The sequence below is a fragment of the Diadema antillarum genome, unplaced genomic scaffold, assembly GCF_040938485.1.
Source record: "Diadema antillarum isolate AM-2024a unplaced genomic scaffold, OU_Dant_1.0 seq00001465_RagTag, whole genome shotgun sequence".
NCBI lineage: Eukaryota > Metazoa > Echinodermata > Echinoidea > Diadematoida > Diadematidae > Diadema > Diadema antillarum.
In genome coordinates this window covers 45,048-160,092 of record NW_027272205.1, presented here as the reverse complement: position 1 = coordinate 160,092, position 115,045 = coordinate 45,048, and the positions used below count along the sequence as shown (strand labels likewise).

Below are 115,045 nucleotides of genomic sequence, written 5' to 3'. Positions count from 1 at the left end.
CTACACGGTGATGCGAGGTAACATGCTAAGTGCGGTGAACCCGGAAGTTGCATATTTTCAGGTCACAGATCGGCTCGCAGAGTCCGTCAGCACTGCTGGTCTCTGGAACAGCTCGTAGTAGAGAGGGCATACTTTGAGGATGTCATCCCTTCCTTTCCCTAATGTATTAAACCTATGTAAGGCCTTACAGAACATTCCCGCAAATATTTCAACTTGTTTTTGATAGACACCTCGATAGTCTTCTTGTTATTGTCAGTAATCACAAGCCCTGCTTGCGCTACCACCACCTCTGCCATTTTGCGGTTGGCCACTGAACTTTGTTTAGTCTTTCTGTCCAAAATGTCCCTCACCACCATTTCCTGACAGTTGGTTATTAGAAATTGTTGCAGGTCGAGGGTCAAGCTAATGTTCTACCGGGGCTCCGACATACTAGTATTCCATCAAAACAAAAATAAAACAAAACAAAACAAAAACTTGTCATTCTGTTGTAGGCCACATCTGTCAGGCACCTGGAATGATAGTCCTCCATCCTTCTCTTGATGAAATGCAGGAGTTTGGTCACACTGCAGGCCTTCAATCCTGTGAAGAACTGTCTCCTTAGTGATTCGCATCACACTCTTGGCAAAATTGTTGGTAGACTCCCTCTTGTTGGCAAGTCCAATCTGAGACGGAGAGCCCATGCCTGTCACCTCTCATATACCTTTCCAATGTGTTCCATGTACTTGGGATGTTGTGTTTCAGCAGCATCTTGACAGATAGCATTATAACTTTCATTGAGGTCTGCGGCTGTTTCTGCATATATCATCCTCTTAAACACGTGAAGAATGGATGACCTGTCCTTCTTTGGAATGCCATTGTGGCTGTTCCACAACCCAACGCCACATGGCTTGTAGGAGATGAAAGATGCATGGAAGAAGTTGTTGGAAGGTAGGCCTCGTGACGTGTTATTAACTGTTAAATGTGGCAAGATATTATTATCGTTATGTAACAAGACTACACGCCAAACACACTCTCATCATACAGCCATATTCCAACTTCCTGAGTTATGACTCCACTCGATTTACTGATTATAATAACAGTCGTTGACAACAGAATATTATGTTCAATTATTAGTATACATGCTTTATTGTCGTGTACATTATGTATCACACGCAGGTGATAATTATAGGGTATTTTCCACAGAATTATGGATTAATCAAGTGAATTGATTATACGACTCTCAATGAACAATTAACAGCATCACTAAATTGTATCTGCTCAAACGTTTAAACGGAGGTCTTAAACTTGAGGGGACATAATACATGTGGTTATATTAGGAGCGGTAATACAAATCAAAGGGTGCATAAGGTACGAACCACCGCGACAGTCCGAACAGAGTCCCAAGTCGCTTTAAGGGTGAAATATGGCCACGTCACTCTCCAAGGGGACCTCGATCGCGATCGCGAACTGCAGTGTGCACTGCCACGATGAGCTCCGGGTCGAGATGCTGACGTGTACTCTGTCTGGAACGGGTGTTCGCCGTCTGGTCGTCGCCTGGCACTCACATCACTTAGCGTTGACACTAATGCGATTATTAAGGATGCGATCCCAGCTTGGAGATTCACATTCACGCTAATTGTCGTGAGCTGGAAATGGATGAAGTTCATCCTCAGTCATTGACGACGGGGTTGACGATGAGAGGAGATGCGAGACGAGCTCTGGTGCAATGGCCTCATGCAGCGTCCGCAAGTGTGACAGGAAGGCAACTCCTCTTCCTTAATAATTGTTCCAAAACTATTTAAAATTGATGTTGCTGGAACCAAGCACCTCACCGAAGTGGTGTAAAATAGGCATGTATGAACTTCAAGAATTATAGTAAAACTGCCTCAATAAGGAATGGACTTGACTCTGGAAAGTAATATTGCATGTCCCTTTTGTATTGGACGCAGGAGAGCGATGGTCTATGTCCATCTCCTTTGGAGGTTGAGGAGCCAGAGTGAGAGTAAGAGCTATGTCCACGGTTAATGTTAGGAAATGGGGGCTACATGGCAAGTATTATGGGATAAGCCTACGTGTACCTTTTTACATAACCGTGGTCAAAGGACTGGTCAGCAAAAATTAGCTCTTTTGTTTCTTTTTGTCATCAGGGAGCATCTGGAGAGATCTAGAGTAACGTGATTATACTACCGATTGAAATAGCTCCCTCTCTCGGCCGGTGACTTATTGTCAAACTAACGGGGTACGTGCTGCTACAAAGTGCTGCCTGTGGATATACTAAGTGCAAGGCCTGTCCAAGGGAATCATCTGTGATGTTTACTTTTGGCCCATGTGACTCCATTAGAAAGAAGCTTTCCTCAGGGAGAACTCTCTTCAGAAAGTTTAGGCCTGCAGCAATAGTGTTTTGACTCTCGGGAGTAGTTGAAATCACTCCAAGAGGTAGTCCCCCAGCTGTAGAATGTGTAAGAAGGACAAACATCCTGGTTGTGTTGATCACAGATCCCTGATGAATCAATGAATAGCATTTCGGCGCTATGTTTCATCAGTTTTAGACTCTCTTCATCAGTAGGGTGCATATAGCCACAACCATTTCATCGCCTTCAGTAGTTTACCATGCAAGCACAAATGTCCAGCTGCTCTTTGTTATACTGCTCAATGATTTTCTCCATGTCAATGAATATCTGTTTTCTAATAGGGTTACCATACGTCTTCCTGAAGATGTCATAGTAGAGGCTGTTGAGATAATTGAAAATGATAAGACAAGAGACCCATTACTTTCCGCAGTATTGGGGAAGGAGTTTAAGGAAAATGTGGGAAGGTGTTTGCAAACAATAACAATATGATAACCAGCAGTTAAAGAGGAAATCCACCCCAAAAACAAATAAACTTCAAAAGAAAGAGAAAAATATTCCCAACAGAACGATACAAAAATAACAAAAATCGGATAACAAATAAGGAAGATATGGCATTTTTAAATTTTATATATATTTTTTTTTTACATTTTATTGACCAGTCCTTATGAATATTCAATGCAGCAAGTTGATGATGTGATGCTCTCACAATTTCTTATTCATTTCATATACAGAATAGACAAAAATTTCACTTTCAGCCATATAAATATTAGATTTGTCTTAAAAAATGAATAATAAAGCAATTTTACTGGAATATGGGGCGTCCCTTCTTCAGCCGGGCCAGAAGTCACCTGTTCCGGGTTTGGGGACAGAGCGTCAACATCTATGCTCATCTTACATGAGCGATATGTCATAGCTGGCCAAGGTTGCTATCCAGCGATGGCCCGTGGTGTCTATTAAACTTAGCTGTGGTTAATATGTTTGTTAGGGGATTATTATCAGTATACACATGTACCTCATAACCGCATAGATAATTGTAGAATTTCTTGGTTACTGCCCATTTCTAGGCAAGGAATTCGTATTTGTGGGTTGGGCAATTCTTTTCGCTGCAGTTCACAGACCTAATAGTGTTTGCAATTACACATTATCTCCCGTCATTATCCACCTGGTAGAGGGCAGCACCCAAGCCTTGAGTATTGGCGTCAGTGTGTAGTACAAAGGGCTTCGAAAAAATGGCATACTACAGTATGGGGGCATGTAATAGCTTTTCCTTTAATTCCTTTAAGGCGCGATCAGGCCGCACTCCTCTCCCACGGTGGTATGGGGCTGGGGCGAGGTGCCTTCATCTTCGCCTTGTGTCTCTTTGTTCTGCTGAGCAACTCATTTAGAGGGCTTGCAATTTTGGACAAATTAGGAATGAATTTGTGATGATAGCTTACTAATGCCTTGTTTAGAATCCCCGAAACATGGCACAACCTCTAGCGGTTGTGCCGTGTTCACGCCAGACGATGGGGACTCTTAACGGTCACAGCACAAAGCATCTAGCACGAGTCTGGAAGTGAGTCTGGCGTGAATGCCAAATATCCATCCCAGTCTTCATTCAAAATCCATGCTTGCATGTGAGTCCCATCAGGAGTATTGCGATTTCTGTGGAGGTGATCTACTATCTGGGCTCTTAAATGACTATGTGTGATCCTGATACAATTTGTACTTGTGGTCCTTCGGAGCTGTGCAGCAAGTGCATGGAACAGACAATTCCCATCGCAAGGTGTTCTCAGCTCTTCATATTTCAGACCTGCATTTTGTATGTTTATATCTAAGTTTCTCTCATTGTTTTGAGGGGATAGATTTGATGTCATCAGGTGAAGATCCTTGGAAAAATCTCCAAAAAAATCTTCCTGATATATCGGGCGAGGATAGATTATACCTGCAAGTTGAAAATGTTGAAGAGACACGTGATGTTGAGTCCTGTAATGATTTTGACGGCTGTTGTACTGTAGAGGGTTGTTCTGATAAAGATTGCTGTTGTGTGGAGTACCCGACTCTGTGATGGCGACACTTCCTTGCTTGCCTTTCACAGCAGGCAGCATTCATTTTGAATCTGCAATCAAAGGCTGGCTTCCTTTTACAGTCATCATCCTCGCACATGCATAAAAGTTTTCTTTTAGAGTGTCCCCTTGCTTGCATTTGTTTATCTTTTTCCAGTGCTCGGGTTAGTGACGTGATGTTATTAACACTGACGCAATCAATGCAGACTTTCCCAGCATCGACATATTTGACCTTGTAGCGATGTGTTTCATGATTAACATGAATAATTTTGGTTTTATGAACCAATGGCTTATGTAATGGTTTTCCACCATGAATCGCACCACTTCTCTTGTCCTTTACTCGAAGAAAAACCTTCTCTCCTACTTCATAGGAAGAAGGGGGGGGGGGGGTTCTTCCTCACATTCCTCTTGACCATGTATGAGGGTGATTGGTTGGCTTTTTTCTTTGCCTTGTTTAGAATATCTTGGTGTTTAGCCCAATTTTTTTTTTATATCTTCTTCTTCTGTTTTTGCGTCATTAACTTTTTGTTAATAAGTGTTATATAACAGTATTACATATGATGCCGAAGCAAACTTCTTTGATGAGAATGCGCAAAGTTGACCTTCCGATGCCAAAAAGGGTAGAGATGGTCCGGTATTCGCATGGTGTGGCAAGCCACCAGAGAGTTGGAGCCAATCTGCGCTTGTAATGAATTGCCTCTCTCTTGGTTGACTCCTTCTCAAGAGCAGGCTGAAGTTCAGTAGCAAGGTATTCAAATGTCTCTCTTGACATTGGAAAATTCTCCCTCCGCTTGTCATCCCTGAAATTTCTTTCTGCCTCCTCCCAGAATACGGCACCTTGCGGCCTGCTTCAGCTTTGGGCGGATCTTTCTCTTCCCATACCAAGAACCACAGTATGAATGAAAATGTTGACCAGCTGTATTTCCAGCAAGTGGGATTGGGCACTGAGAGACGCGATGCGGCTCTCAAATTTGCGACATGCCCATTTCTTGATGTTCTCATGGTAAACGCTGCCCATTTCAGTCATCAAAAACAGCACTGCCCTGCTTCAGTTTGCAACAAAATGCAGCAACAACTGTAGTTACTTACTTACTGTCCGTTATGCTGATCGGCATGTAGGGCAGTAACGAATGTTCTCCACCTCTGCCTGTCTTAGGCCATCCTTGTCATCGTTCCCCAATTTTGGGTTAAGGTCTTTAGCTCATTCTCAACCGTTCTCCACCAGGTGTTCTTGGGCCGTCCTCCTTAACGTACGAGATGACAGCCCAACAACTGCAGAAACAGGAGATATTTCTTCTTTGGATCCATTGTGACGATGGTGATCACATTAGCTAAGCACTCATAACAACTAGACTGTAGAAAATTAACAGAGCTTCACGATTTTTGGATTGCCTCAGCAATACACGAGTATACGTATACATGTGTGTATTTGAAAGGACGTGACGACGGAGACATGCATCGCATACACATGTATACTGTTATTGCATCGCACAATCGTACTCTCAACCCCCGCTGTCTCCATAGCGATTCAAATCGCGTGCCTCTCTTCCGAGGAAAAATGCACGCTCACTGGTCTCCACTGAAACATATGCCGACCTTACAGTAGATGACAGGGGGGACTGTAAACGGGGGTCTCTCTCTCATCCCCCGCTGAGAGGTTTAAAAAAAAATGCTTGTTTTCGTCTGGCATGTCCTCCAGAGTTCCTCTGGAGGTCCTCCTAGACAGGAGGACTCTAAACGGGACTCTAGTCGAGAAATGTATGCAATTCTTTCACATTGCAGGGAGTAGGCCACTTTCTCACACCAGCTGTCTTTTCTGGATCAGTTTTGATTCCATCGATTCCATTTACTGATAACACATGACCTAGATGTTTTACTCTAGTCTGCAGTAATTTGCCCTTTGAGGCCTTAAGTTTGAAACCATGCTGAGTTTATTAGTCATCTATGGCACTGAGGTGCATAACATGCTCGTCAATGGTCTTGCTGAAAATGATGATGTCATCCAAGTAGACGACACAGCAAGTGTGATTCAGATCCCCTAAACATTTTTCCTTTGCTCCTTGGAAAGTACTGGGAGCATTGCACAGTCCAAATGGCATGCGATTGCATTCCCATATGCCGAAATGTGGAGGTAGAGCAAAAGCGATCTTAGGCTCGTCTCTTTCGTCAATGTCAAGTTGCCAATATCATGCTTTCAAGTCTAATGAGCTAAACCATTTTGCACTTTGCAGTATTTGTAAGGTCTCATCAATGCGGGGTAGTGCATATGAATCTTAGATAGTGTTTTGATTTAATTTCCGAAAATATATGCAAAAATGCAGAGAGCCATCTTTCCCTACCAAAATAATGGGACTTGCATCCGGTGAAAACAACTTTCGAATTACACCCGACTTCTGCATCATTCTTAGGTGCTCCCGTACCTCACTGTACATGGCAGGTGGTAGGCAACAGTAACATTCACAGAAATATTGCTCGTTGTTCAAAAGTATCCTATGTATTCAGTTTCCGAAAGTCTATGCAAAATCGCAGGGAGCCCTCCTTCTTCCTTACGAGAACCACAGGGCTTGCGTAAGGGGAAAAGGACTCTCAAATGGCCTTTGCCTCATGCATGGATCAGAGATGCTCATGCACCTCTTCATACATCTCAGGAGGTATGCGGCAGTACCTCTCTCTAAATGGTTGGGGATCACTGAGGAGGATACTATGTTCAGTTATGTTAGTTATTACGGCCTAGATCAGTATCTCACTGGCTAAACGCATGTGGATACCTACCAATTACACCTGTGACAAGATCAATATCCTCAGGGGAAGCCAGGGAGTCTCAAAAATCTAACCCTTTGATAACCCTACCTCTACTCCCTTTAAAATGCTTACCTACAGACTGTGAATTTACATTAACAGTTCCTTGGACATTGCGCACACATACTTCACCTAGGGGGGTACGACGATATATCCAGATGGGACCATCAGACTGATTTTGTATCAATACAGGGACCCTCTTTGCTCTCTGATTCTTGTTTGATACCTTAACTACGTTCTGGTCTACTACAATACCGGCTGGTGGTCTGCTAGGCATTCTAGGTTCTATGATTACGTCATAGGACCTGCCTGAGGATGGAGGAGGGACTTCCCCATCTGTGATCACGGCTTGCTGGAGAGGGATCCTAATAGTACGCTTGGCTTCACTCCTAACTATGTCTATCTTGCTTGTCGAGTTAGTTGCAACTGGGGACTGCATACATTGATACACTAACTGCCACACAGGGTCAGCTTGACTCTGTGTCACAAAGTTTTCTCCAAACTTTGACAAACCTCAATCGAAACACACTTGGATCACATTTGTACCAACACACAAAGGGACTTTCCTATTGTATGAGGTATCTTGTACAATCAAAACTAGGGGCATCTAGGTCAACAGGCTGAGGGAAGGAACTGGGGAGAAAAATTGATATCTCTACATAACCTAAATGGGGTACAGGTTGGCCATTTTCACCTGTCGACTGTCTCTTGTTCAACCAGCCTGGACTCTCTAACAAGCTCGTCAGAATTCTTCATGGAATCGTATTTGTGCTGGATTGCCTGTTTGATCGCCTCATTAGACAACCCCTTCCAAAAAACCTACTCACACGGTTTTATCCTTTGCGGAAGGAGACAGGGCACCCCTCTGCCCCGCTTTGTCCTCTGCAAGCTGTAATCGTGCCTTGTATGCAGTGATGTTTTCCCCCAGGTTTTGTTTCGTGGAGTAGAGCTGCTGGAGCAGTACAGCTCCAGACTCTACCTTTCCATAAAAGCCATCCAGTTTGTCAACAATCTCTCCCAACTTTGAGTCCACCCCCATATTTGTTATCAATTGGCCTGCCTCTCCTCTTAGGGAGCAATGCACTAACGTAGCAAGGGAGGCAGAGCTGCATTCTTTGTCTAATTTGAGGCATTACATTTCTTGCCTCCATACCTCGAAAGAGACTTCTCCCCCCTTAGGTAGGTTTGAATTATAGTTTGGGACTGGGACATTATATATAGTCATCAGGAGCAAGATCGTGGTCGGCGAGGGAAATGCTGCTCCTGCTGTGAAACCCACCTTTTGGTAGACAATGGCAATGGTTTCCTTTGTCACCTTGGCTCAGGCAGATCTGACAGCAAGGATTGCATCAAGCAAGTTCCACCAGAATGGAGTGTCATGTTCAGCAGCAACAAGGCGTCGGAAAGACAAAAAGTGCCTGTAGTGTAGCTTCAGATTGCGAACGATCCCTCTGTCCATTGACTGGGTGACACTTGTAGTGTTGGCAGGGAGGAACACTTATTCAATATTTTCGAGCTCAATGTTAGTCTAGCCCACCCCCAACCTCCGCTCTCGGGGAAGGGGCTCGACACTAGGTCGACAGGTCAATCCGAGTAGACTTGAGTTTATTTTTCAAAGGGTCTGTTAGCTTGGTAGTCTACTCGACCTGGAGCTAGAGAACACACCACTCATTCAACTTATTAATGAATTAAAACAATTGAAAATAGGACACAATTTAACTCAAATTTACAAGGAAAAGCGAGTGCGTTTGGGGTAAAAAAAGATCGCACGTTTATTTACCGGCCTTGCCTAAGGGCCTGAGTTCCGGGTGATAAAATTACAAATGACCGTTTTGTATATTTGTCTTAAGTGCAGTCGGCTTAACAAATTATAATCATACAATTTCGATCATCGCTATACATGAATCATAAGCATAGAGGTAGCTTCTCAGTGGTACCCGTATATCAATACTGCTGTGTCTGAGCCAACCTACACAACCCTACCCCCAACGGGGTGGTGCCAATTGTTTCAAGTAACTTACTCTACGGAAGGGGGGGGGGGTGTTATTAGTTGGGAGAATGAAATTAGTAGGGTGTGACCACTTATCGCTTCTTTCAGTGAGCTTGTTCTGGTTGTTGCCGGCAGCTCCCATCTCTGGCGCCCTGGGTCCCCCCCCCCCCCCCCCCCGTCGATGCACTGGCGGACTGGGGTGGCATGGCCTACTGCCCGCCCCTTGGCGGAGGCCTGACTCCGTTTGATGGACCCATGGATCCATAGCGAGGAGGTAGTCCCTGGGGAGGGGGTGAGAACATTTGTGGTCCATACCTAGGCAGGTTTTGTACGGGGGTGGGGGAACTACAGGGCGTAGGGGTTGTGGGTTTAATCTGGGAGCTGGCCTACCGCAATCTCTCGCAAAGTGACCAGGCTGGCCACAATTATAGCATTGCCTCTTCTGTGGGGGTGGGGTACTACTTCAGGGAGGCCGCCTTCCCATTTCCATAGCCTGGACCCGATCCCTAAGAGCCTTAAGTTCGTCGGCTATATCGGGAGTACTCTTTTCAGTCTGGCTGACATGGATGCCTACCCATGTCCGCATCCCGGAACTATGTGTGTGAAATTTCTTAAAAGTCCTCCTGCTCCTGTTCGACGAGTCTGGCGACGCGCACCAGCTCATCAAAGGAGGTGACCATATCGTATTTGTGGCGTATGGCCATTTTGATCGCTTCCCTACTTAATCCCTTCCAAAATATGACTCGGAGTGTCTCATCTTTGGCTTGGGGGGCTATCCCCCCTCGCTCCTCGGCTTTGTCTATGGCTAGTTGCAATCTTGCACTAAAGGCTGAAATTGTTTCATCTGGGCCTTGCTTTGCAGCTTAGAGTTGTTGGAGAAGGACGGCCCTGGACTCCACTGTCCCGTAGAACCCTTCGAGTTTATCGAGTATTTGTCCCACAGTGGCGTCTATGCCAAGGTGCAGAACTAATTGACTGGCTTCCCCCCTAAGCGACCGCCTAACTAGCCAGGCAAGCGCCTCAGAACTACACGAACTATCCTGCTGGAGGCATTCTACTTCATACTTTCATAGCTCAAAATCAACTTCCCCCCCTTTCAGTTTTGGGTTCCTACTAAACTGCGAACCGAATCTGCAGGACCACCTGGGGAGTGGCGGCGCCCCCGGGCTCGCCCTCCTCCCCCTTAACACTTAACTTGAGAAGTCTTTTTGGAGCCTCCTCAAGGGTTAGGACCCGAGAGCCCAACTCAGGGTCCTCTAAAGAAAGGGCCTTGGCGACACGGGAAGGCGAATCAAAAACACAGTAGGCTGTCCCTGTGGGCTCATTAGTGATTGAGTCTAGTCCCAACTGGACCTGCTCTATGCCCCCAATACTTTTAAAGAAAGTTGCCAAGTCCTTTTCAGTTATCTCAGGGGCGAGATTCTTTACTATGATTACGCAGTCGGCGCGGGTTGCCATGATTTGTCGCTCCACCGACCAAAAAAAATATGTCCTAACAAATACACTTGATTCCTATTAATACAAAATCTTGGTGCTATATAAACAACAAAAATGGTTGACGACCTAGCAAAATGTAAATGCTCAAAACCTGTAAATCGAAATGCAAATAATTAAAACGATCAATAGCAACAATAACAATACTACCCCAACGGCGATGACAAGCCAGTGCTCGGTACAAAATTCTACTATATCCTCCCTGTCCATCAGTTAATATAATTTGCGCGTAATTTAGGACACACTTATTCTGCATGCAAGGTCGCAATTCGCAACTGACCCAAATACAATATTTATGAACAATCTTCCCTGAGACACTAACTTATCCCTATTACGATCGTCAGAATCTAATAGCGCTCTAAGTCTACACGACAGAGTATTCGCGCCCGCGGCCAGGGATAGCGGGGCGGTCGTTCCGCCGGTCAAACTGCTGGTTGGGGGGAGGGAGACCGGGGGAATGGATGGGGAGGGCCGGGGAATGGCTGGGCAAACTAGATGTGTTGTCAGGGAGGGCTGGAGAATTATTCCAGGGCTCTACCTGATGCGCCACAGCAGCCCGGGGTTCGTTACCGAAGCCTAGGACACTGGGCCTTAGCGTCAGGCCGGGAAATCATAGAAGCAAAGGGTGAGTATACTCGCGCTGATTTTGGTGAACTGCACATTGCACCGGATGGTGCTGCCGCATCAAAATCGGCAGCACCACCCTGCTGAACTGCTGCTCGAATTCATCTAGTGTCTGGTTTTTATGGTACCACCGCGTCTCCGTTAATCCCAGGCTACTGTAAAGGAATGACGCCAACCGGTCGTACTCCTTCTTCTCGGCCTGAAAAATGTGACGCAAAAACGCGCCTTCGATGGGCTGGTAGCCCCCACTCGACCCCGCTATTTGTCCTACGATCACTAGTTCGTCTACGAGTATACAACTACACAGCTCCACGAAATCCTCAATATGCAAAATTCGAAAACCTGGCTTCTGCAATAACCCATCTAACAAGGTGGCAAATATTCCCAGGGGCTCTTGGATATGCCAAGGTACCCCAAACTGATACTTAAGGGGGAGGGGCTTGCCAAAAGCTTCCAGAAATTCGGCCTGGCCCGCGAAGAACCCGGAATGTCTTTGGAGGAGCCCCCACAATTGTTCGTCTAAAATCAATTCCAAATATTTTACACCTCCCCCTCGGTTATTCATTGAAACTATAGTGTATTTGCCCAAAACAACGTTAACAACAACAACAAAACTCTGAATGTAACCTGAACCTTAACAACAATGTACACTACAATATTGTTATTGTCAATAAAAATTAATATTATAGACACACACACACTACGCCCCAAAATATGCCGACTGCCTGAGACAATTATACAATTAGGCCTTTGTCATTAAAGAGTATCTTGTATCCGATTAAAAGAAGAGCATCGTGCTGATAACGCGAATCGTGAGTTCCGTTCTAGCCCAACCTCACCCTCCGCTCTCGGGGAAGGGGCTCGACACCAGGTCGACAGGTCAATCCAAGTAGACTGGAGTTTATTTTTCAAAGGGTCTGTTGATTTAGATTAATCCAAAATAAAAAAAAAGAACTCTGCCAACTACTCATCTGTTTGTGGCCCTTTGACATTGAGCTGTTTTGTGTCAATCTTTGAAACCAAGCTGACATTTGACTGGTCATCTAGAATTGCATAGACGAGGCACTCTTTTGACCAATTGTCTCTGTGATGAAGCCATACATGTACAGTTATGCAGCTGTCCTTTTCGTCTTGGTTGGGAAGGGAACAGACTGAAGTGTGGAGACATGTGAGATGGGCTTTTCCACAAGTCTTGCAGGCTTTCAGTTTCTTACAGTTCCTGTAAAGGTGCTCATCCATAGTTCCACAGCCCATACACAACAACTTTTGAAAGAATGGACTTTCTTCTGTTCATCAACATTTCCACTGATAGTGAATGTCTTTGCCTTGTTGGTCTTGTGAGCTTTGTTTGTCAAGTACCTGGGTCTGGCTGTCTCTCTTGAGACGGACTCCCAACAGGAATATTCGCACTGGTCGCAGCCATCTTCACAAACTCAACAAAGTACAAAAATAATGGCTAGCTATGAGGGCCCTCTCTCTTCTGCCACCTGACGATTTCCTTTCTCCGTTTGCACTCTAGATGGGGTGGGAGTTTCTCCCCCAAGTTTTGCATTATCCTGAGGGTAATCAAGGATCCCAGGGCTGTGACAGGTTTGTTTTCGCTGCTCTGACTCTCACTAGGAAGTCTGAAAAGTCCCTCAGGCCACTAGCATCACAATTTCTCCTGGAATTTAACTTCTTTGTGAAGGTGACGCTAGTGGTGCTCGAATGACGCTCTTCCAAATGCTAGCGTGATTTCTTGTATCTATCCTTAGGCAAAAAAAAAAAAAAAAAAAAATGTTTGTTTGCCCTTAATTGTCAAAACCCATGAGGGTTAGTAGGTCATTTTTTTTTTTAATACTCTTTTTACCCATGTAATTTTGTAACTTTGGCAGGGCATCTCGTAAGGTAAGCACTGTTTGGGCACCCGTCCCGCTTCATCATGAATATTCATCAGGCAGTAAGATACTGTACTAGTAAGTGCCCAGAGCGCTGGATAGGTGCCATAGAATGTTAAAACATATCGCCGGGAAATGTAAAAATCTCGAAAAATTGCATCAACGGGGAATGTGAAAACGTCTCGCCGGGAGATGGAAAGTGTTTTGTCGGGAACTGTAAAAACGCTGCCGGGAAGTGTAAAAATCATGTATTTCCATGGTATTACGGATACATGTAGATGATGAATATTCATGATGAAGCGGGATGGGGTGCCCCAACAGTGCTTACCATCTCGTAATACACTCATCCAGCAGCACAATAAATATCACTCATGCCTTTAGGCTACACATATGCACCGTAAAGAACTCAAAAAAGACTATTAGACAAGAAAAATTTTGATCTTTGATACTTAAATTCAATTTCCGTTCTCGAATGATGTGTTCATCTATTCACCAGTGTATTTAATTAAAAGGCAACTACATATATAGTCGTGAAAAAGTAAGTGCATTGGGGATCTGCATTTTCCGAATTCAAGTGGGGTGACGAAACCTTGTACATGTATTTCCATTTTTTATATCCAAAAATGAGGTTTTATGTATCTCATAGCTCAGAAGCCATATTTTGTTTGTCCAAATATATTTCAAATCTAAACCATGGAGCCACTGTCGTCTGGTACTAATTATGCACTCAAAACTCCAATGGATTCATTCAAATTTACGTCATGCCAGGGCCCGGTAGGCGAGGCAAAAACACTCGCTGACAAACACTTATAACGTTCATCTCTTTAAATTTTGCAAACAGCTCCAAAAAAAGTACCTTCCAGTGAGATGCTGGCAGCTGAACTCCAAATAGTTTTGGTGCCATGACAGCTGGTAACGGATGCTGCAAAAGTAGCCATCTTGGCAGTCGAGCTGCTCTGAGCCGCGGCCGGTACGGTAGCTAGCTAGCTAGCCCACTACCTATGCGCATATATGCATGCATTGATTGGATTTCGTGCGCGTGCACGCACGTGAGTCAAAAAGGTAGCTAGCATGCAATGCATGCTATAAAATGTAGCCTGCGGCCCCGCGCGGCCTGAACACAATTATGACGGGTCGATGAGATGAAAAAACATTTTTAGACTTTTTTTCATTCTTTCTTTAGCTTAAAATGGATAATTTACAAATTTGCAGAAGATGAGATTTGTGGAAAAAAAAAAAACTTGAAAGAGCAAAAAAACAACAAAAAACCTGACCCGAAATTTCTATGATTTTCGGTTGGTCGCGAAGGGCAAACAAACAATTTTTTTGGGGGGGCCTTATCTCCGTCTGTGCGGAGCCGTATGCGAACAGCTTGATGTTACAGTGATGCAGGGTCAGTGGAGCTTAGAGTTGTCTGTAGTCCCGCTCCTGAAGAATGTTGATGCTTGACCCAGTGTCAGTTGTCATTCCAAGTTTCTTCCCTGCGATGACTACACTCCCTTGGGGTAGTCAACAACTGCTGGTGAGAGCATGAACATGAAATGTCAAAACGTCAGTGTCTGATGATAAGCATTCCCTCTGGTCATCATGTGAGATATGGTTCACATCACATGATGATGTTGAATAGGATCGCGAGTGCAATGTGCATTTGCGTCATCTGTTACGATGATTTTGGCAGTGTGACGGGGATCGTGATCATTTGTCATTGTGATGTTGGTGAGTAGACGATTGATTTTTATGACAGTGGTGTGACTTTTCTCCACATTTTGCATCACCAGTTTTGATGTGACTTTGACGATCAAGATGACATGAAGGGGTCATTACCATTTGAGATACTGGTAGTATGCCTGTTAGTCTTGAGCTGCAAACTGACGAGAAGTGATTGCACTTTTGGCAATGAAAGCAGGTGCGACCATGGACAGGGCAGGACTCAGTCTTTGAATGATTTGTTCCACAATTCGGGCATGATGACGATTGAACAGTGACATTATTTGTCGTCTGTGTCAGGCTGAGAGTTAGGAGTCCTTTTTCCTTTTTACATGCTTGTTGTCTATGTTGCCTCGTACGTCTTGGCTAGCATTAGCAGCTGTGAGAGGTCCAGAGTAGAGTCACAAAGAACGTGATGTCGAAGACCTGGGTCGAGGCAACTGCAAATAATTTGTGACTTTATTTGTGCATTTGTGTTGGAGAAGGAACATTGAGTCACTAATGATCTTAGATGATCGACATATTGATCTACGGTTTCCTCTTCACGCTGTCTTGCCTGGCAAATCCGGTAGACTTCGAAGTCGATGTTGACCCTCAGTGCAAAGTGCGACTTGAATGTACTGGTGATTTGGCATATGTTTCTGCCAATGGGTGCGTTTGGGTGGCAAGTTGCAGCCTTATCGACTGCGTGAATATGCTCTGGGCAGCTGTCCCTTGTGATGTAGAAGGAGAGCTTTCTTTCTGGAGGCCTGAGTGATTTCATCGGCATCGAAGTAGAATTCGAGGCTCTGAATCCATGCTGTCCACCGAGATAAACATCTGACAGGGTTGACATCTGGGATAAACGGTGGAAGTGTCATCAATGCCATCCTTCTGCGAAGAGTAAACTTTTCATGCCTCACTGACTGGTTGGAACTGGCGTGACTGCTGCCTGGCAGACCTACTAACTCTGCTCCTGTCACTGCAGACACTCTTTACATTGTGATTTGAGCCATCCTCTTTCATTATAAGTGATGATTTACAAGCTTCATCGATTGACGTCACTTCTACCTTTCAATCCTTTTTAGTTATTCCGATGACTGTTCCAGTGTTCAACTTAAATTTTTGAAATTTACTTAAATTGATAATGAGTATTGAATTACGTCACTTGAACATTATTTGAAATGTTGAGAGTTTTTGTGGCTGCCTCACACTTGTGAGGAGTTTCCTTTAAGACAACACGTAAAACTCCAAAAGAAATGTTGCTCAGGAGGCACTACACTACCAGCATGGGCTCTCAGCATACGGGTCTGTGTCAACATCTGCATGCATGGCATAACCACAAATAGCCTCAAATAAATCAGACTGAATGTGGTCACACTTGCTCACATCATGCTCGCTCTCATCACTTCGTCCAGCATGTAAGCAGGAGAGTAGGTCAGCGTCTGTGTTGGACTTACCTAATTGATATTTGATGGAGATGTTATAATTCGCCCAGCTCAGCAAGCCACCTGTGTTGTGTAGCATCTAGCTTTGCTGTAGAATTTACATAGGTCAATGGATTATCGTCTGTCAGTACGGTACCTGTACTTATTGCCATACAAGTAGTCATGGAATTTGTCAGCCATGGCCCACCATGTCGGTACTAAAAACTCAAGCTTATGCACTGAAGCATGGCTTTCACTTGTACTGAGGGACCTACTGGCATATATGCTATGACTTTTTCCTTTCCCGAATCATCTACCTGGTACAGTGCCGCAGCAAGGCCTGAAGTGCTGGTATCTGTGTGGAGGACGAATGCTTTGTTGAAATCGACATAGGCCAAAACAGGGGGGCTCATCAATTTCTCTTTAATCATTTAAAAGGCTAATTCGCATTTGATGTCCAATTGAAGGGAGGGGTTTTTTGTTGGGTTGTTTTGCCTTTCTCTTATGGGAGCCGCCAACAATTTCATTGAAGGGCTTCCCAATTTGCGAGAAATTGCGGATGAACTTCTGATAAAAGCTCACAAACCTGAGGAATCCTCAAACATCGCGCATGTGCACTGGTCTGGGCCATGACTTAACAGTTTCAATCTTGTCCAGGTCAGTTTTGATTCCTTCTTGCGATACTACATGTCCTAAATATGTGATCCTATTTTGGAGGAGTTTGCACTTGTGGGGTTTAAGTTTAAACCCATGCTTGGTCAGTTGGTCGAGCATTTGTCATATTCTGTCTTTGTACTTGTCATTGGTCTTGGAGAAGATGAATATGTCATCTAGATACACAACACATGTCTCATCTGCGTACAGTGACATAGTGCTATGGTGATCAACATGAGGTAGATCGTCCGTGTACAGAATGAATAACATTGGGCCCAGTTTACTACCTTGGGGCACACCAGTTGTGACAAGTTATGTAGTCAACATGTGTCCATTTATAACAGTTACTCGTTTAAGGAGAGAAAAATATTTTATATCTAAACCAACCATTTTAAAACATCTCTGAAGCCATACAATTTTATTTCCAGAGCAAAATATCATAAGAGGTCATATGAAATGTGTGGGTTTTTTTATTTTGATAAAGATATAAAGTATATTTCTGTGTTTGTTTCTCAGTGAGTCTGCTGTTGTGTTTGTTTTTTCAATGAAATTATTAAAGATGCAATAAACACAAGAGCAAGAATGTACTACTGAGAATGTTCTGTATATGTGTTTAGGCAATCTAGTATTTGTTTCCCTTACCATAGAATATGGCATTGCAGAGTATGCATTGAATAGGAACTTGTGACTGATTATTGGTATCTGATGTATTGAGCATACAGCTGACAAGGGAAGATTTAGGCTTCAAAATCCTTTGCAAGACTTTAGTGGACCAAACAGTTGAAGTAGTGTTTTAACTTATTACTTAAGCCAGCTATTCATAATAAAGTTTGTTGAAGGTGGACTGAGTTTTATCTGTTATCCTGATTGTAAGGTCCAGACAAAGAGAAGGTATGCAAACATACTGCTGGTGGATAAAATGTCATTTCTGGATGGTAGCTCTGTAACCTGTGTCACTTTGACTCTGAAAAGTGGCTTTCATTTGAGTGATCGGAGAATTGTATGTATGTGTGACAAAATGAGTATCGGGTACAGTTTTCAGCATTGTCTTTCATTTCATGTGAGTGCGTATTTGTGAATACCAGACAGATATTATGTACCAGTATTATTAATTGGGTATTCCCTGTGAATGCATATTGTTACACTGTATATTTAAATACAAATACCACTGTTAACAGAAAGGTGATAATTTGATCACATTTTACCATTCATCAAAATTTTATAAAATTGTGTGAAATTTCAAAAAAAAATTGTATAAAAAGTCCATGATGGGAATCCTGCATGACCTTTTGCAGTTCTGGTGAGTGATATCTTGGTGCAGTCAGATTAACAGTGTATAGTGCCAACTGGTATTGTGAGATAGACACATACATAGAAATGATGATCCAAGTGGGGAACTGGGCTGTAAGAGCAACTTGCAGCTGTGAGGTTTGCAGTAACATGCTTGTTCCCTTCATCATCATCCTTTTAAAGTATAGCTACAAGTGATGCTACTGACTCGCATCGGTCTCTTCTGTGAAGGGCTTGTGGAATTCAGCATACAAAAGTACTGAAGATTCATATAGCAAGGCCTCAAGTTCAAAGTGCAAACAAATAGAATAACAGTCACTACATAGATGTCTTGTATGGATTATACTTCAGTGGCGGATCCAGAGGGGGGCGCACTGGGCATGCACTCCCTCTTTATTTGTTGTAAAAACAAAAGAAATAAAAAGAAAAAAATGAAATGAAACCCGGAAGTAGCACCAGAAATATTGTTTGCCCCCACCCCGCATGGAATTCCTGGATCTGCCCTTGTACTTGATTGAGGTAAATGTCGTCAAGCATGTGAGAAATCTCATTCTTGATTGACATTTGCCTAATAAACCATAGACGTGTCATATCCTTACCAACTGGCAGTTGTCTGACTGGTCTCTGTACATATGTTACAAGAATGATAGATCTTTCAAAGTGTGTGTGTAAAGCAGAAGTACCATGACAGGAAGGGATAGAGGCAAAAAACATATTTATAAAGAGAATTGTGACTTCAAAGTGTGAAATGTTTTGTGTCTTTGGTTCATCCACAGATTTTTACTATATAGTCTTATGTACAAGTTGGATTCCCACATTTTTATGCCTCCGCCCGAAGGGTGCCGGAGGCATTATCTTTTCTCTGTTGTTTAAGTTATGCAGTCTACCATGTGTGCATACAGATGTATTTGATTATTCTCTGGACCCTGATCATTGCTCACAGATTTGTGTGTGTTTCCTAAATGTATTTTTTATTGAATTCCAGTGATATAGTGTGTTGTGTATAAATTCAATTTTCTTTGATCGCTATTAAAACATGTTTCTAGCAAAACTGTTCATATGAGCTGTTTAATTTCTTTGTACTTCTCCAAGAAGCAACCTGTTTGTTTTTTGTCTAGTTTTGTGATGCATTCCATTTATAATCACATTGTTCTGTTTTCACAAGGATTCAATGTTCTGTACACAGTCATATGTGTGTGTGTGTGCGTGTGTGTGTGTGTGCATGTGTATGTACATGTATGTCAGTTGAGCATTTTGGTTTGAATGAGACATTTGAGGTGCTGTGAATGCATTATATATATCAGAGAATAATATGACAGTAGTAGGCCCCCCTACTGAAGATTTCTGACAAGCTCATCAGTAGTATAACAATTTTGATCCCAATCTCCATGTCAATTGATTGACTGAATATGGCATTTTAACAGCTCTCTCATCAACAAAGTATCCTAGGAAGTTATGGGCCGAGTTAATACAATGCGCGCATCAACGAATCTCTTTAGTGTGCATACAAAATGAACATGTGCTTTTATATGAAATATGGTGAGCACGAACTGCATGTAAATTGTCTGAGATATAGGACCGAGTTGTCCCTGAGACCGAGTTAGCCTGGAACCTTTTGGAATAAAAGTTGATTAACTGACTTTTATTGTTCTTCACTTTTGATCTGAAAATACTCCAAAACAACTCATCGTCCCCGCAAATCACGTCAGCCAGGTAAGTTTCTAGGTAGACTCTTTCGATATACTGCAAGCAAATGTGAAATGGTGCAAGGCAGGTTCTCAAACCCTTACCAGAACTCTGTTTTCACTTTAAAGGGTATGATAGATAGCATACTGCATGAAGTGTTACTAGTACAATAGAAGGTCAATAAACTTTTGCCATTGCACAACCACGGGGAAATCGCCACGTATGACTGAAGACATTAAAACTTTTGAAATTATTTAATACACAGTGCCACACCCTATACGTGAAATGGCAGGCACACGTTAAAACGTAGTACACATTTGATGCTACACTGATACAAACCATAAACATTGCAAAGTTATGTTTTTGTTTGTTTGTTTGTTTGTTTGTTTTACTGCTTACAAGAGCACTAGTATTTGTTTGCTTGCTTGCATGCTCACTTTTATTAAACACACTGTAGACCAAATTTTAATGTCTCTTTAAGGTGCCATATTATTTCCCAGTGGTTACATCTCACACTCAACTAGGCACTGGTAGATAGCTTGGTTCGTACCACATAGGCGTAAGGAGATCCTGTCATGTTATAGAGAAGTAGGTTACTGTATTAAACTGACCCCCCAAAAAGGCAATCCAAGTCATAACTCGAGATCTGTCCAAACCGTTAACGTAATATCAGTCCATGATAAAGGATACAGATGCATTGATTCACCGGGAGAAAATATCGAGGTCAAAAGAAACTCATAAATGGATATAGAAGGTATTTTGGCATGTGACATATGCATGGGCAGAAACAAACTGAAATATTTTCCTCTGTGCAGAGATTATCATGGGTTAATTGATCCTCTGGGTCAGTTGTCGGGATCGCTGAGCTTATTAAATCCAAAGAATAAGAGTCACACCTGTCATACAGTGTGGTGGAATGATATATGAGAGAATTATTAAAGTTGGATGTTTCTAGTCAATTTGATGCTATTTTTTTTTTTTAGTTTTACAGTGAAATTGTGGCAGATTTATGCAAGCTTAATGTATTTTGATCAAATAACATATGAATGAAAAACATAATTATAGTGTATGTATGAAATACCATAAAACATGACATATCATAATAAGTTATGGGTGCTGATCACTGCGGTGTGTCAAGAAAATGGTCTTATGTTGTGGGGACCTCAGTCCAGGGTGGGGGCGGTTCCCCCCCCCCCCCGAAAATGTGTGTGTGTGTGTGTGTGTGTGTGTGTGTGCGGGGGGGGGGGGGGGGGAATTATTCCCTATAATTCCCAAGGTGTGTACATAATGAAAATTTTGTTGCCTTTTAATAGAAAATTGTCCGTTTCTCCCAATTGTGCACCAGATTGCTTAGTATCAATTCTGAAAATGCAAAATCTCTCAGGTGAGCTGAATGAGTTACCATGATACTAGTCATTCACACTTCTCTCAATATTTATTTTGAATTCTTTTCTCTTTTTTTCTTTTTTTTTTGATAGAAAAAAAAATGTTTAAAAAAAAATCACCAAAAGTGTGCACCATAACAGATCACTGAATTTTAGGTCTGAAAATTATGCAAAATCTCTCTCGACATGTCTGGAGGGGATCGAGATACCCTCCTCCCCGCCCTTGCACATGTGTTCCAAGTTTTGCCCACCCCCCCCCCCCACCCTCCCCCATCGTGAAAACAGATTGACATCTGTGTCCTTAATTATCAGTCCAGATCCTCAATCTTTATTTTTTGTGCCCCCCGTTTAAAAGGCGCATTACCTTTACAAAATTTCAGGATCCTCCCCCTTTCTGCCCCGTTCATCACTCACCAGTGGCAATTGGGATTAAATTTGGATTTAGATTATAATTTAGTTCATATTCATGCAATTTGGAGAGTAAAAGATCCGAAATTTGCTTTAGAGGTTAGCCTACTCTGTTCTCCGGATTCGTTTGAATGTTTTATTTTCCTTCGATGCGTCGACTGTCATATGCAAATGTATGCCACGGAAAAAACAGAGAAAAGAAAAAAAACCGACGCACTTGACATTGGAGTTGACGATTTACATACTAGAGTAGTAAATTATTTATGTGCCGTAAGCGAAACGCGCGCGGGCGCGCGAAATGAACCGCTCGACATACATTGCATGCACTGTATGTAACGATATGCAGCCCTTGGCCCTACCAAAGGGCTTGTGTATTATGTAGTGAGAGTGTGTTGCCAGTGAGTGAGAGCCTGCCTGAGACATATTGCTTAAATTGCTGCGTAATTACCTAGCCATTGCAGCTGAGATTCACTCACCTACATTCTACTTTTTACTGTGACATCAATCCGTGACAAGATGCCAAAAAAAGGTAAATTGGTAAAAGAGTGTGTACCTATATAGAATACGAAGAATGTTAGTCTTTATGACTTTTGACACGTGTATTCCCGTCAGTGCGTAATTGCCTTGGTCCCATCTATCGAAGACTATGTTGCTGATGTCACATACACTATATACAGAGAGTGGACAGTGTAGGTTCTAACATTAGTTAGTTCTATTCCAGTTGTCCAGTCTGCCTCATGTTTATGGATTACTACAGTTAGTGTAACTTGTCATCTATTATTGTGTCATCATTTTGCTTTCCTTGTAGTTACCACGACAGCATTGCACAGCTTCATTCTAACGTTAGATGCTCTATCTAGCGCGCGTTACTGTTCTAGATTGTAAATTTACCAGTGTAAAAATATTTTGTTACCGAGCTCTTGACCATATTGATATTCAATGGCGCGTATGGCGGGCATGGGCCATGTAAATCGCTGCGCGCTGCGCTGGCACTAAAAAACCACCAGTTTTATTTTAGGCTTATTTACATCAGTAACGACAACATTAAGCTTCTCTGCAATATTTAACTACAAAAATGTATACAAAATCATGTCTGCAACAATCTAACCGTTAGAGTAAAATATCCTGTTTGCGGCAGTTTAAGCATTGTTAGTGTTTTTCCAACTTGTAAACAAATCGGGCAAATTATTTTCAACCATTTCATATATCATAGACAAGATTATTCATTAACGCAATTGTTTTCATAAAAGAAATTTACAATTGACCAACACAGTTTTCATGATTTACCAGGGCAAAACCCGGCACAATTTTCGCCGATAACGATAAGGGCGATATGCGACGTAGTATTTCTGCTTGCGGCACGATGTCAGTCCGGGAAACCCGCTCATGAGGACCGCCCCCGCGTACGAGGATGGTCCCTCCTCATGAGGACCTCCCCCCTCCTCATGAGGCCCCCCGGGGAACGCCTCATGAGGCCCCCCCTTCACTTCTTATTCATCTCACATCTGACGTATAAATTGTCGCAACTTTGCACGGTGATTTTTTGTTACACACACATGTCCACTATCCATGATGAAAAGAAGAAAAAATCCTGTCTGTTTTTTTTTTTTAAATCGAGTTTTAATCACCCGATGCAGAGCGCCCATCAAAACACGGGCGCCAGCGCGTTCGCACAATGCAAGATTGCCGCACCTAGCGGCCTGATCCGACTAAATATTTTCGATGCTTTTTTCTGCGGCTCTCACCTCTCCGCGCACGAATTAGCCTCGTGAAGCTGAAGTCTGACATCTTTTTACACAAATTCGTAACGAGAAAAATTAAATCAGTACTAACCTGATCTTGTCCATATATTCCAAATTACTATTCCACACTGATAGAGTAGGTGGGTAGATGACATACTCCAGTTTGTTAGCAAAATAATCACTTTGTAGGTATGACGAGTTCACTTTCTTCGTCAATTCCGCCCACGATTCCGCCGCCCGCTTACCGTTTGGGCGCTTTCTCTGGAATCATCCCGCGACGCGACGTACGTCGCATCACATCACGCATCCAGCACATACCAGTCTGGTACTTAGTATGTGCTGGATGCGTGATGTATGCGACGTACGTCGCGTCGCGGGATGATTCCAGAAAAAGCGCCCAAACGGCGGAATCGTGGGCGGAATTGACGAAGAAAGTGAACTTGTCATACCTACAAAGTGATTATTTTGCTAACAAACTGGAGTATGTCATCTACCCACCTACTCTATCAGTGTGGAATAGTAATTTGGAATATATGGACAAGATCAGGTTAGTACTGATTTAATTTTTCTCGTTACGAATTTGTGTAAAAAGATGTCAGACTTCAGCTTCACGAGGCTGATTCGTGCGCGGAGAGGTGAGAGCCGCAGAAAAAAGCATCGAAAATATTTAGTCGGATCAGGCCGCTAGGTGCAGCAGTCTTGCATTGTGCGAACGCGTTGGCGCCCGTGTTTTGATGGGCGCTCTGCATCGGGTGATTAAAACTCGATTTAAAAAAAAAAAACAGACAGGATTTTTTCTTCTTTTCATCATGGATAGTGGACATGTGTGTGTAACAAAAAATCACCGTGCAAAGTTGCGACAATTTATACGTCAGATGTGAGATGAATAAGAAGTGAAGGGGGGGCCTCATGAGGCGTTCCCCGGGGGGCCTCATGAGGAGGGGGGAGGTCCTCATGAGGAGGGACCATCCTCGTACGCGGGGGCGGTCCTCATGAGCGGGTTTCCCGGACTGATGTACAATCCCTATGCAATGCGCGCATGCTCCGCGATCTTTAGCTGAATGCCTTCACATGTCTCGCAAAACATTGCGTAAGCGCCAATTCCCATTGCGAAAGCATGTGAAAATAGCGGGTGCACATGCATCGGCGGCAAACAAGATCGTAATTCTGGCGGTGTTGTTGATGTCTTTCTCGTGTTTTTCTGAATTTTTTCCGTGGTAACATCCACTTTCCGAACAAAAATGGCGGCCCACATCGGCTCGCGAAAGTTCTATTTTATTTGAGGATATGTTTTCAAAATCCATGAGCATCGGGAAAACGACAAAAAAATCAAGTTTCTTGGACCATTATTTCTTAATTGATGTGTTAAGAAGTACCGAAAATTTTATTTTGGATGCTATATGTTGTCATTTAGGTGAGAAAATTTCACTTTCGTCAGAGATCGTGCCCAATGTATCGGTTGGTTTTTGTTGATTGCTAGTGTGTTAGTATATGTGTAGCGTGCATGTAACAGTGCAGTGCTGTGTTTAGCGGTATATTACCGTGTATGTTGTACCTGCAGTGAACGGCTGCACGGCCGCTTACTGCCGCAGTTACTCTAATAGTCTACATATGTACATGCCATGTTACATGTATCAAACCACTTTTATGTTAATGTTGATTATAAACGTTTAATACATCATGAAATTAAATTTACATCATGAAATTTCACAGAATCCCCAAATTTATCACCATGATAATCCATCAGAAATCAGTCCAACCTCTCTCTCCAGAATCTGAGAATGCGGACACGCGATATGCGCGTTCAATGTCACACGCGCTATTCGCGTACAAGGCCACTGAAAAATGGGCCGCGCCATACCTTGTTGCCGTTGGGTTGCACCACGGACGTTGCCTCGCCCGTTGGTGTTTAAATTCTGGCGAGTCGGTACTTGCATTCAACCCCGGTACATTTAATCACTGCATCGGCACGTACGGAGATTTTTGTTTTTCTTTTGTGTTTTTGAGGATACCATCACACTCTGAGCTTGCGATTTATAAGTGAAAAGTCTCACACAAAATGGCATGATTTCTCAATCTTTAGCACTTTTTAGGTGACCCTGATTCTCCACACTGGATTTCATTCGCGCTTACTTTGGAAAAGTTGCGCAGATTCTGCGTTTTTGACGACAAAATTCACGTTGAATTTTGGGAGGTGACTAAGGCACTTTTCTGTTGTGAACGATTGCCAGTATATGAAATGGTGCATGTGATTCATGTGTGCTGTAACAGTAGAATTTGCTGGCTTGTGATAAGTCAAAGTGTTAGAGTCCAGATTCTGGAGGCCATCTGAAAACTGGGGATTTTCCTCTATCTATTTAAACAGAATAATTTTAAGCTGCGAGGACTTCACCTATTGATGTATGTAGTAAAACAAAAAGTTTAATCTCACTAGAACTAGGTTCTATGCCTGTGCCTGAGAGTATGTGTGGAAGTAAAAAAAGTGTTTTGTCAGTATTCATGAGAGTAACGTCCACATGCATGCAGAGTAGGTGTCATATGACATGCCAAATCTTCACATTGTGCATGTGAACAAGGACATGCATTTAAAACTAAACAGTGACTGCCTTAAAGAAATTCCAAAAAAAAAATACCCAGTGGGTAATTATTTTGTTTTTCATCAGGTGGAGGAAGGTCAAAACCCCAGCACAAGGGACGTGCTCGGAAGTTTACCTCACCAGAAGAGATGGCCGCTCAGATGAAGGAAGATGAAGAAGCCAGAAAGCGAGGGGTAAGCAAAAGAAGTCTTGATCTGCTAGGAATGATTCATTCTTCATATAACAACATCTGCTGGAAAGGGAAATGCCAAAACCAGCTCATTACCACTGATGAGGCTTCCTACTTTGGCCTAAATTATGTACAGATTACTTTGTTATTCAAGGACTGCACTGCAGCAACTTAGTACAGACTTCGTGGTAGAGATGGCATTACAAGTACTTTCAAAATGCAGTCATATTTCTGAATATATGAGTGGGTATGCAAGTAACATATAAATGTCATGGAATGTCGTGTCATTTTTTATTTTTTTTATTTTTGTCTTACATGCTTGGACTGGATGAAATGTATAAAAACGGGACACAGTGTCATATTTTGTAGTCTTATTATTTTCTCTCTTACAATCTTAGGTCGGATAAAAATGAGTAGTCATGCACTCTGACATACAGGATACCATTGCATCTATTTTAACTGTAGTATATGTCATAACACACTATTTTGGTTTATGGGGGAAATTATCTCTTCTATGTACTCTACTAGGCTTTTTGGGCTGGAACAACCTTGTACCGTTGAAAAAGCTATTAAAACTGATACTCTGATAGCTGCAGTAATTGTTTGATCTTTCAGGAACACTTAAGAGACAATAATGTTATGCCTGCATGAAAATATCTTTTTATGCCTCCGCCAACGAAGTGGCTGGAGGCATTATGTTTTCGGGTCGTCCATCCGTCTGTCCTTTTTGTCCCGTTTTGTTTTTGTCGATATCTCAAGAACCGTGAGGTGGTTTTGCATCAAACATGGTATGAGGGTATATCCTGGGGGGATAATACTTTGTTTGGATTTTAGGGTCACGGGGTCAAAGGTCAAAGGTCACAGGTTATTTTGTGAAAAAAAGGTTGAAATTTCATGTTTTTCTCCATATCTCGCAAATGGTTCAAGGTATCTTCATGGAACTTAGTATATATGCATGTACCGATGGGCAGTGATTATCTAGGGAAGTTGGAGGTCATGGGTCAAAGGTCGGGGGGGGTCAAAGGTCAAGGTCAACTCCTCAAAATATCACTACTTTCCTTATATTTATGCAATGCCTGAAGGATTTTTTTTTAACTTGATGTATGCATGTATAACCCAATATATATTCTGTGGGAAGTTTCTTGCCAAAAGGTTTAAAGGTCAAGTGAAAGTGCTAAATTGCATGTCTTCCTCCATATCTCAAAAGTAACTCAAGGTATTATCATGAAACTTACATATTTATGCATGTTCTACCTAACAGTGATTCTCTTTGGAACTGTGAGGTCAAAGGTCAAAGGCCAGGTTTAGATAGTACTATTTTACCATTTGATACTGAAATTATACTTTTTCTCAATACCTTGAAAATTACTCAATGCATAAACTTATAAAAGGGTCAAAAGTCAAGTACAAATCATCAGTTCCCCCAAATACCTGCACTCTGACGTTTTAATCATTCATCCAATTGAACCTAGTTCTAGGAAAGTGAACATTCAGCACATTTGTGGCAAACCTGTCATTTTAATATTTTGCCAGTTGTGTGAAACTGTCATCACACATTGTCAAGACATTGTACTATAGACCTATTAGGAGAACCATGCATTATGGCGGAGGCATACCAGTCGCCATAGCGACATTTCTAGTTCATAGATATTTTTGTTGGCAATCAGTAGCAATCAGTCAAGTAAATATGCAAGAAATCAGTGTTCTATCCCAATTTTTGAAGGGGTTCTAGCCTTGATACTTTAATTCATGATGTCTGCTTCTCACCTAGCCAAGGGGTGATGAGGATGGTGGTGAGGAGGATGAGAGTCCGCAGAGCAGAGCAGGAAGACTGCCCCCATCAGACTCTGAGGAGAGTAGCGAGGAGGAGGAAGAGGAATCGGTAGGAATCTTATCCCATGCAGTCAAGAGATTACATCTAATGTAGCATGATTGGGGTAACTTACATGTTTTGTTAACCCGTTCAGGACAGTTTGATTTTGCTGCACTTATTCCCCATAGACGCTTGCCCGAGTATACTCGGGACTCATCCTCACTGGTTTAATGAAACAATACTATCCATATCTTTTGGTGTCAAGTTTAGTAATTGTACTTTGCCTTATCAACAGATAGCAGTGATTTAAGTGAGTATCACACGATGTGATGCTTTGCAAAGCATGAATAAAAGCAGAATGAAGCTGCAGTATGCCAATGTCAACACCCCAAAATGAAAGAATGGTAGTAGGAGAGTAAAAAGTGAGTGTAGGTTCTCCAGTGGCATGCTAACTGCTGGCTTGTGTCAAGACATGGTGAGGGTATCAAAATCAACCCAATTCATTCTATACTGTAGCAGATGTAGACTTGCTAATTAGAATATAATCACTGTGATATGAAGTTTGTCAACATCCCTCCATAGGAACACACAGTCCATTATATTCCTTTCTGGCCCTTCATTGTCTGTAGGATCTTGTACAGTTAAACACTCTTAGTTTACCCAATTGTCATAAAAAAAAAAAAAAAATAGAACAAACAAACGAGTAGTAGCTTTGATGCTCACTGATATGTGCCATTGGAAATTTACCTGGTATCTGTATATACATGTATATGAGGTACGTGTTCAAATTGAGTTAGCATCTTGTTTCTGTACTTCACCCTTAGTCACTGAAGGAATCGTTTCTTATCTCCTTACAGAAAGGAAAAGGTGTGGAACATCTTATAGAAGTCTCAAATCCCAACAGGAAATTGCAGAAGATGCAGAAAGCTTCCAACGTCGATGTCAACCAAGGAGTGCAAAATCTCTCAAGAAGAGAACGGTGAGAAAGCAATTACATAGAAGAGTTTTCAATGAACTTTTGGATGCCAGTAGTGTGATTGTTGTAATCCTGTCTTTATTGATAAATAAAACAAAGGACATGTTGACATATACCAGGTCCATGGTCCTATTCTTTATACATGGCAGGTAATGAAGCACAGATTCTAACAGTGAACAAATTACAATATAGGTATATTTACAGCATATTTTTTAGGTTGACAACAATCACACAAAATCTAAGTGATCACCATTCATTTCCCCATGCAGTACATATACACTGTATTACATTTCTGATTGCTGAAGTGTTAATCCAATTGTACTATTTTTCAGATTTTTCCTGGATACAATTACATTATTTTGAGTGTGTGATTGTCAATAACGAATGAATCATTTCGTTATTTGTCCAGGATTCTTATCACATCTAAAATATGAAATAAATTTTTATTTTTGTAGACTGATTCATAAAGTTAGAAGATTCTTTATGGCATTCTGTTTTATCTGTTTCGTTCTCCAGAGTTTCATTAGAACAGTCTACCAGTGTATGATGATTTTGTTGCAGTTGTCAACAATATCTTGAATAAGTTACTGTTTTGTTGATATTATGTCACAGCACAGGGTTTGACCGTCGCATGTGCTTCCATAGAACATTTTTTTTTTTCTTTCGTCAGTCACCATTCTCAACATGTTTCTCACATTTTTTGCCAGTTTAATTTCTGTTGTTGTTATATTTCCCAGAGAAGAGATAGAGAAGCAGCAAGCGAAGGACCGATACCTCAAGTTCCACGCAGCGGGGAAGACGGAGGAGGCTCGGGCTGACCTGGCAAGGCTAGCAATCGTTAAGAAGGAGAGAGAGGAGGCGGCCAAGAGGAGGGAACTTGAGGCCAAAGGTCAGTTTACTGTAAAACCAGGCTGCACACTGGCCACTGGTCGGATGGTCAGGACCAGTAAAAATCACTGTTGGACCAGTAACTTTTTCAAAAATGGACCAGTAATCAAATGGAAAAACTTGGTACCTACTGGTCCAACAGGGACTGGCCGAACCAGTAGAAAAAAGGGGTTATTGTGCAGCCCTGTGTAAAACCAGACATTTTGCGTGCATGAAATTTTTGTGCATTTTGCAAGGAGCCAAGATTCGGAAGTCAAAAGCACGGGAGAGTTTTTGTCTACCCACATGCACTGAATGCCAGTCACCAATTCACAAACGTCTCATGCCGCAGATGTTTCTGGGCTTACAGTATTACTTACGAAATGCTTTCATCATTTACATGCATATTTTGTCCAATAGTACTGATGATAGCGATAACGAAGATGATAAAAGTAGCATTAGTGGTGAAAAGATATTGATAATGTAAGTGATAGCGATGAATATGATGACAAAGATAATAGTATCAATAATGATAATAATTATAAAAGAGATGAAAATGATGATGATAATGATTATGATAATAGTAACAATAGTGATAATGATGATGATAGTAATGATGATGATGAGGATGATGATGATGGTGATAGGTATGAAGCTGTTGTTTTGCTTTTCCACAGCCTAGTCATTGCTAGCCACTGCTCTTTTGAAGGGCCTTGCAATCAATGAGCAATGATCATTAGTTCATGAGACCACAGCCCTAATAGCAGTATTAGAGCACTTCCCTTCAGTACTTCCTGTTTAATAGTCAATACACATGTATGACTGTGATTGTTATCACAATCGCCGTTCCTAAAATCATTGATTAAATCAGTCGATTAAATCAATGAAAATCATTACTGAATGAAAGAAGTAGTCAAGGTGGTAAGGAACTAGAAACTCTTTACTATCCTAAAATGTGGCATTTTGTATCTTTGGATATCAATAGAACTTCAGTTATTTTCTGCGTCGTATGAATATATGTACAGTTGTATACGTAGAGAGCATCAACTGGCTGTATGTCTGGGTCTCTGTCCGTCTGAGTATTTTTTCACGTGAATGAAACAACATGCTGGGTTAGAGAGTCATCTTTTGAGAGAAAATGATCAATTGTTTCATCTTTGTCTCTTTCCTCATTGCTTCCTTTTTCTGCTGTCATTCTGCCTTATGTGTCTGTCCAAAATCTGTTTGTGTGTATGTCTGTCTGTCGGTCTATGTCTCCATCTTTCTCATTCTGCGCCCGCCTCCTTTTTTATTTGTCTGTACAGCCAAAGAATCGCAAAAGGCCAAAGGCAAGAAATGACGACGGAGACGGTCGGGATTTTCTCATGTCTGTAAAGCGCAACTACATCTCTGCAATGCTAGTAAGCCTGCAATAAGAATGGTCGCCCTGGGTCATCTTTCTGGAAAACGTCCACGTACTGGCAAGAAGATAAGCGAATATACCATGTCAACGGTGGTGTGCCCGCCCACTCCACCGGAGGGAAAGAAATGGGTATGATTGCATTGGATGCCCACTGCAGAATTCCGCCGTGTCAAGCAAATGTGATTTTTTTTTTTGTTGAACAGCTACTTCAAGATCTTAATTCCCCCCGTAGTAGATGTTTTTGTTTTGTCTTTGTTTTATTTTCTTTTTAATATGTATATACCATCGTGAGATAGACTTCCTGTCGACAATTACTCCAAATACCAGGGGTGAATGCACGCATGATATATCGTCAAAAAAAGGAGGGGTAACTGTCCACTGGTTGGGGGGGGGGGGGGGGGGGGAGGGGGGACGGGAGGCATGAGACATGCTGAGGAAGGAGTAGAAAATGGATGTTTGTTAATTGTTCGGAACAATTCTGATGTGGTCAACATATTGCGGACACTCGATTTCAAAATGTTACCAAATATTGTCAGTCCATAAGTAGTAGTCTTCAGTGAAGCAGCCCATTAGATAAGATTTCAGCTGTAAGATCCTGTCAGATTACTGTAAAACATCAGAAGTAGAGTAGTGAGCAGCATTCTTATGCAAAATGGCTCTATTTCAGTGAGATCTGTATTTCAGTAGGATACTGTCTGTAATCAATGAGTCTGTTGCTTTTTATACCAGAGCCGCCAGTTGTTTGCTAGTTGTGAAATAATAGGGAATGCCAGTGCCCTGTGGCTTCATACTATTGTTCAAGTCTTTATATTTACTCAAGGATTACGTGCCATAGTCTGGCTCCATCTTATGTCTATATTGAAGATAAATCATACACACACCTAGTGGCTTCCATTTTATGTTGGTTTCTCATCTCAAAGCACAATTCTTTGCTTATTAATCAATGTGCAGAACAAAGCTCACATACATGTCCATCTGTTGCAGTTCAGATGCTACAGTCATACACATGCTCAGATTCCTCAGCAAGTATCGCATAGATACGTAGGGGATGCTCTGCAATTCCCCTCCCCCCATGCGAAATTGCATTGTTCTGCCAGTCACTCATGAAGAATAAGAGATGAATTGAAATAATGGACTGTGATTTTATATCGCAATCAGCTTTGTGTATCTTCAAGTCCACTTTAAGTGGAAATAGTGCAAAAATTTCCTCAGATTCAACGTCAGAAACGGTTGTTGATTTGAATTGTGGTCATGTTATAGCAAATTACCAAAAATCGAGTCTTGAGTTGTTGGGAGAGAGAGGGAGAAAAAAACAACATATCAATTTCAACTCCGAGTTTATGAATTTTTGTGAATATATTGTGCCGGTCAATTAAGAATATATTACTTTAGTAGTCAAATATATGCTTTAGTGTGGCAGAGTATAGTGGCTTCGCGAATTTTTCAGAAATTTTGTGGCAAAGTGCTATTTATCTCTCACCTGCCTCCATTCAGTGTGGAATTGACTGTGAAAGTGGAAATTTTCATGTGAGTAATTTTGTTGTGTTTGGTCGGGCAAGATGAATTTTGAGTATTCTTAATGTCACAGAATCATAACATTGAATAGTGTTCCATATACGGAGCAAATATATTGCATGCTTTTATTTTCGCGCTAATTTCTGGTCGCGCAGTGTGCACGAAAATTTCTACTTTTACAGTATTCCACTTCCACAAGCCTTGCAGGAAGGACTATTGGTAGTCTTGTGTGTAACTTGGCTGGTCTTGAGGTAGAGATATTTCATTTTCTAAATTGGGAATTAACTGCTTCTTATGTTTCTTTAAAGAAGAACGTGTCTTGTGAATAGATACGCAGAACATTCATGTTCCTCATAAAACAACATGTGTACGAAGTCTTAAAAATGTGAGTTTTTGCTGGCTTCTGAGTTACATCATGTGGCATGTCTGAAAACTTAATGGTCAGAGATCGAGATGGTGGCATAAGAAAAACAAAGTGATAGATTCTGTGTCAAAGCCACACCAAGAATATGATCTGGTGTGTCCAGTCCACTTTGAATGGTCAATCATGAGTTCCAGTTAAGATCAGAAGATATGTACGCAGGCCTGCCTAAAGCCTGTAGCTCTTTTAACTAGTAGGTACACTAACATACCAGTACATCATTAGTGTGTTCTAGACAGGGGGTTATTCTGTAAGATTCCTCCCTAGATAATATCTCTTGGTTCTCATTATGCAATATGTCATTTATTAAAGGTTAAAATAACATATGACCCTTAAATGTCAATACACAGTTGTATATGAAATTCCTTGGGGAACAGCAAAATATTGTGTGAATAAAATGATTGTCTTGGGACTGCCTAGGATTTTCAGGTAATGGCTTTTGGCAAACAGTTTCAGCTTTTGTTTCGTTTGTGTTTTTGTTTGTTATTTTTACTGCCAGAAATGGAAACAAAATGTTGAATGCAGGGAATCTTGTGGGCAGGACAAGTGGCATAATATGATGTGAAATTTGTACAAAGTATAGACTTTTTTTCTAATATCGTGTAGCTAGCAAAGTTTGCATGAAAGGTCACTGGCAGTGAATTGTCATCCGACATAATATTATTTCTCTTCAGTTTTGTCTTGCTTTTTTCTGTCTTTTGTTTCATATGATGCATACTATATGTGAAAGCCATTATAATCATTATTACTGTTATCATTTTTTTTTTTACAATTCCATGTTCACATTTTCTGAAATGTATTTATTGAACTAGTATGCATATATAATTATATGTGTAGTACATGATATTTTGAAGAAGCTGCAAATCAGTCTCGTTAAAAAAATTATCTATCGTCGATTTCTCCTCCACGTAATGTGCACCCAGAATGTAACAATTTTGTGTCACTTTTCTTCAGTTTGGTTATGATTTCAGTGACATACAGAAAAAACGTAATAGGGTTGTGCAGCATTCACTGCCTTATTTGCTGTACTTAAAATATTTGTCTATTAACTCTCTTTGTTGCAAATCCAGTCATGTTCTGCACATAAATACTCATGTATAGCAAGACTTTCATCCCTATGGATTTTCATGGTTTCAAAGCTACAGACTGTATACATTTTTATTATTATCTTTTTTTTTTTTTCATGGGGGAGAGGGCCGATGAATTGATCTTGGTAATATCTTTTCATATTTCTTTTCTGAGTTTACTTCCCTCTTATTAATTAAGTTCTTATTTTTGTGTTTTGTTCTTATTTTTGTGTTTCGTTCTCCTTCACATTATGTTTGGAATAGAGCACTCACAAGCCTACTTACTTCACTTGTGATATACTGGTATGTAATAGTGTATGTCTCAATTCAATTCTTTATTATTTCATTGGCACTGCATGCCTCAGAAGTGCATCTCTGTGGATTGTTTATGTAATAAAGATTTAACTCCACCTCAGAAATCTCAGTGTATGTATATGTGTATGTGTATGAAGATTTCCACATGGGATGGGTTATACTCCTAGATAAATGCAACCCTCCACTGGACTGGACAATATTCACAACTGCAATGATAATGTATGTGTGTATGTCTGTGTGTTTGGGTCTCTGTGTCTTGTATACACGGTGTATCTCTGTATGCAAGCATTCATCGCTACCATGCGAGTACCATGTAAATACTGCAGGTGAAGTCATATACCAGGTTGCTACAACACACACGCACACACACACACACAACACACTGCAGACCCACTCCGTTTCTCAGTAAAGCCAGTTTGGCTGTAAATTTTTCATACAAGAGGCTTTGTATGGAGTTAGCTTTGTACATTGTACATTTGTTATGAATATTCATTTATTGCACAATACAGTGCATATCAGCTGGAGTATATTTTGTGTGTCTGTGTGTGTGTGTGTGTGTGTGTGTGTGTGTGTGTGTGTGTGTGTGTTAAGTTGTGGATACATCTGTATGTTTGAAGCGAAAACAGTTCTCTGGTGTGCTTGCAGAACTGTAAATTTTTGCTTTAATCTGTATACTTTGTATAAGGAATGTGTGAAAGAATGCAATTACAATTAGGTAGTGATGAAAATGTGAAATAGTAACCAATAAGGTTCACACAAAGTATTTCAGTTTCAGAGCTTACCCGATCATCCATGCAACGGAATGTTATACATTTGATAACATCAATTACAATATATTGGTCCATAATGGTATCCATCGCTCACGTGGGTGAACTGCTTGCAGTCTGTTCTGCGTGTGATTCAAAACTACTGCTTGGACACGATTCAATCATCACCAACCAGCAGCATTCTACACACCCACTAATGACTGGGGGAGGGCACTTGCGGAATAAAAGTTGGTAAACTAACTGTTTCACACCCTTTGATCTCAAAATACTACAAAACAACTCGATATCCTGACAAATGGTGTCGGCCAGACAAGTTTCTAGATAGATCTTTCCGATATATATAGCAAGCAAATTCAAAATGGTGGAAGATGAATGTTAGGGTCTCGCCAAGTACTATGTTTCAGCTTTTAGAAAATGGGCAACAGTTATCTCTTTCTCAGAAATAAGTACAGACACGCAGACAGACACATGGTTATGCCACATCCACACACACCCTCTTCACTACCCACATATGCCCTCAGTTACATTGAAAACAACATATAAGACACTGTAAGTGAAGTCTTCTCAAAGGAAGACAACACAAACATAACATATGAAAGAAATTCATCACAAAACTCCATTAATTGTACATTGACATATTAGTGATATATTTCAAACATACCTTTCAACATCATCTGAAGTGGAATTGTGACTGGCCTATGCAGTGGTACAATGTCAATTTACTCGGTGAAATTTAGTATATGCACACTGAAAGGTAAATTCATATTTCTCCATGTCATATAAACAACCTGACAATATCAACATAGACTGATATCATTTTAACAGAATGTCAGCTAATTTTGTTCTGTGTGGTTTTTTTTGTTTTTTTATCACAAGAACAAAATAATGACTCATTTTCTATTCCAAAGGATGACTTACAACTTATTTGTAGAATCTATGGAATTGCAGTGACACTCCCAAAACAACTTTCAATGTTAGAACCGGTAAATCACGTACTGGAAACCCTTATTCCTTTCAATCTCATCTTATTGCTCATCAAGATGGGCTGAAACTTGCATGAATAACATTCTCATCTTGAAACTTCAAGTATATTCTTTTCAATACACTCTCATTTTCTTTATACACATTTAATTTTAGGAATGCACATCTTTAACTCATCAACTTGGTTGGCCAGGATTGGGACCACTAATGAAGACCACAGCAAATCACTGCCAACTAACCCAATAGCTTCTTTCTTGAAAGATTCAGTGCTCAATATAAAAATTTTACTTCCAGGTTGACTGTACACGAAAACTGAACTTTCAAACTTTCAAGTTGTCAAGTTGTGCATCTCTCACCTTCGAATATATCAGAAAGCAAATTTCTTATTTGAATTTTAACTGAAATTTAATCGCAAAGGGATGAACAGTAGATGCAACTATTTCCCAAGAGCTGGTAAACATGCATGGTTTAGGCACCACAGCAAAAAAAAAAACTTGCAGAAATCATGTCATATGTCCCCAAGTTTTTGAAAAAAAAAAAAAAAAACTTGCTAAAATCGTACATCATATGTCTCCAAGTTTGTTATAATTGGCTGGCTTACTCACAAATTATAACATGCAAGTTTCAAATAAATCACAAATCTTATTGCATCTTTGTCCTATTGAAATGAGCTTGGTTCACAGAAGATTTGTGCTGGACCACAGGATTTTCATCCCAGACAATTTTTTTTTTCATGCTGTTTTAGGAAATGGCAAAGTAACAATATGAAACAGGAATACATTCAACCCACAGAATTAATGAGACTGAAGACTGATGGTTCACACAGACTGTATCCCGCACTGCTCGAAGTCACGAGGGGCAAACAGGGCGTGGCTGTAATGATGATTGTGTCATCTATGGTTGCTTTTTTTGTCAGTCCTTTCTGAGTGGGAGAAAGTTTGGGTGAGGGCGAGCAGTGTCTCTTCTGAACGGTGTCCGTTGGTGTCATGGTAAGGGTGCCATACTTAGTCCAGCTTTTCTGTCATCTCTGGGACGGCCTGTGATGGAAGAATCAGGACCAAATGGTTAGCACTAGAGACACGCCCATATGACCTTGTGGTATTACACTAGAACTTCTTCTCCTTTTCAAATGGTACTACGTCACATGACTACTTGATAACTTTTGCAAACAACTGATAGTCGGGTGGGGCGAATCACAAAGGGTGGGCATTATTTGTTTTTTTCCTGGCATGTTTATGTGCATGTGTGGCACACATTATCTGAAGCATTAGAATAACTTCAAACATCCCCCAGTTTTATGGTACAAGCCTCCCCCCCCCCACCCCCACACACACAAACACACTCACAAACACACCCACACATACGCATACTTGAGCAGGATTCGAATCTACGACCACCCGATCACTGGTGATTAGAAGGTCATAGGTTTGAATCCTGCCCGAGTATGTATGCCCATGATTTTTTATCACGGCTATTACTATCAAAGCAATGATTAATTCGGTGTTTATTAACATTGCTGTATAATGCTTTTGTTTGTGTATTCTTTATGAAAGGGCTTACCTTGAAGAGGTCAGCCACCAGACCCAAGTCTGCCACCTGGAAGATGGGGGCCTCGGGGTCCTTGTTGATAGCTACGATGGTCTTACTGTCTTTCATACCAGCAAGATGCTGGATTGCACCAGAGATACCCACAGCGATGTACAGTTGCTATGGATATGGAGAACAAAAGAAAGCCTTGTTACCACAAATACATTTATTAATTTGAATGAGAGAGTCTCATTGCTGCTCTTAAAACTACTGTGATAGCTCTTTAATATCCTGTCATTAATATCCACTTGGACTAGGCCTGCACAAATGTTGAATTGCAAAGTGTCTGACAGATGTTTGAAATATTTTTTACTGATGGCTAACACAAGGATTGCTATGTAGTTCAGATTCTATTGAAGGGTGAAAGGAGTTACCTATAAAACACTCTGCTTCATCTACACCAGAAATTGGGCCTTGTGTGCTGCATGATACATATCTCCTCATAGAATACATGTTGCTACAGAGAGTTCATGTTAGTCATTTTGAAACACTCACACGACACATGCAGTGACTTTGAAAGTAATTCAAGGACCAGATATACAAGGTACATGTAATACTATCAATGCCCAGTAATACCCAGTAATTACATTGATAATAGAAAAATGTGTGTTCATCTCATTGCACAGGAGCAAGGCAGTCTGGTGCAAAGTATGACACGCCATGTTGGAACCAAACAACATCTTTGGAAAGAATACCACAAACACTAGAAAGGCTTGCATTAGAGAGAGAGAGAGAGAGAGAGCTACTTTCTATAAATTTTCACAAGGTACTTTGTTTCTGCTTAAGACAAATGAATATCCATTATCACCTCACCTAGACCAATAACTTGTCGGAGGTAGAAAATATGAATCATAATATATCTTTACAGGTCAGATGACAATGTGTAATATCAGAGCTTTACAGAAATCTTAGTCTTCCATACATCACACTAACAAAATATGATAAAAAAAACCCTACAAAACTGAGGTCTGAAGGGGGGGGGGGGAAAAAACTGTCATTTGTAATAGTTGATGTTGTCGATGTGGAAAAAAAAGTGAAGTAGAATGACGATAAAAAAGAAGTGCATTGACTCACTGGAGCTACAATCTTTCCTGTCTGTCCGACCTGCATGTCATTGGGGACGAAGCCTGCATCAACTGCCGCACGCGAGGCGCCAACCGCGGCATTCATTTTGCCAGCAAGTTTATACAGGAGCTCAAAGTTTTCTCCATTCTTCATTCCCCTCCCTGATCAGGAGAAAAGTAGAAAGTCACAGATGTATCTGGTATCTTTGCAGGTTTCTCATCAATATGCTGAAAACCTTTATCACATTTATATGGTCAGGGCAATCATGATCACAGCAAAAACGGACAAAGCATCAAACCATCATCTTTTTCGAGCCATGTTCATGTCTTCTCACATCCACAGGAGTATTATCGTCCAGTTTGCTCACAATCGACACACAATCACGGTCTATGCCTAATGATTTTGGTGAGCTCCAATGGGCACATGACTGATTAATATATTTAAAAAATAATCAAAAGAGTCCCACTTTACTTGTTTGGCTGCTAACAAGTCTTCTGCCAGCATCAGCTGTTGTTGTTTAGTGAAAGATTTGAAATATATCTCTCACTGTGATACTGAAACCTTGATACTGGCTGCTAACTCAGTGGGCACATGATGGGTTAATGCACACTTATCTCACATTACATAACTGCTGTCCTTCAGAAGAGAGTGATACTGATATTTGATTGACCATGATCCCACTATCTCTTCATCAAGGTTATATGGTGACCTTACATGGTTAGTGCATTTTGACACGCACTACATGGTAGTATGACATTGTTGGACAGCAGGTCATGCTTGCCCGTACAACCTGGATATGAAACTCAGTCCATTATGCATATTTCTTGCCCTACACAGAGATGGGAAAAACTACACTGATTCTCACCTCCTGAAATAACACAGTCTGCACTGGTCAGCTCTGGCCGGTCACTCTTGCTCAGCGCCTGGCTTAGCCATGCTGACTGGTCATTCTTGGCATCACACACAGGGGCTGAGATGGAAATTCACAAGAACATAAAACACCACAATACCTCTCACCGTAACAATCTATTTCCAATGTTGGGAGAAAACTGACTACAGTCCACCTTGCTTAAATCGACCTCGCATAAGTTGAATAATCGCCGAAGTCGAAGGGTCTTTTCAAGTCCTCTTCTCTTTACCTGGTATATTCTACTGATTTTTATTCCTCGGAAGTCAAATTTTCTCAAAGGTTACGCTATTTCTCCAGTCTAAATAGATTCAACTTAGGCAAGGTTGACTGTACTTGGTAACTAGATTCAATGAGTACACATTATCAGCACAAGCCACTTTCCTCAGAAAAAAAAAGAAGAAACTGTATAAATATATACGCACCAATGGTATGTCTTACAATATTTGGCATTGTGTGGTATCTTCTCCATTTGAGACAATGGACGGTTCTTAAAAATGTCTTTCTTGACAATAATCTTCCTAAATGCCAACTTAGACCACATGTTTTATATAATGTTAAAATGCTCTGTTTTTATAACCATCAACAATATACACACATTGCAAGAACTTCAATATTGTTCTGGACTGTAAATGATAATTTTTGGTTAGTTAATTCAAACAGTATGTATTATCAATTGATTTTAGTAGATCCATGGCATAATGTGTGGCTTGATAATATTTGATGTCTAGTAAGATCGCCGACTGAAAACTCCATATAACAAAGGAACATATTCCGTATGATGCTCCCTTTCATATCTTGTTCTGTTTTCACCATTTTACCTTTGCATAAAACAAAATGGAATCTATGACACACATGGGTTATCACTCTCAAAAAAACTGCATCTCCTATTCACGTCAATGTCATTAGCTTCTTTGTGCATTATGTTGCAATATGTCACACAAAATTTATTGTCAGCAGCTATATTGCAAATCAACAAAGAAACCGATAATTGGAGTTGAAATAAATATAATCAACAGCAGCAATACCCCTAAGGCATCAAAAAAAGAGAGAATAATAACGCCTCTGGCAACACTTCATGGCAGAGGCATCAAAATAGAAGAAGACAATTTCATAGACATACCCGGTTCTGATGCACTAGAACCTCCAGATGTTTCGGCTGGATCAAATGCTGTTCCCCTAACACTGAAAATCTTGAGAGCATCGAGGGACTTTACAGTCGCAATTGCATTACCTGAATGTGACAGCAAACAAACAGATGGCGAGTCAAGCGTACATCAATATCAAACTACACTAGAGATCACTTCATGAGGAGACAAATTCACAACACAGACACACTCAAGTAATCAATATACATACACACCTAAATGATGTTGAAAAAAAAAGGATCATTATTGGTGGGGTTCACATATTGTAGCAATGTTGGAAATGATGTATTTAATCATGAATTTATCCTTCATTAATGTTTTGTATCTTTTTTAAAGACATACTGTACAAGGGAATACATAACACAAATTGAAACTATCATTATTTCAACAAACACAAAAACAGCTACAGTTGAACCTCTCGTATCCGGACAAGTCGGGACCGGGGCTCATCCGGATAAGGGATTTGGCCGGATACGGGAGACTCAATGCTTTATACATGTACATATACATACACATGTACTGATGTAGCCCATTGTAGTACCACATGTAGTAATGTGTATACTGCAACCTTTTCATTGTTACACTCAGTAACAGACCCCAAAATAGAGGTTCATGTTTGCAAGAATGAAATCATTTTCTTTTATAAATTCTTGGGATGATTTACCTAAATAATTATTAAGAAATGTATCAAGTATATGTAATTCATTGTGTTTGTGTAGGAGATCTCAAGGAGTTGGGAATCCCCCTTTCCTCCCATAATTATTTTAAAAAAATCACGGCGAGATTGCGTCCGTATAATAGAGACATCCGGATAAAGGGAGGCCGGATAAGAGAGGTTCAACTGTAATTGATGCTGTATTGACGCTGTACACAGCTTTCTCTTCACATTTCTGCAAACTGCAGTGAATGCATTAGTTGGGAACTACTGAGTCACCTGCGTAGATGGTTCTGACAAAGGTGTCGGGGGCCTTGACATCGATGATGTCGGAGATGGGAGCGACGTCGAGTTTGGCGGCCAGGCGGGGCAGGAGGCTCTTGCCGAAGCTGGAGGCGCCGGCGACGATGTGGCTGAAGTTGAACTGCTTCTGGGTGGCCTCCAGCAGTGGGGTCAAGGCCTCGGGCAGGAAGCCCTTGTACTCGTCGCTCTCCGCCACCAGGATGCGACTCACTCCAGGTACCTTGGACAGCTCCTCAACCACCTGTGTGCGACATCATCAAGGATGACACCAACAACAACAGCTTGGATCATTTTAGGTGAAACCTGTCAATAGCAACCACCGCCTATAGTGGCCACCTGCTGCATGCGATCACTTAACGCAATTTCCCCCAAGAGAAAAGCCATGTGAACAACCCTGACTCTAGTGATCACCTGTCTACAATGGCCACTTTTGTTTTTTATCTTCCTTGGGTGGCTGCTTTAGACAGGTTTGATTGTATTTATAAGGAAATTCAATCCAAGATGTAGATTGAGTGAATGCAGAAATATCGGTAAAACACATCAACGAAGTTTGAGGAAATCAGACAATTTGATCAAAAGTTGTGAAGTTTTACAGTTATAGAGCTGCCATCCCTGGATGATAAGACTACTACAGTATGTGACATCATGTATGGACAGTAATAAATAAAGAAAATAAAGAGAATTCCACAAAACATAATTTTTTATGCATAGCACATATTCCCTCAACTTATTACCAACATACATGTATGTGTGGGTAATATCATTCCCCCTGTTTTTGAAACTAGATCTTGAGTCAAGCGCTCTTTCATAAATGACAGTAAAGTTGAAGTACGTTACCAGCTTCATTACAAATATTAATACAGGTATAGTAAATACCACTACCAACATCATGTTTTGTGGTTTTGCATTTTTTAATTTTGTTTTGTTGTTGTTGTTGTTGTTGTTGTTGTTGTTACAAGTTTTCTTTAATTTGATTGTTTATTTGTTTGTTTGGGGTTGCAAAAGAACAACATCTAAGTCCATCTTATTTCTGAATAAAACCTTTCGATTTAAAACATTTTGAAAAATAATCATATACTAGTAACTGTATATAGGTGCCTAAGAGACTAGTTCTTAACACACTGGATGGTGATATACTCTGTGTTGGGAAAACATACATGTACCACCAAACCACTTCAAACCAGTTGTTGATCTGTGCACATATCCAAAGCTTAAAAGTTGAACAATGCTTCATAAGTGGTGGGTGCTATGATCAGTACGTAACCTTTAGGTGTTGTTCATCTCTTTAAAAAATGCTAACTCAGCACAAACTATGGTCTGATGTAGTTCAGTATATTGCTGAGTGTATTGACACTTCTGCTCTGAACATTGGACTTTGAACGGAGTGAGGAAATGTAGTACTAGTATACTGTAAGTTTACAGTGTGCCAAGGGAAGGGTGCTCGCTTTTGTACAATGATTAGAAGAATATTATTACAATAAAAAGCCACTCCACTCAGCACAAACTTTCTTAATGCCCTACATATGTATGTCCTTTTCATGTGCACATACCAGTAATCAGTTTGGCAAACACCATTCCCTTGCTTGCACTGTGTTTGAACTGCAACCCTTAGAACATTCCCAACTGCTATGTAAAATCACATGAACAATCTTGTAATCTAATACCTCATGGAAGAATTTTCAATGCTACCCATAGTCACATCCTGTTGCTGATTTGGTTATCAAATTTTTGCTTTGCTGCTCAAGGCAACTCTAGCATGTGGATATCCTGAACTGATAGTTTGACCTTACAGGGGGCTGCCGCAGTGACAGCTCATCTGCTGTACAATGCAACAAATCCATGGTCAATTAATGATTTTGCCATGGTTCAACAAGATTGTCAATATATATCAATCAATAATCCATAGATAATCAAGCAATATTTCATACAGTCATGTATGACACATGTACCATGATAGGCTCTTCTAACAACTACAATGCAATTCTGAAGCATATGATATATAGGTGTCTGGTGCACCTAACTCCCACATACAGGGGGGGGGGGGGGGGGGGGGGGGTGGGGGGAATTAAACAACTGCACTCTAGGCAAAATCATACTCTTTTACATCAATTAGTAAATCATTAAAGAATATAAAAGCCTGGAACTGAGGCTAATTTTTGGTACATTGCACGTAAATATTCCTAGAGGAATGATAAATGGCAAATAAATTCAAATAACAACGACAACAACAAGAAGCACATACACCTGTACATACAAAGGTGCATTGTGACTCGGTCTTCAGTCAGACCACCCTTACCTTAGCACACTGGGTACCAGCAACTAAACACGAGATCTCTCCCCCCACTTTCTTGGCAGCCGAGATGGCATTGAGGGTGATGGGCACCAGCGACTCATTGTTGTGCTCAGCAACGATCAGTGTGCTGTTATTCCTGTGCAGATAGGACAGCTACAAAAGAAAGGGAGCGCAAAGAAAGAAACAAAAAATAAGAATAAAAGAGAATCAAATTCTGAATTTTATTGGCACATCTGCATACTCCAGATACATATCATTATTACATGCGATCACAGGTACTACTCATAGAACATACCGGCTGGCTCTCATACACAGGTGCAATCACTTCAAATCTCTCCAATGAAATGAAATAATTTTTATCACAAACATGAAACAAATTTCAAGTATTCACTAGTACTCACTTCTACTATAACTGTGATTGTACGAATGAAATTCAACTACTCGATGGCCAAGTGTGCTATTCAGCCTATTCAGAATGAGCACATGGCCAAGATGGACATGTGGGCACGTAATATGGTAAATTGAAGGACAAGTTCATCTTCTTATACACAAGGATTGACAAAATGAGGCCACATTAGTAGAACATATCAGTGAAAGTTTGAGGAAAACAGGAAAATCTGTTCAAAAGTTATGCATTTTCTATGTTTCGATGCCGCCACTGCTGGATGAGAAGACTACTACAGCTTGTAATGTCATGAGTGTAGAACAATATAGAGAAAATATAAAGAAAATGCAACATATTTTCATTTTTCTTGTATAAAGAATGTGCATTTAATTTGCCTCTTTTAGAAGGCAGGAAGAAACCTGACATGTGTCAGTGACAAATCAAGACTAAGAGAATGTGTACTTTTTTCAAAAAATTTAATTTTACGGAATTCTCTTCATATTTCCCTTATATAATTAGATCTATATAGTAGATCGCATTTACATTTCATGCAGTCTGTGGGCAAAGTACTGTGGTATGTAAGGTCCAGCTGAGCTCCGGCTCCTATCAATCATGTCTCGGAGGTCAAGCCTTTCATAACAGAAGTCCACACCACAAAACAAACATAAGATTTGAAAACACCCCTGACTGAACTTCGATTTGCTACCGATAATCAAGATTTTCTTTGCTTTCACTATCACTTTATCAGAGGTGAGAAACATCTTGATTTATAATCACAATTCTTGTTCTTCTTCAAAATACTCCTCAACGTTCCGTCTGGAACCAAACGAGGAGGAAAGGGGGAGTGCACGATATTGCTGTTAGTCCTTGTAGCTTGAGTCTTGGTTGCGGAAAAAAGTTTAAAAGTGTCGTTGTTGACTGTGCTCTGAATGTCCGGTGGCAATTCATCTTTGCTTCTTTGTTTATATGATGAGTGCATGATCGCATGAGAGTTTCTTTCTACCATCTAAAAGGGGGCGACTCTCTGATAGTGATAATACAGTAACATAAGTTATATAACTTATTTAGGGTAACATCCCCACTATTCGGTCACTTAAGCTTTTTTGCAATATTTTTCAAACTAAAATAATACAGACATACATCATATCTACAGCAATGTATGTGAAATATATCAAATTTCTTTAATCTCAATTTTCATTTTGTTAAATATCACACAGAATTTCACAAAATCGCAAAATATATCACCTTGAAAATTCCCCAGTAAATGGTCACCGGCTCCAGTATTCGGTCACGCGATATGCGCGTTCAAAGTCAATGCGTGTTCAAGGCAGCTGAAGAACGCGCGCGCGCTACCTTGTTGGCGCAAAATTGAATCGGGGACCTTGAGGCGCCCGTTGGTGACCGAATGCTGATGACTCAGCACTTGCATTCAACCCTTGTGCATTGAGACACTGTGACACCTGTTTCGACACGTACGGAAATTTTGTTTTTCTTTTGCGTTTTTGAGGATACCATCACACTCAAAGCTTGCGATAAGCAAAAAAATCCCACGAGAGAACGGCCTATTTCTCAATTTTTAGCACTTTTTCGGCGACCTGTACTCTTAAAACTGGGCTTTATCCGCGCGCTTTTGGAAAGTAGCGCTGATTTTGCACTTTTGACATTAAAATTTGGGATTTTGGATGGATTTTTGGAGGGGGCTAAGGGAGTTTCCTGTTGTGAATGAGTGTGCAAGTATGTGAATTGATGTGATTTGCGTGTGTTGTGACAGTTGAACTTACTGGCTGGTGACTAGTGATATTTTGAAGTGACCGAATACCGGTAGCTGACCGAATACTGGTGCTCTTACCCTACTTGAATAAAAAGGCCTTCCTTAATTTGAACTGAATATTGGAAACAAATAAAGATCTACATGGTATACAATTCACAAGTTCAATATGCACATGTTCAATGCAATTCATTGGTATTACCACCCGCCCATCACAGTCCACTGCACTGCACTCAAGAGTAACTTACTAAATCATGCCCAGCCCAGTGAAATGAATATGGTAGATCTACTTGGAAGCTCTCTACTGACTCTAGATTCTACAGTTCTAACGTTGAATAGGCCTAGATGTAGGGGAAAATGAATGTAAGCTGCTGTAGGGGGGAGGGTGATGAATTCTACGACGAGCTGAGTATTTACGTACCTTTTTCAATGCTCAAATCCCTTACAAATACCCGATAAACTAGAAGTCGAACACTTTTAGAAGGTGAACGTTCATGAATGCAGAGGTCAGTAGATACAGGTCTTACGCAGTTTCCTATACACGGGACTGTCGCATTCAATATTTCACTCACCCGTTGCAGCAATCATCATGCATTGCTTAAATTCTCTCTCAGAGTAAAAACTTTAAAAAAAAATATCAAATCAAGTAAATGTTGAGTTTACTTACAGTTTGTCCAATACGTCTTGAATGTCTGCTCACGAGTCCAAACATGTTTAATTTAGGTCCCGAGCCAGTTACGTCTCAAGTGAAGGGAGCGTTCGCTGATTTTCTCAACTTGCGTAATCGATGCACGCCCTCTAGTGTCATACACGAGAGAATGTCGCTTGTTACATCATGCGAAAAATCGACCGTGGGGAAAAAAGAGGGATCCCCGGAGGAAAGCGCCATTTAATAAAAAGTTGATATGATAGCAACTCTTGCTGGAATGGCAATTGTCATAGTAACGTCAAGAATCCAGCGCCCTGATTGGCTGTAGCTATGGGAAATTGCCATTCCACAAGAGTTGCCACCCTAACATATCGTGCATTATTTCTTTCTTTGCGATCCGTTCCGCAACTTTGTGAAGTTATCAACATTATATTGATTGAGATACCGTAGTCAGTGGCGTATCTAGGGGGGGGGGGGGGGGGGGGCAAGGGGGGCACGTGCCCCGGGCGCCACTCCTTGGGGGCGCAGAAAACGAAAAAAAAACGAAAAAAAAAGAAGAAGAAGAAAAAGAAAAAAACGAAGAAGAAGAAAAAAGAAAAAAGAAGAGAAGAAGAAGAAGAAAAAGAAGAAGAAAAAAACTCGCCCGGAGGGGGGGGGGGGGGCAGAAAACCAAATCAAACAAGATAAAAACAAAACATGATGATGACGCGGACAAAATGACAATGATTATTGTGTTCACACAAGAATTCCATGTTCTGTCAGCTGAAATACAAAAATTTTCGGCTCGCTCGCTGCGTTCGCTCGCCAAAATTTATATAAATAAAGAAGGTTAGAACAAAACGTGATGATGACGCGGACAAAATGACAATGTCTATTGTGTTCACACATGTCATTTTATATCTAGCAAGCAAAATGTTTCACGGAGCAGCGGCTGCAATTTCTTTCGTTCTGAAGCGATCGCCAATTGGATCAAAAGAATGCGCCAACGGTTTCGAACATATGTGGGGGGGGGGGGGGGGGAGGGGGCGCAAAAAAATCAAGCAAGATAAGAACAAAACGTAATGATGACGAGGAAATATGCAAATTTCGGCTCACTCGCTCGTACAATTTAGAGTATTTTTTTCAAATCCACAGTTTCTTGGTATAAATCGTTATCTATAAGGCCGTCACTATTATCTTGATTAGGATTGTAAGATTAAATACAGTGTAAGTAAAAAATGACAAGAATTCCATGTTTTGTAAGCTGAAATACAAAAAAATTCGGCTCGCTCGCTGCGCTCGCTCGCCAAAATTTATCCAAAAAAAAAAAAAAAAGAAAAGAAGAAGATGTGACGATGACGCGCACAAAATGACAATATCTATTGTATTCACACATGTCATTTTATATTAAGCAGGAAAAATATTACACGGAGCAGCGGCTGCAATTTCATTCGTTCTGAAGCGATCGCCGATTGGATCAAGAGAGGACGCCAACAGTTTCGAACAAAATGGAGGGGGGGACGCAAAAAAAAAAAACAAATCAAAAAAGATAAGAACAAAACGTAATGATGACGCGGAAATATGCAAATTTCGGCTCACTCGCCTCGTACTAATTTAGAGTACTAGTATTATAAGTCCTCAGTTTGTTGGTATAAATCGTTATCTATAAGGTCGTCACTATATCTTGATTAGAATTGTAAGATTTAATAAGTAAAAATGACAAGAATTCCATGTTTTGTAAGCTGAAATACCAAAATTTTCGGCTCGCTCGCTGCGCTCGCTCGCCAAAATTTATATCCAAAAAGAAAAAAAAAAAGAAAAAAGAGATAAGAACAAAACGTGATGATGACGTGGAAATATACAAATTTCGGCTAACTCGCGCGTACTAATTTAGAGTACTTTTGAAATTCCTCATGCAGTTTGTTGGTATAAATCGTTATCTATAAAGCCGTCACTATATCTTGATTGCAATTGTAAGATTTGATTAGCAAAAAATGACAAGAATTCCATGTTTTGTAAGCTGAAATACCAAAGTTTTCGGCTCGCTCGCTGCGCTCGCTCGCCAAAATTTATCAAAATTCACTACATTTAAATCACCCTCAAAGGACCCCTTTAAAGTGCTTGAAAAAGCATATCATGTGGACTTTGTTTAAAGTCCCTACCGGGATGGGGTTGGGTTTGAACACTTTTTTCAGAAATTAGGGGCGCAATTTTCGCGCTTGCCCCGTGCGCCGTTTTCCCTAGATACGCCACTGACCGTAGTGCATTTCCTTAATCTCTGTCTAGCTACAAATATTAATTGTGACAGATAAATTTAGGCATTCGGTTAGGCTATACACACGGCATTCGTGATGAAGTGCAGAACATCCGATAAATTCATTAGATTTCCTACCTTCATTGACGTTTCATTTTAATTGTTCTCATGTTGGTGTATATAACAATAAGGAAAACGATATGAGGAAGCTTACAACCTGCCGATCTCGGATAAAGTAAGCGCAACTTGATACACACGAGAGTGATCAAAGAAAAAGTTTACCTTCATATACAATGGACTGAGATTGTGCAGTAATGATTATAAGTACGGCTGTAGTATAATTCAGAAAAATATTGGTTATTAAAATATTGCTAATACAAGTAAAAGCATGTTCTCGTACAAGATATATCAGAGTTAACTCTTGTTCTTTTTCTTTATTTTGGGTGGTTTTAAGGCAAATTTTATATCCATGCCGTTGAAATGTGAGATTTTTGTCGTTTTTGTATGTGGTGAAATGAATAAGAAGTTGAGCGCGTGACATCGTCAACTTGCTTATTTGAATATTCATAAGGACTGGTCAAAAAATGTTTTCCTAAAAAATGTGAAATTTCAAAATGCCATATCATTCTTATTTCTTTTCCTATTTGAATTATTTTTGTATCATTCTGTAGGGAATATTTGTTTTTTCTTTCCTTTGAACTTTATTTATTTTTGTGTGTGAATTTCCTCTTTAAAGGACAAGTCCACCTTAATATACATGTGGAGTGAGTAAACGCAGCAATATTAGAAGAACATTTCAGTGAAAGTTTGCGAAAAATCGAACAATCCGTTCCAAAAGTTATGAATTTTTAAAGTTTCTGCGCAGTCACTGCTGGATGAGAAGACTACTACTGTGTATGATGTCACATGCATAGAACGATATAAGGAAAATATAAAGAGAATTTCAGAAAATTTTATTTTTTGAAAAAGTGCACATTTCCTTGACTTGTCACTGACGTATGTAATATGCTCTCTGCCTTCTGAAAGAGGCAAGTCAAGTTTTTGTTTTATTATGCCAGAAGAGTGAAAAAAAAGCGCAGTCTTCTTTATAATCTTCTTTGTATAGTTGTACGCATGTGACATCACAAGCTGTAGTAGTCTTCTCATCCAGCGGTGACGGAGCAGAAAATTCCGGCATCGTTCTAGGAATATTCAGCCCACAGAACTCTTTAAGAGTTCTGTGATTCAGCCATGGTTGTTCTGCTCGATTACATTTCAGCAACAGGTGGCGCTAGACCACAGTGGTGGTGTACTACATTACGACATGTTATAGTAATGACGTACAACTTTGATATACCAGAAAAATACTTCCCTATAATTATAAGGATGTAGATATCAAAATTAATGTAAAAATAAAATATCAGCGATACTTGTATACTAAGTATAAGCTTTGTGATTAATTACTTTACGCAGCTGTTAACATAATAACTGCACTTCCCTAATAAATCTATCAAGTTTAAAAACACATTTTTTCTGCAATGCTCATCATATTGTTATCCCTTATCCCAGCTGTCGAGCTCCCGTCTTTATTCTCTTGTTCCCTGTATGGTGTCCTTTTGCTTCTCATCCAATTCTCTCCTGACCTCCGAGTATGTCCTGTCGACTCAAAGGCATGTATAAGGCCTTTTATATAGGGGAGACCGGGTCGAGTTGTTACACGGGCAAGTTGTTTTACACTGTCATTTTCTCTAGGTATGATCAAAAGAGGGCGTTACAAGTAATATCAAATCAAAACGTATAGCCAACGATCTCTGCATGCGAAATCTGGCGTTGCCTGGACGTCACATGTAGAAGATAGGTCCAAAAAAAAAAAACCAAAAAACACTGTTTTACCTCTCCGAGTAAAATTTTGAAAAATTCGATTTTTCTTTATTACACCAAATCCATTCTTCTCCAGTAAGTGATGAGTATGTGGTTGAAAGAAGCGTGTTTTGGCTGTCTTTTGGGAAAAGTAGCAACACGTGATGTTTGATTGTTTATTGGCCACACGTGTGAAAAGTTTTTGAAAACGCACTGGGTCAAGTTGTTACAACAACTTGACCCGTCTGGAGAATCGAGTGGTGTAACAACTTACCCCAATGCACTTTCAATTGAATCTATGGTTATACACACACACACACACACACACACACACACACACACACACACACACACACAGAGTCACACACACACACACACACACCCACACACACCCACACACACCCAACACGCTCATACACCCCAGCATAGGCTAACATGCACACCCAGACAGGTTAGAATTACCTAACTCGTCAGATCTGCATTACCCGATTTGAGTTGACTTTCTACGGTGTAACAAAGTACCCCATGTGCTGTAACAACTTACCCCAACATCGGGGAAGAGGAAATAAAGTATCCTCAAAGCAAAAATGAAGCCGATTCCTCTATTCGTTTTTTGTACAGACCTAAAAATGTGAAAATTGTAACAACTAGACCCGGTCTCCCCTACCTTTTGTAACAGTGAAGGGAAGTTTGTACACATACGGAGTACAGTATACATAATAGAGGAAAGCTGCCAGTACACTGTATTCAATAATCCTCCTGCAGTCCGGGACAGAAACGCGAGAGCAAACACAAAAGTGGGATTGTCCTCTTTGCGATAAGTTTCATCAACCACTAGCACTGATACACTCAAACGCAATAGATGATAGTTCAAGCTCTGCTAAACATCACAATCACTGTTCATTGATTGAAAAAAAAAGTACATAATTTCACGTTGAGTAATAATTTATATCAAATACCAGATAATATGAAACTGAAACGCCTTTAGTAATAGGCAAGACATTTTTTTTTTCTCCCCGGGGGTGGGAGAACTATGTGTGTAGGCCTACTTATAGGCCTATGCAAACATATGAGATGTACAATGAATATCTCGTGTCTTCGTTAATTTTCTTTTTTGATAATTAAGTTAAGTTTGTCACATTTCTTACCATATGGATTTATAGTAAATTGGTCTCATACATTCTGCATGTATGCATTTTGTGTGATCAAGAAGCATTGATAAGTTTGGTCAAGAAAGTCAAAACGTGTGAGTTGGTATTATATTAGGCCGATGCATGGTTGCATGGCTTTGTATATTCGTTTATTTGGGTGAATCTTCATCTCTCCCCCCCCCCCCCCCTAAGTTACATGTACGGGTTACCGATTTATGTGATAAATCAGCATTCATGAGGAGAATCTCACGTGTTATTTGTTTTGTGTGTGTGTTATGTGCATGTTTCTTTGTGAATATGATTTATATTAAAGTATATTTGCACGAAATTCAAATAAAGAATACTAAACACAAATACAGTGTACTCTGAATATCTAAGCCCGGCTGCTGGACATACAAACAAAATGACCTACGTGTACTTGAATAAGTCGTCCGGAGCACGATTGCAAATTCATATTCATTGGAAAAGTGTACATGGCATTATTATATAGTGCTCTTACATTTCATTCAAACATAAAAATTTCTGTGACTTGATTATCCGTTCAATGAAACTTAAAAATGTCTTGTGGAAGTAAACATTTCCAGCTGATTTTGGTAGAGCAGACCATACAGGCCTACGCAATGCATGCGATTAAACATTACAGCTGTATTCACATATTGGTAGTTCCTAAATGTTGTATTATTTTATATTGATTATTTAGAGAAAAATATTAAGAACATGTGGAGAGATAGATACTAAAGTATCTCTATGTTCCTATAACTCCTGCCAACCTTGATAATTCCACAGTGCTAGAACTTATCTTTGGCGGGAACCCACCAGACGTTCCCCTTTTGTTCATGTATGCAGTAACAGGGATGAAATATTAATATGACAGAACATAACTACTACGCATGTATGTATACTGTATAAGACAATTAGATTGTCTACGTAGTAGAATGTACACTATGTTCACTTTTCCAAACGGGGAAGTGCTTTATTAATTCGCTACGGTTATATTAAGTTTAAGAGTGTCGTTTTCCTGTAGGAGGCCTGTTGAAACATTCAGTCACCTTTATAGGCAGAACTGTATTTTTACTGTACGGTGGGAGAAAAATAATGCAGGAAATACCAATTACTGTTCAGGGGAAGAAGTTACTCGATGTAGTGATGACATGGGTGAATTTCTATTCCCTGTCCACCCACCTAGAAGGCAGAACACGCCAGACATACGAATCAGTAGCAAGCCGTCAATAGGACCCCTATATCGAGTACGTTACGGTTATAGTACGTGTTGTGTACGGTAGGATCAGGGTGGCAGCGTGGTGTCTCTTTTCCCACCTGCCTGATAGGATCAGGGAGGTTTTGTCTAATGACCTCCCTGGTATAACAGGATCAATTCATGAACTTGATACCAATTAATTTGTACCACTGATTGCACTTTGCATACATGAATCACTATAGTAGTTGGTATACCTAAGTGAAACCCATGAACACGATGAACACATAAGATAATTACATTTTTTTAAACGCAACTTACACCTTAAAATTACGAAAGACTACAATTCAAGAGTATCTCAGATATCTTTTTTGATCATGTGGTGGCTCTGAAAAGAGCCGTTTGGTCGGTTGGCGAATCACAGTAAATCGACTGATTTACTTGCTCGCCTTGGCGGTCTTCTTGGGGAGGAGCACGGCCTGGATGTTTGGCAGCACACCACCCTGGGCGATGGTTACTCCGCTGAGAAGCTTGTTCAACTCCTCGTCGTTGCGGACGGCGAGCTGAAGATGACGGGGGATGATCCTCGTCTTCTTGTTGTCACGGGCAGCGTTGCCAGCCAACTCGAGGATTTCGGCAGCCAGGTACTCGAGCACGGCAGCGAGGTAGACTGGAGCACCAGCACCAACACGCTGGGCATAGTTGCCCTTGCGGAGGAATCGGTGAACACGACCGACGGGGAACTGAAGTCCAGCGCGAGCCGATCGGCTCTTGGCCTTAGCGCGGGCCTTTCCACCTCCTTTGCCACGTCCAGACATGATGAGTTAAGATGTGTAGTGATTTGTTCCGAAGAAAGAACTGTGCCTTGTGAGGGATTCCAGCTACCAATAAATAGGGTTCTGTGCGATCCGCACGCAGTCAAATTTCCTGCCACGGGGATGCAGCAGCCAATCAGAGATGAGAACCGCGATTCGCGCTAGCCTAATTTGCATGCGAGCGATTCTGGCGCCACATGGATTGGCATTATGTTCCATGCAACAGCATAGCATGGATATTGTGCACAGAGCAAACAAAGGTAGCCTATGCAGCTGTGTTATTCCCCTTTGAATGCCTTTATTACCAGCGGGCAGAGGTCTTGAAATTCTGTTTGTATGACCGGAGAATGTCCTTCGAAGGTAAATGGATATCCCCTGCCATCGAATGAGCGAATCCCTTTGGAGATTTCGGACAATGTATCGTATAATGCATGTAAATGGTATTTAACATGTATGTGTATAGCATAGGACCCAATTCACGATAAACATGTTAGGCCCTGTGTATATATATATGTATGTATATATATATATATATATATATATATATATATATATGTGTGTGTGTGTGTGTGTGTGTGTGTGTGTGTGTGTATCGAATACATTGTATGATATACATATACTATATGCCAAATCTGTCGCAAAGGTTTGATCGCGCGCTAATCGATTTAGAATCCCGTAAAATAATAGTAACGATAAAAATGACCATTCATGGCTCCAATTACATGATGCTGTCATTTAAACAGAAGTAAAAGATAAGGATTGCTGTCAGCTGAATAATTTCGTTAGGTAATATACAACAGCTTGTAATCTCATCAGTAATTCCGCATCGCTAAAATGTTGATGTGCACTCCGATATAGAACGATGAAAGTGACTAACATGAGATCGACTAAAATCGTTCAATGTTTGAATCTATAACATTTCTAAAATACGAGCCTCAATATGTAACGAATTCAATTCAATTCAATTCATTTCAATTCAATTGTGCTTTATTTCCACTCAATGTTCGACAGAAACTATGCAAATACAAAGAATAAGTTTTGGTAAGATTGTACCAAGCAATTCAGATCACAGATCACAAAGTTGTTTACAAAATATTAACTATGACTAGAAACAATGCATATTTTGCGATAATGATGATAAAAAAGTGAAATGTAAGATGGAAAAGAGTGATCTACTGAAAAGCGGAGCTTGTAAAACGTAGATCGCTCATAAAACAAAATGCCGAAATCATGTCTGTATCCTTGGTAGTTTCCAATGTCTTTGAATTTTAAATTCAAAAACTCAAATTAAAAACAAAGATTTCGAAGCTAAGTGAAGCTCTTACGTATAAAATAGTGCTTAGACACGAACGAACGAACACACACACACACACACACACACACACACACACGCACGCCTGTTCTTATATACGCATACCCTACATTCATAATCACATCTGCATGGATTCTTTTTCTATCTTATATTAACGACTGTTTTTGCTTTTGAGTAGTTGAAATCTGCGAATACCTAACATATTCAAATGACACTATGAATTAAAATAATAAACCAGAAAAGTAGTTTATAGGGTCTAAATTATATACCCCCATCAAAAAAGACATGACTTCGCATACACTGCTCATCTGACATGAGGTTTCATAATCGCATACGGTATAGATCATGGCGTTGCAAAGGGTACTTAGTACATTATTGCACTTACTGGGCAACCTGCAATATATTATACAGTATTCACGCATGCACATCGTCTACGATCACGAAACAATTAAAATGTCATGACGTTAGCGTATACCCTCACTCTGCATGTGTGTCTATTCCGTGATGCATTCTTCGAATGGCGCGCTTTGTCAAGTACAATTGTAATACTCTTTAGTACTTGTTGCTATATTGTGTTTTTGTAATTGTACATTACGTGTTGGCTATTGCCCAATCAAAACTTTAAAAAAAAAGAGAAAAAAGTAACAGATTTAAAAAAGAAATTCCGTTTCGAGAGTATAAATCATCAGTTCACTGTTGAGTGTTCGATCCCCTCCACGGGCGCCGAATCAAACACCTCCACTTTTCAAGTCTTCATGACGCTCAGATATTCCTGTCATAATACAGAGTCAAGAGCTGTTCTCTATTTATCAATATTATATTATTATTATTATCGTTACACTATAATGATATTTTATTAGCATGTCACTTTTAGTCCATATAATTGTTAGTATCATCGTGGTTATATATAATCGTTTTTATCTTTTAGGTTTATTGTCCTTTTTTTCATCTCTGTTCTGTATACAGTCATGTAGGCCTACCTGTGTGCACATCTTTTGTCTTCTATTTTACTGCTGTCGAGTGTTAATATTCTTTGTAATACATGTATTTGTGTTTTTGTGTCTTGTTATTATGCATTCAATATAAGCTAATATCATTGATACTCGTAGGAGTGTTCGAATATCGAAATACTAATATCACTAACATTTGCCATCTACTTCTGTGATATCGTTCGATTAAATTTATCTCTTTCTGTGTCACGGACCTTGGACAGTGTGTAAGGTACAGCTCTATAGGTTTTTCCTGTGCCAGTCGACACTCAAAGCAGACAAAGGATTAAAGGGATTGTATAGTTTTGGTTGAGACCTAATTTCAGGTTTCTAACATTTTTTGGTGAGATAATGAAAAACCTCTATGAATAATTGTGAAAGAGCATGTAATTGTATGAGGAATTCAACGTCTATTTGATGAAAATTGGTTTTGAAATGGCTGAGATATCCAAAAAATAGCGATTCTAAGAAAGTGTGGGACCCACACTTTATTACGATCGTTTTGTTTTACTTTGTTTTTGGATGTTTCAGTCATTCCAAATCCGATTTTCATCAAATAAACTTTGAATTCCTCTTAAAATGGTATGCTCTGTACTATATTATAAGTGTTTTCTTGGTATCTCGCAAAAAGTTAACAGCCCAATTCTCATCTTCACCAATACTGTACCATCCCTTTAAAGAAGGAGATAGGAGAAATCCCTACCGATCTCCGGTTCCACAAAGTTCTGACGTACAGTATCATTCTGTCAAAGCTTTTTTGCACGTATTCAACAAAAGTATAAAATCAAATCTCTTCTATTTCTATTCTTAATTGCATTGATTTTTCTGTCAATGAAGATTATCATTACATGACAAACACAATGCACTCGAATTTTTTTCCAGGACAGTTTCAATTTTGGCAAATACAACTGTACATATCCTGACTAAGGTTTAATTGATTGGATTATAAGTAATTCTATAGAGACAGACAAAGTTATGTCATAGTAATTGATATTATCACCCTTTATCAGATTGGAAAGAGGCATCTTTCAAAGGTGCCCTATATTCCCCCTTTCTTCGTGGGATTTCATTCAGTACGCTCAAAAAAAGCCAAATAATTATATAGAAGGCATCAAAATTGGTAACATGGAACACAAGGTCAGCATATACTATTGCTGATACAACCTGTTTTATTGAATGGTACTAATACCTCTTTTGAACCTTTTTTTTTTAATGTGGTTGATAATTAGTTGTGGTTATAAAATTAATTTATCTGAAAGTGAGTGTTTGGCTTGGTTCAACAATAAAGGGGTCAAATGAGAGACTTTTTTGTGACAAAAGACTCATTTGGAAGGATTCATTCTTCCTTTTCTTGTCTGCATGGGGGTTAACTTCTCTGTTGGATACTATTCATGATCTCAATTTGTACAAAACTGAATTAAGATCAGTTGAATAATCCTTTGTGCTGGTTTGCGAGAAGTTTATTCTTAATTGGGAAGATGTAACTCAAAATCTTTATATCAAAACATTAATTTTACAATTTTTTGAGAATTTATTCTCAACTCTGTATTTATTCCTGAAAGATATTTGAAGGATATTGATAATCTAGTTTTAATGTGGAGTGGTGGTAATGGTAGCGTTAAACGCATCTTTCTTTGAAATGATTATACATGTAGTTCTTGTGGTCTCAGAATGATTGATGTACGCACAGGTCTATGTTCATTTACCCTTGCTCAGAAATGAACATTGAGCAAGTCTGATGAATGTAACCAGGGTTTGTGAAAAAAAAGTGTTACTTTTATATAGGCCTACGTAGATAATACAGATATTCCTTTTACAGTTTTAGGACCTTTGCCCAAGAAGGGTTAAAAGAATCTTGTATGTCAACTTTCAGAGTCTCTTAATTAGAACTTGGTATGTGTTCAAAACATTTTTAAACTATGGACTTGCAGAACTGCATAAGTTAGATTTGATTTAGTGTGAGAACTTTTGCATAAAGCAATTAAGTATTTCAACATTGAACTTGAATTCGAAAAAGTTGTTTTATAGAATGTTGGCCGTTTTATAGAAAACGTTTAAAACTTGTTAATATCGAACAACTTTAAATGGAAGTAATGCAAGAGATTTCTTTCTGGAATATGTGGTGGCTCTAAAAAGAGCCGTTGGTATCCAAGAAATCGACAGAAGTCAATTTACTTGGAGGTGGTGTACTTGGTGACGGCCTTGGTGCCCTCGGACACAGCGTGCTTGGCCAGCTCACCGGGGAGGAGGAGGCGGACAGCAGTCTGGACCTCACGGCTAGTGATGGTCGACTTCTTGTTGTAGTGGGCAAGGCGGGAAGCCTCGGCAGCGATGCGCTCGAAGACATCGTTGACGAAGCTGTTCATGATGGACATGGCACGGCTAGAGATACCAGTGTCGGGGTGGACCTGCTTCAGCACCTTGTAGATGTAGATGCCGTAGCTTTCCTTTCGCCTCCTGCGTCTCTTCTTGTCTCCGCTAGGCCTGGGGGCCTTGGCCTTCTTGGAGCCCTTCTTTCCAGCAGCTTGCGCTTTGGGTGGCATGATTGTTCACTTTGCAGTCAGAAACGAATCTGTGCTGCCAACTGGTTGCCGCGGATATTTATAAGGCAGCGCCCGAGTTTGGAATTGGCGGTATATGTAAATTAGACTCCGCTGCCACCCAGCGTTCAGTTAAATTTGCATATTTATGATTTTATCGGACTCTGCGGGCGCATTGTTCGTCGCCAAATTTCCATTGGTCGATATTTATTCGATGCGCACCGCTGATTCGCCCTTTGAGCGGCGGCGAATTTATATCACTTCCTGGATAGAACAAAGCCCACTCTACCCGTGTCATGCTGTGTGGTATTTCTTGACGCTGCATAAGGATGATAATATGTGTCCCTATGACCATCGTGGTACTACGTAGTTATACATGTACATGTAGCATAGGACATCTGCTTATGTTAGAGGTGCCTCCCTGACAGAGCTTACCCTTGCCCTTGCCTTTGGATATTATGTAGTGAAAATATAATAAGGCCCTAAATAATTGATGATAATGACTGTACTGGCGGTTTCTGTATTTTCACATGACAGCCAACTCATGATCGTTAGCTACTGGCATGACTGGTACGGTCTGTTCTCGGGTTTTAAAAAAAAACGTCTTTTCTGAGGAGTTTTATATCTATCTCTTTTTCTTTGTATATACTGACGTTACTGTGACTGTTCTCGAGAAGGATTCCGTCAAGGAGCTTGTGTTGGTTTGAAGCTCCTTGATTGATGATTCCGTGATCCAGTCGTATTCCCGATGAAATACAGATTGATCTTTGGGTGCACCGTCACCAGTCGAAAACTCGTCAGGACTAACCCATGGTCACTATATACACTTGTACTACAAGGCATATACACACTATGGAGATGATATTGATCGAACGATATTAGATATCTTGCAGAACGTTTGACAGTGATCATGCAACATAGGCTACATTATAATTAGGCCAGGCCTATGTACGCAGTAAAAATAATGTAATTCAAAAATTGTGAGTAAACTTATTCGTGCACACAGGTTGACCTAATCATTTTGGTCATTTTGTTGTCAGACATGAATCATTCTGTTATTGTAGAAATAACCGTTGCCGATCTCAGTCAGCGGTTGCAGCTGTATAGGCGATATCCGTGTTTGCTACACTGCATCATACCAGAGGCCATGAAGAGGACTACGTGTATAGATAATATACATGTATTTTGTTACATATTGACGGAAGCCCGAGGATCGCAATCATAGAATTATCGAAAGGACGATCGCGATATCAAGCACAAACGTCAGCTGGCAGGAACGAAGGGGGCATAGGCCCTACCAGTACACCGTTGTCTATCGTTCTTGTCACATTTTGTCTTCTGAATATCCTTATTTTACTGTACTCAAAACTCATACCGCGATGTTTCAAGTATAAATAAAACTTTGAGAGGAAACAAAAGCGGAATACGGTTGGCCACAATACAGCAGTTGTGTACGCAAGTGTAACGTGCGCTGAATATGGCAAACTTTCCACAAACATTTATTGTGCATGGAGTTTACATGTTTGTTATACTATAACTCACTTATTTTCGATTCTTCTACAATGGTAGCACTGCCAATGATTGATCGCCAGACATTCCTATTCTCTATATAGACTTATAAATCAGCATAGACCCGGTTCGACCTTCGATCATGCCATTTGATTTTTTTTTTTGGAATAATTAGCAACCCTCTTTTATCAGAATAATAATAGGTGAATAATCATTTTTTTACAGGAAATTCTGAATGTATCTATATGGCACTATATGTTTCAATGTATCTATATCCCAAATATAATTCTAAATTGTTAAAGAATGAGAAAAATCATCGACCAAAATAAAAAATACATGATTATAATTATGCGCATGAAAGCTGGACGTTTTGCTGTGGTTGTGGTTAGCTTTATTTCTGCATTTACAAGCAAATACAAATTTAGCACAAATTCCAAAAATAAAAAACAACGATAAATTGATTGATATTCTATCAAAGTATTACATAAGTAGAGTTACATTGACAATAGAATTGTGTACATGAAAACATGTTATGTAAGATGAGAGTGTAGTAGATATTCTATTAGATCTTTATTAAATGGAAAAAAAAAATTAGCGCAGGAGACCGTTATCTCGAGCGGTTAGGCTGGAAATGAATAGGGCTTCAATGGAAATTAATAATGTATCACAGGTATACATTAACAACATCTTAACTTAGTTCTTCTGAAGCTGCTAGCTTGTATTGTAATCATATGAATTGTTCAGAAGGTCATTATAGGTCTGACATGTGGTGGTCCCATTGGCCACCAAATTTGTTAGATCTCATTTTTAGGGGGTGGCCTGAAAATGAAACTTGGTGGCCCGAAAAAAAAACACACACAACAACAAAGAAAAAAATCAAATCTTTCAATGAAAACAGCAAATACAATCAAGTTTAGCCAATGGAATGTGTGAAAGTTTGCGGGCATAAGAAAGAAATTCTTGAAATATCATTTAATAACATTATAACTAAAATAATTTAGTAAACATCCAATATTATTGACTATTAAATTACACACTTGGCTTTTTTAGGGAGATCTTGACCATTTCCAATACATGTGCTCGTGCAACTTTTGCACAGAAAATTAACTATTGTAATTGCACTTAAATTCTTAAATACAATTTATAAGTCATTCATCTCCCTATACAAAAGTATGTTCGTGAGTGCATAGCTATCTGAGACATTTGGAGAGTGGCATGTGCCTTCTTTGATTTTACTTCCACTGCCAGCAGATGACAGCTATCTTTTCTACACATGATTCCTTGTATACACGGTGTGCTTTGTGAGATATTTCGCTATACATTCAGATACCAACACCTGGAGGATCTTGGCTTATACCAGCGGACCTAACTTATTCTATATACAGTGTAGCTTGTAAAGGGTACATACACCGTACGCTTTTAAAAAGGGGGCGTGTTGTTTGTATCTCTTTTTAGTCATAATGGACATACTGTAAGAGCTTGTTATCTACTTTTGTTGTTCGCATCGCTGAAGTCCTAATCGCAGGTGGACACTCTATATATGCAATCTCTTTACACCATGCTTCGTAATCTGGTAATATACGCTGACCAATTCCATCGCTGAAATGTCACTTTTTCTCACCCGTTTTGCTTTTTCGCAACGCTTGATGATATTCGGCACTTTTTTAATAAACCACATAACAATGTAGGCATATGTTAATATGTCATTTACATTCACCATGAAAATCCACCTAATAAAATGCAGTTCTTATGCTTGCACACATTATAGGCCTATATTGTGGCCGCTTAGATAATGGGGACGGGAATTATCAAAACATTTCACAATACATTTCCCCTTGGTCTTCTGTGTTGAAAAGACATTGGGAGGACTTTCATTGTTTCGAAACAGCTTTACTCCCGAGCAGTATGACGAGAGGGAAAACGACATCGAGAACGACGTCATCGGTTGAAGCATCTGGCTTTCTATATGCAGCAAGTATCCTGATTCCATACATGAAGAGAAAGAAAGAAAGGAAAAACCCCGCTGGATGAATGGTCAAAATCATTGGCAATATATAGGATGGATGTACAGCAATCAGAGACACTCAGAGTACGAACATTTTGCAAATACGACTCTGCTCAACTTAAGATACACACTACTGCTGAATGCTTGTAAGTATTTTGACTAAAGTGAAGTAATAAAGATTGGGAAATGAATAAGAATGATAGTAACATTTTGACATCATGTTTTCGAAAGCACCTGTAGCGTCCTTATTATGCAAACAGGATGCGAGATAAGACTCTACACATTATGCAGGTCATGTGGACATCTTTAATTTAGTTGTGCCATGAAAGAATTTTTTACTTATCTCTGTACAAAATGTATATTGCAAGATCGCACCTGCTGATGATTTAACAGACATGTCGGAAAGAGGGAACAACCAGCGGGATTCGAACCGGTCATATACCGCTTTCCGGGCAGCGACACTACCACCATGCCATCCCTGCTTGCCAGCAGTGACTTTTAAGTTGTTACTAGGAAAGTATCATAGCCATGGAGATAAGCAGCGCAACAGTTATCTAGAGACCATGAGGTATATAAAGAAGTATGTAGTGTATACTGCATAGCAAACGATCACAAGGGCATTTCTAACTTCGATAAAGAAAACAAAAAACAATGAGAACGTTAGACGGTTATCTGCCGTTCAGTCTGTTGACACATCACTCATGTCACTCTCAAAACATGGTAGGATTGCAAGTAAGATTTGTCTTGTCACTGAAATAATATGTCAATAAAACATGGAATTATCGCGTAGGAAATGATGATGAGAATAAAAAGAGAGAGATGACGGTGTGAACCAATTTCAGTATTACCAATTCAAACTGTACCACATGAGCTTGTAAAGTTAACAAATCCAGTATTATAGACCGGGGGCCCAGAGCATTTATTCAGCTGAAAAGGGTCACACTTTTTAATGGTCTCATCGTATAAGGATGTGTTCAAGGGTCAATAAAATGAATTGCTGGCAAGTCACATCCTGTACCGTAAGCCTAGGGACCACAAAAAGGGACCCCGAAAAATCGATTTATTCAGCCGAAGGGGGTCACGGACAAAAGTTGGTGGATATTGTTCCTTTGGGTGTACTTATCATGAAAACAGCAATGCCAGCTATTTTATCCTGTACGGGGCCCCAGACAGTAGCCCCAAAGGGCCCCACAAATATGGTGTTATTCAGCTGAAAAGGGTCACGACTAATTTCTTTTGCAATGGAAGTAGTTCCCATCAGAGATATCCAAAACACCAATGCCAGCTATTTTATCCTGTACGGGGCCCCAGACAGTAGCCCCAAAGGGCCCCACCCTCCATAGGCCTACGTACAAACACACACAAACGTTGATTTTATTCAGTTGAAAAGAGTCACGGCTAATTTCTTTTGCAATTGAAGTAGTTCCCATCAGAGATATCCAAAACACCAATACCAGCTATTTTATCCTGTACGGGGCCCCAGACAGTAGCCCCAAAGTGCCCCACCCCATAGGCCATACGTATCACAAACACACACAAACATTGATTTTATTCGTGCAGTTGAGAAGAGTCACGGCTAATTTCATTTACAATGGAAGGAGTACCCATCAGAGATATCAGTACGGGGCCCTGGACAGTAGCCCCAAAGGAGCTCCCCCCCCCCCACCCCGGCACACACACACACACACACACACACACACATTAGTTTCATTCAGCTAAAAAGGGTCACGGCTAATTTCTTTTGCAATGGAAGTAGTACCCATCAGAGATATCCAAAATACCAAAGCCAGTTATTTGATATCCTGCACGGGGCCCCAGACAGTAGCCCAAAATGCCCCCTCCCCCCCCCCCCCCCCACACACACACTGATTTCATTCAGATGAAAAGGTCACGGCTAATTTCTTTTGCAATTTAAGTAGTACTCATCAGAGATATCCAAAACACCAAATCCAGCTATTTTGTCCTGTACGGGGCCCCAGACAGTAGCCCAAAAGTGCCCCCCCCCCCCCAACACACACACATTAGTTTCATTCAGCTGAAAAGGGTCACGGCTAATTTCTTTTGCAATGGAAGTAGTATATACCTATCAGAGATATCCAAAATACCAAAGCCAGCTATTTTATCCTGCACGGGGCCCCAGTCAGTAGCCCCAAATTGCTCCCTCCCCCCCCCCACACACACACACACATTGATTTTATTCAGCTGAAAAGGGTCATGGCTACTTTTTTTTTGCAATTGGAAATAGTAGGCATATTCATCAGAGATATCCAAAACACTAAAGCCAGTTATTTTATCCTGTACGGGGTCCCAGACAGCAGCCCCAAAGTGCACCCCCCCCCCCCCACACACACACACATACATTAGTTTCATTCAGCCAAAAAGGGTCACGGCTAATTTCTTGTGCAATGGAAGTAAAATACCCATCAGAGATATCCAAAGCACCAAAGCCAGTTATTTTATCCTGTACGGGGCCCTAGACAGTAGCCCCAAAGTGCCCTCCCCCTCTCCACATACACACACACACACACACACACACACACACACACACACATTAGTTTCATCAGGGAGGTGTCACCTCCCTGGTTTCATTCAGCTGAAAAGGGTCACGGCTAATTTCTTTTGCAATGGAAGTAGTACCCATCAGAGATATCCAAAATTTATACCAAAGCCAGTTATTTTATCCTGTACGGGGCCCCGGACAGTATAGCCCCAAACACGGGTAATTTCTTTTGCACTGGAAGAAGTACCTATCAGAGATATTCAACACACCAAGGCTACTTATTTTATCCTGTACAGAGCCCCAGACAGTACACACAGAGAAATTAGGGTTCTATTAGGGTTCATATTTTCACCCTACGAGCAAATCTAACTAAAAGGCACCTTATAGGGTTCGGGATGGGTGTAGGGGTGCAAATCCGAACCCTAAAGGGAGCCAAGTCTTAAGGGTTCGAATTTGGAACCATTCCATAGTCTTTCCCGAAAGCTGACATGTGGGTGTTGAATGGTGTTTGCTTGAAATGCCACACTATTTTTGGATATTATCGTATATTTTTAATTGAAAATATAACTACACGTTGTTAAAGAGTAACAGTGTCATCAGTAATACTGTACTAAAAAAAATACTACTTGAATTAAACATTTGTTTTTTCTTCTCGCACCGGGATCAAGAATATCATTTCAATGACGTTATCATAGAGTACACGTATTATGCGTGCACGCGTGGACCGTTCAGCACATACACTTGGTCAATGGCAAAGCTAAAATCGCATGCGCACGCCACGCCGTTGGTCGCGCGGTATACGTACGTACGTGCATACTACTGACGTTCCTCGTTTGAAATGGACAGACGACCGTGAGGTTGGGATGATGAATTAATCTTTTTGATGAGCCAAACGTTGTGAGTAGATAGTTGTACTATAATTCCGTTGAAAATATTTCACAGTAATCGATGATGATATGTGTGAATTATGCTAATCGAATGCTGAGTGGTGAAAACTGATGCGAAAAGAGTTGTATCGAGGTACATGTGTACTAACATGTCAGAAGTGCGATCATACATATCAGGTACATACAGTAAAGCATAGCGAATAAGTCAATGAAAGTGCACAGTAATACGGAAAGCCTCAACCAAGGTACTAACTACGACCAACAGCCCCATACGCATAGCCATAGCGTAATTACGCTATGCGTATGGGGCTGCTGGACGCAGTTACCAAGGTACGTACGTAAATAGGTGACCGGATATAGTCGCATCATATTCGTTAATAGGAATTATTACGTTTGAGCCGAGTTGAGGCTCAGTTGGATATTGGTTTCTGTGAAGTTGACACGAAGAACGATGTAGGCATGTATGATGTGCCTAATGAAGAAAAATAGCGTTCCTGGTTCATTTAGGAGAATTTAAGACATGTATGAAGATTGAAGTCAGAAAATTTAGGTTGGCCTTGACTCCTTGTTGTCTATCAATGAAAATAGAATGTGTGTTATAAATTAGCAATGCCATAGTCACAGAGCATAAGCAATGATACACGATATGTGAATTTAGATAATATCTACTGGAGAAGTTGCATGTGCTAGACATGACATAAAATAAGTCACACAAACAAGGTATGTAAACAGTAAATCACTTCAGAAGTACAACTACTTGATCCCATACTTTAGCAGGTAGATATTCCAATATTGATTGTATGTTGAACTTTGTTTTATTCAATTACAGGTTGAGCCTTGCTGATCCATGCTGATGCATGGTGTTAGCTTGGTCTCATACTGGGCCAAAGGGACCTGTGATTATTCATCATCGAGTTCACTATGCATCAAGTTCAATAATGGTCTTCAGGATGAGTGATGCAGGTCAACCTCGAGAGACTGGTGAGCCATATAGGATGCCAGAGCTGGAGATAGAAGATGTTCAGGATGTCAATCCTGGTTCCTCGTTGAGTCAGTGTGGAAGCCATGCCAGTCCTTCTGAGAGTGATGGCCAGAAGGGCATACTATTTGGCAGCTGAAGCAGGTGCTATAGAAACGCATCAAAAACTAGAGCTCGAGGAGTTTCGACTTATGCAGCGTAAGATGAGATTAGCTATGAAGACCAAGCTGCAGGTTGCTGAAGCAGAGGATCAGATATACCTTGACTACGAGAACAAGAAGTTGGGAGTCGGCTTTCCTGTGAAAGCAGAGGATGAAACCTTGCTGTACCCAACTGAATGCGCCAACCAACCAGTACACACGAGTACACCGATTTCCCTGACTAGAAAAGTAGCAAAAACGTTATTTTCAAATTTTCTTTGACTTTTAGCAGATATAGTCCAAAAGCCAATAAGATCATCAGCATCATGTAGTATCCCTGAACCAGGTTTGATGAAAGCCCATCAATTTTTCCGTAGATACATCCGCACAGACCGGGAGACAGACAGGCAACCTGAAAACATATGCCTCCGGTACCATTCAGGGCAGAGGCATAATAATGAGACTCCTATGTCATAGGCTATGTCATGTATGTTTAAACCATATAAAATTTGAGACGGGTCACATTGAATCCCCCCCCCCCATTAGAATTGCTAAACACCACGGCTCTAGAAACATCTTTCCATTTTAATCCAGAAAGTAATCACCTCCCTGTTTTTAGCCGAGGGTGAGCATGAAGCCACTCCATGAAATGAAGATTAGCATTTTTTTTTTGCAAAATATATGTGAAAATGTCTAATTTCATAGATAACGATAACTATTTATTCTGTCTTCTAAACTGTTGTCAGGTTATTCCCTTTCTTAGATTGCACTGGGCTTGAATATTTACAAGAATACTCTAAAGAAATATATAATAGAAAAATACAAGAGAACGAACTGGCAAATTACAAATTTAAACACAACCTAAAGAGAACTTGACTTCTATTCACTTTTATCTTTTTTCTTTTTTTTTGGGGGGGGGGGTGGATTATGGATGAAAATATGAATCTGCTAATGGATATGAAATACTCAAATTATGCTTTCCATTATATTTCATGCTAGATGGGGTTAGTTTGTATTGTTCATATATTAGATATTTCTTCACCATCGATAGCCTCAGTGCTTCAATAACACATGCACACTTTGAATTGATTGTTTAAGTAGGGAACAAAAAAAAATAAGTCGCCTGCTGTTTTTTGTAGTAGACAGCCACACAATGTATGCCAATTTTGGGCAATCTCTGGCAATGCAATGTCATAAGTGGAGTAGCTTTGTGACACTTGACAGAAGCATGATTTTCTCACAAACCCTTTATGTATATAAGGATTGAAAAATAGAGTTTGTTCCAAAACCTGAGAAAACTCAACATATCATATCTACTTTTTTTGCATATAAAAGAACACTGGACTTCACTCTTTAAGAAGGCAGAAACTACATGTATTATCATTGCCCTTACATACGTCAGTGACTTGTTGAGGAAATGTGCATGTTTTACCTGAAAGAAAAAAAAAAGTGAAATTCTCTTTAGGTTTTCCTTGAATTGTTCTACGCATGTGACATCATAAACTCTTCTCACTCTGCTGCGACTGCACAAATGATTTAAAGATTATTAACTTTTGAACTGAATGTCCGCTTTTCACTTTTTTTACTGATGTGTTCTAATAGTATAAGCCAGTTCGGGGTACCAGTTTGAGCATGTGCGGAAAAAGGTTATTTGTACCGAGAGACAGGTTGGTTTTTTAATTTCACTGAGATAAGCATCTGTAATGCTAGGATTATTCATGGAATCCTTATAAATGGTGCCTGCCAGTACATCCACTTGACAGCAAGCCTGGTATTTGGCAATGTTAACACACAAAAAAAGTTTGTTAACATATTCAAAACAGCACTTAATAAAATAGATGATTCCCTAAGTGTTGATTGACGAACCATACTGGTCACTTCATCTACACTGGTTAGGTTCATTCTTTGTTTGAATATGAGTTCCATAAATGGCTATGGTGGGCAAGCTGCTGCATTATGTCACTTTGAATTGAGCGAAGTGCCTAACCAACTGAGAAAAATGAAAGGTCAGTTGTACCTATGTGCACATGAGCTATCTCCGGACTGGCTTATTGCTGCGCATTCACTCAGTCCACATGTAGGTCTATATGAAGGTGGACTTGCCCTCTAACTCTGATTATAATTTTAAGCTTTCTTTAAGTAGGTTGTATAAAGTGCTGATATATTTGTGTAAGGTTTGGTGAAAATTAAGTGTTAAAATGATTGGAAGAGTTGTGAGACTGTATCAACACTTGAGGTATTTCTCATGCATGATCATAAATCTCTGTAAAATATTGATGGTAATACATGTAGTAATAATGATAATGATAATAATAATAATAATATAGTAGTAATAATAATGATGATGATAGTAATAATAATATATTTTGCTTCTGATCATTATGCTTGTGATGGTGCCAATACCAATACCTGCTTTATGAATGTGAAAAATCGACTGCTCTTTACAATATTTTGAATGTTGGGGCTAAACTGCATACATTGTGTAATTATATTTATGGTCTACTGAGTACAATGTGCTTCTTGTTTCCATCGCTTGAAAAAACAACAACAATGTATCAAAAAAATTGTTTTTAAACTTGTCTCACAAGACATATTCCTTCCTCTTTATGTCCAGTTTGTCATACCACTGATTGGTTAACTTTATTTTCCCTTTCTGAGGTTACATTTTCTGTGGAATTGTTAATGTTAATTTGATGCAATGAAAAGTGTTTTCAGATGTGCTATTCTGCCCAAGATTTATAACTGGGACATATCTTTAGCTGTGTGCATAAAAAAGTAACCAAATTTAGATGTGCATTCTTCATTTTTTGATTCTTTTTTTCACCTTTCTTATCATTGGTGTAATTGTATATGAAAAACAAAATGTGAAGTATACTAATTGTATAATGGCGCACATTCGCTAGCTCTCAAGTTTGGAATTGGATGGAATATGTCAGTACAAGTAGTGAGTTTCAAATATATATGACAGAACTTTGCCATACCCTTCATTGTTTTGGCAATAACTTGTGTACGAGAAATCAGAGCTGACATATCGCTGTTAATGTCTAAGAGCGTCATAAGAGCGTCTTTTGATTACACATAAAGGTGCTTAAGATGTACCGGTAAATTCAAGGTACATATCTATGATCCATTCTAGAAGTAGAAGGACAATGTGAAAGATATTTGTCACATAGTTTACTATTACTCTGCACAAGCTTCAGGGATTTTTTAAATAAAAAGAATTAGTGCTTTTTGTCAATGTGGTAACTTCCTTTAAAAGAAGAAAAAGTAATCATTTGATGGAAAGAACAAATATTTTTTTCTTTTTCAATGTACTGACCAAATTTCATACATTTTTGATTTACATTGCCCTTTTTATGACAAAATATGCATCTCGTATTAGAATTTGTAGAAATACAATGTATATTTGATGTTCACTTTAAAGTAAACCATGAAAAAGGAAATCGCTGTTAACTTGTCCCTCTTCCATTAGACATATATTAAAATGTTAATAATTTATATGTAAGTATGCACTGTATTCATCATGTTTATGTTCTATTTGTTGTTGAATTGAAGTCTCTGACTTCATTTTTCGAAAGATTGTGGATTTAATTGACTGAGAAACTGTGTGTAAATCTATGCATGCTATTTTGCGTCATGTCTGGAGTGTTGCCTTAGGTAATTGTTTGTGAAGTCAGTGAAGGCATCCAGTAGACAGTAGGTAATTGTTTGTGAAGTCAGTGAAGGCATCCAGTATATGATTATTTTGGTTTAAAAAAAAGGTTATAATTTTCACCATATGGGGTGCAGAAAGGTAACCCTATATAGAGACGTGTGCAAATTGTATTGCATCCTATATTGCGGTGACTTTATCACCCCATAGGGTGCAAAATTACAACAATAACAATATGAACCATAATGGGTGCAGGTATGAGGTGCAGAAAGGGAACCCTGTATAGAGGTCCATATTTGCACCTTATAGGGTGTTGAATATAGGGTGCTAAATAAGAACCCCCCAAAATAGAACCCTAAATGGAGCCGCTGGTGTTACAACGATATGAACCAGAAAGGGAGCAAATTTGCATCTGAATTTTTGTTCACCATATGGGGTGCAGAATGGGAACCCAATGTAGGGGTGCAAATATGCACCAGATATGGTGTTGAATATAGGGTGCTAAATAAGCACCCCCAAAAATAGAACCCTAAATGGAGCCGCTGGTGTTACAACGATATGAACCCTATTGGGTGCAGAAAGGGAACCCAATGGAGGGGTGCAAATATGCACCATATATGGTGTTAAATATAGGGTGCTAAATAAGCACCCCCCAAAATAGAACCCTAAATGGAGCCGCTGGTGTTACAACGATATGCACCCTGTAGGGTGCAAATTAGAACCGTAATTTCTCTGTGTGTAGCTCCACAGTGTCCCATCCATTATACATGTACTGTGAATCAGCTGAAAATGGTCTTACAAATTCTTTTGTAACGTAAATATCAGGGCCTACTGAACAGGGATATCACAAACACCAAAGCAAGCCATCTTATCCTGTATACGGGGTCCTATAGGTTACAGTAGCAAAACACTCAAGAAATTTGCAAAGGAAGCATACAACTGTACTTCTGTATAGTGCACAGAATATACGAAAACCAGTCATTTCATCTTGTACTGGGCCCAGTACAGTAGCCATAAAGTGCCCCTCCCCCACATAATTACGATGACATCATTTAGCTGAAAAGAGTCATAGTTGTTTTTCTTTTACAATCGAAGTATAGGCCTTAGTTTACATCATAGATACCCAAAACATCAAAGCCAGTTAGGTTTTCCCAGCCAATTTCGCACTTTTGTTGGTTCAGTTGATAGAAGGTTCGAATTCGTAAAATGGGTATTCATATTGGCTGGTACCCTACGTTCATTCAAATTCGCCTTGACTTGCCGAAAAGGGTATTTCAGTCATTAAATTTCGCGAAAGACAGTCAAATTCCAAACGTGTTCATTCAAATTCAAATCATGCTATTTCTTTGTTTCAGATCATTTTAACGTGTCTTTCTATGTGTGTTTTCGTTTCATCTATGAATTACTGTTATAAAGCAGTAAAAGTATCATTTTCTTATCTAGTATAACTGGATTTGGTTGTTCTGTAACGCTCCTTCTCTTTCATATACATGTCATAATAGGCCTATATACGTGTACCAGTAATGCAGATTAACTTAATTTTTTTTATAGTCCTGACAGCACAATAGATACAGACGTATATCTCTCGAAGACATAGAAAGAATTATTTAAAAAAAAAACATTATTTTGAGGATCATAACCTTGACTTCTTGGAACTGGCCGACCGCTCGTATAGCGCTCGTGAAGGCCAGATAATTTGAGGCTTCTTACTTCTTCGGATTCAAAAAGCACGTTAGAAAAAAAAAAAACTGGCGTCAAAGTCTCTTAAACGAATACGAAAACATGAAATGCTATGATGCTTACAAAACAACAACTACGATGAAAGAAAATGAGTAAAGAGGCCAAGCATGAACATATCTGTTTAATTGACTGCAGAACATGTTAAATTAGATGGCCAGAAATCAATTTGAATGAACGAGCGCAGCATGTAATCACGTGACTATATCATTATGAATTAATGAACGGATAGTGGAATGGTGCTTGTCGTATATATGGATTTCAGTTGAAAAGTGTTATTTAGAATAAGGTTAGAGGTAATGTGAATGTTTCAAAATAAATTTGAATGAAGAGATTATGACATTGAACTACCATGTCATCTAGGCGAAATTTTTGCTAAATTTAATTCAACATTAAAGAATTCGATTAAAAGAGGTGCGAAATTGGCCCGGATGCAGGGCCCTTGACAGGTATAGCCCCAAGGTATACCCACCCCATATGAATTAAGTGTTTTTAGGTGAAAAGAGTCATGTATGCCTATTTTCCTTGGCAGTGGAATTAACAGCTGAGATACGTAAAACACAAACCCATCCAGTAGCTGGAAAATGCTCCCGTATTATATTCTAAGTGAAAAGAATCACTGCTATAATTTCTTTTGCAATGGAAGTAGTACTCAACGAGGTATCAAAAACACCGAAACCAGTTATATAGCTGTACGGAGCCCCCAGTGTCCCCACATGTAATTCCACTATCATGATCTGCATCCCAATCTATTCAATCTGTCAGATCGGGAGAGAGCGTCAAAAGTGTACGGGAACCGAGAGCATCGTAGCAGCAGCGTTTGGGTGATGGGGTTGGATCTGGATATTTTACAGATCGGGAAGAAATTTTGAACTGGTTCAAAATTTCTTCCCCATCTCCCCATCAAGATTGACCTATTTTGAATCGTAGCTCAAACGGGGAGAGAGCAGTGACAGTGTAAATACCGCGGGATGAGCGTAACAATTCCAGGTTTTTCTGACCGTAGTAACAGCGGCACAAGAACGGGAAGTATAGTCTCTACTAGACACCGACGACATGTTTGTCCCGCTGCTGCGCCGCTTTCTTGATCAAAGCACGACCTTCCCGCTTTAACGACGCTCTCACTAAGTTCTCTACTCCCGTATAAAATCAAGGCCTGTTCCTACTTCATTCCTGCTTCGATAACGCTGTTGGCCGCTTTAGCTACGCTGTTCCTACGCTTTCCCAGACTCAATTATGCACGACTTCCGCTCTCGCCGCTCTAAAATCGAACGTAGCCGATACGCTGGAAAATGTTTGCCAGAACAGCAAAACTGATGATGATGAGGAGGACGTTGTCGTTGTCGAGAAAATGAAGACGAAGGAGCGCATATTTAAGAAGAAGAAGAGATGCAAACAATAAAGAGAATAAAGCAAAACACTTTGGAGCTACTGTGTGGGGCCCCGTGCAGGATAAAATATCTGATTTTGGTATTTTGATATCCGATGGATACTACTTCCATTGCAAAAGAAATTAGCCGTGACCCTTTTCGACTGAATGAAACCAATATGTGTGTGTGTGTGTGGGGGGGGGGGGCACTTTGGGGCTACTGTCTGGGGCCCCATGCAGGATAAAATAACTGGCTTTAGTGCTTTGGATATCTCTGATGAGTACTACTTCCGATTGCAAAAGAAAGTAGCCGTGACCCTTTTCAGCTGAATAAAATCAATGTGTGTGTGGGGTGGGGGGGGGGGGGGGGAGGGGGAGGGGGTATAAAAGGGGGCAATTCGGGGCTACTGTCTGGGGCCCCATGCAGGATAAAATAACTGGCTTTGGTATTTTGGATTTCTCTGATAGGTACTAATTCCAATGCAAAAGAAATTAGCCGTGACCCTTTTCAGCTGAATGAAACTATTGTGTGAGTATGTGTGTGTGTGTGGGGGGGGGGGGGGGGTACTTTGAGTCTACTGTCTGGGGCCCCGTACAGGATAAAATAACTGGCTTTGGTGTTTTGTATGTTTCTGATGGGTACTACTTCCATTGCAAATGAAATTAGCCGTTACTCTTATCAGCTGAATAAAGTCAATGTGTGTGTGTGTTTGTACGTAGGGCTTATATAGGGGGTGGGGCACTTTGGGGCTACTGTCTGGGGCCCCGTGCAGGATAAAATAACTGGCTTTGGTGTTTTGGATATCTCTGATATAACTGGCTTTTGTGTGTGGGGAGCTCCTTTGGGGCTACTGTCCAGGGCCCCGTACTGGATAAGATAGCTGGATTTGGTGTTTTGGATATCTCTGATGAGTACTACTAAAATTGCAAAAGAAATTAGCCGTGACCCTTTTCATCTGAATGAAATCAATGTGTGTGTGTGTGGGGGGGGGGGGGGGGGGGGGGGCATTTTGGGCTACTGACTGGGGCCCCGTGCAGGATAAAATAACTGGCTTTGGTATTTTGGATATCTCTAATGGGTACTACTTCCATTGCAAAAGAAATTAGCCGTGACCCTTTTTAGCTGAATGAAACTAATGTGTGTGTGTGTGTGTGTGTGCCGGGGGGGGGGGGGGGGGAGCTCCTTTGGGGCTACTGTCCGGGGCCCCGTACTAGATAAAATAGTTGGCTTTGGTGTTTTAGATATCTCTGATGGGTACTCCTTCCATTGCAAATGAAATTAGCTGTGACTCTTCTCAACTGCACGAATAAAATCAATGTTTGTGTGTGTTTGTACGTATGGCCTATGGGGGTGGGGCAATTTGGGGCTACTGTCTGGGGCCCCGTACAGGATAAAATAGCTGGTATTGGTGTTTTGGATATCTCTGATGGGAACTACTTCAATTGCAAAAGAAATTAGCCGTGACTCTTTTCAACTGAATAAAATCAACGTTTGTGTGTGTTTGTACGTAGGCCTATGGAGGGTGGGGCCCTTTGGGGCTACTGTCTGGGGCCCCGTACATGATAAAATAGCTGGCATTGGTGTTTTGGATATCTCTGATGGGAACTACTTCCATTGCAAAAGAAATTAGCCGTGACCCTTTTCAGCTGGATAACACCATATTTGTGGGGCCCTTTGGGGCTACTGTCTTGGGCCCCGTACAAGATAAAATAGCTGGCATTGCTGTTTTCATGATAAGAACACCCAAAGGAACAATATCCACCAACTTTTGTCCGTGACCCCCTTCGGCTGAATAAATCGATTTTTCGGGGTCCCTTTTTGTGGCCCCTAGGCTTACGGTACAGGATGTGACTTGCCAGCAATTTATTTTATTGACCCTTGGCCACATCCTTATATGATGAGACCATCAAAAAGTGTGACCCTTTTCAGCTGAATAAATGCTCTGGGCCCCCGGTCTATTACCTCATATACACAGCGAGATAGCGACACAGGTGCCATAATAATGAAGACAGTAAAAGGACACCGACTGATCTATTATACAAAAAATTATTTAAAAAAAAAGAATATATATATATATATATATATATATATATATATATTATTTTTTTTTTTAATCTGCGCAATGATCTAAGAAGGCTATACTTGAAACCAGGGCACAGAATTCAAATGTTCATGCAGTCTTTCATGAGAAAACGTCTTCTTTCAATTACAAATATGCTGTAAACCAATTGAATCAGTGGGCTTACTGGATACGTCCTATAGAATAATATTTGGATATTTCTGAGTCAAGTAGAGAATGGTTTTCTGCTAATTTGTTTGATTTCACACGATTTGGAAGAAAGTTAAATTCCCAATACCTTGTCTCAAGAACAGCTTTGATTCCCCCCCCCCCCTCCTTTATTGTCTACCTCGGACTTACTATACCTTCCTCACTAATCATTCTATCCTCTTATTATTTCTTCCTTACAAGAGAGCCGTCTTGTGTTTGTTAATGTGCCTTGTGTGTGCATGTATGTGTGTATTACTCTGTCTTTTTGTATCGCATAGGCAAATTGCCTTTTTTCTTTTCAATTTGATTTTTTCCCATTTTTTTAATGAGGGGACTGCATACTACAAGCTCTGCTTTTTAGCAGTACCCTCCATTTCCAGCAATTTTGTTTCTGCCTTTACCATAATGATATATTATTTATTTGTATCTTTGTTGATAATTTACCTGTGTTTTTATCACATCATGACATGTTGTTATGTTTCATCGCATTTTGTACTGATTTCCTGATATCTGTATATATACGAACATTATTTATTGTATTCCTAATTATTTGTTTGTTGGAAATGAAATAAATCTACTTGAATTTGAACTTGAACTTCCGCAATTTCAGCGATAATTTCACCACGTGAGATGCAACAAACTTCACTTACTTCCTTTGATAGTCGTCCAGGAAACTTTGATTCGAAGGATCTTTCTCCAGAGCAATTTGGCAAGCAGACCAACTCCTCACGAAACCGAGATAGTGCGCTAAGGTCATGTTAATGCGAAATTCTGTGTTGTCTTCTCTGTTACGGAACAAGGCAACCATGATGAAGGTAAAAGAATAACGGGAATGAAAATCTGACCAAGATACAATTTTTACTGCAATAGCTTTATAAGTTATACACCAAGTCTTTTTTTTTCAAAGATCATGATGCATTATTTAATGTATCGGCTTTGAAAATTGAATTTATGTTAAGTTTCACATCGCAAAGGCAAACAAAGGACACAATGTATGGGAAAAAAGAAACAAACTAAGTATATACATGTATAGCTTGGCCAAACACCTATCTTCCTCGGCATTTCACTCGAAAGTAAGATCATTGGAACGTACACTTCCGACCCCGTATTTCTTGACATTGCAAATTGATGTATAGATTGATACAATACTATTTGGAAAATACGAATTCTCATTGCTCCTGGAAGTTAATAGTCATGCATAATTTTCAGACTTTTTATGATTCTAACCATACAAAATGACGTCAAATAAATTAGCAGTATTTCTTCCTAGATGTTATGTTCTGATACTCTAATCTCGAGTAATGATATGAAATTTTTACCGGAAAAAGTGTTCTCGCTGTTTTATAAACAGAGAATTCAAGCACAGCTCTCTTTATCGTATATATCAAAATGTATATTGTATATTATGTCAATTAATCATGATGAAACACATAAAATGGTTACTAAGAAATAGACGCTTGGTCACCTATGCTGGGTCTAGGGCAATTACCCCTGGGCAATTATGCCCCGAACCCTTCCCAAGGCCCTAATCCAAATCCTAGTCCTAAACCTAATCCTAACCTTAACACAAACTCCTAACCCTAAACCTAACCCTAACCCTAATCTTTTCTCTAGCCTTATCACTAACCAGTATTTAGCCAGGGGTAACTGCCCTCAGGGGTAATTGCCCTGATACGACCTTTGCTAACGTGTCAACATTATTTTTAGCACTATTTGTTTATACTTGTTGTTTTCGAATGTCTTTCCAGCTTTAACTTTTCTCCATTAACTTTAACTTTTCTCTAGCATTACAGATCTGATGCCTGATTTTATCATCAAAGACAGGGTTGCCCCATGATTCGCCGGTGATTGTTGCTTCATCCACGAACCTTAATGAATCTTCGAATGGCAGGGAGAAGTCACGGTACAAGTCACATGCTATCTGTCTCTTCTCGTGCCAAAATGGACCAATCGAATCCACGTCAAACTGGAGGACACAGGTCAAGAAGATTAGCTTGTAATTTTACAGTAAAATATCTCTTAACATCACGAATACATATTATTGCAATAATCTATACTACATGGTGTATTCCAATATGAAAAAAAAATAATGACAATAGTCATAATAGTTTTAGTAAAAGAAAAATCAAATACATGTGTACATGAAAATACAGTACACATTTAAGAGTTTTATATCATCTCAAATGGTTTCCTTTTTGCGTCATATATATAAAGTTAGAACATATGATCTCAGGAGAGAATAAAATAGACCTTTATAATTTTGCTGTCTCTATCTGTACAGAAAACAATTTTCTTTGTCCATGTTTATTATCTTCCAAGAGACTAATGAATAATCTGTTTTATCATCGATAAGGCTATACAAGAGAGAAAAAACTCTAGGTATGAAGGGTAATGGGTATTTTTAATTGTCACTGTCACCAACTTGCTTCGGCTCAGCAGACATATAACATCGCAGTGCGGCAGCCTTGAATACAATATAGCAATAATGGGGTGACTGGTTCAAGATTCAAGTACGTTTACAGGTTTATACCTTGTTTTCATAATTTTGATCATTTAGTATCGGAAATTATCATTATCTTTATCAACCTGATTATTTCATTTATCACAGCCAACACGGCAGTTAAGCCTTCAAGCGCATAGGCCTGCTATACATTAAATCAGATTTATACATCATAGTATTACAAACATATGTATGTCATAACTGATATCATCATTTAGGCCTACTGCTCCTGACCTCCTTGAAGGCTATTGTAAGTTTCTGCTTGACATCGGGGTCGGGGTGGTCCAGCCACGGTTCCCCATGTCCGTAGATAGCAAGACACCCTCGTGGCTTCAACACGCGCTGGACTTCGCTGCAGAAAGCATCGAACTCCAACCAATGGGCAGCCAGGCCGCAAGTCAGGAGGTCAACGGAATCGTCTTCGAGTGGTAGTTTTTCTGCTGCAGACACTCTGCAATGTGAATAGTCAATCATGAAGACAGATGCCTTTGTACAAATGAGTATAAGGTATAAGACAACTGTATAATGGTGATTTAACAAGGGAACTCCCATGCGCCTTTCAATATCACCAAACTTAAAAAATATGGATAAAACTTTATAAACCACACCATTAATTTTGATGTTTATTTGTTTGTGTTTGCCAAGGAACATGTCTATTTGTTTTCATTGCAAGGATCACAATGCAAGTTTAAGAAGTTTTGCAGGAAAATTATGTAGTAAAGATTCTGCTAAAATTTGCAGGTGCATGAAAAAATGTGCACGTGGCGTCTATTTTTAGTGATTCAATTTGTATTGATAACTAAGAAAAGTAATTCATGCCACCAATAGCGATAAAATGCACTGAAACGATCTACTCGACGCACAGGAGATATGATAATGTCGTTATCTTATCAATTTATTATATCCACAACATAATACATTCAGTAAATGAATTAAGTCGGTATCTTTGTCGTTTGCGGCACAGTCAAATCAATATTGTGTGGGCATAAAAACGTTAAATGACACTTCTATGGACGAGAACTTACTTGAACTCCACGTGCTTCACGGAGTTTGCTTTGATTGCTTCTCCAATCTGCGCTTCGCTGATGTCGAAGCCGATTACCCGTTCGAACCACGGGACCAAGCTGAAGGTGCTCTGACCCGACCCGCATCCGACGTCGACGGCTAGCTTGTATGGTGGAGATCTCTGAAGGGCAAGGGAAGTTCGAATACGATGGTGTTTTTGTGCGACCTGTTACACTTCACTGGCATTTTAAATATTCTGGGCAAAATTGCACTGTTTCCACACAATGATATGTGACGAATTATTTCTGAAGACACTGAACATTGAAGTTTCGAAATATCCTATATAATGACTTAAGACTGCCCTCATCTATTAGACAGTCATAACATGAGAAGGAAAAGAGACTGAGTCGCCCTTTTGATTACAAATTACAGATTACACATTACAGCTAATAAGGGAATCTATATTCTCTCGATTAATTTGCTGCTCGCTTTGACATCTAATGATTTATTGGTGAAGTTAATCGACATGTACTTGCTTTCTGTACAGCCACCCAAAATCTTCTACGAGTGAGACAGATATAGTGAAAAGGCATGAGTCCAGCAATTACCAGCTGAAAGTCATGAGAAGTATAAGTTGAATGGGTGTCAGAAGAACTCCTCTCTTGCATAACATTATTTTAAATCTCCTCAGTCATTTCACATGTTCATAGTAAGTCAGCTTGAATGGCGAAGAGAAATGCTAATAAAGACTGGGAAAACAATAAGAGATCCATGTAACAAAAAGACGCACTATTATACATCAATAAGTATACCTGAAATTCTTAACAGATCTGTAATGCGCAAACCATTGTTATACCAGGGCCCTCTGGAGCGCAATTGCAACTCTGTTAGAGGCTAAATATAATTATACTCTGGATATCTGGATAAAGAAGACCATATCACTACATGACTGCAATCCAACATTTTGATACTTTCAAAATCCCTTTATTAGTCCCTCAAGCGTTGAAACTTACCCTGGTGGAAAGAAATGACATAATCCTCTCATGAACTTTAGCAGGCCACGTTGGTCTGTATTTCGCATAAACATCAGCCCGAGAAACTCCTTCAAAAAGCTTCGTGGCCTCCATGTTATTATCCTCAGTCTGGTGGTATGATACAAAGTGTCTGAAAAAGAAAGATTAAATATGAAAAAAGATTACATAATTTAAAACAGATTTTTAACAAAGTTTTGAATATCATACTGAAAATGTTTAAACCAATTAAATCAGGAATTGTATACACGCTTAATCATCCATTTCAAAATATTATACACTAGACCGGAAAGTCTAGTGCAGGCCAATTCCGTGTATTTTCAGTGTTGCATCAAATATCATTTTGTTCTCCTTGGATTGACCACTGTGTAGTTTACTGCATACTAGTATATTGTGAAGAAAGATAAGATGGACCTAAATGGGTGAAGTACTCAACTCTGCACTTGATCGAGAAAAAAAAAATCAAGAAATTGCCAATTTAAGTATTTTTCTAAATATTTTGCTTATCTCAGGAATGAAGTTAAGCTATATTTAAAAGCTTTATAGATAATTATGCAACTGAAATAAACAATGTTAGATGTGCTAAATGTGCCTCATACGTATGAAATGATGGGACATTATTCATCTTAATGAAATATTAACAATTAAGGATATAAATCATAATAAAACGATACAGCAACAAAACGCATTGGTTGCCTGGACTTGATGTGCTCGTATGTCTATATTTGCCTTGAAATCGCATGAAGTTTGTATAAGTGGGTAGAATCAAAATGCGAGTATGACAAGAAAATACAGTAATGAGAATTAAGGAATACATCACGTTCACTTTACAGATTTTGCACACACATCCTTTGACAATATCGATGGGAGCGCAACTTTAGACGATAAAATCGTCTCGATGAACACAATAGAAGATGAGTTACTTCCGAATCTTGTACGAAAACTAAGTAGGCCCTACTGAACTTTGAACGAGACACGAATCTTGCAAGGAAACTATCGAACTTTGAACGAGATTGCTCCGTGTTCAAAAAGCTAATAACTGCATGAAATATCACGATATACGGTCTATTCTCGCTAATATTGACACACAGTGTTTCACGTGATCGCGTAGACAGAACTGTCAACAGCACTGAAACAGCTGTTACTATGACCACAGTGTTTGGGATAGAGATTTATGTATTTCTGTATCTCAATTTCCTTCCAAAAGTTTTGTTGTTGATGTTGTTTTTTATTCCTTGGATCGTGACAGAATGATGATAGGTAAATGCATACTCGGATATTTTGGTACGGATACTTACTTGGCAGTCTCTCCCAGTTCCAACGAGGGCAATCGATCTTTAAGCTGCTGAGAACACGCAAACCAAAGGCCAACTCTTCTGTATCATGGACTTTAAACCTACATATAAAGGGCAATATAGGATTGTGCGCATACTATAAGGCAATTGCGATGTCTGCTAAGTCGGAAGAAAAATAAGTCCATTTTCCAGCCGACTCTTCCTTCCATGCCTTTCCTGGCCGGTCAATTTTGACTTGACCCATTAAGCATGCAAGGTCGATTAAAACAAGATAAAAACCCAATAAAGGTATACTGGTATTAGATAAAAGTGACGCCCCATGCAGTATCACACGTTAAAGGCACGAAATATCACACGATAGGCCAGCACATGCACCTCAAACATATCTGTGGATTAACGACAATCGTGGATAAATTAATTTTTATAGGATTACAAAGGAAGAAGAAGAAGAAGAAGAAGAAGAAGAAGAAGAAGAAGAAGAAGCGGACGTCACAACCATGACCATGTGATGACAACTTAATATAATACTCCCATCCTGACATCTCAAACGTACTGAATAGAATACCCTTCCTCCCACCCCCCCCCCCCCCCTGCGTCTGTCAGATTGTATTATTTTAGTTTATTTCTTTCATAATGTTCTGGGAAACAGAAAATCCATACTAAAATTGATATTGAAATCGAGAGAATTGAGAATATCCGCATGTCAATTGTAATGTGTATAATATAATCATTTTATTTACTCTGACTGAATCGTCCGTATACAGTTTAAGTAGCAGGGAAAACATAATTTGTACAGCAATGTCCCATAGTCAATATAAGACAATACAAACATTCTCAAAAAGAAATTTTTATGGCAGCCACTTGGCAGAGAATAACATTAGGAATATATAAATCAAGCTTTAAGTTTCATGGAATAGGTCTGGTCTTTAATAAACTACTTAACGGAAACGAATAATGAAAAGTTTCAAGGGCATACCGCCTCTTCAGTGTATGTTTATGTAATCATTTAACATAATTATAATTCAATTCAAATCAAATTTGATTTTATCTGCAATATCATACATTCCTATACAGATACAACAAATCAACATGTAAGACAAGCTATAGAAACATTTCATTTACTGTCATGGCAATTTGTGGATATGTCAGTGCCAAAACTGGATGCCTTGATCTTATGTCTACATAAAAAGAGCGAAAATATCATTGTACTCTATTGTAAAAACATGTGAAACCAATAACTGTTTTTTTATGTCCGATTTCTTGAGTGAGTGCCCTGATCTCCGCCCTCATGACAACATGGACCTAACACACCCTACTCCAGAGACTGTAACTTGGCTACCTGAACAAATTGAGGGACATTATTTAGCTGCTGCTGCCTTATAAGCAAGAAGAAGAAGAAGAAATGTCATATATTCTGTGTTTGGTTTATTTCCGTATAATATGCTCTATTCATTCTTTGTTCTATCTTTGAGTGGATGTATAGTCTATTAGATTGGAATTGCGCTTTCAAGAACTGCATGAATCTAGACACTATGATACAAACACATTTTTCATGAGAGGCATCTAACCAATTTAGAAGGTACTGCTCGTCTCGTACATAACCAAGCTAATACATCACATTCATTTGGGTGCACGTCACGAGACCTACACCCAAGAGTAATACAGCCCACGAGTCATACAGCCCATGAGTTCGACACTAAGCAAACAAGGCCCACGAGACCGACACATTAAACCCCGTGTTGTATCTGTCGAACTCGTTGGCTGTTTTTACCTAGTGTCGAACTCATGGGCTTTATTTGCTGTCGAACTCGTGGGCTGTATGACACATGGGTGTCAGTCTCATGGGATAACCCCGTTTATTTCTCATTCACACATCCTGCGACATACAATAATCACGGATTCATTGGAGCTTGAGCAAAGAAATACAGTATACAGATGCGGCTCTTGCCTTTATTTGAGATTATGACGGTCAATCTATGATTAACGTCATACAAAAAGAATATACAAGCTGAACATAATCTATACACCATGACAGAGGTAGAACACAAAATTACATATTTTACAAAATCTTGAAAAATATCACCGAAATAATGAGTTCCGAGAGGACAAAATAATAATTACTGTTTTTACTGGCACTCAATGTAAAAAGGAATATTCCATAAAAGTCAATGGATACACAAATTACTGAAATGACGATGCAGTTGATTATACACTGCATATAAAACAGGGAAAATGCCCAAAAGTCCGACACTAGGCAAACAAGGCCCACGGGTTCTACGCTGTGAAAAATATAGAGAAATAAAAAAAGTTCACTAGACTGACTTAAGCCCCTTGATATAATGTCTGTCTCGTCGGCCTTTTTTTTTTTGTGGCTAGTTTACCTATATAGGTTGTTGCTATGTCAAGGTACAAAGAATAAAAGTATGGAGAATAATACGACTATTGTCCGTCGCATGATATCACTTTGTGTCAATCTGGCACACGAGGAAACTTTTTGTGCTGATGTGAAAACGTTGAAATGCGTGGAACGAAATTTGATAAATTTCTAAAGAATAAACGTTTAAAAAAAACTGACATCACAGAGAATTATGGGCATAGATATAGCATCTACCTACATTCTACTTAAACATGATAAACTTGACGTGTGTTTGTTTTGGCCTTGGCACTAACATAAATTATTATGGCACAGATCCTGTAAATGTATTCATTTCGTGTCAAGCTTCCGCCCCATAAGAAGGATGAAAGGGTAGACGATATCGAGCTCGACTTCGTCCGGTGAAGCGTCAGGTGTTCCGTAGGCAGCAAGCACTCTGGAAGTGAAGTAAGAACATTTGAATAAACGATAGATTTTTAATGTGGAGTTATGCTATACTAAGTAGATTTATCATATCAAATTTCTGTCTTCTGTCTTTTTTTTCTCAATTGCTCTTTCCAAAAAAAAAAAAAAAAAAAAAAAAGGAGGTCAGGATGCCATGTCTCTTGGTATTGATAATTATAATGATGATAAAATAATCATGGTAATATTAATAATAAGAGCATACAACTCAACTGTAAACATACGAATATCAGAAGATGAGAAAAGGCGTCATAAAGGAGCTACAAATATTATCACTATCATTGCTTGAAAGACTTTTACTTATTTTCTAAAAATGTGTCTTGTACATAGTACCACTTTAGCGGAGCAAGCTATAGCGAGAGAACTCGTTTTCCCTGTCGAACACTCAAGAGAGAGAGAGAGAGAGAGAGAGAGATAGAGAGAGAGGCACAATGTTTCTACTGTATGGCTCTAAAAAAATGTGCCCTTACATTAATCAAATAGATATTCACTTTTCTTCCCCATCGTTCAAATGAATCAGAAAAAGAGAATTAAAAAAAAGACGTGTATGTAATTATGGAAGATTTAGCTTTGTACTCATAAGGCATGCACAGAAAAAGGAGAAGTTAGTTCAACTTACCAAATAGGGAACTTGTTTGCACATTGTGTATGTAATACATGAATAGAAATAAAAATGAATAAATAAATAAATAAATAAATATGTATATATATATATATATATATATATATATATATATATGTATATGTATATATATATATATATATATATATATATATATGTGTGTGTGTGTGTGTGTGTGTGATGGTGTGTGCACACATGCATTGTGAACAGCCAAATTGTATATTCCAATGAATATAGGAGAGTTTCTTCATTCACCTTGTTTTCAAGTCCTCTAGTATTCTCTTGTGCGAGGGCTCTTTGTCCACGGCGCGTTGGTAAGATGACCAACTCCTCACTAAGCCCAGGACGTGAGATAAAGTCATTCTAACGCGATGTTCTGTTTGGTCCTCCCTTGCATCCAGATTTTTATGCCAAAAACAAAACAAAACAATAACAACATAATGGAATATCTTATTTAAAAAACCGTTACAAAATGAGGAAACACAACACGAAACCAAGAAGAAATCTAAATCGCATGTTATAATACACACACATATATTCAAGTGGCAGATTCAAAACAAAGAGAACACTCATATGACTGCATGAGGTAGAGGAGTAAACAGATATATAGACTGGTTTCTATAGGCCTACTCGGTAGTGCATGATGGGGCTATGGAGTCTCACACCAGACTCCAAGAACGCTTTACAGTGTACTCCCGTTATAACGAACAGCGGTCTTAACAAATTCTCGTTACAACGAACATCAAAATTCATATCCAAAAACTTATCATCTATCAAGCACTATACTGTTCGGCCATAACGATATTTCCATATAACGAAAGGAAACCGCTGGTCCCGATGACTTCGTTATAACGGGAGTACACTGTAATACTATAACCATGTAATTTGACTGCATTTGTAGACCTTTCCTTCAGGATTGGCTATGGTTTCATTACTTTTATCATGAATATCATTATACAGCTGTAATGTCATTTATATTATTCCTATCATCATTGCCATTATTATCATCTTCATTATTTCATCATAATCCTTGTAATCTTACTATATTACAAATAATGTGATTTTTTTTTTCCCGTCTTGGCCATGTGACATTGATTTGAAGGCTGGCTTAGACACCCACCTTAGTGAATCCTCAAATGGTATGGAAAGATCCTTATAGCTGTCATACAGGATAAGAAGACGCTCGTGCACGAATGGAAGCAACTCATCGAGATAAAGCTACGGATATATAAAGGGAGACAAAAAGAATATGTATTGTGTCAATGCACAAAAAATGACCGAAAAAAAAACACAAAAAAAAAACAAAAACAAAAACAAAACACCAATCTCATTCAAAGTCAAAACTTCAATTAATAAGAAATTAAGGATATTAGGGGATAGTGATGAAAATCCTTTGGTCTGTGTTGATGTTGCTTGCTTGTGCTTACGAACATTTGGATGTTCATTTCTATATATAATATGTTCATTTTTGTATTACGTTTGCTGAAAATGTATAACTTTGAATATAAAATCATTTTGTATTTAAATGTATTTAATGTATTTGAATTTATAACTTGAAAACGTTGTCAAGAAGTATTTGTTGTTGTTGTTGTAGTTGTTTGAATGTGTCTTTTCAAATGCATAAAATCTCAACAACAAAATAATTCTCCAAAAATCAGTAAAAATAGTTGAGTTTGTCAGACAGTATACTCAGAGATGGGTTTCTCTATACAAAGGAGTAAAAGAAACCCGAGTCAGAAAAAGTGAAGAGTAGAATTGAATGAAATACAGTTATTGATTTCATTATAAATATGTCTATCAAAAATAGTAGAAAGAGTATAGGAATGATAACTAATAGATATACAATGATGGTTATTATACTCAATGATAATGGTGATTGTCACTTTTCGGTTTGCTTTTTTTTAAAATCAAAATATATCATGATATTTTTTCGTTCATTCTTAGGAAAAAGCAACGCATGACAACACGGGGAGTACCCGGAGCAAAGAGTGGAAGTGTTCTCTTCGGTGGAATATATTCCTCCAGATGGGGTCACCAATATATTGCTTCTATTATTCCTCTGAAGTCTATTCCTGCCTCGATGTTATGTCTCACATCACTTAGTTGTCACCAGCCATGCACAAGAGTCCTATATGCGTTTACCAACAATTTCTAGTTTCGAAAGACAATGACTTGGGGGTCGCCCTATATGTTTATTGGTTTGTGTACTGAAGAGAAACAGATTAAAAAATTGCTTTGTTTCATACAGTTTGCAATAATATAACCTTTTCCATTTTGAAAGGAATTAAGATGTCCGAATGTTGATGCTACCATTGTTGAGGGTTCTAATGTGTTGTTGACCTTTTCTGCTCGTTCTTGGCGGGGCGTCGTTTGGTTGTCCACGCAATGTGTGTATACTTTGTAACTTTAGTTTCTGGTGTTGTGTGCGCATGCCCTGATCTGGTGAGATGCCAATGTCAGAGCACCATCCCTTGCCCTTCAGTATATATAATATACTCACCTTCCTAAACGCACTCGTTAGCATCTCTTTGACGCCTGGATCCGCGTGATCCGGATACCCTCTTGCGTGACCGTATACGGCCAGGCAACCACCCGGCTTCAACACCCGGCGAGCTTCGGCGAAGAATGCGTCGAATTCAAGCCAGTGGACTCCTTGGGCGCACGTCACTAGATCGACGGAGCAGTCTTCTAATGGGAGCTTCTCTGCCATCGACACTCTGTAAATGCATAAGTTTAAGGGTAACATTCAATCTGTCTGCAGTGTTGTTATTGTAAAACGTCAGAGAATATGAGGTTACATACTTTCGTGCTAAAAACAAATTGTACGAGATCAAAGGATTCATCATGTAATCATGATTACGATCAACAGTTTCAATCAACAAAATAGTCTAATGTGAAGTTTCCCATTGAGAATCCCATCAACGAACACTTATACGGAAAAAATGGGTTACGTTCAATACACATCATAAAGGGGGTAAGTGGACTAAAGTGACAACCAATAAGTGCTTTACGGGATGCAGAATGGTATCAGCGAGGTTAAGAGTGAACATATTTTGACTGTAAGAGGAAGGGACAATGTTGTAAGTTTTGGACCTCCGACCACGAACAAGGAGTTAGAAGATGCAGACTCGGATGTTGAGACATGATTGAGTCTGAGGGGTTGGGAACGGTCGGGATAAAAGAAATGGATGAAAGTGACGATGAAGGTATGCGGTGATTTGGGATATAGGGTTAGAGAGGGAGATCGACAGACGGCGAGGGCAAGTCAAAGGGCGTATTTTACTAGACTGCTGGAGGAGACGTCGAGTCTCGGTGACGCGTCGCCGAGACTCGAGTGCGACTTGAAAGACCCAAAATTGACTTGCGCTCTCAGAAAGGTCCAGGGCGACGTCAGAGACGTCTTCAAACAAGGTGACAACTTGTTCGTCAGGAAGTCGACTGCGACGATGTCTCCACATTGACACCGGTAAGTCACCGTGGGGCTCTGCAAGGTCTCGGAGACGTCTCGGAGACTTTACAAACAAAATTAGTCTCAACTAAAGGGATTCGTGGAGACGTCTCCGTGACCAGGGAGACTCGAGTCGCCATCAGTTATTAGGTTGCCACTTAGTCTTTAAGCCAATGAGATACCCACTTTAAGGGAGGAGTAGATATAGAGATCACAGATGATGAGGATGGAGCTACCAAGAAAGGGATACATAAAGAAGTTATATATATTCATGGATGCGGTGAGAGAAGGTGACCATGGAATCTTTAAAGCGACTCCAAAGAGAGCGGCCTACAGTGGCCTATGTGGATATTATAGCTACAAGGGAGTGACAGAAAGTAAAGGTGGATTATAATAGCATCTATAACAGCATTATAGTGAGGTACCTGCACCTCGTCAGGGGCCCTAATACCGTCACACTGCGTAAAATTGCAACAAGCGCAGGACTGTGTTCAGCACGCTTGAAACTTTTCACGGTTAAAACAACTAAGCAAACTGATTTAAAAACCGAACAATTTTTCGTGAAAATCTATATTAGGAATACGTGCTATACTGTATAAGTATCATCACGGTCACCCGCACGCGTCTTTTACGTGCTCTGTCTATGGGAGCGCGGGGTGACGAGTTGCGGGCCCCTTCCTTAGCGCACAACTATTTCGCATCGCATGATCGTTCACATTTGACGACCATAGCTGCAAATTTCCGGTATCGATCAGTGAACTTGTGGTTTTATTGGGACCTTCAGCATTTTTCCTGTATGTGAGTGGGATTTCATAGAATGTCAGTGACGAAATGTGATTTAAACATGCATACACATTAACTGTGACGAGGTGCCGGTCACTCAACTATAAGTTCACCTCTACTCCCATGCCCAAAGAAACAAGCAATAAACAGCAGATTTTAAAAAATGCACCACAAAATAAAAATTGCCTGCATAGAAAGTTCCTTCGAGTATTTGTAAGATTAAACCTGCATATAACAGGGCAACGAGTAGGTGAAGTTCTTACTTAAACTCCACGTGCTTCACGGAGTTCGCTTTGGTCGCTGCATCAATTTGTGCCTCGCTGATATCGAAGCCGATCACCCGTTCGAACCACGGGGCCAAGCCATATGTACTCTGTCCCGACCCGCAGGCGACATCGACGGCTAGCTGGTGGGGAGGGGATCTCTGAAGATCGGATAAAACGCAAAGAAAGTTAGATATTCATCAAGGTCATTTCTCTGTCGCTTTCCGTGGCACATGAGGGTCTTTAGGAAGAATCAATTTGATTTTCGTAATAAAGTAATCAATACATTTAGATTAAAAATGCGAAAAATGAAAGTTCCTGCACAGTGTGGCAAACGAAGAATGAAAGTTGTGGTACTCTCGATACAGCGGCATTTGCACGGTCTTGTATATAAACTAAAGAGGTGATATCATCGCGTCACAGTTTTTCCGTGCTTCGCACGTGAAATTACTATAGAAAAAAAATGGTAGTTTTGAATATCATTTAACATTTCTTCAACACCCTTTAAAAATTCAAATATAACATCATTAACAACCGCATTACGCTGTGGCATAGTGGACAAGACTTGCGACTCCCAGTCGGAAGACTAGCGCTCGATTCCCGCCTACAGTGCTTACGTCCACCGTGTCCCTCTCGACCCAGGTGTATAAATTCATGGATACCTGGCAACGCTGGGATAATGATAATGGCAGGCCCTCTGGTAGAGCAGTGGTAACACTGAAGAGGCTGCCCTGAATAAAGAAGACCTTATTATTATCATTACAAAACATCGTTACAGAGCTAATTACAAAATGATAGTTATTCAGAAAAGAAAACCCACTTTTTCCGACAGAAATGCCACGATTCTCTGGAAGACTTCGGCAGGCCATTCGTGTCTGTATTTGACATATTCATCCACGTGAGATGCTCCATCAAACAACCGGATCATAATGGTCAAAGTTTTTGGACTATTATGTCTGAAAATAAAGAAAAAACAAACAAACAAGCAAACAAATTAAAAAAAATCAGTCCAACTGGGCGTACGGTTTGACATAACAAGAGATAAGAAATTGTTTGGGATTTAAGTAACTATCATTAAACAGATCTGCAAAATAAACGCACAGTACCTTCACACTCTTCACTTTTGTCATTCTCGAATTTACGATACGGCACCATGTGATAAACTAAAAGTAAGTGGAAAGTACACTTGAAACAATGCTAGCCTACAGTGCACGTAAGACTATGGGCTCTTTGCCGGAACAACAGTGACTATTAAAGTGCCTGCCTCGGTATGGAGAGAGGTTATGATCAGATCGTCACTATGGTTTCAGTGGTGTCTTTGGGATCTCACTCTATCTAATAGTCTTTCGGATGAGACATTTTAGTATAAACCCCGACGGTCCCTGTGTGTAAAGCGAGAGCCATAACCTATAAAATGCGGGTAAATGAACTAATGAAAGAGTTTGCATGGAGAAATCCCTGTAGAGCATATACAGTATGTCCCCCCCCCCCAAAAAAAAAAAAACAAAACAAAAACAAAACAAAAACAAAAACAACAACAACAACAACAACAACAACAACCAGATTTTTGCATTGATATCACCCAATATGATTAAATTGTCTAAATGTTACTTCAGGGTCTTAAAATATAACATCTTAGCTCTATTTTGCAGAAAACCCCATTCAATTTGGTTAAGCGGTCACAGAGAAATGTGGATTGTTGTAAAGCATGTCATGAGTGTGATTCTTCCAAGTTAAGCACTTGGATGCTCTTGTGTGTGAACACAATAGACAGAACTTGGAGGGAAGAGATTCTTGACGTGCTCTACAAAATTCCTCATTTCTCTTTGACCAGGTACTGAAGCAAATCGAATGGGGTTTTCTGTAACATGTGGGCAATGAGTTATAGTTTCGTAACCTGAAATTGTATTTGGATTGATTCACTATTCACTATTCACTATTCTAAAGTTATCATTGCGGAGGGTACCGTTGTAATTTTTTGGGACATACGGTACAATTAAAGTACTTGGGTGGCGAGACCTGTATACGGTTCACATGCAGTCACTACAGCTAAGCTGATTTTTCACAGACCTAGATTTTCCAAGAATTGGAAATGTTGACAATTAAAATGAATATAGCATTTCATTGTTATTACCGTTGTTATTATCATCATATAAGTATAGCATCATAATCAACATTTATCATCAGTGGTAATAATAGGAGTAGAAAAATATGAGTAATAGACCCCGTGGACAATAGAGATAGAGATCACAGTAACTTTCATATATTATCGCAAAAAAAGAAAGAATATTGTATTTTTGGCGCTTTGTTTATTAGATGACTGACGACATCTCAACCTTCCTTCCCGTCCCCTTTGACCGTTTATTCCTGTATTGATAGTCAGTCAGCACGCTCACGTTGAGTGCATTAACCTCTGGACTTTTAGCCCTACATCCGCAGCCACGATTCTGTGCAAAGTTAATCGTGCCCTATTACCGCTTCTGCGCAAACATTGTCGATAAACTGAGATCGTCACACGTGAACAGATAACCACAAAATTATATTCGTATAAATATGAACAATAAGCAATGGAAATTAACATGAGCACAACTCTCTGAATCACATGCTAAATATCAGGTGTAAGTTTCTGTCCGATAGCTCTGTAAAGAATAATCATACTTGTGTAATAAAACATGATTCACTGAAGGTCATGTGTTGGTCGTATGCGATAATTTCCTAAACACATTTCCTTGAGAAACGTCTATCTACACAGCCTACTACAGTATATTACCGAAGATATTTGCAACATCATGAGACCACGCTGCATTGTATAGACTGTGCAAAAAATCTGCCGTCTCACTGAAAATATTGAGGAAGCCTCTACATACATCGACTCTGAAATACTAGCCACACAGAAAAGTACATGCAACATACAGCGCAACCATCCATAAATATATGCCATGCACTTTATGCGAGTAGGCCTACTGATTCAACTTCGCCAACGAGAAATAGCACACTATAATCTACCCAAGATCTTACTCACCTTGCACGCATGGATCGGAACTTATCGAACCTAATTTTGTATTCGACTTCACCTCCCTTGAGCGCTATGTGACTATACTATTACCAGGTTGCTAACCACCCGATTTTAAACTCATTTTACGAGATTATTCATACACCAATTCACATTTTCCCCCTGGTATGTAATCCTAGCCGTTCCGGGCTCACATTTACACGGCAAATACAATCACGGTGCTTTATTTATTGCTCCGGATCCCCCCTTTGAACCCTGGACGAAGGTTCATTGCCACGTCCCGGTCTGGTTACACCAGGGAAGTGAGACGCTCACCTTCCTCCTGCTCTCTCCATTTCGCTATTTCTTTAATGAAATGCAGTCGGCCTATATAACAAATGCAATTAAGTACGAGAAAAAAACAAACAGTGAAAATATAATCGAGGTCAGATACTGGAGAAAAAGCTTCTAAAATATCAATATTTTCAGTTACATGAAAGACATCTACTTTGTGAGAATAACACGTGTAACAAAGATGAGAAGATGATGTCATCTATATACATAAATCTTTCATTTACTTGCATTCCATTATTCACAAGATTTACTTTCCTGAACTGATTTAAAAAAAGAATAAACAATCTTTGTTTAGTGCAGTCATAAAAGGTGGCGTGATCAGGCAACAGACACCCGTGTGGTGTGTGTGTGTGTGTGTGGGGGGGGGGGGGGGGTGTCACTGTTGCAAGATCAATGAATTCGACAGTTTATATGCTCAAGCCAATGAGAGAGTTGCACGATGCGAGCGTCGTCCCATTAAAATGTGATTGCAACCAAAAAGAGTTTTGAATCGATGGCAGTAATATTGATAGGCTTTCCAGTATAAGTGTAGATAAGTCAAGTATAAGCTATAGCTGAAGAAATTGCATAAATCCACACAAGGAAATATGTGTACGTAAATGTGCCCACTCAAATCAAGGTTCAAAAGCTAACTTTTGGTGATTCATATGAAATGAAGTGCCTACAGGAAAAATAATAACCTTCTTAGCTCTTGTGTTTTCAGTTCTTTTCTAGACCCAGCAATTGTTTTTACATGGGCTACGCTGCTAAAAGAAAACGGAATAAATAATTAAACAATGGATAAATAAATGGATGGATATAGATAGTTAGATAAATAAATAGATAAATAAATAAATGAATAATTAATCAATTAAATGAATACATAAATAAACAAATGAATAAATGAATAAATACATCAGTCCAGTGCTGCAATGTCAAAATCAGCATCGGCAGTATACTCGTCACTTGCGTCATCGTATAGTCAAAATACAATGTGTATACACATATAAAAATCTTGCAAATAAAATAAGGCTCTAGTACGTTAAATATGAATGGCTGGTAGTAAAATGTCTCCAATCACAACGTATCAGGGTCTTAATAAAACACTTTTTGATGGAATCTTATAGTGAGGTTGCTCGCTTTCCATTTAATGGTTTCCATATGCGTCCCTATAAGAGCGATGATAATGGCAGGGATGACTAATAAAACATAATATGGATTTACTTATACATTCTCATAACTAGAAATGTCGCTACGGCGACTGGTGTATGCCTCCGCCATAATGCATGGTTCCCCTAATAGGTCTACAGTACAATGTCTTGACAATGTGTGATGACAGTTTCACACAATTGGCAAAATATTAAAATGACAGGTTTGCCACAAATGTGCTGAATGTTCACTTTCCTAGAACTAGGTTCAATTGGATGAATGATTAAAACGTCAGAGTGCAGGTATTTGGGGGAACTGATGATTCTTACTTGACTTTTGACCCTTTTATAAGTTTATGCATTGAGTAATTTTCAAGGTATTGAGAAAAAGTATAATTTCAGTATCAAATGGTAAAATAGTATTATCTAAACCTGGCCGTTGACCTTTGACCTCACAGTTCTAAAGAGAATCACTGTTAGGTAGAACATGCATAAATATGTAAGTTTCATGATACAGTGAAACCCCGTTATAACGAGGTCCGTGGGACCGGCGATATTACCTCGTTATAACCGGTACCTCGTTATAACCGTACGCATCAAAAACAAAGAAAAACATAAGGACGACGTTATAATATACCCATTAACGAAAGTTAAGAACATCCTTTGCGTTTTATTACACAATATTATGGCTCATTATTATCGAGAGAATAAAGGGAGATTATTCTATATCTATATCATTTTTATTTCTATATTATATCAAAATCAGATTGTATAAAATGCGTTTGTTAAATTTTTCTAAACGCCAGCGCAAATAAAGTAACACAAATGCGTTGTTTACCGTAATTTGAGAGATATTTTTACGCTGTTGGTGTCAAGGAGGAATGCGATAATTTCATGAATAATTTCGGCTGTAATCTTATACAATGCATGATCGTTGCGCCCGAAAGGATTAAAATGCGTTGTTGTTTTTCTTCCGAAAATCTCTTCGCGTTTTGTACATCCGTTCTTGAAAAATATGCGACATGATTGAAGTTAGAAGGTGTGATCCTTTTTACGCAGATCTGTTCCTCATAGACCATTCTGAAAGAAAGAAAATCTTCATTGTGAAATGCGTTGTTAAAATTGTGATAATAAACAAACCCAGATTTATTCAAATTGTTAAATGCGTTTGTTTCTTTTTTTGAACACCGATTAATGCGCTATTTAACTATTTTTACGCTACTGTCAACCGGCGTGATCGCGATGATTCCAGAATAACATACATGAGTCGTTTACCGTAACTTGCGGGGTATTTTTACGCTGTTCGTGCCCAGCGGGAATGCGATGATTTCATGAATCATTTCGGCTGTAATCTTATACAATGTTCGTTGCCCCCGAAGGGATTGAAGATGCGTTGTTCATTTTCTTCTTCGCGTTTTGTACGTCCGTTCTTGAAAAATATGCGACAGGATTGAAGTTAGAAGGTCAAGTTGTGATCCTTTTTACGCATATCTGTTCCTCGTAGACCATTCTTAAAGAAAGAAAAATCTTCATTGTGAAATGCGTTGTTAAAATTGTGATAATGATCAAACCCAGATCTATTCAAATTTTTAAATGCGTTTGTTTCTTCTTCTGAACACCGATTAAAGTAGCTTAACATGCGTTATTCAACTATTTTTACGCTACTGTCATATCCGGCGAGATCGCGATGATTTCAGAGTAACATACATGTGTCGTTTACCGGAACTTGCGAGGTTATTTTACGCTGTTGGTGCCCAGCGGGAATGCGATGGTTTCATGAATCATTTCGGCTGTAATCTCATACAATGTATTATCGTTGCGCCTGAAGGGATTAAAGATGCGTTCTTTATCTTCTTCCGAAAATCCCTTCGCGTTTTATTTTTACGCTACTGTCACCCGGCGAGATCGTGAAGTCATTAATTATTTCGGCTATAATCATACACTCATATTTGCTAACCAGCACCAGCGAAAGAACTGGAAGTCGGGACTACAAATGGAAAGGATAATAAATGTTGAGTTGCACACGCATTCCAATTTCCATATTTGCCACGAGTGTCGTTACATGCAAAAAGTTTTTGAGTGGTTATCTTTTTTCCCTTGTTGCGCTGTGGTCTGACCTACAACATTGCGCACGCGTGTGATCTCGCGAAAAAGAAAATCGAATGATTATGTTTAATAATTTAGTAGGAACATCTGATGGTATTAATGTGTCTTATTGCGCGGTTTAGAAGAAAACGTGGAAGGAACCGTTCTCTGCAAAACGGGAAAAGACATGGATAGCGTGAATTCGATTTTCAATGTTTCGTTTGCCGCGTGTTTGAAAAGCGGCAAGTCAAAAAATGGTACCTCGTTATATCCGACCAAATTTCTTATGTTTTTCTTTATCATGATGCGCCAAATATGTCCTCGTTATAACCGGAATCTCGTTATAACCGAACTCGTTATAACCGATTCGTTTTGCCATAGGTTTACACGCAAAGGAAAACGGGACCGACACGATCACCTCGTTATAAGCGGTTCCTCGTTGTAACCGAACTCGTTATAACGGGGTTTCACTGTAATACCTTGAGTTACTTTTGAGATATGGAGGAAGAAGTGCAATTTAGTACTTTAACTTGACCTTTGACCTTTGACCTTTTGGCAAGAAACTTCCCACAGAATATATATTGGGTTATACATGCATATATCAAGTTAAAAAAAATCCTTCAGGCATTGCATAAATATAAGGAAAGTAGTGATATTTTGAGGAGTTGACCTTGACCTTTGACCCCTGACCTTTGACACATGACCCCCAACTTCCCTAGATAATCACTGCCCATCGGTACATGCATATATACTAAGTTCCATGAAGATACCTTGAACCATTTGCGAGATATGGAGAAAAACATGAAATTTCAACCTTTTTTCACAAAATAACCTGTGACCTTTGACCTTTGACTCCGTGACCCTAAAATCCAAACAAAGTAACATCCCCCCAGGATATACCCTCATACCAAGTTTGATGCAAAACCACCTCACGGTTCTTGAGATATCGACAAAAACAAAACGGGACGGACGGACGGACGGACGGACGGACGACCCGAAAACATAATGCCTCCGGCCACTTCGTTGGCGGAGGCATAAAAATATGAGGGTAGTTTCTATGTTTCATTTTGTGTGTGTGTGTGTGTGTGTGTGTGTGTGTGTCTGTGTGTCTGTGTCTGTGTCTGTATTTTTGAGTGACTTTTTAGCTGTTCCCTTGGTACAGTGCAGCCTCTTAGATAGGCCTATAAAATGTATACAGACGGAACATTGATGTGTACACTGCAGTACACAATGAGGCAGTTTAATTTGGCACGTACGGTATACCATACGATCTGGTTACACTTCTTTTCAAGTTCTTGTTCTTGTTACGTATGGTTTTGGAGGAAACTTTAGGAAAAGAAAAAATTTTTTTTTGTGAGTTTCAGACAAAAGAGTGGAAACTTCCTGATACGGGGATCGAGGACCAATAGGAATGTGAAAAACAGGATTTTAATACCGTCTTCAAAGAATGACCAAAGGAACAGGAAAATCAGACATGTAATTATACAATCACTTACAACGAACTCTACACTTGGGCTGATGAGGGAGTCTCGGCGAGCTTATCATTACATCATGTACAGTACATATACATACCATGGCCGGCGGAACCGTGGGGGCTCGGGCCCCCACACTTTTTGTGCATCATACAAAGGAATACATAAGGTGTCATCACTCTGGGCCCCACACTTTTTTTAACCCGGAAGTACGTAAGTGGCACTAAATAGAAATAATTTTCGATGGAAATCTTGAAGTGTGAGCGCGGTAAGGTTATGTTTTTTCCACTGAAGACCCCCCTTTTTTTTTTGTCAGCGGAAAAAAAAAAGCTGGAAATGGAAGGGGACAGATGAGCTGAGGACCTTTTTTTTTTCCTTCTTTTTTTTTTTTTTGCTTATCAGCTGAAAAACACCCGGAAATGAAAGGGGAGAGATGAGCCGAGGACCTTTTTTATTGGCCCTGCATACATATAGACAGAGGGCTCGACATCAGTGGTGACCCGAAAAGATAGTCTTTTTGTCTTAGAAATTTGGTGGCCCGATATTGATTTTTTGTTAGTGGCCCCAGGCCATCGCTAATGTCGAGCCCTGATATAATATATATATATATATATATATATATATATATATATATATATATATATATTTATATATATATATATATATATATCCAAAACGATCAAGAAGGTGAGGAATTATTTCGTCTTCTTTGTGGCACTCATAAGCCTCCATACATTTACACGTGCACATCATGGCTCTAATTCATAGACATGATTGAATCCCATTTACTTGGAATAATAATACTGACACAGGAAGAGAGTAAAGTGAATAACATTTTACACAAATTTACACTTGTCTATATGTGTTAACTAAGAATTTTTACTTTCATGGCTGAATAACCATCTCATAGGTCAGAGAAAGAGTTTGTATGAATACACTGTACATCTTCCAATGTAAATCAAATCATGTATAATATAATTTCACAACTGACTGCAAGCCATGTCATGCCCACAGCCAGGACTTAGAAAATCAGACAGAAGACCTTCAAAGATTTAAGAAACAATTACAGCGGAAACCCAATATAACGAGATCCTTGGGGCCAAGACAATTTGTTCTTTATATCAGATATTTTGTATATCAGTAGTCAATAAACAATACAAACCAAAGGAAATTAATTCATTGGGAGTGGAGAAATTAGTTTGTTATATCAGGTATTCTGTTATACATATGTCAGATTTCTTTACATTGTCTTTCCCCATTGTAATGTTGACGCAGTCTCTCAGTATAAGTTTCTCTATCTGTACAAATTTACAAACTTGTACATGGTTGCGAACCATGCCTATGATACTAGGAATATAATGAAGGTAAGTAATGATTGCAATAATAAAGTTTTGTTGGAGCAATACTGAGAGTAGCATCCATTAAACTCTTAATAATCCTAGGAAATACACAAACATGTGTCCTAAGATATGTAACAGTGAGTGAGTGCCTGAAATCATGCATGGCCCAAAATCTTTTCTTGCACAGGCAAATCCTGTTATAACGAAGTTCTTGGGACTGGCAGCTTTCTTCTGTTAAACAAAATTTCATTTCAACCGAACAAATAAAGTACATGTACATGTACATGTATATAAACATGTAAAGATACAAAGTTTGGGAATGAATTTTTACTTCATTGTAACAAAAATGAATGTCACAACCCTGTTCATTATAACAAGAGTGCACTGTAATTAACATATTCCTTGCATATGGATGTCCACAAGACATACAAAACCTGAAAAAGTATGTTTCTTTAATGATCATGACCTGTTAGTTTTAAACTCGGTTTGCCAATACGTTGCCTTTTTAAGATTTCACTTTATATCTCAACTCTGACTACATATTATCCTCTTGGAACACATATAGAGAGTTCACTACACACACTCTACTGGAGTTGATAATCAATTTCTCATGTACTGTATCTGCCATATATTTCAGTTTTTGGTGTGTGTGTGTGGTGTGTGTGTGTGTGTTTGGGGTGGGGGGGGGGAGAAGGTTGCAAAATATGAGAGTTGGGAGCCATTTGCATTTTAACAACACATGAAAATATTAAGTTAGATCCTGACATGAATGCAAAGTGCACATTCACAATTCCCCATCCATCGCAGTACAGTTGTACTAGTCCACGATCATGAATGTAACCACTTGCAACATAGTCAGGAAGTTCCAATTCATGAAAATTTAGACTCGCTAAATATATGAATACAGTATGGTCACATGCCTTTTTAAAGTCATACATTTGCTCACGAGTCGCTATTTATGTGTAGACACCCTGAACTTGGACAGGATGTTCTGTACTCATAACTTAAAAGTAGCGTACTGCATAATACATGCAGTAAAAAAAGGGTGAAGGCAGGTGTTATGGTTAAGTTACAGGGTGCATAACTGCAGTTGCTTTATTTCAGATTGGTTCGAATTAATACATTTTCATGGACTACAAGCCCGGTAAGGCTGCTAATAATGAAAACATTTTATAACAAATTATCATTATCACTGTTATATCTGTGATTATTATCACAAGGTTATGATATCTATAATTATCATCATTTTCAATACAAATACAAATACAACATTAGAATTAATTAATTGTAATTAATTGATTAGAATCAATCCATTTAAATGGACTACAAGCCCGGTAAAGCTGCTAACAATGAAAACATTTTACAACAACTTATCATTATCACTGTTATACCTGTGATTGTTATCACACGGTTATATGATATTTCATAATTATTATCATTATCAATACAAATACAAAGTTAGTTATCACGTGAAGGGAAAATTATGTTTTTCCACAAGTTGGAAGCAGGCCGGACAGAGATGAGTGGTATACTGTACTACCAGCTTAGTATTGTTACTGTGGTCTTAATTTGGCACTTTCATCTTCAGCTGGAGCATCATGTGAATACAAATCTTTGAAATTATTTTTATGCTTACACATATACTTAAGTCTCTCATCTGCATGTCATGCTCATGATGGCTCAGGACCTTTACTACATGAACTATGCACCATGATTGATATACTGCAAAGTATGATCAATGAATGAGTTTTCTCTTCCTGGGACGAAATCAAACAGGAAAAATTGCACTTGACAATATTCTTGGAATATTCATCTATGACTTGTCCTCAAGTCATCATTATTTGAGTCATAAAGACAATTTAAAGGGACGGCCTCGTTTCGGTTGCGATAGGGCTTCAGGTTTCCAACATTTTTTTATTATTATTCTTTGAGATAATGAAAAACCTGTTATGAAAATATGAAAGAGCATTTAATTTTATGAGGAATTCAAAGTTTATTTGATGAAAATTGGTTTTGAAATGGCTGAGATATCCAAAACAAAGTGATCCTAATAAAAGGTGGGACCCACCTTTTATTAGGATCTCTTTGTTTTACTTTGTTATTGGATGTCTCAGCCATTTCAAAACTAGTGTAATTTTCATCAAATAAACTTTGAATTTCTCTTAGAATTGTATGCTCTTTCATATTTCATAACGTGGTTTCTAAGTTTCTTGCAAAGAGTGAAAAGCTGAATCCTCACCAAAACCAATATTGTACCATCCCTGTTAGATATGGATTTATGTAACTACATGAACATCTTGCAAAAGAGAAAGATAGCAAATAAAAACATCTGATTAAAAAAAAAAGAAAAATGAACTTAAATATACACAAACTGAAATCTAAAAATAAATCATGACAAAACTCCATCAGAGGAAGCACTGACTGATGGATCCAACAGCTTTTCATTTGAATAGATATATTGGATCTGTGGCATCTCCGATGCAATGAAGTCATGTGTTCAAATTCCAGACCCTAACATCTTTTCCGTCTCATCATGCTGTGTCGTCAGGCTTTCTTCCAAGCAGCAGAAAGATGGGAGATACAATTTGTAGCATGGTATCATTTGGTGATGCTTCTGGGTCTCCAAGGGCTGCAAGAACCCTGAGGACGTAGAAGATATAAAGGTACTGATAGTCTTTGCAGAAAAGAGATCGACAGATAAACAGAGTTAAAAAGCAAACAAACAAGCAAACATATCCCGCCAACAACAATAGCAAAACAGGATTCACATGCAGAAGTGAATGGGGTATCAAGACAGGATTTTTTTTTTTGTGTGTGTACAATCCTTGTTTGTGTTTTGATAATTTGAATGCCTCATATTAGACCCCGTTTACAGTGCGGGGCCGGGCTCGGCTGCGACTCAATTGTGCGGCCGAGCCTCGCAATTTTGTCTGTTTACACTGCTGGGCTCGGCCGCGCTTTTGATTCAAACCTTTCAATATTTTGTCGTAGTGGCGCTCTGCTTGTAAACAAATGCAATTTGGTATTGTCTCGTTTTCAGACCCTTTGCCAAATGAATTCCGTGGCGACGAAGTCGCCGTTCGGGCAAAGGCCTTTGCCGAAGGAAAGAATCCTTTGCAGGACAAAACCACCTTAAACTATACTAGTTTTCAACGTTGAGGGGGTTAATATCCTGAATAGCGAAAGATACAGGCAGAGGGTTTGGAAGCCAGACTAAAATTGGCCGCGCAATTGGCCGCGCATTTGGCCCAGTTTGCGTTTACACCAAGAAAAGGCCGGGCTCGGCCACCGAGCCGCGGCCGAGACCACCTCCAGAGCGAGGCCAAATGCGAGGCCAATTTTGGCCTCGCATTTGGCCTTTTGCGCGTTTACACTGAAGCGGGGCTGGGCACGGCCGCGGCCGAGCCGCGGCCGAGCCTCGCACTGTAAACGGGGTCTAACTGTTACCTTGCTTACCCTACCAATCCAAACAGTGATCTGTGTGGATATATCTATTCAGGAGCATTCTAGCATTATTTACCATTTGCAGATGAAACAAATACCCAGCTTTAATGCTTCAAAATAGTTCTAAAATGTGTATTAGTGATAGAAACAACCAATGTAAACATGTTAATCAGGAAAATCAATTTTAAATATTGGTAGATATACAAATTGTGAGCTATATCATTAAAAAAAAAAAATTGTTCTCGAATAAATCGTCTACAGTTTCCGTTTATTGAGAAATATAGTGATATCTCCTTATATTTTAGGCTTTATTGCAAAATGTTCATATGGCAGGATGTTTTGTGATACAACTGACCTACACATATATATGCATCAAATGTGAGAACCTTAAATCACTGCTCCCAATGGTAAACAATACCTTTATAAGAGATTTAAAACATGGCTGCATGCAATATGTTCACAATATACATATCCATGCATTATATTCACCCAACATTTTCAAACAGTAATATCTAAACAGTTGTAAGCCATGAAACTCCATTAGGTGAACAAACTGCTGGTTAGCCTTGATTGGCACAGAAAACCTCACATCTTTGTCCATACTGTCCGAATGTCCTTGCACAGAAAGGATTTTCACTACAATACATTATCAAGTTGATTGAAAAAAAAAAATCTTCTAGTGATCTATGTAATAGTGGCCTGTTGTGCCTTCTCACTTTTTCTGGTACTCTGGTAGCAAGGTTTCCTTTGTTGGGTCCTTCTCCAAACAGAGCTGGTAGGCAGACCAACTCCTGAGATAGCCGATGAAATGGGCCAGACTCCACTCCACTCGGATCTCCAGTGAATCATCCCTTTAACATAGAAGTAGGTCAGGTCAGTCAACACGCATTGTGTCTGACAAACTGTGTTAGTTCTCTCAGAAGTTTCTAAACTAAATACACACTCGAAATACATGCACTGCACCCATTTTTTTTTTTCCAGGTTCAAAACATTAGAAAGGTTGATGACACCTACTGCCATATGAATGAGTAGAAAACAAACAAACAAACAGTGACTGGCAAAAAAAAAAAAAAAAGAGAGAAAAGAAATAATTCAAGAAGATGGCACAAGTGGTCTCTTTTTCTAGTGAACTCCATTTCACAGAGAATGTGGAAGAACCTTGTCGTATCAATTCTCATTTTCTTGCCAAATACACTTAATCACTTTGTGTGTAGTACTGTATACGCCATATATTTCGCGAGTCTAAATTTTCGTGAATCAGGAATTTACAATGATTCCGCGAGTGGTTAAATTCGCGATCGTGGAGTCGTGTACTGAACGGAGAAATGTACACGCGTACGTCGCATCCACGTTGGGATCAGAGTCAATATTTTCGCATGTCTTTCATTTTGCGAATGGCACACGACTAGCGAAATTCGCAAAAATAAAAACCTCGCGAAATATTTGGCGTATACAGTATAAGGGCTGCAACCTCAGATCTACATAATAGAAAATATGCTGATGTATATAAAAAACCCTGAAATTTTGAAGGCAAAAGATACTATATTGGCAACATTGCACACATTTCAAGGGTGCCAAATCAATATTTAGGGAAAGAAAAAGAAATGTATCTTTTTACTTTTGATTACAACAAACTTACTTTATTTGAAAAAAAAAAGAAAAGAAAAGAAAAGAAAGAACACTACGTGGCAGCCCTGTAGTTTGCATGCCATAGTTTTGTTTCCTTTAATCTCGGGTCAGCCTTTCTGTCATCTGGTGCCTTGTGTCATTAAGGTATACACAAAGTTGGATACATCAGTACACTAGTATTACCAATATGAAAGAGTGGTCATCTACACAAGATTTAATTAACCTAATAGCCACACAGAGTGTAAAAGTGTGAATTGGTCTTTTCACAAGGTGGTGCGGAAGAGAGAAATAGATATAGTAGTCCGTTTTAGAAGTCAACGTTCATTTGTCTTCAGAAAGAACATTTCTTTCATGCACTCTCAATGCATCTTCGCATATGCATGAAATATCAATACCATATCTATCATGGACAAAGTACCAACCGCCATCTGCATCATCTGTTATGAATCAAGGAATTTCAAGTGAACATTCATGTCCACTGTCAAAAAAAAAAACCCAACCAAACAAACCCTCAAACCAATCACAATCTTTTATTGCAAACTGCATGCAAAATACATGAGAATACATGTACGTGTATAACAGTTGTAAATTGGTCTTACAAGTTACATACAAGCCCTGAGGTCAAAGATATCGATACAACTTTACTCACCTTTCAGATTCTTCAAATGGCAGCGAGAAATCAGCATATTTATTCTCTATATGTCTTCTCCTTTCATTCCAGTATGACCCAAGAGCATCAAAGTACAGCTACACAGAGGTATATATCAATCAGAGTAAAGAGTTTGTGTGACTACTTCTGTTTAGACTGCACAGCTCATCATCACTTTCCTCTGAATGCGCTAACATGGCTGACATCTGATATTGGTTCATAAAGTTTGTTCATGTGGCCGTGCCTATCCTTTCCCCCCTTCACTGATATTGGTGTTTTCTCATCTGTTTAATTATGCATCTTAACACTCCTGAAGTACTCAAGTGGTTATCACATTTAACCCATTGAAGACGAGTCCTGAGAATCCTTGGACAGGTGTCTATGAGAAATGCATGTTTTAGCAAAATCAGTCCATCCTCAATAGCAAGGAGGATAAAACGGTGTAACGTGTAAGCACAGGCAGTATTACAGTACTGATAGTTTCAGATCACCTACAATGTGAAAATATCATGGTAGAACTCTATTAACTTCTTATGTACGGACACACAAATGAATAAAATAAACCCAATGGTACTGCATTACAATTTGAAGTTGCATTATACCGGGTGTCCCAAAAAAAGCGGAGTACCTTGCGTTCTAAAAGTGATATAATTTTTGACATCATTAGAAAGAACATCTTCCGCAGAAGACAATGATACCAAAATCATTAAATTTGGTTGAGTACTTTTTATTCTACGCCAATTTCTGTATATGCAGTCATTTTCAATTTTTTGCGACTTATGAGATAAAAATTTGGGTGCGACACGCGTTCCATACGGTGAATTGTGTAAGCTCGTTGATCCATGTCAACAAAAGATAACGCTTTCATATTGGGCGCGCACATACACACAGACACACACACACACACACTGTTTTTTCCTGGCCCGTACCCAATGTGAAAGCTGTATCTTTTGTTGACATGGATCATCGAGCTTACACAATGTTCACCGTATGGATCGCGAGTCGCACTCAAATTATTATCTCATAAGTTGCAAAAATCAGGCGAAATTTGAAAATGACTGCATTTTCAGAAATTGGCGTCGAATAAAAAGTACTGAACCAAATTTAATGATTTTGGAATCATTATCTTCTGCAGAAGATGCTCTTTCTAATGATGTCAAAAAACATATCACTTTTAGAACGCAAAGTACTGAAAATCCACCGTTCCGCTTTTTTTGGGACACCCGGTATATCTGTAAGTCTTCATATCAATGGCACATCATCAGAGACTCCAACTCTCCCGTTTTCGACGGGAGATCTCCCGCCGAAAGCCCATATTTGCAAAATCTCCTGTTCTCCCGTTTGAGATTTGATTTCTCCCGCCCTGGGTCTGTGTCTCCCGGTGGAAAGGATTTCTTACTTATTGCTATCGTATGTTGAAAAAATAAGCCTTAGATAGCACCAGAGAACATCTAGAACCCTTGGAAACTCATGCTTCGCACACATCAACTTGGAGTCTCCCGTTTGCTAACATGTTTCGGGCGGGAGAATCTCCAGATCAGAAGGTGCTTGGGGTTGGAGTCTCTGCATCATTCTTCCCTCGCCACAATGGCATAGCATGGTAACTTTCCTATTCTAACCCTTTGTGTGCTCCATTTATTACCTGTCCATTGGTTTGTGCATGAAATTTGTGCACATTTGACTCATTAGCATAGAAGGGGTTAATTGGCAGAGCTACTGACCTCATCAAAGTCTTTTGCAAGCAGCTTCTTAATGGCCGGCTTCTGGTGGTCCAGCCAGGGCACGCCATAACCGTAAACGGCCAAGCAGCCACGGGGCCTTAGAATCCGCCTCGACTCCTCACAGAAGGACTTGAAGTCCAGCCAGTGGACTGCCTGGGCACAGGTCACCAGGTCCACAGAGCATGCCTCCACTGGCAAGCTGTCTGCTGGAGACACCCTCATGGGAAGGAAACAAAACCAAGCAAAAAAACTCACACACCATATGTCAACTGCATGAAGGAACCTTCTATCTTGTGAGGAGTTAAATCTATTACTCTTTTAATATTAAACCACATGCAATTAAAGTGTGAAAATATTTGTCCTGTCTATGGTGAAACCAATTGTTTCACTGGAACCAATATAACACATGAGACATCATGACTATCACTCAGATTTGATCTTACCCTCACACAGGACTGCTCACACAAACCTATCTGATTGATACTCTACACAGGTAGTGTAAAACCATCAATTTTTGTGTGTGTTTCAATTTTGGAAATCCGGTGAGAGCCATGATTCACGAAACTAAAATGTACACAAAGGTTCTTGTCTACACTATAATTCATTGGATGGGCAGTGGTTATTTGTGGAAATTTCATACTGCCAAACAAGGCCGTCGGCTCCAATTTGCACAAAAAAATTAATGCCACAAACATTTCTTGCTTTACAGTAATCCACTATAATCTTGCCAAAGCTGAAATCTTAAGCTGCTACTATTAGAGCAGTAGGTGATCTGCTTTCTAATTAATCTTTTACCATCTTCACACTCTTCAAGGTTTCACCCCAAGGATTTCGATGAGAGAAAACTACTTACTTAAATTCAACATTTGACACTGTGCTTGCCTTGGCTGCAGCCTCAATTTGTGCCTTGCTGATGTCAAAGCCAATCACTCGCTGGAAGGACGGTGCTATCCCATGAGTACTCTGTCCTGAACCACAGCCCACATCCACTGCCATACCATGTGGAGGGGGTTTCTTGAAGAAATATATCATGAGTCACTTTTCCAACATCAATGAGCACTTTGGGAATTTATGTGGTAAAGCTTTATTCATACATTTTATATGGATGTCATGACTTGCTCATCAACCCAAATTTTACTACACGGGATCAAGATACATAAAAATTAATTGCATCTTTCACTCTGGACAATTGTCATCGAGCCACTAAAATTATTTCCAGTATTTTCCCTTTCATTCCTACCAATAGTATGGCTTGAGGATAAAGCATCCAAGATTGAATAGTTACTTATCCCAAAAAGCAAAGAAATGCATATAAAATGTCAGCAAATTATAACTGTATATCAATGCACAACATCCTTATCAAATGTTTTGCAAATGACTCTTGTTACACATATAGATGATGCAAAAAAAAAAAAAATCAACAACACCAAAACCTTCCTGTCTTTGCTACTGTAGGTGCATGGTACAGCAGTCAAAATAAGTATCAACAAACCTCAGCTTACAAGAATAAAACCAAGCAGGCACACTTATTCAATGCCTTTACATGTACATGTATGTTTATACATTAAGCGAGAATCTCTCTTTATTCAGAACATTGCCTATGATTTGTTAGATGGTGACAGGCATACTTCCCAATAAGACTACATTTCATGAAAAGATAGCACCAGTCATTCACAAAGGGATTACAACTAGAATCTTTCTATCATATAGGAGTTTTCCTACCCCTAAAAAAAAAAATCTTAATAATCCTGAAAAGCAAACCAGATATTACAAAGATTATACAAATGATTGAATAATGGCAACTCACCTTTTTACTCAGAAAAGACAAAATCCTATGATACAGATCTGCAGGATATGTGGGTCTGAATTTCACGTAGGAGTCCACATGAGAAAGTTTCTCAAACAACCTGATGTTTGCCATCCTTAGCTGGTGTCAGACGGGTTGTTTCTGTGTTTTAGATGCAAAGATGATCAAACAATGGCATGACATTTCTCAGTGAACACTTAGGGTATTATCTCCCAAATAATGGTGTTAAATAAATGCATTACATGACTACAAATGATGGTAAAAAATCTACATTTCTTGTGACTTTAGCCATGTAAAATGTGTGCTCATTCACTACAGGAACTTGCTGTATACACAGCTCAGCATGCAGCAAAAAATAGAAATGCTGAAATTACCAAGGCACCTCGTTCAGGAAGAGGAAGTAAGACATGGAAAGTTTAACATTAGCTGTTGTAGAGTTTGTGTAGTCGATCTGTGTCGATGGTTAACAAACCCGTGGCATAGACTACCTGTTTGCATGACTCAACATTTGGCATTTCATCTTTAGTCATTTATTCTGCCATGGTTGTTCTGCTCACTTTAACATTTCAGCAACAGGGGGCGCTAGACCACAGTGGTCTTCTCACCTTCTGAGCCTGGGAGGGCACCTTGGCGAGTTCCAGGTAGGCCTAGTTTGCAGGCACAAACCCTTGTTGGTTGCAAAGGAGTCTGCACCAAGACTATGACATGCACCACTGTCACTGTCCCATAGGCCCTGTACTGTAGCTTCTTGTTCGGAGAGGCGGCAGTCTGTGCCAGTGCCATAAGAATGGTGCATGTAGTCATCTTGGCGCAGACCCCTTTATGACCAACAAGGGTTTGGGCCTGCAAACTAAGTTCCAAGTGCCTTCTTTAGTCCTCCTCCTCCTGGGTCCTGTTTCATAAAACATGTTATCAGTGACAACTGCCACATTTCTATGACAAATTTGCTCTTAGCCAATCAGATGCAAGGATTTCAGTAGCTTATAACAACTATGAGAACTTGTCACTAAAAACAAGTTTTATGAAACGAGGCCCGGAGCAAAGTACCAAGGCTAGTTTAAACTAGATGCCTTCCTGCTTTGTTGTCCTCAACAAGGCACCTATATAATGAGTCTCGTGTCCCTTTCTCAATTTCCGACTTAAAATAAAAAAACCTTCTTTTTTTTTTAAATCCAGGGCATCTATAGATGCAAGTTTCTAAAGTCACTTTCTGCTTTCTCATTCTTAACATAATGCTCACAAGTTTCAACAAACTGCCTGTTTGACACACATGTAAGCATCAATTAACAGCTTAACTTATTTCAGTGGACACTTGTTACAAATATTGTTTCAGCAAAATCAAGCTGAAAGTGACATATAAATGTCTAGTAGATAATACATGTAGTATAGGTATGGTATTACCGGACAGCATGGTAAAAAACAAAAACAAAAACACGAAAGTGTCGGGTGATACTATCCACTCTCCTATAAATGTAAATAACCAATGCAATGTACAACATTTAATCGTATTTGTACATCACTTACACATGACAAACAATGATCAGCATTTTTTTTGTTTTCAGTGATCTTTTTATTAATTCCATTTCCTTTGAGAATATAACAATTCAAAAAAAATTACACACATTCTACATAACATCTGTCATAAATCATGTAGATATTCCTACAGTTATGAGACATAATCCATAATCCATAAAACAAGAATAATCATTCAATTCATTTTAAGGCAGATATCAAACAGAAGAGAGGAAATAGAATGAATTATCCGATCATTCCTTTTTAACTACAAAACAAACAAGCAGAATTCATATATGCATTTGTGAGCAATTTAGCCAAACACTAAAAAAACAGGAAATGAAATTTCTATTATATCAAAAGAATGATGACAACAACAACATAAACCACCCTCATTCCCACCTTTCCACCATACCCAACCCTCAACTACTCATAACTTTAAACTTTAAACCCCCCCCCCCCAAAAAAAAAAACCGTCCTTCTCATCTCTAAACCACCTCCCCACCCTCTACACTACATCCACCTCCTTACCCGAGACAGACACACTCCCTCTCATCCACCTCTCATCTCATCCACCTTTCATCCACCCACCCATTTACACACCCACCCTGCACACACATCCGCTTAAAACACAGCACACACAGCATGCAATCAGGGAGGTCATTTTTAGGCGCACACACACACACACACACATACACACACACAAGCCCTCTCCCACCAGGGAGCTTATTGAATTTCACCAGACTCATCAATGATACTGATATCTTGACATTAATTACTAAAGCTAGTAGCTAGTAGTAGTACAGGGTCAAATTTTAGACTAGACTTCAAAACTTTAAAAGTCAGATCTCGGATATCTAACGTTAGACCGTCAAAAACTAACTCGTAATACAGTGCCTGGGACTACATATTCACATTATTAAGACGGATGAGATATCGTCAGTGGTGAGTGGATATAAGGTCCGGTTTTTGTATTTCACAGCCTCTATCTTACGAAATGGCGAACAGGCGACCAAGAAAAGACAGACTACTTTGCAAACATTCATCCAGTTGACAGTGTCGGCTGCTACAAACAATGAGAGCAATGCGTCCAATTAGTAACCGCTCACCTTACTCTTATTCTTTGTTTTGACAGTCGCACGGCATTCGTAAACTGTAGTCCAGTTCAAAGAGTACAGAAGCAAGCGGTTCAATGGGTGTGTGCGTATGCCATTGCCATCAGCTGTTCCTGTTTGCTGGACCTACATGTATCAGTTGACTGCTCTCATCAGTCTGTCAGCATTTTATTAACAGCGCCCTCTTTATGTCGTATAGTAGGAGTTTTCTTATCATTTTGTCTCTTTCTACAAAATGTTTGTTAAAAAATTGAAAATGTTTATACATTGTATCGAAGATCCATGTTATATGATCTGACCTTACCCTTAGATTCTAGTTAGATAAATTATGGCTAGTGTATGTTAAAAACACTTATATGAAATGCCTGCTTTGATGATGGCAACGCTATAAAAGCAGGATTAGCACGCATAATTATAAACTTTCCCTTCGAAGATAAAAACAAACAAACACAACAAAACACCAACAACCGACGGGTTAGATACATTATTTTATGTTTATTGTTGTTTGAGAAATGCTTAGATGGGAGTGTAAACTTTATCAAAATGTTATTTCTTGATTGGGGCTAAATAGTTTTTGTCATCAAATGCTGAGCTGAATTCATCATCAAAGATCGGAGTATGGAACAAGACACATCGGGGGAAAAACTAGTGGCCACGTATAATACGTATAGCAGAGACTCCAACTCTCCCGCTTCCGAGCTCCCGCCGAAAGCCCATTTTCGCAAAATCTCCCGTTCTCCCGCTTGAGATTTATTTCTTTTTTCCCCGTCCCGACTGTGTGTCTCCCGCTTAAGATGTATTTTTCCCCGCTTGAAATGATCTCTCTCCTGCCCAAGCACCTTTTAAACCTTGAATTGAATTTTCATATACGGTACCCATTACGTTATGCTATCATTGATATATGAAATAAAGTTTTCTCGGCCACAAGGGACTTCGCGCTTCACGCTCCTGATGTGCGCTGTGCGCACGTCCAGTTGGAGTCTCCAGTTTGCTGAGGGTTTTAGGTGGGACAATGGGGCCGTATTCTGAGAGCTTATTAAGTGTCTGATTAGCACTTAATTACCGAATTGGTATTCTGAGAGCATGATTAAGTAGGGGGTATATTAACTACCATAGCCACAAGCGTTTTGGCGGGAAGGACCTACGCGTTTGCGCGTATCACTGCGCGTGCACCTCTGAGAGGACTTAATCACAGAGTTAATCACGAATCGGTATTCTGAGGGTGTAATTAAGTATGAAAGTTAATGGAAAACTTAATGATACCAAAGAGTGTCATTAACTACTCCGATATCACGCATTACATCGTGTTTTCTCTGCCACAACGATGCTTACCGTCATTCGGTAACCGAGGAGCAGTTGAATCTTGTTATCATGGTATCCGTAGAATTCAGAGAAAAAAGAAATATAGCCAATCTTCGAGGAATTTTGTCATTTTATGTGAGCAAAGAGGTTGAGATCTTCGCGTGCGTAGGTGAGGGGTTGTAATCAAATACCGGAGTGTGCGCACGGAGCTTGGGTTGTAATTACAGGGGGCGTGGAGGAGCGCGCATTGAGGGCATATTTGCGCGTGTAATCATCATTTTGGCTTCTAACAACGCGGTTGATTGGATGGAATAACAATTAGATGGGAGGGACCTAAGATAATTGCAGGGGACTTAATCATACCTTAATTACGTCCTCAGAATACCGATTTTGCCCATGATTAAGGGCCTATTAACTTCACGACTTAATCACGAAGTTAATTACAGACTTAATTACGACCTCAGAATACCACCCCAGATCACAAGGGGCTATGGGTTGGAGGCTTTGGTATGTAGGCATATATGAAATCGAATGGGATCATCCCGAAGGTGATTTTATTGTGGCAAACAGCGAGATTAGCTCGAAGTGAAAAGTCGGTGAAAAATTTTAACAGCGGCTACCTTCAATTCAACAGCCATATTAAAGGGATTGTATAGTTTTGGTTGAGACCTAATTTCAGGTTTCTAACATTTTTGGTGAGATAATGGGAAACCACTTATGAAATATGAAAGAGCATGTAATTCTATGAGGAATTCAACGTTTATTTGATGAAAATTGGCTTTGAAATGGCTGAGATATCCAAAAAAGAGCGATTCTAATAAAGTGTGGGACCCACACTTTATTACGATCATTTTGTTTTACTTTGTTTTTGGATGTTTCAGCTATTCCAAACCCGATTTTTATAAAATAAACTTTGAATTCCTCTTAAAATGGTATGTTCTGTATTATTTCATAAGTGTTTTCTTGGTATCTCGCAAAAAAAGTTAAAGCCCGATTTTCATCTCCACCAATACTGTACTATCCCTTTAAGTCATGGAATGAAAAACAGATAAGGGAAAGAGGGAAAAGGAGAGAGAGAGTGACAGACGTGTGAAAGGCATACAGATGAAAATGCAGAAAAAACACCCAAAGTAACCACGGGACACTATAGCACGGAAGTGAACCTGCAGTAAGAAAAGAGATAGGCTATTAGATCTACACTCGTACCGTAATAGAGGTGACTATGAAGGCAACAGATATAGATGATTATATAATCTTAAGCTATATAATATTATTTATCTTCATGCAACTGTCGTTCAATGCCATGAACTGTTTAAAAAGATTTCAGCGGTATGATATAAAACAGAAGTGTCTGTCTGGTGTTGATTTTTCTTTTGTGTTATCATTGATAACAACGACGTATTGATTATTGAAATCAAGGGTATGGCCTATACTGCTTTAAAGGGACTGTACAGTACTGGTTGAGGTAGGGATTCATGTTTTGAACATTCCTAAGTGAGATAATGAAAAGCCTCTAATGAAATATAAAAGAGCATGTGATTTTAAGAAGGATTCAACGTTTATTTGATGAAAATTGGTTTTCAAATGGCTGAGATATCCCCCAAAAGTGCTAATAATAAAAGGCGACATGCCCCAACTTTATTAGTATCTCTTTGTTTCACCTTGTTTTTGGATATCTCAGCCATTTCAAAACCTATTTTCATCGAATAAACTTTTGATACCCCTTAGAACTGCATGCTCTTTGACATCTCATAGAGTGGTTTCTGAATATCTCACAAAACGTGAAAAGCTAAATCTTCACCTCGACCAGAACTGTACACACCCTTTAAAACAGTTGACCTGATATGATTACATTGACAAAATAGCTTACTGTAACCCTTTAATGTTCACCATGGGAATATTGTAAAATTGCCGCTTTAAACGGGAAGATGTGGATGGAACCTTTGGAAATTCATTCGTGTGTTTATTATTGTGACTTCCCTTTGTGGACGACCCACCAATGTGTGTGCGTGTGGGGGAGGGGTAGGGGGAGCTGCAGCCCCCTCCCCCTATGTATTATACAAAGGCCTTGAGAGTTTTGCTTTGAGGCACAATAAGTTTGTTTTAAATAGGCCTATTCTTGATCAAAAATGTAATACAAAAGAAGGGGAAAATGTGAGGTGAGAATACATGCGGTGACCGTTGATGCAATGTTGTGGAGAGATCCTATAGTGACCGTACGAACAGGGCGCGATGTCAGAATTATTTTGTGATGTCACAATTAACATTGATACATTTCGCAGTGACGAAGCAGTGGAAGATTCCAAAACTGCTTTGTGATGTCACAATTACTTTGTTACAAAGTGACCATACGAAGCAGCGCGATGTTAGAATTGCTTTGTGATGTCATAATTGCTGTCAGAAGATGGTAGAACCGCTTTGTGATGTCACAATTACTTTGTTACATTTCACAAAGTGACCGTATGAAGCAGTGCGCGATGTTAGAATTGCTTTGTGATGTCATA

The 115,045-nt window shown here is 39.5% G+C and overlaps 7 protein-coding genes across 8 annotated transcripts; 1 reads left to right on the top strand and 6 right to left on the bottom strand.

Annotated features, from left to right (window-relative positions):
* The first annotated feature begins 22,090 nt into the window (after positions 1–22,090).
* On the top strand, positions 22,091–31,274 carry LOC139709721 (28 kDa heat- and acid-stable phosphoprotein-like). The gene is made up of 6 exons (XM_071621676.1): positions 22,091–22,224; positions 26,101–26,207; positions 27,975–28,085; positions 28,874–28,995; positions 29,730–29,928; positions 31,164–31,274. The coding sequence occupies exons 1-6, from the start codon at positions 22,212–22,214 to the stop codon at positions 31,272–31,274; spliced, it is 663 nt and encodes a 220-aa protein (XP_071477777.1). The 5' UTR covers positions 22,091–22,211.
* A 4,722-nt stretch (positions 31,275–35,996) lies between these two features.
* On the bottom strand, positions 35,997–47,211 carry LOC139709730 (electron transfer flavoprotein subunit alpha, mitochondrial-like). Its single transcript, XM_071621686.1, has 8 exons — positions 47,106–47,211; positions 44,289–44,438; positions 41,969–42,233; positions 41,010–41,120; positions 39,845–39,949; positions 38,989–39,140; positions 37,888–38,034; positions 35,997–37,364 (listed from the first exon to the last, which is right to left on the bottom strand). The coding sequence occupies exons 1-8, from the start codon at positions 47,148–47,150 to the stop codon at positions 37,332–37,334; spliced, it is 1,008 nt and encodes a 335-aa protein (XP_071477787.1). The 5' UTR covers positions 47,151–47,211; the 3' UTR covers positions 35,997–37,331.
* Positions 47,212–53,891: 6,680 nt separating this feature from the next.
* Positions 53,892–54,351, bottom strand: LOC139709729 (late histone H2A.L3). The gene has a single exon (XM_071621685.1). The coding sequence runs from the start codon at positions 54,321–54,323 to the stop codon at positions 53,943–53,945; it is 381 nt and encodes a 126-aa protein (XP_071477786.1). The 5' UTR covers positions 54,324–54,351; the 3' UTR covers positions 53,892–53,942.
* A 4,396-nt stretch (positions 54,352–58,747) lies between these two features.
* LOC139709728 (late histone H2B.L3-like) lies at positions 58,748–59,184 on the bottom strand. The gene has a single exon (XM_071621684.1). It carries the CDS (start codon positions 59,162–59,164, stop codon positions 58,793–58,795), a length of 372 nt encoding a protein of 123 aa, XP_071477785.1. The 5' UTR covers positions 59,165–59,184; the 3' UTR covers positions 58,748–58,792.
* Positions 59,185–77,959: 18,775 nt separating this feature from the next.
* LOC139709720 (putative methyltransferase DDB_G0268948) lies at positions 77,960–82,087 on the bottom strand. The gene is made up of 5 exons (XM_071621675.1): positions 82,044–82,087; positions 80,728–80,878; positions 79,735–79,895; positions 78,944–79,160; positions 77,960–78,175 (listed from the first exon to the last, which is right to left on the bottom strand). The coding sequence occupies exons 2-5, from the start codon at positions 80,839–80,841 to the stop codon at positions 77,960–77,962; spliced, it is 708 nt and encodes a 235-aa protein (XP_071477776.1). The 5' UTR covers positions 80,842–80,878; positions 82,044–82,087.
* A 2,605-nt stretch (positions 82,088–84,692) lies between these two features.
* LOC139709727 (putative methyltransferase DDB_G0268948) lies at positions 84,693–93,188 on the bottom strand. Its single transcript, XM_071621682.1, has 7 exons — positions 93,015–93,188; positions 90,813–90,948; positions 89,993–90,153; positions 87,999–88,215; positions 86,619–86,716; positions 85,754–85,888; positions 84,693–84,850 (listed from the first exon to the last, which is right to left on the bottom strand). The coding sequence occupies exons 1-7, from the start codon at positions 93,023–93,025 to the stop codon at positions 84,745–84,747; spliced, it is 864 nt and encodes a 287-aa protein (XP_071477783.1). The 5' UTR covers positions 93,026–93,188; the 3' UTR covers positions 84,693–84,744.
* An 8,685-nt stretch (positions 93,189–101,873) lies between these two features.
* LOC139709726 (putative methyltransferase DDB_G0268948) lies at positions 101,874–111,318 on the bottom strand. Of its 2 annotated transcripts, none has more exons than XM_071621680.1 (7): positions 111,234–111,318; positions 108,613–108,753; positions 107,659–107,819; positions 106,806–107,022; positions 105,085–105,182; positions 103,523–103,657; positions 101,874–102,002 (listed from the first exon to the last, which is right to left on the bottom strand). In XM_071621680.1, the coding sequence occupies exons 2-7, from the start codon at positions 108,724–108,726 to the stop codon at positions 101,894–101,896; spliced, it is 834 nt and encodes a 277-aa protein (XP_071477781.1). In that variant the 5' UTR covers positions 108,727–108,753; positions 111,234–111,318; the 3' UTR covers positions 101,874–101,893. The 2 variants fall into 2 exon arrangements, with proteins under 2 accessions (XP_071477781.1, XP_071477782.1); XM_071621681.1 differs by lacking the exon at positions 111,234–111,318 and adding an exon at positions 108,987–109,089.
* Positions 111,319–115,045: the final 3,727 nt, after the last annotated feature.

Bases quoted from the DNA above. Each gene is read 5' to 3' on its own strand.
- LOC139709721 (XM_071621676.1), top strand. The intron at 26,208-27,974 runs GTAAGCAAAAGA...CTTCTCACCTAG, and splicing joins AAGAAGCCAGAAAGCGAGGG to CCAAGGGGTGATGAGGATGG. The intron at 28,086-28,873 runs GTAGGAATCTTA...ATCTCCTTACAG, and splicing joins AGGAGGAGGAAGAGGAATCG to AAAGGAAAAGGTGTGGAACA.
- LOC139709730 (XM_071621686.1), bottom strand. From the start codon at position 47,150: ATGTTTGGACTCGTGAGCAGACATTCAAGACGTATTGGACAAACT. The intron at 39,950-41,009 runs GTATGTCTATGA...TTTCCATCTCAG, and splicing joins TTCTAGTGCATCAGAACCGG to CCCCTGTGTGTGATGCCAAG. The intron at 38,035-38,988 runs GTGAGTCAATGC...CCATATCCATAG, and splicing joins CAGGAAAGATTGTAGCTCCA to CAACTGTACATCGCTGTGGG.
- LOC139709729 (XM_071621685.1), bottom strand. From the start codon at position 54,323: ATGTCTGGACGTGGCAAAGGAGGTGGAAAGGCCCGCGCTAAGGCCAAG.
- LOC139709728 (XM_071621684.1), bottom strand. From the start codon at position 59,164: ATGCCACCCAAAGCGCAAGCTGCTGGAAAGAAGGGCTCCAAGAAGGCC.
- LOC139709720 (XM_071621675.1), bottom strand. From the start codon at position 80,841: ATGGAGGCCACGAAGCTTTTTGAAGGAGTTTCTCGGGCTGATGTTTAT. The intron at 79,896-80,727 runs GTAAGTTTCAAC...CTTGCCCTTCAG, and splicing joins TGTCATTTCTTTCCACCAGG to AGATCTCCACCATACAAGCT. The intron at 79,161-79,734 runs GTAAGTTCTCGT...TTCACATTGCAG, and splicing joins GTGAAGCACGTGGAGTTCAA to AGTGTCTGCAGCAGAAAAAC.
- LOC139709727 (XM_071621682.1), bottom strand. The intron at 90,154-90,812 runs GTGGGTTTTCTT...TCCGATCTTCAG, and splicing joins TGGCATTTCTGTCGGAAAAA to AGATCCCCTCCCCACCAGCT. The intron at 86,717-87,998 runs GTGAGTATATTA...ATATATCCGTAG, and splicing joins TAACGAGTGCGTTTAGGAAG to CTTTATCTCGATGAGTTGCT.
- LOC139709726 (XM_071621680.1), bottom strand. From the start codon at position 108,726: ATGGCAAACATCAGGTTGTTTGAGAAACTTTCTCATGTGGACTCCTAC. The intron at 105,183-106,805 runs GTCAGTAGCTCT...ACCTCTGTGTAG, and splicing joins TTGCAAAAGACTTTGATGAG to CTGTACTTTGATGCTCTTGG. The intron at 103,658-105,084 runs GTGAGTAAAGTT...TCTATGTTAAAG, and splicing joins CCATTTGAAGAATCTGAAAG to GGATGATTCACTGGAGATCC.